The 144,179-nt window shown below is 43.8% G+C and overlaps 3 protein-coding genes across 5 annotated transcripts in view; 1 reads left to right on the top strand and 2 right to left on the bottom strand.

Annotated features, from left to right (window-relative positions):
* The window catches only part of ACSL5 (acyl-CoA synthetase long chain family member 5), a 54,903-nt gene extending 9,439 nt beyond the window's left edge, over positions 1–45,464 (bottom strand). The window contains exons 1-14 of one of the 3 annotated variants that reach the window (XM_050804363.1): positions 45,208–45,464; positions 23,225–23,409; positions 19,591–19,699; positions 13,642–13,706; positions 13,409–13,510; positions 9,696–9,795; positions 8,526–8,704; positions 7,716–7,748; positions 7,576–7,627; positions 6,683–6,756; positions 6,231–6,308; positions 4,962–5,096; positions 1,619–1,753; positions 688–783 (exon numbers count right to left, since the gene is read on the bottom strand). In XM_050804363.1, the coding sequence (XP_050660320.1) occupies positions 688–783; positions 1,619–1,753; positions 4,962–5,096; positions 6,231–6,308; positions 6,683–6,756; positions 7,576–7,627; positions 7,716–7,748; positions 8,526–8,704; positions 9,696–9,795; positions 13,409–13,510; positions 13,642–13,706; positions 19,591–19,699; positions 23,225–23,380 (1,314 nt within the window). In that variant the 5' untranslated portion in view covers positions 23,381–23,409; positions 45,208–45,464. Of the gene's footprint in view, positions 1–687; positions 784–1,618; positions 1,754–4,961; positions 5,097–6,230; positions 6,309–6,682; positions 6,757–7,575; positions 7,628–7,715; positions 7,749–8,525; positions 8,705–9,695; positions 9,796–13,408; positions 13,511–13,641; positions 13,707–19,590; positions 19,700–23,224; positions 23,410–43,029; positions 43,376–43,943; positions 44,346–45,207 lie in introns of those variants that run through there. The other 2 variants (XM_050804364.1, XM_050804362.1) reach the window with 2 other exon arrangements.
* Positions 45,465–59,506: 14,042 nt separating this feature from the next.
* On the top strand, positions 59,507–102,915 carry LOC126962281 (guanylate cyclase 2G-like). Its single transcript, XM_050803139.1, is given in 22 exon segments — positions 59,507–59,573; positions 59,576–59,889; positions 61,645–61,978; positions 63,981–64,090; positions 66,239–66,328; positions 66,331–66,426; positions 68,463–68,657; positions 71,031–71,139; positions 71,869–72,032; positions 73,616–73,753; positions 75,971–76,054; positions 76,766–76,831; positions 76,833–76,871; positions 77,413–77,484; positions 85,174–85,329; positions 87,964–88,156; positions 94,370–94,547; positions 97,393–97,533; positions 98,397–98,589; positions 100,401–100,578; positions 101,668–101,766; positions 102,836–102,915. Coding segments are annotated over 22 exon segments (3,054 nt in total). The 3' UTR covers positions 102,874–102,915.
* A 2,974-nt stretch (positions 102,916–105,889) lies between these two features.
* TECTB (tectorin beta) lies at positions 105,890–127,483 on the bottom strand. The gene is made up of 11 exons (XM_050804417.1): positions 127,387–127,483; positions 127,074–127,235; positions 126,154–126,344; positions 124,666–124,808; positions 124,488–124,560; positions 117,317–117,420; positions 117,093–117,176; positions 112,876–113,038; positions 111,559–111,631; positions 108,791–108,823; positions 105,890–107,669 (listed from the first exon to the last, which is right to left on the bottom strand). The coding sequence occupies exons 2-11, from the start codon at positions 127,147–127,149 to the stop codon at positions 107,620–107,622; spliced, it is 990 nt and encodes a 329-aa protein (XP_050660374.1). The 5' UTR covers positions 127,150–127,235; positions 127,387–127,483; the 3' UTR covers positions 105,890–107,619.
* Between the last annotated feature and the right edge of the window lie 16,696 nt (positions 127,484–144,179).

Genomic DNA, 144,179 nt, shown 5'->3' with positions numbered 1-144,179 from the left:
AAGTTTTTGGGGAGTCAATTTTTTTGTTTGGTTTTGTTTTGTTTTTTTGAGACGGAGTCTTGCTCTGTCGTCCAAGCTGGAGTGCAGTGGCGCGATCTCTGCTCACTGTACGGTCCACCTCCCGGGTTCACGCCATTCTCCCACCTCAGCCTCCTGAGTGGCTGGGACCACAGTGGCCCTCCACCACGCCTGACTAATTTTTTTGTATTTTTAGTAGAGACAGGATTTCACCGTGTTAGCCAAGATGGTCTCTATCTCCTGACCTCGTGATCTGCCTGCCTTGGCCTCCCAAAGTGCTGAGATTACAGGCACCAGCCACCGCGCCTGGCCGGGGAGTCGAGTATCATACATGAATTTTTGACTGCGTGGGGGTAGGCAATCCTAACTCTTGCATTGTTCAAGGGTCAACTACATTCAATAAACTATTGAGAAATCATTAAAATGATGCTGAGCTTTATTTGACAAGGAGCAATGTTAACAAGTGTTTTAGAGCGCTAGTTTTATTTATGTGAAGGTTTCTACACACAGATGCCTGAAGAGATGATGAGAAGAATATTTTCTCTGGATTTTGAGAATTTAGGTGACTTTCATTTTGGTACCTTTTAGTTGTTTTCATTGTTATTTAAACAGTGAGCTTGTTTGTGCAAAAGTAAACTGGCCTATTTTCAAAGAAGGTGCTTGGCTTACCTGACATCCCATTGCTGCCCGGAAGAATGTCATGACTGGAGCGGAGATGGGGGCAGCTCCGGTGACGATTATGCGAACCCTTCCGCCCAGGCTGGCCTGTTCAGTGGAAACAAAAGACATACTAAAACCTATTCTCTTGGCTTCAACATCCTCTACTGTAGAGTGGGTATAATAGCCTGTCCAGCGTTGTTATGAGAATTAAACTGATATCAATTCTCACGTTAATTTACAAAGCACTTAGAATACAGTCTGGATTGTAGAAAAGCACTTAAAATGTTAGCTATTATTGTCATCGCTATCTATAGCTGGGACCAGAAGCCATATATTTCTCAAATAATTTGTATTCTTTAGCCCCTCAAATTGCTTATAATCTCAACAGACCACCAAAGAAAATAAGAGAGAGTGCTAGAACTTAAATAAAAGATTTTTCTTTTTTTTTTTTTTTTTTTTTGAGATAGAGTCTGGCCCTACTGCCCAGGCTGGAGTGAAGTGGTGCCATCTCAGCTCACTGCAACGTCTACCTCCTGGGTTCAAGCGATTCTCTGCCTCAGCCTCCCATGTAGCTGGGATTACAGGCACCCACCACCACACCCAGCTAATTTTTCTATTGTCAGTAGAGAGCGGGTTTCACCATGGTGGTCAGGCTGGTCTTGAACGCCTGACCTCAGGTGACCTGCCCATCTAGGCCTCCCAAAGTGCTGGGATTATAGGTGTGAGCCACCACACTCAGCCTGCTTCTTTTTTTTTTTTTTAAACCTACTCCCTTTAGTAGTAAAGTAGTACAAGAAAGATCTCAAAAAGCAGTGGACAAAAAGTGTGAAAGGATCTCTAGCTAAAGTGACGCTCAAGCAACAGAAGAAAAGCAAGGTCTGTGGAGTCAGAAGGCAGCCCAGGTATTTGCCTGCTTCAGTCCGGGACCTGTCCAACCTACCTGGATCTTTGCAAAGATGAGCTTATCCCAAAAACTGTCACGCCTGATGATACCCTTTTGAAGCTCCTTGAATTTACTGGCAACAGCCAAGTTCAACAAGAACTTCTTCAAGGGTGTCTTGGCTTCATTTTGTACCTGCAGAGTGATAGCTCCTTTTAGTTGGAAACCTATTGGAGATACTCATCAAGGCCATTAGTCAGCAAGAAACAGTGTGTTCTAGCTTCATAAGGAAGTGGTCTCACAGTCTCACACTCATGAACTCGATTGCGAATAATGATGAGCCCAGAGAATTATGGCCATGCTCAGAAAGAAGTGAACTTAATGCAAAGCTCCAGTCCTCCCCTTTACTGCCCCAATTTTTAGTCCTTGGGAAACAACTTGACAACTGAGATAAAGAGGGACTGCCTACAAAGTCACCTGGGGGGTACTAGATTTAAAACAAACAAAAAAACAACAGCTCAATGGGCACCACCTCTAGGGCTTTTCATTTAGTAGGTCAAAGGGCAGCCTAGGAATCTGCTTTTTTTTTTTTTTTTGAGATGGAGTCTCACTCTGTCACCCAGGCTGGAGTGCAGTGGCGTGATCTCGGCTCACTGCAAGCTCCGCCTCCTGAGTTCATGCCATTCTCCTGCCTCAGCCTCCTGAGTAGCGGGAACTACAGGCACTGGCCACCATGCCCAGCTAACTTTTTTTTTTTTTTTTGTATTTTTAGTAGAGATGGGGTTTCACCGTGTTAGCCAGGATCGTCTCGATCTCCTGACCTCGTGATCCGCCCGTCTCGGCCTCCCAAAGTGCTGGGATTACAGGCTTGAGCCACCGCACCCGGCCGGACTTAATTCTTCCTACTAAAATTATTTCTTCCCATTGGGCTTAATTCTGACACCATTTTTCCAGCTCACATGATTTCCCTGGTCTCCCTGACTGTGGCCTCACTGTGACTGTATGTTCCATCAACCACACTCCTGCCAAAGGACAGCTTCCCCAAGTACAGCTCAAAGTGATCCCTTATTTCCAAAATTTAGTCCTGAACTCTGTAGCTGGCTTTCAAGATTCCACCCTACTGGAAGTCAGATTCAAGGCAATTGAAGTCTTTTTTCTTGTTCAAAATTTGGAGAATCCCTCTCCGTCCATCTTCCATGTTTACACCCCCATTTTTGGGCCTCCAGCAAGCAGGGGTGATAATTTTTATCTTCTAATGTAAATTGGGCTCTAGGACATAAGCATCTTCTTATGCCTATAACATTATCATTGTACCAATATGTCATAATCTCTCTCCAAGATCCATGCTCAAATGCTTCCTGCATCATGTCATTCTTGAAACCTCCCTCATCTAAAAGAGATTTATCTTTCTTCAACATTCACAAGACTTACCCTCCCTCAACAAGTCACTGATAAAGAGTTAGTATTAGAGACCTGTGCTAATAAAGTCCTTCATTTTAAAAATACATTCAGGAAGTGAACTGTGTATTAGGTATTAACTACACAATAACTATCTCTGAAAAATAAAAAAAGTACAACAACAACATATGAACAAAAACCATAATAACAACCAAATCTAATAATTGCATAGCATGGTAAGAAACTGTTGGAATTGTTATCAGTTCTGCTAGAACACCGCCTGCCCTGTCACCGGAGCCCATTTAGCATCTGCTGAGAGTCCTAATAGTGAAAGGAAGTGTTAAAATCTCGGAGGTGGTTGGGGAGGTGGGGGAGGGTTCCAAAGCACGTGAAGAATGGCCATGTATTACTTCCTCACGGATCCCAGCCTGAGGAATCATCACATACTATATTGCCTGGGTTCAAATAGCTTTGATAGCTCCTTGAAGCAATCTGACAATCTAACAATTGGGTGAGAAATATACAAGATGAGGTTGAGACAACTTGTGCCAGAAACCAAGGAAGCAATCAGAGGCTACAGGGGTATTGTCAAAAGGTCACCCGAGCAACTTGATGAGGGTTTCCAACTGCCAAGATGGGGCAATAAGAAGATCAAGAAGAAAGACTAACAGTTTGGGAGGCTGAGGTAGGTGGATCACTTGAAGTCAGGAGTTCGAGACCAGCCTGGCCAACATGGTGAAACCCCCTCTCTACTAAAAAATATTTTAAAAATGAGATGGGTGTAGTGGTGCACGTCTATAGTCCCAGCTCTCAGGAGGCTGAGGCAAGAGAATCACTTGAACCCAGGAGGCGGAGCTTGCAGTGAGCCGAGATCGTGCCATTGCACTCCAATCTGGGTGACAGAGTGGGACTCTGTCTCAAAAAAAAAAAAGAATGACTGAAATTTAAAAAACAAATCTGAAAATTATGAATTCCTAAAAATACACAGAGAAAATCTCATTGGCTACTTTTGAAGATTGCTGAGACACAAATCCATTTTTCTGAAGATTGATAAATAAAAATAATCAAATATTCGCCAGGTTTTATGGAAGAATCTCAGCTAATGAATGCAAGAGGAAGACAGAATTACAGGAATCACCATTCTGTAATTTCTAATGAAAAATAGAGCAGTGCTAGTCATCGGCATGACTCGCTAACATGACTACTGAAACAAGACTACTGAAAGCTTGATTCTGCCTTACCCCTTTTGAATGTGACTCTGGGCAGGTTATTTAACCTCCGAGGCTCATTTTCCTCGTCATAAGTTAGAAATAATAGGTGTAAGTATGATTTACTATGATTTTGTGAGGATTCAATGAGAGGATGCCTCTGAAATGTGTATCATGAGGCCTGGCACTTCAGCAAGGGAACAGCTTCCCCAGATGTCTGCTGAACCCTGAGGGGCTCCATAAGTCTCTGAGTCAAGCTCTTTCTTCAGATCAGGTCCAAGTCATCTTGCCCAAGAAAAAGGGGACTGTACTTATTTATTTTTCATTTTTAAATTTTATTTTTATTTATTTTTTGAGATGGAGTCTTGCTCTGTTGCCCAGGCTGAAGTGCAGTGGCATGATCTTGGCTCACTGCAACCTCCGCCTCACGGCTTCAAGCAATTCTCCTGCCTCAGCCTCCCGAGTAGCTGGGATCACAGGCGCTCACCACCACGTCCAGCTAATTTTTGTATTTTTAGTACAGATGGGGTTTCACCATGTTGGCCAGGTTGGTCTCGAACTCCTGACCCCAGGTAATCTGCCTGCCTTGGCCTCCCAAAGTGCTGAGATCACAGAAGTGAGCCACTGTACCTGGCAGGGATTGTATTTATAATGGTTTTTCATAGCTTGACCTGTAAACATGGCTTTACGTAGATATTTGTAGAGGGTGGAGGTAGAGGTGGAGTAAATCTCATAGTAGTACAGAGTTCCTTCATGCAGGCCGAAGTCACAGAGTCCCTTCAGCGGAAAGTTAGTACCTTATCGTAGATCCTGTTAAGGACTCGAGGCACCGTGGGAAACAATGTGGGCTTCAAAGTATTCATGTCATCAGCCAGCAACCGAATATTCCCTTGGAAGAATCCAACTCTGGCTCCACAGCAGTACGCAACAGTCTGAAAACAAAACCAAATTATAGAGCTTAGAGGCAAACAACCCCTTTAGTGGGGACCTGTCTTGGAAGGAATTTGGGAAGTGGGCTAAGGCACACAGACACTTTCCTTACACAGCACCTCCCCGCCAATTCAGGACTCTGAGAGCCTTCCCCCCAAAAAGGATGAATATTTATCTCTGCTGGGGTGGCATGACAGATGAGACAGATATTGAGACTTTGTGGACCCCCAGACTCCACCACAGGTCTGTGTGACAGTCTCTAAGACAATCATCCTTTGTAAGACGCAATTCATTATATAGCACTAAGAAAGCACTGCCAATTAAAGCAGAACCTGCCTTCAATCGTAAGACCAGCCCAATTTCATAAATTACATTAAAATATTTTTTAAGGTTTCTTAGAATCAATTTTTTATGAATCAGATACATTACTTTAGCCCAAAGAACTGAATCTTGCATTTTGGCATTTTAGGCATCAACCATGAGCTGGCTGAAGAGGCATTTGGGGGTAGCGAGGAGCAGAGAGAGAACTTTCCAACCACACTACCTGTGTTTTTGAAAGACTGACACGGCTGTCGGTTCTCAAATCAGCCTCAAAATAGCCTGAAAAGCCTGGAGTACACTCACAGAAGAGTAGACCTCCTCCAGTGCACACAATGCTGACAGCACCACCTTACACACTCAGGTGTGGTGCAAAAACTCTCACGGGGGACATCTCATACCTTATGTGGATCAAATGCTCCTTCCCTGATCCTCTGTGGGGAACTTCCTTTTCTCTAATCCTAGATCTTTTCAAAAATTCTAACCAAAATAAAATTTAAAAAGAAGACAACGTCTTGTGTCAGCTCAGAATTAAGGGCAGATAGTAAGCTCCTAGCTGTGATGTCACTAGACTCACACACCCCCATGAAGGCAGAAGCATGTACTATCCTCCCGGACACATGCAGACTTAGCAGAGGAAGGCTCTGCAGGAAATGAAGGGTCATACCACGATTAGAGCTCCCATGAGCCAACTCCTTGCCTGGACCTCTCACACCAGAGAGAGGACAGTAAATACTGTGTAGCTGCCTTTGGAATAAACATGTGATAGCAAGTCAGGACCCCCTTGCCACATACTGCTAGGAACATAGAACACTCACCTGTACAACCCTCTCAAACATATGAGCCAGAGGGAGGTAGGATATGGTCACATCGTCGGGAGTGGGCTCAAAAGTATGCTATGTAGGCCAGGGAAGCAAGAGAAGGCAACATGAGATTCATGGCAACTTTCATCTCCAATGGAGTTTTTAAAACTACCTCCTCCCAGGACTACCACAGACAGCTGTATAGGTGGTACACTGTGTAGACCTGAGATGCCTTGAACTGCATATAGTGTAGAAATTTACAGTGATCCTAAAAGACCAAGGCTTGAAAATGTACAGTCCTGTAGACAAAGAACACACTGGTGTTTGTCCACACTCAGGCCTTTAACGTGTGTGTGTGTGTGTGTGTGTGTGTGTGTGTGTGTGTCTGCCTGCTCTAACTTCAAAAATAAAAATCTTATGACAGATTCACGTTTTAATGAGAGCCTCTTTTTCAATTGACCACTGACCTCCACACATTTGAGAAAGGCAGAAGCATTTGAAACAATATTTTGATGGGTTATCATGGCTCCTTTGGGGTCACCTGTAGGAAATAAGAGGTGGAGAGAAAGATACTTTATGTAACTAATAGGTAGCCTTTGGCCTTGAAAGAAACTAGATTCAATTGGTTTTATTCCAGAAGGCCAAGAGCATTTCCTGTCACTGTGTCTTTTTGTGGATGGTATATGCCTCTGTTTAGAATAATGAATTCCCCCGGAGATTCTACTGCTGAATGCATCATTGGCCTTCTACTACTACACGGAGCACAGCCGTGATTTCAGATAGATGCACAGCTGCAAAGAAAAATTCAAGTTAACCCTCCTTCTCCCTCCACCCCACATCTTGTGCTATTTATATGTTTGGAATTCCAGATCTACCAATATTATCTAGTAATATGGTTATAAACACTATAAACTGGGCATACTAGAATGAATATAACTGTAGACCATGATGGACCACATTAAAAACTATTAAGCATTCTAACAGATGGGTGGATGTAGGGTGGGGTTGAAGCCCTCTATGGAAAACTATCACTGAGTTATCTTGATTGAATGAAACCATCCCAGTGGTGTCAAATCAAGAGAGTGGTGGGTTGGTGGGGGCAGAGGAAAGGACTTTCTGATGTCATCTTTAAGACCCCTGAAATCTATTGAATGTAAACAGCTCCCAGTATACCAAATGAAGTTTATTTACTTATGTTTATATTTTTCCATTTGGGAATTCACACTTAGAAGCCTTAGGCTGTGAGCCCCTAAGGATAGGGCTCATTAGACGGAATATTTACCAGCCTACCAGAGGCCAAGAATTGAAATCATGTTCTTGGCTGACCAGGGGTCTAAGGTTCAGCTTCATGGGCACTGACCTGTGGTCCCACTGGTGAAGCAGATGATGCTAAGGTCTTCTGGGCTAGGAGGCTGGAGGAGGAAGCACAAGGGCTTATTCTACCATGAACTTTGAGAGTTGACAATGGCAAGGCTCAAATTCAGGCAGAAGAAAACTTACCACAGGTTTTCTGAAGTGCTCTTTGCCTAGGTTCTATATGAACAGAAAACCAAGAAAGAAAGACATCAGTTGAGATGGACAGACTGTGATAAATGTGGCCCTCTCCCTCCCTTTCCCATGAGAACATCTCTATGGGAATATAAGCAAAATTCCAACCTGGATTAGGACCAGAAGCCAACATTCAGGAACAATGGAAGTCCCAGGGAAGAGCATAAGATTTCTCTAGAAAATCATCTACCTACAGAGGGTAGATTGCATGTTCAAACTTCCCATTGTACTCTTAAGTTTCAATCATCTAGCGCCATAACTAAATCTTTTTTGAAAGAAAGGAATAGCTAACATTTTCAGAGCTTATTACATACACATCACTTTCCTGATAAATTTATATATATGAATTAATCTAACTCTTTACAAGACCTCTGTGAGGTAGGGATTATTTTTATAACCATTTCATGGACCGAGGAAAGAGAGATGAGATTGCCCAAGGTTGCCTAACAGATGTGGAGCTGGCATGTGAACCCAAGCAGCCCGGTTCCAGGAGCCACCTCCTTTAACTATTACTGAACTCCTATTTATATATTATCCACTTAGAAGTCCATGCAGCCGGCCACAGAACTTTGTCCTCTCCTGGCATGAGTTTCAAAGTTGTCTTGTGGAAATTATTCTCAGAGCTTCACATCATGAGTCTAATTTACTCCTCACATGCCACCCCTGGAGAACAAGAACCCTGTCCTCTTGTGAAGGTATCTTGCAAGTTGCCTAAGGTGTTGGACCAGCATTGGAGCCGCAAGATAAATTTCAGATCCATACCTCAGCATCATATAGGGATAAGATCTCAATTCCACTCTTCTCCCCTCTTTGCTTCAGGTCATCATCAAAGGGGTCCATAAGGATGACCACCTTCAGGCTCGGTGTGAAGCCTTTCTCTACATTCTCTATCAGCACCGATGCCTTTTGGGGTGTGTCACAGATCACCATGGCAATATCAGCTGAAAGCCAAAATAGAACCAGAGATCACTCCCCCTCTCTGCTAAGTACCTAATTGCCTTGCAAGAAGGAAGAGGTTTGAAAAGTTTTCAAAGCTGACAGGTGTCGAAAGGAGATTACACCTGCAAATCAGATTTATAATGTACAACCTGAAATACTCCATTGATGATAAATGAACTTAACTGAAACAGAAACACGTCATGTTCTTGAACTATGACAGCAGATTTTACAGTTTCTAGAGGAACCACAAAATTCCTTCTGTTTAAGAATTCATTCAGATAACCTGAACAGGTTACTGAGGTGTGGTTCTATCAATGTGTTTTATTTTGAGGAGGATAGTAGGGAATACAGGAAACAGGAGGGGAGAAATAGGATTTTTAGCTGACAAGTATTTTACAATTCTAAATTTTAGCATTTGTTTTGATATATGTTTACATAAAGCTTCAAATGATGTTTACTGTGCAAATGGACCTACTCACTTAATCTACTAGTCCCACGACAGAAGGTAACATGTTGGATATGTGAAAGTGCTGTTACTTGTCCATCAAATTTGGACTTGTTTCTCTAGCAATGACAATTATTTTCTGCAGACTCACCATGGACATTGGTACATGCTGGTTAACTGTACTGACTTGGATTTACAAAGGTAGGAAATTAAATCTGTAGCTTTACTGTGATTTAGTCAATTAAGTTCATTGTCTGGGCTTTTATCTAGTGTGTTCAGAGTAAGTAGTCTTGTCTCTATATCATCATACCATGTCACCTTGAAGCATGTCATTGAAACTTCTATCTTTGTGTATCTCTGCTTCATGGGCTTTTTGTAGCTTTCCTGAAAATTATATCCTAAGTACTACAAAACTAGAAAGACTTGAACATTTTCTGACCACAGCATGTCAAGTTTGCTTAAACAAACAAATAAACAAAACAGCAGAAATTGAAGAAATACTCAGCATTGAGGAAGAATCAAGTTGTAATGTAACAGCAAAATTTTACCCTTGTTGACAATATATACGATGGCTTCTGGTCCCAAGGTGTCATACAGAGGTACAGCTACCATGGAGTATGTGTAACAAGCCAATTCAGAGATGATCCACTGTACAGAGAGAAGTTCAAGTAAGGACTAGAGGGCACATTGAAGAGTACTAGTTCAGTCATTCAGCCAACAAATGCTATCTGGTTTTCTGTCTTGTTTTGTTTTGCTTTTGTTTTTGTTTTTGTTTTTGTTTTTTTTGAGACAGTGCCTCGCTCTGCTGCCCAGGCTGGAGTGCAGTGGTGTGATCATAGCTCACTGCAGCCTCAACTTTCGAGGATCAAGCGGTTCTCCCACCTCAGCCTCCTGAATAGCTGGAACTATAGGCACACATCACTATGTCCAGATAATTTTCGTATTTTTTGTAGAGACAGGATTTCACCATGTTTCCCAGTCTGGCATAAAACTCCTAGCTCAACCTATCTGCCTGCCTGGGCCTCCCAAAGTGCTGGGACTACTTATTTGTTGACTTTAACGTAAAAAAAAAAAAAAAAAAAAAAAATATCTCTTTGGGGCCATAGGGACAGTTGCAAACACTGCTATAAAGTACAATTAAATAAGGGAGATAAGGAAGGCACAGAGACAACTGCAATACAAAGGTAGACCAGAATACAAAGGCAGAGTGTGATAAGTTCCATCCATAAGAGGTATGGAAGGCATTAGGAGCCTTAGGGTGTCAGAGATCACTTTCAACGGTGAGGCAAAGCAATTTGGGACTGCTTGTGGGAAAGAGATGAAAACTGGGCAGGGCTTTAGAGGACTAGTAGGATTTGGTTATGGATGGAGAGGTAGATTAAAAGAAGGAAGTGAATGAACAAAGAATAGTGGTATGGTTTGGCTGCGTCCCCATCCAAATCTCATCTTGAATTGTAGTTCCCATAATCCCCAGGTGTTTTGGGAGGGACCTGGTGGGAGGTAATTGAATCATGGGGGTGGTTACCCTCATATAGTTCGATATGGTTTAGCTGCATACCCATTCAAATCTCAACTTGAGGCCGGGTGCAGTGGCTCATGCCTGTAATCCCAGCACTTTGGGAGGCTGAGGTGGGCAGATCACGAGGTCAAGAGATTGAGACCATCCTGGCCAACATGGTGAAACCCCGTCTCTACTAAAAATACAAAAATTAGCTGGGCGTGGTGGCATGCACCTGTAATCCCAGCTACTTGGGAGGCTGAGGCAGGAGAATTGCTTGAACCTGGGAGGTGGAGGTTGCAGTGAGCTGAGATGGCACCACTGTACTCCAGCCTGGCGACAGAGTGAGACTCCATCTCAAAAAAAAAAAAAAAAAGATCTCTACTTGAATTATATCTCCCAGAATTCCCACGTGTTGTGGGAGGAACCCAGGGGGAGGTAATTGAATCATGGGTGCCAGTCTTTCCTGTGCTATTCTCATGATAGTGAATAAGTCTCGCGAAATCTCATGGGTTTATCAGGGGTTTCCACTTTTGCTTCTTCCTCATTTTCTCTTGCTGCTGTGATGTAAGAAGTGCCTTTTGCCTCCTGCCATGATTCTGAGGCCTCCCCAGCCATGTGGAACTGTAAGTCCAATTAAACCTCCTTTTCTTCCCAGTCTTAGGTATGTCTTTATCAGCAGAATAAAAACAGACTAATATATTGTTCTCGTAACAGTGAGTTCTCATGAGATCTGATTTCATAAGGAGCGTTCCACCCCCTTTGCTCTTATTCTTTTCTTTCCTGCCACCATATGAAGAAGGACATGTTTGCTCCCCCTTCTACCATGATTGTAAGTTTCTTGAAGCCTCCCCAGCACTGCAGAACTGTGAGTCAATTAAACCCCTTTGCTTTATAAATTACCCAGTCTCAGGTATTTCTTCGTAACAGTGTGATAACGAACTAATACAGATAGCATGACATCATTGTGTGGGTACACATTAGCAAGTGTGAAGACTACAGGAAATAAAACTGGAAAGGTAGGTAGGAATCTGCTAGTGATGGGCCTTAAATGTCAATGTAGATGTTATGGACTGAATCCTGTCTCCCTGTCTCTCCTCCTCTGGCCCAACCCAAATTCATGTTGAAACCCTAATCCCCAATGTGACAGTATATGAGATAGGGCTTTTAGAGAAGTAATTAAGGTTAAACGAACTTATAAGGGTGGGGTCCCAATCCCTTCCTTCTATGAAGAAGAAGGGTCATGAGGGATACATGTGCACAGAGAAAAGGCCGTGTGAAGACAAAATGAAAAGGTGGCTGTCTACAAGTCAAGGAGAGAGGCCTCAGGAGAAGCTAAACCTGCTGACACTCTGATCTTGGATTCCTAGACTCCAGAACTGTGAGAAAATAAATTTCTGTTGTGTAAGCCACATGGTCTGTGTATTAGATTATGGCAGTCCTAACAGACTATACAGTTGTTCCTTGAACACATGGGTTTGAACTGTGAGGGTCTGCTTGTGGATTTTTTTTTTCAATAAAAGTTACATTGAGTGTGCCTATATTTCCTGCCTCCCTTTCTACTTCCTCTACCTCTTCCACCTCTGCCAGGTCTGAGACAGCAAGATCAACCTCTCTTCTCCCTCCTCCTCAACCTACTCAAGGTAAAGATGACTCAGATGAAAACCTTTATAATGATCCATTTCCACCTAATGAATAGTACATACATTTTCCCTTCCTTATCATTTTCATTTCTCTAGCTTACTGCATTGTAAGAAAGCAGCATACAATACATATAACATACAAAAATATGTGTTAGTCAACTGTCTACATTATCAGCAAGGAAGGCTATTAGTAGTTAAGTTTCAGGGGAGTTATCGGTGGATCTTTTTACTGAATAGGCGGTGGTCCTAACCCCCATGTTGTTCAAGGATTAACTGTATCAGATTAGGTGTTAAGTTCCTAAACTAGAGTCAAGGGAACCTTTTTCTACTGAGGCTGACTGTGACAAGAATAGAGTTTGTAGATTCACCTAAAATTATAGGTGAATATTTTTATATTTGTATTAGCATTAGAACTGGGACTTGCAGTTTGTAAACTTGCAATAAGATCCACACAGAACTTAACTCCCCCAAAACTTAACTACTGATGGCTTCTGTTGACTGGAAGCCTTGCTGATAACACAGACAGTTAATTAACACAGATTTTGTATGTTATATGTATCATATGCTGCACTTCTAGGGAGCCTTTGAAGCATGAAAAGACTTCCCCAGAGGGATAATGCGCCTAATGACTTAATTGAAACTTGGAGATAAGCTTGATTCTGTCATCTTACCATCAAAATCTGCTTCCAGCTCACTGTGGAAAGACGTCTACGGCCAGACTCAGTAGCAATGAATGGCTGAATTTACTGGTTCAAGTACAAATTGCAAGTTTCAGTTCTAATACTAGTACATACTTTCCACAATATCTTCAAGATCTTATTTGGCGGTCCCTCCTAGTTTCCTTATTTTCCTCATGTAACAATCAGACCAACTTCAAATGACTCATGATAGACTGGGAAACAAGAGAAGTCCGAACACCTAGGTGACAGTGCTAGACACTTAACCAGAAATTAAGTAGGTTCTGAGTTGTAACTCTTTCAAGCAGAATAAGCATTAGAAAATTTTAACAATAGCTTTGGTAAAGCATTAACGAGTGTTGGCGTGCTGGATGGGGAATCGCATTTGAAGTTTTTAAACTTAACCCTGACTCATTTCCTTTAGTTAGCTTCAACATAGTTACCTCTGGCCTATTCTGAGCAAAGATGCCGACAAATTGGTCCGGTGACGATTTATATCCTTTATGCAAGAGACAGGAACCCAGGTACTCCGCTCTATCAGACACCTACAAAAAAGAGAAATGGGGTGAGAGAGAGAGGGAGAAGAGGTCAAGACTCAAAACTGACCAATACGGTATCCTGTAGTTCAGAATACTATGTTAGAAAGAATCTGTCTAAAACCATGGACTCAACTTACCTGTTTGTAGGATAGCCATCTGTAGGGCTGGTTTGGTTTCCTATATCCCAAGCAGGGCCCATTGTCTAAAAACATAATATTAAAAGAAAATCAACTCCAGTTGCAAATTCTCTGGACCAAGGAAGTTAAAAGGAGATTAAGAAGGGGCAAGACACAAAGGATAAGTCCAACGAGGATTTGAGCTTCTCTGATATGATCAGGAAATTCAAAGTCAGAAAGCACTGAGTTCTCAAAGATGAAGAGTCCTATAAATTATACTTGAAACATTTAGGAAATGCTACATAAAACAGGAGCGGTTCAGTGTTGAATATGTAACCTGCATGATAATGTAGACATTCAGAGAAAACCATCCATATGGGGTTAGCCCACAAAACGTGACCAAGTAAAAGCCTACAAGTAAACACAAACAGCCTGTATTGAACAATCTCGGATTGAATTTCCCTACAATAAAAACTATGCTCATAAAAATAAAAAAAATAAAATATGAATCATCAATCTCATCATCCAAATACCATTATTAGCACTGATATGTTATTCTATGGCCCTTTTGCATAGTTTTACAGTTATGTTCATTCCCCATGTATAGAATGAATATAATACTTTGATATCTTGCTTCCTCTCCCAATCTGACATAAGTATTTTCATGTCATTATTTCTTCTCTGTAGTGGTTTCAATGGCCAGTCGATGAAGGGTTCTATTGTAGTTGACTTTATTTCATTGTGGGTATTTAGATTGTTTTCAAGTTTGACACCTTAAATTACGCTAAGTATTTTCAAATTGATCCTTTTAAATTTAGAACATTTCCTTAGAATAGAGCTCCTAAAATGTAATAAGGGAAGGGAATGGGGGCTCAGAACAGTTAGGTTTTTGATACCTAGACCACACTGCTTACTTGAGCAGATGTGACAATTCACTTTTCTCCTATCATATCAAGTTTTAACATACTCTCATAGACCGCTAAATAGTGTCTTTAAAAATTATCTTCAAGGCTGGGCACGGTGGCCCATGCCTGTAATCCCAGCACTTTGGGAGGCCAAGGCGGGCAGATCACCTGAGGTTGGAAGTTTGAGACCAGCCTGACCAACATGGAAAACGCTGTCTCTACTAAAAATACAAAATTAGCTGGGCGCGGTGGCACATGCCTGTAATCCCAGCTACTGGGAAGGCTGAGGCAGGAGAATCGTTTCAACCTGGGAGGCAGAGGTTGCGATGAGCTGAGATCTCACCGTCGCATTCCAGCCTGGGCAACAAAAGCGAAACTCGGTCTCAAAACAAAACAAAACAAAACAAAACTATTTTCAGGTTTGATAGGTTTGAAAGGTTATTACTGTAGTCTAAGTTTCTTTAACAGCTAGTAAAGTGGCACCTTTTTCCTTGTTAGGTTTTATTTACTCTCATGACTTATTTGTTCATATACTTTGCCCATTTGTATGAGAGTATCTTCTAAGATATCAAGGCTTGTAAAAAACATGGAGACACACACGCAGGTGTGCACATACTCATGCATTTGTCTTCAGTATTTTTTCAATTTACACCTTGCATTTGACAATAAAAGAATTAAACTTCTGAACATCTTAACTACTCAGCCTTTCTTAAAATAAGTTTGGGAACATCCATTTACAAGAATAAATGGCATCTCAGTTTTTAAAGCTAACTCAAGGAAGTAATGGTATTAGGCTGAAGAACACATTAAGTGGCTTAGAAGCCCTCATGTCTAAGCCAGAAGGAGGCCATTATAAGTAGACAAGTAGAAGGGCAGGAAAATGTATGGAGAGGATCTAGCCAAATTACTAAGAGGAATTCAGGTCTTGCCAAAAGGAAGTATTCGTAAAGAGAGTTACAAGGAATTCGGAGGCAAGTAAGTAAACTTCTAGACTAAGTGATGGAAAAAAAAAGAAGGAAAGCAGGAAAGAGAGACCCACTCTGATTAAAGAGATATAAAAATGAATAAGGAGGCTGTGTACAGAAAATGTTAGTACTTTAGCTTCCAATTGAAATAGCTGCATGAAAGCCTAAGAAGTAACGTCTCAGACTAACTTTCCCTGAAGCATGGCTTTGTCAGAGTGGAAGTCACTTGCTCCCCCAGGCTGTGTGCCTTGGGTGGTCTACCAATGATATCATTTGTACTAACATTAATCACTAATGATAGCTACCATTTATTGAATGCTTACTCCATGCCAAGCACATTAACTCGTCTTCCCAGCTATTATCATTTGCATTGTACTAAGAATTATGAAGGACTGAGACGCTTGGTCAAGCTCACTCAGCAAGTAGTAGAGCTGATGAATGTCTAAGAAAGTATACTGGGGCCTGGGCACAGTGGCTCATGCCTGTAATGCCAGCACTTTGGGAGGCAGAAGTTGGCAGATCACTTGAGCTCAAGAGTTCAAGACCAGCCTGGGCAACATGGCAAAACTCCATCTCTACAAAAAACATAAAACATTAGCCATGGGTGGTGGCATGAGCCTGCAGTCCCAGCTACTTGAGAGACTGAGGTGGAAGGATGGCTTGAGCCCAGGAGGTGGAGGTTGCAGTGAGCTTAGATCGTGCCACTGCACTCCAGCCTGGGCAACAGAGTCAGACGCTGAAAAAAGAAAGACAGAGAGAGAGAGAGAGAGAAGGAGGGAGGGAGGGAGGAAGGGAGGAAGGGAGGGAGGGAGGGAGGAAGGGAGGGAGGGAGGAAGGGAGGAGGGAGGAAGGGAGGGAGGGAGGGAGGGAGGGAGGAGGAAGGAAGGAAGAAAAGAAGAGAAAAGAAAAGAAAAGAAAAGAAAAAAGAAAGAAAGAAAGAAAGAAAGAAAGAAAGAAAGAAAGAAAGAAAGAAAGAAAGAAAGAAAGAAAGAAAGAAAGAAAGAAAGAGAAAGAAAGAAGAGAGAGGAAGGAAGGAAGGAAGTAAGGAAGGAAGGAAGGAAGGAAGGAAGGAAGGGAGGAATTATACTGTATCTTATCACTTCTTGATTGATAAAAATGCTAGCAGAGGCTGGTGTCTAAGGAACAAGTCAAACAATGGTCCCAAAGGGGCAACAACTCAGGTCTCATTAAACTCTGTGACTTGATCAGCTTCAACCTACTAGCCAAATGCCTGACCAGGCAACAGCCTAGTGTTTCATTAACTTAGTCAACTCAGACCTGTTTGTTCTAAGCTGTGGCCATCTGCAAACAGCCCATCCATTAACAAATTCTTGGCAAAGTTGTCACTCTATACTAAGTAGAATTCCAACTCTGGTATACAGAATCTCCTGGAAGCTTTGCTAAAAATACAAAGCTTCCTGAGGAATTTTAGGTTTCATTATCTGGAAATTTAATTCAGTGAACCTAAAGTGTAACCAGAAGATATACATTTTAAACAACAGCCCCAAGTGATTCTCAAGATAAACAAACTACTAGCTAAGGCTCATGTATTCAACCCCAGATAGGCCCAGAAGTGTCATTTTTCTTTTTTTATTTTTTTTGAGACACAGTGTCCCTGTGTCACCCAGGCTGAAGTGCAGTGGCACGATCTCGGCTCACTGCAACCTCCACTTCCCAGGTTCAAGCGATTCTCCTGCCTCAGCCTCCCAAGTAGCTGGGATTACAGGCACCACCACTCTGCCCGGCTATCATTTTTCTATGTAAGTAGCCACACCAGATTTCTCGTGCCTGCTTCCATGAGAAGCCATTTTAACAGTATTGCTTTAGGATTTAGTATTCAAAAAATCCTAAATTATATATCTCATGTGCCACATATCACATGCTAAATTGCTTGTTTTAGTCACAATAACAACACATCATCAATAAAGAAAACTCCTAAAAACAGAAAATCACTAGAGCTGGGCATAGTGGCCCATTCCTGTAATCCCAGTGCTTTGTGAGGCTGCAGTCAGGGAGGGGGTTATCTCTTGAAGTCAGTTTGAGACTAGCTTGGGCAACATAGTGAGACCTTGTCTCTATAAAAAATTTAAAAATTAACCAGGTGTAGGCCAGGCGCGGTGGCTCAAGCCTGTAATCCCAGCACTTTGGGAGATCAAGGCAGGTAGATCACAAGGTCAGGAATTCAGGACCAGCCTGGCCAAGATGGTGAAACCCCATCTCTACTAAAAATACAAAAATCAAGGGCCGGGCGCGGTGGCTCAAGCCTGTAATCCCAGCACTTTGGGAGGCCGAGACCGGTGGATCACTAGGTCAGGAGATCGAGACCATCCTGGCTAACACGGCGAAACCCCGTCTCTACTAAAAACACAAAAAATTAGCCGGGCGAGGTGGCGGCGCCTGTGGTCCCAGCTACTCGGGAGGCTGAGGCAGGAGAATGGCGGGAACCCGGGAGGCGGAGCTTGCAGTGAGCTGAGATCTGGCCACTGCACTCCAGCCTGGGTGACAGAGCGAGACTCCGTCTCAAAAAAAAAAAAAAAAAAATCCAAAAATCAGCCAGGCATGGTGGCAGGCGCCTGTAATCCCAGCTACTCGGGAGGCTGAGGCAGAGAATTGCTTGAACCTGGGAGGTGGAGGTTGTAGTGAGCCAAGATCGCGCCACAGCACTCCAGCCTGGGCAACAGAGCAAGACTCCGTCTCAAAAAAAAAAGAAAAAACAAAAAAAAATTTAGCCAGGTGTGGCAGCACATGCCTGTAGTCCTGGCTACTTGAGAAGTTGAGGTGGGAGGATTGCTTGAGTCCCAGAGTTTGAAGTTGTAGTGAGCTATATTCCATCATACCACTGCACTCCAGCCTGGGTGACAGAGGAAGATCCTGTCTCTGAAAAAAAAAAAAGAAAAAATCCCAAAGGAAATTATACTGTATTAGACATATACTATCTTAAATTGCCAGAGAAGTAAACGAACTGATGTTTGGTTTGTTTTTATTTGTTATTTGCATGGAGTCTATAAATAAATGCTGATTTGGAACCAGATATACTAAGCACAGGCCCCAGGGGAGTCTTCAGATAGATGTTTTCTTGATAATAAATCTTTAATTGTCTGGAGGAATAGCTACTTTTATAAAACACTTAAGAGCCAACCTAAAATAGAACAACCTAGTCAAACAGACACACTTAGATTTTCCTATCAGCTCTGATATTTTCTAGTTCTATGACCTTGGTAATGGTCTTGAAACTGTGAGTCTGGGTCCTCATCTTTAAAAATGGCAATGATGGTAACTAATCTCTATGGTTTAGGGAAAATGAAGTAATATATGTACAGTAGTTATTGTATAGTTAACACTTGACAGGAGTTGGTTATGAATATCCTCTTAGTGTTAGTTAACACACAGAAGTCAAGGAACGGATAAAAGTTACATGACCAGAATGTCACCCAAAAGACCAAAGGCACAGAAAGAGCTATAAGCCAGTAGCTTTTAAAAGTAAACATGTGTGTGCCAGGCATTATGTTCAATGATATAAGATATAAATATTAAGGCTTGATGTATTCCAAATGAATGTGCAAAGCCCATTTGGTAGTCTCTGAAAAAGTCCAAAGAAGTGGTAACTTGGGCCAGTAGGATGGTATCAGAGTCAAGGACAATGTAAGACATCAGGAGTCCTGGACTGCTAGTCCTGGCTCAGATTGTCTATCTGTAAATGCAGGCAATTGCATTAATGAAAGGCATGTTTCTAAACAAATATGAGGTACTAGTGAGTTAAAGACACTGTCCTGTATTATTATCTCCTTGACCCTTTAACAACAGTTTTGGCAGGGACGTTCTTCTTGTGTTGAGAAACAGATTCAGAGAAGCAAAGTGTTTTGCATAAGGTTATGAAGGTGGAAATGCAAGAACCGGGCTTCAAACCTAAGTCTGTCTTACACTGGTTCCAACACCCATCCTGATATTGTGTTCTAATGCTGCCTCTATTTTGCATGTTGCGATTCTATTTGGATCACTGCATCTAAATAGCTGGGGTTTTAGAAGTGAGACAGAGAAAGAGAGATATGCCACAGATCCCACCTTGTCTTCTTCAGGCAAGGACAGACCACCAGGCTTACCAGATATAGCGAGTCCTCTTTGGAAAACCTCATACATAGTCGTGGCATCTGAGAAGCAGTGACTTATTAGGTCATTGTTCTTCTGGGAAATACCCTTCCGCGCTCCTCCCTAGGACACAAGACCAAGTTTAGGCCAAGTCCAAGTCTCCCCTCACTCTTTCCAAAACCTTTATGAATTGAATTAAAGAGACCATAAATGCTGATTTTGAGGTCACGGGAATGTTCTCTTTGCTAGTCAATTGATTTTTAAAAATCTCCAAATCATAGTATATTTACATTGTAGACATTTTAGAAAATAGGAAAGAGGCTAGGCTCGGTGGTTCACGCCTGTAATCCCAGCACTTTGGGAGGCCGAGGCGGGTGGAGGTCAGGAGTTTGAGACCAGCCTGACCAACAATGTGAAACCCCGTCTCTACTAAAAATACAAAAATTAGCCAGGCGTGGTGGCAGATGCCTGTAGTCCCAGCTACTTGGGAGGCTGAGACAGGAGAATTGCTTGAACTGGGGAGGCAGAGGTTGCAGTGAGGCAAGATCGTGCCACTGCACTCCAGGCTGGGCAACGGAGCTAGACTCCATCTCAGAAAAAAAAAGAGAAAATACAAAACTGTACTAAAGGCTTAAGAAAAGTGGATCTGTAATCCCACCCAGAGATTACCACTGTTATGTTTTTGGTAACCCTCCTGGCATCCATCTGTGTATGCATATGGAGGAGAGATGATATGTATAGTTTTATGTCTTTTTTATAGTATCAAGTTTAAACTTCTACTGAATGTATACTATGTGTTCTAGGTAGTCTGTAAATACTGTAGATGTGAGTTAAGACAAAATAGCTGCCCTTAAGCACCTCATACACTAGGGTTGTTGGAGTATGAGTAGGTCATAGGGAAAAAATGGAAATATAATACCATGATGTACATGCTATAATGAGTTTGGAGGAAATGGATTCGTGGGGGAAATGAAGCAACCAGTTCTGTATTAAGCAGAAATATTACAGAGAAGAAATGGTATTTCAATACAGACTTCTAAGACAAGTAGGCATTTGGCAAAAATATATGATTTGGGTAGGGTAAAGGAGAAAACAGAAAATTCCAGAGTGGAGGAACAGCCTGAGCAAAGGCATGGAGGTAAGAAAATGCAGCGCAGAGTTGGGTGGGCAGCTAGAGGACGGTGTATTCAAGAAAAAGGGGTTAGCTGGCTGGGCGCTGTGGCTCATGCCTGTAATTTCAGCACTTTGAGATTCCAAAGTGGGCGGATCATCGGAGGTCAGGAGTTCAAGACCAGCCTGGCCAACATGGTGAAACCCCCTCTATACTAAAAATACAAAAATTAGCCAGGTGTAGTGGTGGGCACCTGTAATCCCAGCTACTCAGGAGGCTGAGGCAGGAGAATTGCTTGAACCTGGGAAGCGGAGGTTGCAGTGAGCCAAGATCCCACCATTTGCACTCTAGCCTGGGGGACAAGAGAAAGACTTTCTCTAAAAAAAAAAGAAAAAAGAAAAAAAGAAAAAAGAAAAAGAAAAAGGGAGTAGCTAGGAACCCATCTAGAAATGTCAGCTGGAGCTATAGGATCAGGGCCCTGGGATGGACCCTGGAGCTACAACAGGCACTCCGGGTGTGGTCCAGTGGTCCAACCCTCATGAAGTTTCATCTAGAGAAGAACAGGCAACAATTAAATAAGCATTCAACAATGTAAATTAGTATCCAAAGTGAGAGCTACAAAAGTACAGGAAAACACACGAGGCTGTAACAAGAGATCTGACTTAGTCTAGGACATCGGGGAAAATTTCCATAGGCTATCACATTAAGACAAAAAATAGCAAAAATAAAGCTCCTTGTCTAGTGAAGGAAGACAGGGTCTTGCTGTCTGTTTACGTGCCTAGTGTAAGGAAGGAAGAATCCAAGATGTTTCAGACTCTTAACTTTGGCAACTGGGTAAAAAGATATACACTTAACTGAAATAGAATAGGAAAGAAGGTGTGTGTGTGTGTGTGCATGTGCTTGTGTGTGTGTGTGTGTGTGTGTGTGAGAGAGAGAGAGAGAAGGGAGAAAACATGCATAAAGAGACCTGGAGAGCTTAAGTTACTTAAGTATCACTGAGGTCAGAATAGAAAATCAGATTTCAGTGTCACAGACTCAGGCACATTTTCAAGTCATAAAAGAGGAGGTATTTTCTTAGCCGTGAGAATTTAGCTGAGGGTTTGGCAGACTATAATCCACACACTGAATCTGGCCTACCACCTGCCTTTATAAGTAAACTTTTATGGGAACACAGTCACGCTCATTTGTTTACATGTTGTCTGGTACTGTACTCTTATTCTACAACAGCAGTCAGTATTGAGTCGATGCAAAAGAGCCCATGTGATCTGCAAATTCTATACCATTTACTGCCTGGCCTTTACAGAGTATGTCTGCCAACCCCTGCTGCAGAGGAATCAAGAGATGCTGAGAATAAAATCCTAGTATGAGGAGAGGAAAGAACCCAAGTGACAAAGAAAGACTGTCTTGAAATTAGGAAGAAATCTCATGGAAGGATATCATAAAAGGCAAAAGGAGGAGTTTCAAGAAAGAAGTCTCAAGTCAAACAAGAGGAAAGCTGAAAGAGACGCCATTGAATTTGGAAGTTAGGTTATGAGTGATTGAGAGCACTGTGGAGGAGATGGTAGTGGTAAACGGTCAGATCTCAGTGGGTTGAAGTTCAGAAGAGGAAATCAATATGCAAACTACTCTCAAAGAACTCTAGTGGGAAAGGAAAGGAGGGAGAGGTGGTGGTGGAATGCAGCGGGACAAGAAGATGTCAATGAAGACATTGAACATGCAGAGGTACCCACAGGTGGGAGAAGAGCTGGAGAGTAGAGGTAGCTTGGAGTAAGATTCCCTCTATCTTGGAGAAAGAAGACTGTAAAAAGAACAGAAGAAGTTAGCCTTGTGAAGGAACGGGAATGCTTTTTTTCCTCTGAAGAGGGTAGAAAATGAAAACAGATGAAGATATTCATGGGCGCAGAAGGAAGGAGAAATGAGAACATTGTTGGAACTTTCAATTTGTTCATAGAGGTAGGAAGCTGGGGAATTTGCTGAAAGCCAGGGGAGTGAGCCTAGTTCAATTTCTATAGTTTTCAGAAAAATAAATTTAACTCAAAGCTAGAATTTAACTGGAGGAAACGGCTTAATTGTTCTCAGACACTGGGTATCTCGATGAAAATGTTCTCCTGTCCCCAAAGTTCTGACACTATTATTTAGACCATGGGTTGTCAAATTACTTGTGTAAAGGGCTAGATAGCAAACACTTTAGGCTTTGTGGGACATGCCTCATCTCGCCCATTTTTGTTTTTAACTCATCCCTTAAAAAAGGTAAAAACTATTCTTTACTTGCCAGATGCACAAAAAAAGATGGATTTTGTTCATGGCTATAGTTTGCCAACTCCAATCTAGATTACTGACATCATACAACAACCTTCCTTATTACAAAAGAAAATGTGCCAGTAATAGAAGTTTAAATTTGTATATTGCCTGTTGATCAGTAACATGAAAGCTTTCCCATGCCACACCCAATCCCCTTCAAGAGTTATCCCTAGGTTTGGAGTTACAGTTTGAGTTTGATGAAGGTTAACAAACTAAAAGGATGACTGGTAAATTACCTCAATTCCCACAGACTGATTGTTCAGGTCAAGAAGAGGTAAGACGGGTTGAGGTCTGGTGATCAGCCACAGGAAGATGGCAGCTCCAAATGTCAGGATGCAGATCAATGCCGGGGTTGGAAGTGGGGAAAATAAAAAGTTGAAGATAAAAAGCATCTTTGTGAATAGCAGCAGGAAATTCAGACCTTAAAAAAAAAAAAAACAGGGGAAAGAAAATTTAGAGGAAACAGCCATATTTTTGTACTCAATAGCTCTATGTTTACAGAAGGACACACACACACACACACACACACACACACACGCCTTCAAACCCTCAAATAGAGTTGTACCTCTCTAGTAGCAGAATTTCCCCCATTGTTTACTTAGCACTGTTGAAATTAATATAACACATTCTCCACCCCTGCTACTTGACTGTCCTCATACAAAGCAGGAAGGATCAAAGGAAACAAGTTAATCATTTCCCAGACAATTTTGAGAAATGACTGCCCTTTTAATGTTGGTGTACAAAGCCTGGAAGAAAGCAGCCTGCCAGACCCAACAGAACCTGGTGGTCAGAGGACAGTACCTCCTCTGCCCAGGCAGACCACGGGTCAGGAAGGACTCTTCCAGCTGGATTTCCCCCATATAAACCAAACAGAAGAGATCGGTCGATGTGATGCCACAGGTTTTAGAAATTAACCATTTTGTATGAAGGGTATTTCCTGCTGGCTAGATATGTCTTGCTCATTGCTTTATTTTTTGGAGCATCGGAAGGGTTTCCGAGATCAACAGCATTACAACTTGCTATGCCCAACATTCTCTCCCCCAGGGAGCCCAGAGGAATCATTTTACTATGAGGCAAACGTCAGTCAGGTGCACAGAAACAATGCTGGAGAATGGATGACACGTGGCAAGCATTGAAGAGTTAGGTCAAGAAGAGATCTCAAGAAACTAAAAGCAACAAAGGCTTCCCCCAACCCAGCCTTTCTTATAGTTTTCAGCCAAGTTCAGCTTCAAACTACTCTAATAGGAGAGACTACTTTCGGGTAGGTCTTGGGAGCATACCCTCATCGAAGCCATCTTTTCCTGGAAAGTTGCTGCCTCACAGCTTTCAAACAGGATTAGGAGAATATAATAGCAGCAAACACATGAGCACTTACTGTATGCCAGGCATAGGGCTGGGCTTTTTGCATGGTTTGTTTAATTTAGGCCAAACAACACTATAAAGTAGTATTTCACAGAAGTGGAAATGAACGCTGTGGGATAAAGTGACTTGCCCAAATTCACCACCCATCATTCCCTATTGCTACTTCTCTTGAACATCTACAAAAAGCCAATTCACTTTTTCTTATAGGTTCTAGTCACAGAATTCAAGGGGATTGAATGTGTCTAGCACCTTACAGGTGACAGCACATGAAGCTCAGAATTTGCATTCTTCAAAGTTTACTGCAATGCCTGATGAAACAATAGCTCAGAGATGAGGCCGCACATGCCCACTGAAAATCAAAAGAACAAAGCAAGCTCAATTAAAAGTTGGATCAGATCAAGATCACAGTTGCCCTTAGAGCTTTGGACAGCTGCCATTAGCTGCCACCTGGAAACTTCTTTAACAAGGGAAACACACTTCACTGTAGTCTGAGAAAGGCCACAAGGTGCAGGAATTTTGTGTGGGGGCAGGAACAGTCACAAGAAATCCTGGACCACTCTTACTATCTTTCTCTCCCTTGATTAGTTATTACCTGACTTTTTCCATTTTAGAGGAGAAAACTGAACTTTCAGAAACTGGGATAATAGTCCTCAACTCCTTGGTTCTTTCCATATTGCATTCAAGGGGAGAGAAAGAAGTCAAAACAAAAATAAAAGCAAAGTCCCACAGGTGCTAGGTTACATAATAACAAGGGTGCTACTGTGACCGACCACCTGGCAGGATTCTGAAAGCTGGGATTTTTGGAATTCAGCCTTACCTGGGCTTGTATGATGAGGTGGCACTCCAGGATGCAAAAGCATTCAGAAGCTAGCCCTAAAGCCCAGGCAGAGAAGGGGGACTGCCTCAGGGAAGATTGTGAAATTGAAAAAGCAGGGGCCGGGCGTGGTGGCTCAAGCCTGTAATCCCAGCACTTTGGGAGGCCGAGACAGGTGGATCACGAGGTCAGGAGATCGAGACCATCCTGGCTAACACGGTGAAACCCCGTCTCTACTGAAAAATACAAAAAAAAACTAGCCGGGCAAGGTGGCGGGCGCCTGTAGTCCCAGCTACTCGGGAGGCTGAGGCAGAAGAATGGCGTGGACCCGGGAGGTCCAGTGAGTTGAGTGAGCTGAGATCCGGCCACTGCACTCCAGCCTGGGCTACAGAGCGAGACTCTGTCTCAAAAAAAAAAAAAAAAAAAGAAAAAGAAAAAGAAAAAGCAGGTGGCAGTGCTAAAGGGGAGGAGAAGCCTATGCCTGTTTTGTGCTCTCCCATCCAGTCTGCCACCAGCCACCCCCTGCAGGCTGGGATATTGTGACAAGACTGGAGATATATATATATATGTTTGAGACAGGGTCTTACTCTGTTGCCCAGGCTGGAGTGCAGTGGCACAATTCTGGCTCACTGCAGCCTCAACCTCGTGGGCTCAGGTGAACCTCCCACCTCAGCCTCCTGAGTAACTGGGACCACAGGTGTGTGCCACCACACCCAGTTAATTCTGTAGTTTTTTTTTTTTTTTTTTTTTTTTTTTTGAGACGGAGCCTTGCTCTGTCGCCCAGGCTGGAGTGCAGTGGTGCGATCTCGGCTTAGTGCAAGCTCTGCCTCCCAGGTTGACGCCATTCTCCTGCCTCAGCCTCCCAAGTAGCTGGGACTACAGGTGCCCACCACCACGCCCGGCTAATTTTTTGTATTTTTAGTAGAGATGGCGTTTCACTGTGTTAGCCAGGATGGTCTCGATCTCCTGAACTCGTGATCTGCCCGCCTTGGCCTCCCAAAGTGCTGGGATTACAGGTGTGAGCCACTGCGCCCAGCCAATTCTTTAATTTTTTGTAAAGACACGGCCTCACCATGCTGCCCAGGCTGGTTTCAAACTCCTGGGCTCAAGCGGTCCTCCTACCTTGGCCTCCTGAAGTGCTGGGATTACAGGTGTGAGCCACCATGACCACCCCAGACTGGTGATATTTTATCTGGGCTTTTTCCCTCTGCCTTAATCCCACCCACAAATTAAGAGATCCTTACCAACACCCTCCTGTTCAACTATGGGAAAAAATGGTTGCACTAAGGATTTCTGCCCTCTTCTTCCAGATGGCACATTTATATTTTAATAGGAGACTTTGCAAAAAATGTCTTTGAATTAGGGTCTAAAAATTGAATTTCTTTTCAGTTGTGGTGATGTGGGGGTGGGGTCAGGAAGGAGAGTGAATAACCTGACTGGAAATACATAGGGGAGAAAATGGACAGAGAATCTATGGCCAGTCTCATTGGGGCACTTGCTGTCAATCTCAGGTGATTGTTACCATATAGTAACAATACTATGGGTCACAGATTGTCAGAATTCTGCCCCCCACCCCAGAAAACCCAGAAGACTGCATTTTTGTGAAACCTCAATTTTAACTAACATCCATTTTTAAGGGTCTGGCATGGGATAAACGAGAACACATTTCGTAGTTTAATTTGGATCACGGTCTGTTAATGTTTGACTACACCTTGGAGACAGACTTCAATCATATTGCCCACAAATAGAACAAGACTGACCACTTCATTACAAACAAGGGAGATATTTACACATTTCAAAGCCACAGTTTCATGAGAATGAGAGTACCTTGCCTATATTGGCAAGGGATTTTATTTGAGGAAGACAATGAGGAAGGATTTATTTGTATTTGTCAATGGAAATAGCTTAGTTTGCTACCACTGACCAGGTATCCAGCTCAAGTAGGAGGTGCACAGAATTTCACATGGTTCCTTCCTTAAAAATTTTTTTTTTTTTTGAGGCAGAGTCTGGCTGGAGTGCAGTGGTGTGATCTTGACTGACTACAACCTCTGCCTGTCGGTTTCAGGCGATTCTCCTGCCTCAGTCTCCTGAGTAGCTGGGATTACAGTTGCCCAGCACCATGCCCATCTAATTTTTTGCATTTTTAGTAGAGACGAGGGTTTCACCATGTTGGCCAGGCTGGTCTCAAACTCCTGACCTCATGTGATCCACCCGCCTTGGACTCCCAAAGTGCTGGGATTACAGGCGTGAGCCACTGCACCCGGCCCTTCTTCAATTTTTTAAAAAATTGAGATACAATTTACATAATGTAGAACTAACCACTTTAAAATGTACAATCGGGCAGTATTTAGTACATTCACAATGTTGTGCAACCATCACATCTATTTAGTTCCAAAACATTTTCATCACCATAAAACAAGAAATCCTGAACACGTTAACAGTCATTTCCCAATCCCTTCAATGCCCAGCCTCTAGAGAAAGGACTAGGCTGCTTTCTGTTGCTTTGGATTTATCTATTCTAAATGTTTCATATAAATGAAACCATATATGTGACTTTTTGTGTCTGACTTCTTTTACATAGTATAATTTTAAGATTCATTCATGCGGTAGTATGTCTGTACTTCGTTTCTTTTTATGGCTCAATGTTATCCCATTGTATGGATAGACTACACTCTATCTATCGATCTATCGATCTATCGATCTATCTATCTACCAACCTACCAGTTGATGAATATTTGGGTTGTTTCTACTTTTGATATTGTGAACAGAGCTATTATGGGCATTTCTATACAGTTTTTGTTGGAATATCTTTTTCCAATTCTTTAGGGTGTAGAACTAGGAGAGAAATTGCTGAGTCAATGCTAATTTTATATTTAACTTTTTGAGGAACCACCAAACTGTTTTCCACAGTAGCTGCACCATTTTATATCCAACCAGCAATGTAAGAGGGTTCCAATTTCTCTCCATTCCATTCTCCCTAACACTGCTACTTTCTTTTTGTTTGTTTGTCTATTTAAATAGCCATTCTAATAGGTGTGAAGTGGCATCTCATTGTGGGTTTGATTTGCATTTCTCTAATGACTAAGGATGTTGATCATTTTTTTATGTGCTTTTTGGCCATTTGTATTTCTTTTTTGAAGAAATGTCTACTCAAGTCTTTTGCCCATGTAAAAATTGGGTCATATATGTATATATACACAACACTTATCAGAGATATGATTTGCAATATTTTCTTCCATTCTGTAGGTTGTCTTTTTACTATCTTGATAATCTCTTTTTATTTTTATTGTTTTACAATTAACAATATTTTTTTTAGATACGGGGTCTCGCTCAGCTGGTTCTGAACTGCTGGGCTCAAGTGATCTTCCCACCTTAGCTTCCCAAAATGCTGGGATTACAGGCGTGAGCCACTGCGCCTGGTGTATAGTCTCCTTTTTAATGCCCAATACACTCAAACATGTTTAACCTTACAAGGTTAGTGCTGAGAGGATTTGCAACTGTATCATGTAACTCTCTCACTGTTTAAGGGGGAGAAACTAAGGGCCTGAGAGAAGGTGAGACCCCTGGGTCAAACCATGACAGGAGTGGGAAGCTCTGGTTACCATTCTGACTATTAGAATCTGTTAACACTTCCAAGGAAGTTCAAATAAACAAGGGGAAAAAAGTCACCCCCTTTTGTCACATGTCCTGTGTGACTCAAACTACAGTTCTGGTTTAGTCACTCCACAGGATCCCCTGCAACCAGTGGGCGTGACTGTCATTTCCTCTTCCTTTTAACATTACTCCTGGCTAGGGTAGGGAGAAGCACAACAGTGGTAAAGAAAAGAGGAAAGAGAGCTCTGTCATGCTGTATCTGGGATTTCCTGTTTCACGTAATATACAAATGGCTGAACAAGCCACAACACACTCCAGGACAGCCCATGTCAAAAGGCTTACTCCACTTTTTGATGTGCTGATGGTGACATGCCTTGGCCTCAGACCCCAGGATACCCATTTGTCCACCATCGTTGTCCTTGATCCACTCCAGGGCCTTCCCCTTCCCTGTGGATGGATGACTGGAGCCACAGTCACTCATCTCCTGGCTCCTAACATGTTTTATTCCCAAGTTAGCTGAAGGACGCCTTCTGCCTTCACACCTCTGTGCACACTTCCTGGACCATTCTTGGTGTCTAGGTTATGATCACCCCATATTCAGCTTTGAATTTTTTTCCCTTTGTGGACTGGGGGCAGCATGTCTTCATTTAGTCTCCTTTTCTTTGGATAAATATCCTACATGGCTCCTTCTACTCTAATATTTAAATTTTTGGTCAACTATGTTTATTGCTCTGAATCTTTCATACGATCCCTATTGGCTAAATACCATTTTCTTTTGATAGTCTCTATCTTTGAAAAGATTGCATTTTTCCTATGTATATCCCACTCAAACCCTCTTTGAAGTCTGTTCCCACCCCAGAGCCTCTGGATTTGATCTTCTCTTTGCCTGGAACGTTTCCCCAGACCTGAAATTTTTGTGTACTGCTGAGCAGTCAGGCCTCACCTCAAACGTCACTTCCTCCGAGGCCCACTGTTTCTGATCACTCATTGAATATTGTCTTTTCCTTTCTAGTCAGTGTCATGGACTTTGTGTTCTCTTCTCCACAACCCTGTTCACTGGGAAATAGTCCTAGCTCCTTATCATTCATTGTGCCCACTGAGCTGATGTTCTCTTTGGAACAGAGATGTTAATTTTGTTTACTGCCATGCCTCTCATGCCCTCACCATGCCTGGCACATAAAAAAAGTTTCAACAAGTGGTTGTTGAGCAAATGAACATTTTCTAGGTCACAATTGCTTATTCCATATACTCTCAGTTAACTCATTTTCCCTGCAGTACAAACACCCCACCCTCAAACTCCCAAATCTTAGATCATAAGAAGTCATTCAGGCAAATCTGGAGAGGATTACTCCCTAATAAATACTTTGGTAAGGTATTGTATAGGGATGGTGGATGGTGACAGGGGTGTATTTCTGACACACATTAAGGACCATTCAAGATCCATCTACTCCTCCAGGCTTAGAAGAGTTGGAATGAAGTTATCTACATAGTTTAAGTAGGTAGAAAGTCCAGCCAAGAAATAAATCATACTGGACTAGGACGGTGACTCACGCCTGTAATCCCAGCACTTTGGGAGGCCAAAGAGGGCAGATCACTTGAGGCCAGGAGTTCGAGACCAGCCTGGCCAACATGGTGAAACCCCGTCTCTACCAAAAATACAAAAAGTTAGCTGGGCGTGGTGGCGCATGCCTGTAATCCCAGCTACTCGGGAGGCTCAGGCACAAGAATTCCTTGAACCTGGGAGGCAGAAGTTGCAGTCAGCCGAGATCACACCACTGCACTCCAGCCTGGGGGGTGACAGAGCAAGACTCTGTCTCAAAAAAAAAAAAAAAAAAAAAAAGAAGAAAGAAATCATTCTGTTACCTTGAGTTTCTGGAAGTCTAAGGACAATAAAGCAAATTATCTTTGCTTTTAGGCCTGGAGAACTATTTTTTTGTGTGTGTGCAATAATAAGATATAAATTGCAATGATAAGCTTTAAAAAATCTGCCTTCATCAGGAAATAACAGGTGTTGGAGAGGATGCGGAGAAATAGGAACACTTTTACACTGTTGGTGGGATTGTAAACTAGTTCAACTATTGTGGAAGACAGTGTGGCGATTCCTCAAGGATCTAGAACTAGAAATACCATTTGACCCAGCCATCCCATTACTGGGTATATACCCCAAGGATTATAAATCATGCTGCTATAAAGACACATGCACATGTATGTTTGTTGTGGCACTATTCACAATAGCAAAACTTGGAACCAACCCAAATGTCCATCAATGACAGACTGGATTAAGAAAATGTGGCACATATACACCATGGAATACTATGCAGCCATAAAAAAGGATGAGTTCGTGTCCTTTGTAGGGACATGGATGCAGCTGGAAACCATCATTCTCAGCAAACTATCGCAAGAACAGAAAACCAAACACCGCATGTTCTCACTCATAGGTGGGAACTGAACAATGACATCACTTGGACACAGGAAGGGGAACATCACACACCAGGGCCTGTTGTGGGGTAGGGAGAGTGGGGAGGGATAGCATTAGGAGATATACCTAATATAAATGACGAGTTAATGGGTACAGCACACCAACATGGCACATGTATACATATGTAACAAACCTGCACGTTGTGCACATGTACCCTAGAACGTAAAGTGTAATAAAAAAGAAAAGAAAAGAAAACTAAAAAAAAAAAAAAATCTACCTTCATTAATTTGTATTTAATTGATTTCTGTGTTCTCTTGCATGTATGGGCTCATCCTATGGTGATAGAAAGCTAATTAAAAGGGAGACCAGCATCCTCAAGTTCTTACACCGAATTAGTTAACACATTTTTCCATACTAGGAAAACCTACTCTCTCCTAGAGACCATGTCAAAAGTCTTTACAACTTATGACTCCAGAGGGACCTGTTTGTTATTTAGGAGGCTGTATATGAAAGTTTTGCTTTTTGAGCTGGCCTTTCCATTTCTAACCCAGCTTCCAAAATCATTTTTTCTGCATTCCTGCCACCCTCAACCTAGGAAACCTCTCTCTCAGTCCTTGACTACAGAGTCAGTATTTCTAGACAAACCCAAAAGTAATGACAAAAGGTCAACATGAAATTACAAACCATTAGCATCATGAGCACACCTGGAAAGGTCTGATAACCTTTTCCTTTATACGCTATGAACGTGAACCAGGTGTGTGTTCAGTTGCAAGATCCTTCACCCAATTTCCTCAGAGCCCCGGGATGAAAGGCTTTTAAAAAATATTTTCTTAAACTAGTTTGCTTTCCTGTATCACAAGTAGATTTCTTCTACTAGGGAAATGACAGATGAGGTGATTTGAGACAATGATCCTGTTTCACAAAACTCAGTCAGAGAAAAGCATCATATGGAAAAAGCCCAGTAGATTGTCCCCCAAGGGAAGCTATTCTCAGCTACCCAAGCTACTTAAAATGATTCAAAATCCAAAGGGTCAACATTCAGATCTGAGATAAAAATCTGTGGTCATCTCTCCCAATTGAAAAACAAAACAAAACTTAAAAAAAGAACTGAGAGGAGAAATTCTAAAAACCCTCTAAGGAAATAAGAGGTAATTAGTACATTTCATTTTTATAATTACTGAGATAATTCAGAGGTGGCCAGTTACTAACATTGGTATGTAGAAAGTTAATAGTTTTCCTTTATTTTATACAAATAACTAATTTAGAAGTCATGAAAAAGATGCTATTCACAATATTGTATATAAGAATAAATGTGTAAAACCTCTATTTTAAAAGTTTAGATCTGAAGTACCTAAGAAGGCTAGAAAAATGGAAAGACATACCTGAAATATTCAAGGTTCCTGTCACCTTAAAGGTATCTATACATTTAATGCAACCCTAATGAAGACTTTCTTGGGAACTAAAATGCCAATTATAAAGTACATCCAGAAAAAAATAAAACTTAACAAAGAGTGAAACAATTTTGAAAAATAGCAAGAATTGGGTAGGTAGCAGTGCAGTAATCATTACCAAATTTAAATACTTACTATAGAGCTATAGGAGTTTTCTGGTCCGGCGCAGTGGCTCACGCCTGTAATCCCAGCACTTTGGAAGGCCGAGGCGAGCAGGTCACTTGAGGTCAGGAGTTCAAGACCAGCCTGACCAACATGGTGAAACCCTGTGCCTACTCAAAATACAAAAATTAACTGGGCGTGGTGGCATGCGCTTATAAGCTCAGCTACTTGGGAGGCTGAGGCAGGAGAATTGCTTGAACCCAGGAAGTGGAGGTTGCAGTGAGCCAAGATTGCACCACTGCACTCCAGCATGGGCAACAGAGCCAGACTCTGCCTCAAAAAACAAAACAAAACAAAACAAAACAAAACAGCTATAGGAGTTTTCTATTGGTCATGAATAGACAAACCTATTTAATAAAATCATCCTGAAACACGCCCAGTAGATGCTATTATCATGTACTAAATTGCATTTCAAATCAAAATAGTTTTTTTTCACTTAAAATAAATATACTGAGACAACTGGTTAGCCATTCGGAGAGAATACATTAAGCTGTCTACTCTCTTATTCCTACAACAAAAATAAGTTGAAGATAGGTCAAAGACTTAAGTATAAAACAATGAAAACCGTAAGAATAGTTGGAGTGAAAAAGCATGGAGAGATTTTTCTCTTATAATTTGGCACAGAGAAGACCCAAGACAGACATAACACCTAAAATCTATAAACAGAAATGTTGACAAGTTTGATTATATAAAAATAAAAACTTCCCCCACAGAAAAGATACCAGAGACAAAGACACTTGAGGAAAAATGACATCAAACCCCTCAGACAGGCTAAGAGTTAATTTCCTTAATAAGAAACTCAAAAGTCAATGAAAAACAAAATTCAACCCAGTAAGGCAAGGGCAGAGGGGATGTCCTGAACGTTCACAGCAAAACAAGCAAGTTACTCACAATTAGGGAAAGACATTCAACTTTGCTTACAGTTCTTAAGAATGCAAATTTAAATGACATGCCTTTCCCCCGTGCATCAGATTCCAGGGATGAAACAGTGAGAAATGCAACATGAATTGTGGAAATGTACATTTGGTGCCATCTCTTAGAGAAGTCCCCATTGCCCTCTACCACATCATAAAATGTATGCCCTTTCACCTAGTAATTCTACTATCAACTTATCTCATAGAAAGACATCAGATCAATAAACTACATCACAAATGACATGTAAAGTACAGGTTAAGAATGTTGGCTCAGACTAGTTGGGCTCAAGCTCTTCTTGGTCATTTTCTTTATAATTTAATTCTCTGTGGTTTCTCATCTACAAAATGACAATAATGTTACCTCCCTTCTAAGGCTGTCACCATGATTAAAAGAGTTAATGGATATATAAAGTGCTTAGAACCATGCCTGGCACATAGGTTCATGTATTTAGCTATTATATTTATCATCATTAAAGCTATAGAATTGTTGACCCTTTGGATTTTGTATCATTTTAAATAGCTTGGGTAGCTGAGAATAGCTTTCCCTGGGGGACAGTCTACTGGACTTTTTCCATATAGGCTAATCCAAAAGCCTAGGAAAGCCTTCCTTGATAGCAGAATAATGAAACAAATTATAATACTTCCACACAATGGAATTCTGGCCAGGTATTTTAAAAAAGAAAGTCGATCTGTAGGTAATAACATGAAAAGAACTTATGATGTGCTGCCAGGGAGAAAGAAAAAAATATTTGGACAGTGTGTACATTATCTTCTCAATTGCAATGAATTATGTACGCATTTGTGTTTCTGAAAAGATAATCCTCACAGAAAAAGAGAGATGGAGGTCGGGTGCGGTGGCTTACGTCTAAAATCCCAGTACTTTGGAAGGCTGAGGTGGATGTATTGCTTGATCTCAGGAGTTTGAGACCAGTCTGGGGAACACGGTGAGGCCCTGTCTCTACAAAAATTACAAAAATTAGCCTGGCTTTGTGGTGCATGCCTATAGTCCCAGCTACTTGGGAGCCTGAGGTGGGAGGATCACTTGAGCCAGGGAGGTCAAGGCTGCAGTGAGCTGTAACTGTGCCACTGCACTCCAGCCAGGGCAACAGAGCAAGACCCTGTCTCAAAAACAAAACGACAAAACAAAACAAAAAAACAAGAAAAAGACAGATGGCAGAGGAGGACTCATGACTGGATTTCTTGAAAGTCTTGGCTACTCCATCATTCAGCCAAAAGTTACTCAAAGACTGGGCTGTATATGTGGTATTGTGCCAGGTGCTGGGGATACAGCAGGGAAAACCCTGCCCTCGTGAGGTTGAATTATATTGGGGAGTTTGACAACAAGCCTGAGCAATAACTAGATTATATAGGACTACGGAACAACAAAAGCAACAAGAGCAGGGAAAGAGAATTGGGAATATAGCAGGGAGATGAGTTTTTATTGGTTTTATTTATTTATTTATTTATTTATTTATTTATTTATTGAGACAGAGTCTCGCTCTGTTGCCCGGGCTGGAACGCAGTGGTGTGATCTCAGCTCACTGCAACCTCTGCCTCCTGGGTTCAAGCGATTCTCATGCCTCAGCCTTCCAAGTAGCTGGGATTACGGATGTATGCCTGGCTAATTCTTGTATTTTTAGTAGAGACAGTTTTTGCCATGTTGTCCAGGCTGGACTTGAGCTCCTGGTATCAAGTGATCCACCTGCCTCAGCCTCCCAAAGTGTTGGGATTACAGGCATGAACCACTGCATCCAGCAGATGAGTTTTAATTAGGGAGGTTTAGAGTAGTCTCACTGGGAAGGTAACACTTGACGTGTACTGTTTCTTCTGAAATATTCATGCTCAAAAAAAAAGAAAAGAATAAAATGAACAGCTCCATATAATCCCACCTCCAACACAGGCAGCTAATTTAGAAAATCCTACCACCTTGGTTGGTGGCATTTCACATGAATGCACCTAAGCATATACCTCAGCTTTGTTTCTACAAGCGTGGCTCTCCCACTACCGAAACTACATTCGACACACAGCCTCTTCCAAGCCCTCATGTTGTGTAAAATGCTTCTCAGCCGCTAAGTAATCCAGCTGGACGGCAGCTCTGTGGGTGGAAACCTTTTTCATCCATTTCCCTAGCCGATAAGAAACCAGAGCAAAGGTGAACGCTGAGTCACAGGGCCGAGCGGCCCTGAAAGTGTGTCTTTCAATGTTCATTCCAAGTAGCTAAGAAGGAAGGATGGTCTGAGATCCTGACCTACAGCCTGCTGATAATTTCCCAGCCACTCACCAGCGTGCATGGATGCTCAAGCCACTGTCTTATAATAGCCACGGCCCCAGGCAGATGGGAAGGGCCTTATTTTATTTATTTATGTATTTACTTTGTTGCTCAGGCTGGAATGCAGTGATGCTATCACAGCTCATGGCAACCCCATCCTCCCATGCTCAGCTCACTGCAGCATTAACTTCCCAGGCTTAAGTGATCTACCTCAGCCTTCCAAGTATCTGAGACTACAGGTGTGCACCACCACACTCGGCTAATTTTTAAGTTTTTTGTAGAGATGGGGTCTCCCTAAGTTGCCCAGCCTGGCCTTGAACCCCTGGGCTCAAGCGATCCACCTGTCTCAGCCTCCTAAAGTTCTGGGGTTACAGGCATGAGCCGTGGCACCCAGCGGGGAAGGTCCTTCTTATCATCTCCACAGAGATGTGGTGGATAGAGCAGGGAAACAGCATTACCAAAGGGAGCCCTATTAAAACACCAGGTGGTAGCTAAGTAGTCGTTTCCACACCATGGAAAGATTCAATTTGATTGCTTAGATAATTTTTTAAAAGGTAAATGATAATAACCTCTCATATCTCTCTTCCAAGCCCAATTGTTAGATGGCATCTAACAGTCCCAATGTGTAAGACAGCTGGCAGAGAAAGGGTTAAGAGTCTAGGCTTCAGACAGGTGTCCTGGACCATAGGCAAGCATACCATAAATAAATCATTAGGGCATTTGATGCAGATCCACTGGTGAGATCTTTGCTGCTGAATTGCACAGGAAAAGCTACAGGACCCAGAGCTCGGAAGAGTTAGGAGAGGTGGAACAGAATAAGCCCTTTCCTCAGGTTTGGGTCCCAGTGAGGCTTCCAGTGACTCATGGACGTCTGTGTGTCAATAGACCTCCCTGTGCTGTGAGGTCTATTCCTCTAGAATATAGACTCACGTACTATAGACTCACGCACATAGTGACCATCCTCACCTGTGGATTCCACTGCACCTAGCGTGGCACCTGAGACACCGTGGGAAGCTGCTGTTACCAAACCACTTTCACCTTTTACTCACCATTGGCACAATTTGACAGAAAGGCAACTAGCGAGGAGAGTCTGCTGAAGGAAAGTCTGCAGTGTTCAATCCCATAAGGAACAGAACATGCTCCTATGCACAGAGCAGGGCAGGGTCGGCAGAGTCTTCCTCAGGAATGCCACAGCCAGGGGCTTCATGCCACGAGAAGGGCAACACTAAGCAACCCAATCTGAGTGAGGTCAGGGTTCCCTCATAATGCATCCATTTGGGTATTCAAGCACCTACTGTGTGCCAGGCAGTGTGTTTAGCACAGCAAAACATGCTCAGAACTTCTGGTCCAGTAGAAGATTAAGCCAATTCCCCAGGCAGTCATGATGCTTTTGAGACCAGTGCTCTATGGGATGTGCCCAACTTTGGCAGCACCTGGTGGGCTGGAGAAGTGTGTGTGTGGCAAGGGATACATTTACCCTCTGCACTTTTAACTTATTTATACGATTTTTTAAAAATTATTTATTTATTTATTTTTTGAGACAGAGTCAAGCGATTCTTTTGCCTCAGCCTCTTGAGTAGCTGGGACTACAGGCACACGCCACCATGCCCAGCTAATTTTTGTATTTTTAGTAGAGACTGGGTTTCGCCATATTGACCAGTCTGGTCTTAAACTCCTGACCTCATGATCTGCCCACCTCGACCTCGCAAAGTGCTAAGATTACAGGCGTGAGCCACCACACCTGGCCTCTTTTTTTTTTTTTTTTGAGACAGTCTCACTCTGTCACCCAGGCTGGAGTGCAGTGGTACGATCTCAGTTCACTGCAACCTCTGCCTCCAGGGCTCAAGCAATTCTCCTACCTCAGCCTCCTGAGTAGCTGGAATTACAAGTGTGCATCACCACACCTGGCTAAGTTTTGTATTTTTAGTAGAGGGGGTTTCACCATGTTGGTCAGGCTGGTCTCGAACTGTGACCTCAAGTGATCTACCCGCCTTGGCCTCCCAAAGTGCTGGGATTACAGGTGTGAGCCACTGTACCCAGCCTACACATTTATTTTCAGCAAAGTAAACAAAAATTGTGGACCTGCCTATTCAGCACTGTGCCATGTGCTGAGGGACAAACACTTGGCTGATATAGTTCCTGCCATCTGGGTACTTATGGGTCTATCTAGTCCTAGAAACTCTTACAGAATGCTTCAGTGTGTGCAGTGAGCTCATGGGTTTGAAGGAGGAAGAGGCCAGTGCAGACTGGAGCACATTAAGACAGCTGATGGAACACTAGAACCTCAAAGATGTGTGATCCTTGATCCCTTGGCTTTATTGCCAATTGTCTCTTTTCCAGGGGCAAAGATGATGATCTGGCCAGACATGATGGTCCATCCCTGTGATCTCAGCACTTTGGGAGGCTGAGGCTGGAGGATCGTTTGAGGCCAGGAGTTCGAGACCAGCCTGGGCAACATAGTGTGACCCCATCTTTACAAAAATAAAAAATTTAGCTGGGCATGCCTATAGTCCCAGGTACTCAGGAGAATGAGGTAGGAGGACTGTTGAGCCTGGGAGGTCAAGGTTGCAGTGATCCATGATCCCGCCACTGTACTCCAGCCTGGGAGCCTGGATGTGCAGAGTGACAAAAGTGAGACCTGTCTAAAAAAAAAAAGGATGACAGTTCTACCAATCAAGCTGATGTCTAGTAAGATCTCAACTATGATTCCAGCCAGTGGCCCTGCCACCAAACCATCTTTCTCAACTGTTGTCTGTGTCTCTCTATCTACTTTCCTCATGGACAGACCAATCATCTCATTAGGTTGGATGGAGCCAAGTGGAAGTGGAGAAGGGGAATGGCCAGATGTGCTAGAGGCACTAAAGTGGGGCAAGTGGGACATTTAGGGGAGGTAAATGGTGAAGAGGTATTTCTGCTGGAAGTGGAGGGTCCATCTGTAGTTAAAAGGGGCGGGGGAAAGAAAAAGTCTTCAAGGATGAATGAGATGGTGCATGGGGCCCAGTGCAGACACAGCACCACTGGAGCCATTGCCTTCACATACTCCAAAGAGCCTGGGTGGGGCCAGGCCTTGGCCAGTTGAGTTGAGTAGCATTTATCAGGAAATGTCATGTTAAGTCAAATACCAAGAGCCTCTTAAGTCAGTCCGTTAAGATAGCATAGGATAGTTGAGTCACCCACAGGATGTGACCCCAGAAGTGACAAATCCCACAGGAGCTCAGGTCAATAGAGTCAACCTTGATCCACCACTGGGCTTGAAGTGAGTCACAGTCCAAATCCTGACCCTGGGACAACTTGTATGGGTGACACCCCCAAAGGGCATCCCAGGCCTGCTGACCAAGTATATTATGAGAGAACTGGGGTAAGAGGAAGTAGTGTCAGAAATCCACTGAATCTGATAAGGGGGTCTGTAAAAAGATAGGCCGGACAAAGTGCTAGGACCCCGTCACCTGTGCCAGGGTGAGGCAAGAGGTTGGGAAAGCGGACTTCTTGCGTTGGTTCTCTGCAGAATCAGCCCTTGCACTGCCTGTCACAACCAGTGGTCAAGGGTCAACAGTTTCATAGTGCAGGCAACAAGCTTTCTTGTCAATGGTGTCATTTCCAGGGACAACCTTTCAAGGTCATGCCCGTCCAGGTACCAGAGCAACAGCTCCTCACTTACTACATGTGTAGCCCTGGGGATAGTTACTTAAAGTCACTGAGCATCGGTTCCCCGCCACTGTACGCAGAAGGAGCAGGTGAAAATCACTACTTAAAGGAGATGCTGTGTATAGAACTGCTGGTATGCTGTCAGGCACATAGGAAGTCCTCAATCAAGTCTAGCTCCCTTTTCCTTCCCTTTTCCTCAGTTTTCACATCCTTGCCAATATCAGATGTTCTATTATGAGATGTCCCAAAAGAAAAGAGACGATCACGGTCTTGAACCATTACTGCCCCTCCACTTCTGTGCAAAGGTCTTAACAAGCCCCTTGTTTCTTTTTTCTTTTTTTCCTTTTTTTTTTTTGAGATGGAGTTTCACTCTTGTCACTCAGGCTGGAGTGCAGTGGCGAGATCTCAGCTCACTGCAACCTCCGCCTCCTGGGTTCAAGCGATTCTCCTGCCTCAGCCTCCCAAGTAGCTGGGATTACAGGTGACCACCACCATGCCCAGCTAGTTTTTGTATTTTTAGCAGAGATGGGGTTTCACCATGTTGGCCAGGCTGGTCTCAAACTCCTGATCCTAGGCCTCCCAAAGTGCTGGGATTACAGGTGAGCCACTGCGCCCAGCCAACAAGCCCTCTTTTCTATTTAAACAGAGCACTTCTAGTTGTAGGAACCATGGCCTGTCTCTGACCTAGCTTTCCCCTAGCCCCCACATCCTCAACTTGAGCCACTTGCAACCTCACAACTCTTAGAATAGAATAATCCATGAAGACTGGGAGATCCACCAGCTCCCCCCAAAGAAGGCTGATATTATGGCCTGACCACAGCAGTGCATGGGCTGTCTGACCTTCCAAACTCCAGATCTCATGTATTTATTCAAACAATGAGTTGAGAACCTGGGAAGTGTCAGGCCCTGTGCCAGGGGGACAAGTTGGTGAGAGAGTCCCTTTCCGAACTCAGGATGTGCGGACATACAACGGAGAAATAGACCCAGACGCATTTCCAGCAGAATGTGATAAGCAGTGATGGCTGGACTCACTGCTGCGGGGGTTGCCTCACCCTTGCTGGGTGCTGTCAGGCACAAAAGTCACCTCTGGCTGCACTCCAGCTGAGGGTCTGCCCATCTGCTGAGGAGGCATATGAGAGACAGACAGGAGCAGACACTGTATTTCTGGTTTCTAAAAAGTTGGCAAATCCTGTAGGCCAGGTGCAGTGGCTCACACCTGTAATCCCAGCACTTTGGGAGGCCTAGGCAGGCAGATCACTTGAGGTCAGGAGTTTGAGACCAGCTTGGCCAATATGGTGAAACCCCGTCTCTACTAAAAATACAAAAACTAGTTGGGCGTGGTGGCGCATGCCCATAATCCCAGCTATTCAGGAGGCTGAGGCAGGAGAATCGCTTGAACCGGGGAGGCGGAGGTTGCAGTGAACCGAGATGTTGCCACTGCCCTCAAGCCTGGGAGCCTAGGTGACAGAGCAAGGCTCATTCTAAAAAAAAAAAAGAAGAAGAAGATTGTCTTGATTAAATATAAGAGTACCTATGTACTGGTACTTCCCTGGCCTCATCTTCCCTCTCTACATTCATTTCTCTCTCCTTCCCCATCTCCAACCTCCTTGTAGTATCTGTGGTCTCACTGTAGGTGGATGGTTAGTATGCAATGACACACTGATACTGTTGTTGGTGTCTTTGCCCTCAAGAAATTATAATATAGCCTGGGAGAGACTATTTTAGGTCAGGCCAGGCTGAAACATTCTGTTTGATCTGGATTTAAAGGTGTTTTCTTTTTTTAATAATTAAATTTGAATGCATTTATCTGGGGTATGACTGCTCTGAATTTTGCTAAAGTTTCCACCATTAGCATCTTATTACACACCATCTACTCTACTTCTGTTTATTACTGCCTGTCCTATAAGCATTTGCATTTATACTTCTTGTTTTATTTAGGTTTTTGTTCCTTTTATTATGCCAAATACACAAAAGATGCCTACAAAATTTTACACCATGCCTCTTTCTTTTTTTTTTTTTTGAGACGGAGTCTGGCTCTGTTGCCCAGGCTGGAGTGCAGTGGCCGGATCTCAGCTCACTGCAAGCCCCGCCTCCCGGGTTCACGCCATTCTCCTGCCTCAGCCTCCCGAGTAGCTGGGAGTACAGGCGCCCGCCACCTCGCCCGGCTAATTTTTTTTGTATTTTAGTAGAGACGGGGTTTCACCATGTTAGCCAGGATGGTCTCGATCTCCTGAACTCGTGATTCGCCCGTCTCGGCCTCCCAAAGTGCTGGGATTACAGGCTTGAGCCACCGCGCCCGGCCTCACCATGCCTCTTTCAAGACATGTTCTGTGTTTAACCTCGAATACTGATCAGTCGGAGGGGACTACCACGGAGTGACTCCATATCAGAATATGGAGGGAGAAACAAACAAACAAACAAAAAAAAACCAAGTCAGTTTTCAATGTTTTTTTGTTTGTTTGTTGTTTTTGAGCCAGAGTCTCACTCTGTCGTCCAAACTGGAGTGCAGTGGCACCATCCCAGCTCACTGCAACCTCCGCCTCCCAGGTTCGAGCAATTGTCCTGCCTCCTGAGTTGCTGGGATTACAGGCGTATGCCACCACACCCGGCTACTTTTTGTATTTTCAGTAGAGATGGGGTTTCTCCCTGTTGGCCAGGCTGGTCTCTAACTCCTGACTTCAGGTGATCCACCTGCCTCGGCCTCCCAGAGTTCTGGGATTACAGGTGTGAGTCACTGCGCCTGGCCTTAATGTTATTTTTTAAGACTCTGCCTCTGATATAGAATACCAATCACCTACACATTGGAGCTACAGATTCCATCCTACCTTTCAGACCACCAAAAAAAGGTTGATATCTCAGAAGGTACCAAGCCCCGGCGGTAGAGTCTCTTTCTAGTGCTTACTCCCTGAGGGTCTTTGAGGTTCACCTTAGGACCCTCAGGCAGTGGGCATCAGGAAGGAAGTACTTAGGAATTAAGCAGTACCTGATACTTAACCTGTGACCCTGCTTCCTAAAATACACTCAACTCCATTCATCTGTCTCTCCCACCCCATGGGTCTCATTCATCAGTCTTATCCAACATAAAATTGAGGGCAAACCCCCAGCCCACCTCAGGGGAGCTATGCCGGCTGCTCAGACCCACAAAAAGAGGTCTCTGTTGTGGTTCACCTCCCCCAAGAGAGCTGGGAGAAAGCATGCCCCACATCCTTCCTTCCCCTTGCTCCTCCTGACACAGGATCTGAAGGCATGCCTGAGACCAGGAGGGAGAGAGCATGGTGTGCCTGTAGAACTCAGCCGGCCCTTGATTCTAAGTCGCTTCACGAAAGTTGGGGGTCAGGATGCCCCCTTGGCCTCTGTCACACCCTCACAAGACCCCCTTGCTGAATAACAGCCCCTCGATGGTCCCCTTACCCTGGGAGGGGGCCACATCTCTCAGTGCTTCTAGCCAACAGGGACTTCCCGGCTCCAAGTTCTTCCTGCCACACAAGTCCCTGTCCTTCTTTCCTCACTCCCGGTTCCTTCAGAGACAGGGTGGCTTCAGAACGTCCATGCGGGCAGAAGTCCGGCCCAGAGCGTCTCTAGTTCTGCCCTGCTCTGAGCTGTGCCGAGTCAGGCCATGTCAGGCTTTCTAACGTGCTCAGGGACTTCACTTCCTGGTTTTAATTTTTTTTTTTTTTTTTCACAACTGAAAGTGGAAGTGTTCTGACCAGGATGGGAGAAGCTGCCAAAGCTACCCTGGCTCAGTGTCAAAGCCTTTCACCTCAGCCCCTAAGGGCCGATACAAAAGCCAGCTTGCCTCAACACAATTTACCCTGTCCTCCTGTGGCCAATCACCTTTCAACTAAGATGAAAAAAAACAAACTAAAATAACTTGAGGTGCCCCTCAGATCAGAAGCCTCACAAAGGCAGAAGTGGCGCTGTTCCCTGCTGGATTTGGAGGACAGGAAAGTCTGGCTAGAGGGTACCTCAGCCCTCAGACCCACACCAAGACCTTTCACCCCATCTCTCCAGTCGCCAGAGCTGCCTGCCTTGGTCCCTGAAGCTGTTCTGGCAAAGCCAAGAAAACAAACAAGCAAGTCAAGAATGACAGGGCTGTGAGTCGTTCAGTTGGCATGATTTCTTTCCCTCTGACACATTCACACCTCAAAACTTAACTTAAAAATCGATTCCGCTGCCTTGGTCACCCCCAGTATTACCAGGACCTGTATTAGTCTCATTTTTGATCTGCCTAAGGCTGTGGCCACAGGTGGGCCCTGGAGCTGCCATTCGCAGATTAGGAAGCAGAAATAACAAATTTTCCTGCCCCTTCCCCACCTCACAGATACCTCAGAATGAAGCAGCACTTTCTCCTCAATCCCCCACGAAGGCTCACAGGAAATTCAGCCTGATCCTGGCTCTTTGCTGGAGCTAGATTAGGGTTCGTTCCTTCTACAGAGCTGGGTCTTAAGAGCTTCCAACTAAGGAAGCCAGGGTGAGCTGTGCCACAATCTCAGAGAACACAAGAGCTGAGCCCTTGGCCTCCGGGGAGCCGCCTTTGGACATGGAAGAAAGATGAAGGGCTGGGAGATGAAGGGGTGCCCGTGGCATTCCATCCTCCAGCTCATCTCACGACTGGAGGAGCACTTGGCTTTTGCTTAGTTTCAGGAACTCAGCACCCCAAGAGGCAACTTCCTCTAGAGGAGAGCAGAGGATGGCAGAGTGGGTGTTGAATCTCAGCCACGCTAATACCTCTGGGCCCTTCACCGGGTGCTGTCTTCCTTCACCAAAGGGCTCAGGGCTAGGAGAAGATACATATTTATTGATTTTTAATTGACCTCCACCAATAAAAATGCTCAAGTTCAGGAAGGTTGACTCATTCTAAAGGCCCATCAGTTGTATTCCTATCAATCCTCTGTGCACATGAGTGACACCCTCAGGATTTCAGGGGGTAACTAGAAGTTTTGGCAACCCACAAGAATTCTGCGTTGTTGGGCAGGCTGTGGAAACTGACCAAACAAGACTCAAATTCTAGCCACACCACCTTTGAGCTACGTAGCTTAGGCCATGCTGTTTAACAGCCTGGAGACACACTATGCATCTGTGAAATGGGAATGATACCACCTGCTTTACAGGAGGAGATACACCAATGAAGTAACGTACATCATCTACCCAGAACAGTCCCCAGCACCTAATTGAATATCTGCTGATTCCTTTCCTCTCTCTCTGCCAAATGGGACTCTCTGCCGTCAGCAGCTGACACATGATCCTTCTAACTACACTGAGACAGAAACTTCTCAATGGAAGATGAAGGAGACCCACGTTCTGGCTTTGTGTGCTTTAGTACACTTAGCAAAATCAGTGTTCCCTCCCAATTCCATCCCCTGCTAGCATTTGGACAGCTCATGTATCTCCACCCCCTTTCCAACGGATTTTTTTCTTTGCCTCCCACACAAGTCAGCTGAGATTACTATTCAACTAAATGTAATTTCATATTATAAAAGAGCCTTAGGCTGAGAGTAAGAAATCCCACTTTCTTTCCCCACACCACCCCCCTCCCTACTATCTCACAGATACATTCAATATAGAGCAGGTAGTACCATTGCGGCTTACCTTGGAAGAAGACTCTTCCTTCCCGGGTCGAAGAAGCGCTCCCCTCACAGCTGGCTGTACTGATTCAGCACCACATTCAGGCACTTCTACTCTTTCCACAGCTCCTGGGACTGACTGGGACACACCCGAAGTTACTGTGTACTGTCCTGAGAGTGGCCAACACACTCCCCTGGAACCTTTGAATCTGTCGCAATAGAAGTTCAAAGGTAGAAGTTACCTGTTCAAACCCCTGTAGTAACCTCTGACAGTAAGAAAAGCAGTGTTCGGCAAAAGATTACAACAAGAGATTGTTATGCAATGGGCTTAAGAGGGAAAAAATAAAAAGACGGCCCTCAGTTCAGAAAGCTAACGTTTACCAAGAGAAACCTTCGATAAAGCTCTGCCTCAGGGGAAGGAGAAGGGGTAGACAGGGCTTTGTATCTGCTTTGGGGGCACAATCCTTGAGACTGTGATAGGAAGAGGAAGGTCTAGATTACTAGAGGAAAAAGGGCTCCTTGAGATCAGAGTGAGAGAAAAATGAGAAGCCACTTTAATTGGCTCAAGCTATAACTTTAGGATTCAGACTACGCAGAGGTGTGCATTTGGAGACCAGCTATCTTCTAGAAAGGACTACTGTCCCCTTCAGCATTAGAACGTGTCCAAGACAACCAAATGAGCCAAATCAGTCTAGAGTCTAGTCTGAGAGACTAAATACAACTCTAGGAGAGTTGTATTTGGGATTCGGAATCATGAACACAGTCTGCAGCACACATAGTCTAGCAAGGTGCTCAAATAAGAAGCATTGCTACTGCATCATGGTTCAGCCATCCTACTCTCTTTCCTCTTTTTTTTTTTTTTTGAGATGGAGTCTCACTCTGTTGTCCAGGCTGGAGCGCAGTGGTGCAATCTCAGCTCACCACAACCTCCGCTTCCTGGGTTCGAACAATTCTCCTGCCTCAGCCTCCGGAGTAGCTGCGATTATAGGCATGTACCACAATGCCCGGCTAATTTTTTTTTTTTTTTTTTTAGCAGAAACAGGGTTTCACCATGTTGGCCAGGCTGGTTTCGAACTCCTGACTTCAAGTGATCTGCCCGCCTCGGCCTCCTGAAGTGCTGGGATCATAGGCATGAGCCACCATGCTCAGCCTCTCTTTCCATTTTGAAGTTCCCTAGTCGCCGTTCTTGATTCCAAGATCATTAGGACTGCAAGGCATCATTACTAAACAAAAACAGTGGGTAGAAATGAAACAAGCCCTGGAGACAATGTGCAACCTCTACTGTATGGGTGAGGCCAAGGAGGCCTTTTCAGGTGAAAGAAGGCTTCTGGAATCACACAACCGGTTGGTCAAGACAGCGCCTGACTCAGAGTCACGAAGAACCGCTGCAGCACCTTGGCCTCTAGGCTGCCCCATTGATCTGTGTATGTTCAGCTACCAGCAGACCTTAGATCCTTGAAAGCTTTCTGTGCATCAGTTTTGCAGAAATTCAGGGAAATGCTGCATTAGGTTTCTTCTTACTGTATTTGGTCAGGTGGCCAATATCAAAATCAGAAGCTAATACCACTTCCTGTTGACTCTTGTGTGGAGGAGAGACTAGAATATTAACACAGAAGCCTTCTTAGGTCAGATTCTCATGTGCATTAACTTTTTTTTTTTTTTTTTTTTTTTGAGATGGAGTCTCCCTCTGTTGCCCAGGCTAGAGTGCAGCGACTCTATCTTGGCTCACTGTAACCTCTGCCTCCTGGGTTCAAGCCATTCTCTTACCTCAATCTCCTAAGTAGCTGGGACTACAGATGTGTGTCACCACGCCTGGCTGACTTTTATATTTTAGTAGAGATGGGGTTTCACCATGTTGGCCGTGGCTGGTCTTGAACTCCTGACCTCAAGTGATCTGCCTGCCTCGGCCTTCCAAAGTGCTAGGATTACAGGTGTGAGCCACTGTGCCTGGCTTTTTTTTTTTTTTTTTTTTTAAGACAGGGTCTCACTCCTGTCACTCAGGCAGTGGCAACATCATGGCTCACTGCAGCCTTGACTTCCTGGGCTCAGGTAATCCTCCTACCTCGGGTTCGTGAGCAGCTGGGACCACAGGTCATTGCCACCACACCATTTAGGTAACAGTCCTCTCTCCAGTCACCTACCTTTGCTGAGCCACAGAGGCCTGGATTCTTCAACACACAGGATTTTTCTTTTTTTGAGACAGGGTCTTGCTCTGTCACCCAGGCTAGAGTACAGTGGTGCAATCTCAGCTCACTGCAACTTCCACTTTCTGGGCTCAGGTTATCCTCCCACCTCAGCCTCCAGAGTAGCTGGGACTATAGGCATGCACCGCCATACCTGATTAATTTTTAAATTTTTACTAGATACGGATTTTGCCATGTTCCCCAGGCTGACCTCTTACTCTTGGGCTGAAGTCATCCACCCACCACGGCCTCCCAAAATGCTAGGATTACAGGCGTGAGCCTCTGCACCCAACCTGCTTCACTAACTCTTTTCTTTATTTTTTTTAATCTTAGAGATGGAGTTTTGCTCTGTCACCCAGGCTGGGGTGCAGTGGTGTGATCTCAGCTCACTGCAACCTCCGCCCTCTGGGTTCAAGTGATTCTCCTGCCTCAGCCTCCTGAGTAGCTGGGACTACAGGCATGCACCACCATGCTTGGCTAAGTTTTGTATTTTTTTCGTATAGACGGAATTTCACTGTATGTTCACCAGGCTGGCCTCAAACTCCTGACCTCAGGTGATCTGCCCGCCTCGGCCTCCCAAGGTGCTGGGATTACAGGCATGAGCCACCGTGCCCAGCCTGTTCATTAACTCTTGAAGGTCACCTTTTTGCTACAGAATCTTAGTCCTTCCTTAGCATGTGAAAGAAAAGGGCTTCTAAGAAGTGGCTAAAGAAGACGGTTCAATGGGGATTGGGGGTGTGAGAACTACTTGACTGGACTAGGGCCCAGTTGTGTTAAGTAGCAACCCACTGAACTGCTTTGACACCACACTTACCAGAGAGCAAGATACTCCAAGCCAGGGGTTCCCAAACTTCAGCATCACAATCCTCAGGGAGGGCTTGTTAGTTACAACATAGATTTCTGGCTAGAATTTCTAACTCCCTAGGTCTGATCTAGGTTCCAAGAATCTGTATTTCTAACAATTCCAGGTGATATGGATTCTGCTGGTCTGGGGACCACCCTTGGACCACATTTAGGAGCATCTCTGCTTCAAGCAGCTATCCTGGCTTCAAAGGGCCCAGCTACTGAAATGTCACAGGAATCACATTTGCTATGGTGAGCCTGCAGGTGGGGGGAAACTTGACACAGAATGGAACTCCTCAGATGCTCCAGGAGAGAGGCGGTCTTCAAGAGCAGCCTGCAGGCCAAGTCTCAGAGCACTGCTTTGGCCACAGCAGGAGGTATTGGCAGTCACGGTTGTACTTCTTTAGGTAAATATAAAACAAAGCTGCACAGCATCACCACTAGACAGCCCAGGTGGGTAGGAGAGTGGGTGTGTGGGGGACATCAGCTGATCCAACAACAGTCATTTTACTTATGAGGGTATCTAAAATGCCAGAACGTGAGGCAGCTGGCTCAGGTGATGAAGTAACTAATGAGAGAGATAAGCCCAGAACCCAGGTCTCCAGTGCCTGAGCGGCTACACCAGCTCTTGATAAACCACTGCTTCCTACAGCCTCTCTCTTCAAAAACGTGTTAGGTAAGCTTCTTTGCAACACGCTCTGTCACTCCCTCCCCTCCTGCTGCCATATCCATTTAGAACCCAATATAAAAATAAATAACCTTTAGGCTTGGGCATCCTGCAACCCCTAAAAAGTACAAACTTTCACTTTTAAGGTCATTCATAGGTGAGATCTGGAGGAGTGAGGAGTCTGCCCCACAGCTACAACGCTGACATACTCACAACCATGCTGCTGGAAACTGTTTGTACACACTCCCACTACAACGCTGACATACTCACAACCACGCTGCTGGGAACTGTTTGTATACACTCCCATCCTGTTCCCAACCACACATGTACTACACAATGTTGTTCTAGAATACTAGAGTCTAACATTCTAGAGTTTTGTAACACAGCCTGGAAACAGCCATTTTATCTTTAATGGCAGAGGCTGGCAGCTCTTCAGAAACAGAAACCAGGCTTTCCCTTTATTTTATTTTATTTTATTTTATTTTACTTTATTTTTGAAATGAAGTCTCACTCTGTTGCCCAGGCTACAATGCAATGGCACAATCTCGGCTCACTGCAACCTCTGCCTCCCGGGTTTAAGCAATTCTCCTACCTCAGCCTTTCGAGTAGCTGGGATTACAGGCACCTGCCACCATGCCTGGCTAAATTTTTCTTTTTCTTTTTTTTTTTTTTTTTTTTTGTATTTTTAGTAGAGACAGAGTTTCACCACGTTGGCCAGACTGGTCTGGAACTCCTGACCTCAAGTGATCCGCCTGACTTGGCTTCCCAAAGTGTTGGGATTACAGGCGTGAGCCACCACACCCAGCGCCCCCATGTTTCAGAAAGCAGAGAAAGACAGATAATATAAGCAGACTAACTTTACATAGTGCCATCATGCATTCACACAGCTCCTCCCAGTTTATAAAATGCTTCTAGCTTGCCTCTTAGCAAACCTGTGAGGTCTGAGTGGGAACAATACTTTCAACATCCAAATTTCCAGTGGCTGCTGGGAACCAGGTCCCGTGACAAACACTTCATTTGACCCTCACAATATACTCAGAAGTTAGTTATGATTTGTACAGACAAGAAAAATAGAAGCTCAGAGAAATGACATCCCTTCCCGAGATCCTATAGCGTGGTAAGAGTGATGATGGTGCTGGTGGGGCCAAGTGTTATTTTTTAATACTTTCAGGCGATTTTGCAAAGCCAAGTGATTTGCAGCTTGTCTCTGAAAATCTGCCTTTCTTTCGGAAGCACAGCTGGTTGCAAAGCAGATTTCACAGCACGTTGAGAGGAGTCAGGCAGGGCAACCAAATGTTATTTAAAGGTCTTAGTGAATATGTCCAGATTCCAGAGACCACTGAACCTAATGAAGAGGGTCTTGCTCTGTTGCCCAGGCTGGAGTACAGTGACATAATCTTGGCTCACTGCAACCTCTACTTCCTGAGTTCAAGCAATTCTCCTACCTCAGCCTCTTGAGTAGCTGGGATTACAGGCACCTGCCATCACGCCCAGCTAATTTTGTTTTGTTGTTGTACTTTTAGTAGAGGCAGGGTTTCACTATGTTGGCCAGGCTGGTCTTGAACTCCTGACCTCAAGTGATCCACATGCCTCGGCCTCCCAAAGTGCTAGGATTACAGATGTGAGCCACCATGCCCAGCCCCAAATTTCTCCTTTTAATATAACTTCTGACCTCAGAATCTAGAAGATTCATCTTAAACCTCTAGATCTTTTGTTTTAGAATATTTCATTGGATTAAGATGATGGAACAGTCACAAAATAATGCTTACCATAAGCATTTTTGGTGAGGGCAAAGAAGAAATGTGAGGATCAGAGAGAAAAGGGGAAGCACATGATGTCTGCAGTAGCTGAGACATGTAAAGCATGGGAAACACTTATTTAGGAAGGATCTTAGGCTGTTTTGACCCCTAGGTCAAATCTTTTCAAGTCAAACAACATGACTCAACAGGCAAGAGAAGCAAAGACCTAGCTAGAGCTATGGGCTGGATCTATTCTTGTAAACTTCACAATGATGGATCACAAAGAAAGAGGGGAGATGTCCCTTCCTAGAGTTAGCTGAACAGCAGGCCAGAGGTTGTGATGGCATGTAGTGGGCAAAAACAGAGCTGTGTTGCACTGACCTTTAGCATCCCACATGGCAGAGTTGACTCTGAAGTTTATCCTCGTACTGAGATATGAGAAGGAAGGTGCGAAGTCCCTTAACTCATAACGAGGGTGTCATAATCAGCCATGGAATTTCATGTCCACCCTTTACCTGGTTATCTGCTATTTCAAAAGGCTAATGACACCCAAAGTACAACTTACAGGGCAGTGATCCAAGGCTTTCATGCCAGATCCTCTCTGAAGGCCTTCATGATGGTGAACATGACTGAGCTCCTACCATGTGGTGGCAACACTGCATTGAAGAGCTTTGTCTGTACTATCTCATTTAATCACACAGCAGCCCTACAGAAGTTTTTATTGCTATTTAGAAGGAGAGGAAGTCTAAGAGAGTCCAAGTAACTTGTCCAAGGTACACAGCTAACAGCTGGCTGAGTATCAGAGTCAGATTTTGAGCTCAGGTAGTCTTGAGTTCAGAGCCCAAGCACATATCTGTGACTGCATACCATCTAGTCCAAGATCCCCTAGCAAACTGGTGTGTTTATATGTGCGTTTCTTTTGGGAATTTTTACTGGTCTCTCAAAGAAAACTAAGATCCATTGCCCTACAGGAAGCCAGATCCAATACTAGACATGTGGACCTGATGCCAAGGGTGGGGCAACAGCTACCTTCCCCCTTGAGAAGGGGTCCCTAGCAACCTGGACATCCTGCTTGCTGCAGAGCCCATTACCAACTCAGAGCCTTGCTTCACTCCACTGGAGGGGCCAATGCTCCATGCGTCCCAGCTGTGCGACCCCCTAGCTCTTTCTTCTTAGCCGTCTGCTATGTGGCAAGGGCTCACAGCTCCATACTGGGCCCTGTGGTGAACCCTGCACCATGTGAAATTCACAGGGCATGAGGAAGAAGCTGACCCCACAGCTCGGCGATGGCAGCAACTCTTTCTCTTAACTGTAGCTGCTGATAGCAATTGCTTGGGCATGCATGCTCTTGAGAACATGTGCTTATTCTTTGTAGGAAGGAAGTGTTACCCAAGTGTGAGCACTTGGCTGACAAGAATGGTGTTTGCCCAGATTACAATGAAAGCTCCCCCAACCCCAGGCACCCCTCCCCTTTCCTGAACCACACACATAAAGCAAATTGCCTTTCAGCCTTAGATTTCAGCTGTCCAATGGGTGAGGCAAGATACATGACACATGGAAGGGCCAATAGACACCGATCCCCCTCAACCCTCAGAATGTGCTTATGAACGGCCCCATCTCAGCCTTTTTTTTTTTTTTCCCCCCCTGAGGTGGAGTCTTGCCCTGTTGCCCAGGCTGGAGTGCAGTGGTGTGATCTCGGCTCACTGCAACCTCTGCCTTTCAGGTCCAAGTGACTCTCCCACCTCAGCCTCCCAAGTAGCTGGGATTACAGGTGCCCGCCACCACATCAGGCTAATTTTTGTATTTTTAGTAGCAAAGGGGTTTCGCCATGTTGGCCAGGCCAGTCTCAAACTCCTGACCTCAGGTGATCCGCCCACCTCGGCCTCCCAAAGTGCTGGGATTACGGGTGTGAGACACCATGTCCGGCCCCATCTCAGGCTTTAAGTATGTTGAGTAAATATTATTCTCAGTGTCATGATACAGGCAGCTTGTTCCTTTATCAGCAAGAGCTTCCAAAGAGCACTAAAGAATCAGAGGGACAGAATTGAGGCCACTGAGAGAGGTGTCAAGTTGAAATTCCCAGGACCTTCAACACCCCAGAGGAAACATCGCTATCTTGCAGGGGACTCAAAGGGTCGCTCAGAGTGAAGATTTACTGTTCAAGACTGTAACCACTAACTACACATGGCTACTGAGCAGTTGAAATGAGGCAAATCTAAATTGAGATGTGTTTAAGTATAAAACACACACCAAATTTTCCAGATGTGGTATAAAGAAAATAACATAAAATCTCAATGTTTAAAATATTGATTATGTATTGAAATTATAATATTTAGAATACTCTTGATAAGTAATCTTAACAGCTTTTTTACTCTTTTTTTAATGTGTCTGCTAGAAAATCTTAAATAATATATGTTGCTCATGTTATTATTTTGGACAGTGCTGATTTAGAGACTAAAGGCCCTGGCCGGGCATGGTACCTCATGCCTGTAATCACAGCACCTTGGGAGGCCAAGGTGGATGGGTCGCTTGAGGTCGGGAGTTTGAGACCAACCTGGCCTGAGGCATGAGAATAGCTTGAACATGGAAGGCAGAGGTTGCAGTGAGCCGAGATCACGCCACTGCACTCCAGCCTGGTTGACAGAGTGAGACTCAGTCCAATAAAAAAGAAAAAGAAACTAAAGGCCCTTTGACTTAATACCTACAGGATATAAGCAAAAGGTAGTGTTACCCAGCAGCAGCAGTGAACATGTTGTAATTGTTCTGGGAGAACTTTTTTTTCCCCCCTAATAACCAGCCAGAGCTTCATCATCCCATGTCATGCTTGAAAACTATGTATGTGCATGTATACATTAGCAATGATAAATCCAGACATCTTCAGAAACCTGTCCCAGCAACATCTTTTACCAGTTCCTCTGGTTTCTGCAGCAGCAGCAATTTGTTCCTTTGGGTCAACACAGAATCCATCCAACAGACTTTATGATCTTTTGCCTGGAGCAATAGATCCTTATTTTAAAACTGCTGCCACGTACTGGCTGTTGTTACATGCCAGGCACTATGCTGTGTATTTTACATTTACTACTTCATTTAATCCTCGCATAAGGTTATCAGAGTAATTACAAATGAGAAAATTGGGTTCAGATAATACGTAACTTGTCCATGCCAGCTTTTCTCATTCCAAAACCTATGCTCACAGCCATTCTGTGACACTGCATTCTACAGGAAAGTGATGGGAGAAGCCGGGGCTCCTGTGCCATAAATAGGAATACCAGTACTCTAGGGGGAGGTCAGCACCTCCCTCCTCTTCAAGCCTTTAAGGATATTATCCTCTGCTTTGCAAGCTTTCCTTCCGCGGGCTCACAGCCTAGGGAGAGCCACACCACGTGTTTGGCTCAAGAGCCTTTACCAGGAGTAGAGAGGAAATGCCAGGAAGTGAGAGGTCTCCTGGTTTCTCCAGACAAGAACCTGGAGAGGGCCGAGGAGTCATGGACATCCTGTGTCACTTTAGATGGATGGCTATCCACCAGAAAGAAGCTGCCAGATGCCAAGCCCCGTGCCACACAGGTGGCCAATTTGCACAGATGGAGAAACATTCTATGGGTCAAGAGTGTGTCATCACCAGAGAAAGATGGATTAGTACATATTCTTTTTTTTTTTTTTTTTTGAGAAGGAGTCTTGCTCTGTTGCCCAGGCTGGAGTGCAGTGGTATGATCTCTGCTCACTGCAACCTCTGCCTCTAGGGTTCAAGTGATTCTTCTGCCTCAGCCTCCCGAGTAGCTGGGATTACAGGCCTCTGCCACTATGCCTGGCTAATTTTTGTGTTTTGAGATGGGGTTTCACCATGTTGACCAAGCTGGACTCGAACTCCTGACCTCAGGTGATCTGCCCACCTCAGCTTCCCAAAGTGCTGGGATTACAGGCGTGAGCCACTGCTCCTGGCCAGGACATATTCTTTATTTGCTCAGTGTTTGGGACACTATGACAGCAAAGCTGTCTTGGGAAACCTAAAATTTTATGGAAAGTGGCTTTGGAATTAATGACATCACTGTTAGTCATCCCGTATCTTTGAATACCGAGTACCTGGAGCAGGTGGTTGCTTCTCCTCCTCACAACCTCTGAAAGTTTTTGCTCTTCATACCAAGGCATAATGGGGGCAGGAGGAGGAGCAGAGACTATGAAATAGTAGGAACAGAGACTGTGAAATAAATATTCAGAAATCTGGCATTTAGGCCAGACTAGCTTCTTCCCCTGAGATTATAGTGATATCTGGGAGAACGCTTGGTTGTTTAAAGTATTTCTTAAAACCCCAAGTTTGCTCAGGTGTCAAAGACTCATTCCTTTAGGACACGGTCATGAGAAAGTCTATTTCAGCCACACAGGATAAATAGCAGACGATTGAAGCACACAGAAGACAGGTAGAGCTTCCAAGAGGGAGGAATTTTCTTCTCTTGGCACAAACGTTTTCAGAAACAAGACCAGAGCGTTCTTGTCAGTCAGCCAAGGTCGCACCTCATCCTCAGCCTTGTGGGAGTCGTGGGTGCCTGTGTGCGTGATTACTAACAGGATTTGCATCCCAGGGATTTTGTTTTGTTGCAGCCTTAAAAGCCACGATCTTTCAGTTTGATCTTAACTCTGCTTTCCTCTGGCTCCTTAAACTTTTGCTTAGTAGAAGCTGCGTCTTCAGAACTGGCACCACAGCTGTTTGTAAGAGCTGAGAACACAGGGGAAGTTTGCAGTTCACACCCTGACAGGTTACAGCCACGTTTACTTGCTCTTATTTCTGGAATAGTGAGTACACAGTGTGCTCTACCTTCAGGAATGTTCCCGTTAGGAACCTGTAAGCCCGAACTGTAGAGAAACTTGCTGTCATCACCCAGCAGGGCCCCCAGGACTACTGTCTTCCATTCATTAGGAATCCACCAGATGTCTAGTATCTTAGGGCAGGAGGCTGGTAAGGTCAGAGCTCGCTGCCCTCTGCCTTTTTCTCATTTCACAGATAAGGAAACTGAGGCTCAGGTAGTCTTACAGACTTGCTGAAGCCTTTTCCAGGAACACACCAGTAGGGGCTCACTTTGCCTCTCCCCCAACGTGATCACAGGCTCACTGCATTGCATTCCACTTAGGTCAAGCACCTCTTTCTGCCTCTCACCTTTTCCCTGGGGGAGAAGTAGAGCCCAAACATGCCAAACCTTTACTTTTCACCTAAACTTGATCAGGCCACTGATTTAGAAATTGAAGTGAGGCAGGGAGAAAGGGGGAGCTGGAGGAAGGGCAGCTAGAAAGTTGCTAGAGGTTTTACTAAAACCCACCATCCTGGATACAGCTCATCTTATCTGATCTCGGATGCTGAACAGCTGGCCTTGCATCTGGTTTATGGACTAGGCTGGTCGCTATTGAGGAAGCCACAAATCAGGCAGAAAGAACCCTCCCTCAGTAATAGTCTGTTCAGGAAACAGAGATGGGATAAAGTAGCAAGGAATTAAAGAGTTACCCCAGGCAGAGGGGGCTGCACTTTGAACCTCTGCTGGCCAAGCACAGACAACTTCTGTTCCAAAGCATCATCCGATGAAATAACGTGGCCTCTCCCAATCATACGGGTAACTTCGAGGCCTAAGAATCCCCTATAAGGAAGGAGGGCTGGGAAGCAAAGTAGAGGACAGTGTGCCCCCTCCAAAGCCATAGTCCTTACAACACCCACCGCCCCCCAACTTGGTTTTAACCTCAGCCTTTCCATTCCCGCCAATCAAAGGTATCACACAAATTGGGCTAGTAACTACAGCAATGATTTTCCAGCTCATGATGGCCATTACCTGGACCGCTGCATCTCTGTCTCTGAGGGCAATGGAGAAATGGAAGGGGCTGAGCTCAGCAGAGAATAATTAGGGCCTACAGAGGTAAGCCAGGTGTCTGTAAGTGTGGGGTGCTCCTGACCTGAGGGTTTAAGGTGGCTGAATTTCACCTTCTGTGTTGATCCTCCAGAAGTACAATTCTGTAGGGTTTATTTTTAATTAAAATATTCACTTTTCTTTCTTATTGCAAAGACATTAAGACAAAAAATGAAAATTAATATAAACAAAGGACAAACCACCCATAATTTCTGTCACACAGAGTGAGTCACGTTTAATCGTTTGTTGTATGTAATCTTTCCTTTTGAAAAAAAAAAAACCAAAATGGAATACTAATATATATTGTTGTATGATGCGCTTCATCAGTTAGCAGTACACTGCGGTTATCTTTCTAAGAGAATATGCATATAAAATATTATTTTTAGTGATTGCATGCCACTCAGTCGTGTGAATTCACTATGTGTTATTCATCCTGGTCCATCTGTTGGACATTGAAGCGTGTCTAAATTTTGACTGTTAGAAATCACACTCGTTAAATCTGATCATATGATTTTATTTATTTGTAATAAATCCCTCAAATTAGAATTTTGAGTCCAATATGCACACATTCTTAAGGTTTGGTGCATACTGAAGAACTGCTGTTAATGAACATTCCTACCGGCCAGTGTATGTCTGTTTCTCAAACTCACAACAACACTGAACACCATTGGTATTTTCTTCTGGTTTTGACCATGCTCACTTGTAAGCATTTAAGAATACAAAATCCTAGGCCGGGCACGGTGGTTCATGCCTGTAATCCCAGCACTTTGGGAGGCCGAGGCGGGCGGATCACGAGGTCAGGAGATCGAGACCAACCTGGCTAACACAGTGAAACCCCGTCTCTACTAAAAATACAAAAAAATTAGCCGGGCTTGGTGGCGGGCGCCTGTAGTCCCAGCTACTCAGGAGGCTGAGGCAGGAGAATGGCGTGAACCTGGGAGGCAGAGCTTGCAGTGAACCTAGATCACGCCACTGCACTCCAGCCTGGGGGACAGAGAGAGACTCCGTCTCAAAAAAAAAAAAAAAAAAAAAAAAAAGAATACAAAATCCTTATACTTATTATGATTGATACTAATTTGCATGCCTAGAGGCCTAACACTGTGCTGATATTAGGATCCAAAAAGGACACACACAGTCACCTGGCTCAAAGATTCTCAGGACAAAGGCAATCTGTAAACACAAAGAATCAGAAATTACCCAGTGTGGGAATACAAATCAAAGAAAGGATACATATGGAAGGGCGGAGGGAACACAAAGTGCATAGATAACATATTATTCCCCGTGCCCTAGTTTTGAGATCATGACGTGTGCAATGACACATTTATTAACAGAATTCCCTTATGGATTCCTAATAAATGTGAGGTACCATTCTAAGTAATTATGCAATCTCACAGTATCTTTATAACATCCCTCCAGGAGGGGTGTTACTCTGCTCATTTTGATATTCAGGAGACTGAGGCACAGATTTAACTGACTTGTCCAGGGTCATGTACACTGGTAAGCGTCTGAGCCAAAAAACATTCATGGGATTTTGCTTATGGTTCCAGTGAGCTTTTGGACTCAGATGATTTCGCAAATTGACCCCAAGCTGTCCTAGCAGAGGAGAGAGAGAAACTGCAGGTCAGGGAAGAAGCAGTTATGATGCATTTGGTTTGGAGAGAAGCAACCTCCCAATCCGTGGGTTTAGAAGTGACCCTCTGAGACAGGCCAAAGCTAAGCCTCCTTAATTCCATCCTGGGGGCTTGCTACTCAAGGAAGATAAGTAGAGAATAGCTATTGGCTATTCTTTCCCTCTTCTCACTTCAGACTGCCAGGGGTTCTCATACTTCAGTCTACTTAGGGATATATGAGGACCTGTTGAACATGGATTCCCAGAGCAACCTCAAAACATTCTGGTTCAGAGGGTCTGGAGAGAAGCGCTGGAATCTGCATTTCTAACCATCAGGAGAGACTGATGTAGGTGGTCCTTAGATCAAGCCTTGAGACTCATAGCAAGTTGACTGTGCTCACATAATCCTGAGATGAATGTGAGACGCCAGCTCCTTCCCTGCCAGAGTAATCAGAAAGCAAGCCCACAGTAGGTGGGAATTCAACCCTTTATACTCATGTGGATTTTCCTGGCTAATAGTTGGGCCATCTTACTTGGGAGTAGCAATGGCTTCCCAAGGGTCCTGTCATCCCTGTGATATTTCAGACAATTAAGAGCTGCCCCCAGCTCCTTGCCCTGACCTGTGTAGAGGGAGGGTTAGTATTTCATGCATCAATAACCAATCAGTAGCACCCTAAAAGCCTGGGTGAGGGATACAGACTGTGCCAACTTGTCAGGAAACCTTATAGCCATAAGCTTACTTATTTCATAAAAATGTCCTAGAAGATGGAATCAGCAAGTGATAATTATCATCACTATTACTGGGATCATCGTCGTCATCAACACCATTGTCAAATCTACCATTGATGGACTGGCTCTCTTTGCCCAGATATTTTGCCAAGGGCTAGTCTTGTATGATCTCTTTTAGTCTTTACCATATCACTTAGGGGAAGACCTCATTACAGTTTTATCCCCGTTTTACAGAGCAGGAGAAGAAGGCATAGAAAGGGGAAGTAATATGTCCTACGTCACTCAACTAATGTGTGGTGGAGTCAGAATTCCAGCCCGGGCCATCTGACTCCATTTGAGTAGTTTCCATGGTTCTTATTTTACTGGTGGAGATGGACAGAGGGATCATGTGACTTGCCCAGGAACATGAAGTTTGTCAGGCATATCACTGGATCAATCACCAGGATCCTACTGACTAGCTGCTTCGGCCTCCTTCTGCAAGGTTGCTGCTTCTAGATGGTATTAAGACAGACTCTGAAAAGGGAGAGTTTTGGTTAACTAATGGCACTGAATAGAAAGCAAGCTGTGATCCTCAGGGAACTCTACACTGTCATATAAGTTCCTGGCAGGAGTAATCAGGAGGCTGAGCCTCTCACAGCTCTGCAGTGATACAGGTGTTAGATGCCATCCATGGCTCTCAAAACAGGTCTTGAGGCCCCAGTTGAGTCTGAGCTCTGTTCAGGGATTGAATGCCAGGGTACCACCCAACACCAGTTCTGATGCTCTTTGCCAGTGTGCTGGTGACTTGCCTTGAGGCTGCTAAACTCACTGTAGGCTTCCAGGCCCCCTGGAACATCTCCCATCCATTCAGCATGCAAAGGTTGGGTGCAGGCCTCCAGATTGCCTTGGACAAGGTCAACTCAGAGCTAGTGGACCTTGGAAATTTCAGCTGGGAGTTCACTTACACCAACTCAGCCTGCAGCACCAAGGAGTCTCTTGCTATTTTCAACAACCAGGTCCAGAAAGAACAGATTTCTGCCCTGTTTGGACCAGCATGCCCAGAAGCAACTGAGGTAGAATATATATAGCCTCTGGAAACTTTGAGTTTCCATTGGAAGGGGTGGCCTTCAAGATGATGGTACAGATTTGAATAATCTCCTGGCAAGGGTCACATTATTATAATAATAACCGTGTAGATCTTGAATACCATTTTTGAGATGCAATTAGACTATATAATTAGAAGAGTTAACATTCTCTTTAGAAAGTCTTTTTCTCTCTTTCTTTCTTTCTTTCTCTTCTTTCTTTCTTTTCTGCTTTCTTTCCTTCTTTTTTTTGAGATGGAGTATTGCTCTGTTGTCCAGGCTGCAGTGCAGTGGCATGATCTCGGCTGACTGCAGCCTCTGCCTCCCAAGTTTAAGTGATTCTCCCACCTCAGCCTCCCTAGTAGCTGGGATTACAGGAGTGCCCCACCATACTCAGCTAATTTTTGTATTTTTAATAGAGATAGGGTTTCAGCATGTTGGCCAGGCTGGTCTCAAACTCCTGACTCAGGTGATCCACCAATCTCGGTCTCCTAAAGTGCTGGGATTACAGGCGTGAGCCACCATATCTGGCCAGAAAGCCTTTCAGATCAATAATTGTTCATTCACCTACCCTCTTCCTCCTCTTGTTGATTGTTTGAACTTGATGCTGTTGCATATAGACTCTTATTGTTTACTCTCATGTTCCTAAGCTATAAGGCTTAGGAAATTAAGAAGAAACAAATGCGTGGTTTTAAATAGAAAATTATCAATTGTTTGAGTAGGCTTTTCTTTGGTGCATATAATAAATTAATCAGTGAAAATGCAAGTAAATGAGAAAGAATCAAGTATGGCAAACTACCTTACCTACAGTAAGAAAATGAGGGAAATGAATGACCTGTATTTGTTTGGTTGTTGGGATGAGTTTTGTTGGTGTCCTTGGGTGTCATGTCACCTGAAAAGTGTTGATGCAAAAGGCGAACAGGAAGGAGCAGCACAGGTCTTGCTCTCAACAATATTGTAGAACTATCACTAGTTGGAGCTGCAGAACTAAGTTTACATTTAAATTTGAGCCAGTCTTTCCTGGAATTCCCCATCTGACACATTTCTATCTGTTCAAAGGCTACCTGTCTAAGAGTTAATATCAAATGTCATGGAGCCTTTCTTTATCCCTTTATCTCTGCCCTCCATATCCCTAGTTCCCCAATCAAAAGTAATTGTTTAGTTCTCTAAATGCCTATAAATCTATTATCTATACATCTTAAAGAATATATTTCACTTTAAAGCTATTTTTTATATACCTTGGTTCTTGTAATAAACCATGAGCTCCTTCAAGAGCAAGGTCTCCAAAGTTTTTGTATGTGATAGGCCCCTAATTAAAATGAATGAAAAATGAATAAGGGAGAAATTAAGAAAGAAAGAGAGGATGAGTAACTATGAGTGTGGGCCTTGGAACCATATTACATGAATTCCAACCCTGCTCCACTATTTGCTAGCTATGTAACTTACATCTCTGTGTCTTCCTGTTGTATCTTAAAAAGGGGGTAATAGTAACACCTAGAAATGTTGTGAAAGTTGAAATGATATATGTAAGCTCTTAGAGTGCTCAGCACATAGTAAGTGCTCAATTAATGCTTGCTTTTGTTATCTTTGTTCTCTGAGACTGACTTTGTCATCAACATTACAAAAGCAACAGCCCGGTATGACCCATAGACTCACAGAATCTGAGGTTTATGCAGATGTCTTACACTGGGGTTTGCGTGTACATAAACTCAATTATGCAAAGACATCCTTTGTGTTATTTTCAAGGCTATCGGTTTGCTGGCCTCTGAGTGGAACATCTCCATGTTTGACTTTGTTGGACAAACCAAAAAGCTGTGTGACACCTGTGTGAAACTTGTGCCACCCAAGCAGGACATTGGTGACGTGCTCCAGAAAAGTCTCCAGTACCTGGGCTGGAAACACATTGGGATGTTCGGAGGCTACGCTGGGGCTTCCTCCTGGGATGGAGTGGATGGATTGTGGAGAGTTGTACAGAACGAACTCAATTCCCATTTTATCATCACTGCCAGCATGAGATACACCAAAAATAGTTTAGTCCTTCTTCAAGAGCATCTTTGGAGGATATCATCAATTGCCAGGGGTAAGTAGAAAAGTCTTCTGTTGCTTTTATTTGGAGAGAAAAATGGGACAAGCAGGTTATTTGAAAAAAAAAAAAAAAAAAACTCTTCATTTTTCTCTGAGTGTAAAAACAGATGGAAACAAGGTACAAAATTAATACTATATAAAAGCAATTTCCTTTATTGCTTGACATCACTAACAAAAAATTGTGGGTTGCTTTTGGTTTTTTTTTTTTTTTTTGGTCTAAAGTAAAACCCCACATGCTACAGTGTTATGAAACACAGAGTAAGTTCTAGAAGCATCTTCCAGGTGGGCTGGGTCCTGGAGTTCACTATTTGTTTACAGTAGGGGCTCTGCAGACTGACAGACCTAGGTTTGAATCCAGTCTCTGACACTTTTAAACTGTGTCCTCCTTGGGTAAGTACCTTAATCTCTCTGTCTCAAGTATCTTATCTATAAAATGGAGACAATCATCCTACCTATGTCATAGAAAAGGGAGGATTAAATAAGGTTACACCTCTAAAGTGCTCAGCACCATGTCTGGACAAGTAGTTGGTCAACATACGACAGCAATTATTTTTGTGGTGATATCTATAAGGCTCAACTTTCTAGCATGAATTAGTAACTGACTCCTTTCTGTTCCTCAAATAAACTAAACTCTCTCCAGCCTTGAGACTTTAGGGTTTTTTACTCCCTTGGCCTAGGGTGTCACCTGCACCCACTCCACCCAGTGATGCTAATGTGGGACTCTCAGATACAAGTGGCTCTCACTTCTTTTTCTTCCACAGCCACCTCCCTGTGTCCCTGTTGAAGCTCTAATAAAGGGCTTGAAAGACCAACATACTGATCCAATGAGGCAATTCTTATGTGGTCTGAGTCACACTCCAGCCTACCCAGCACCTTCTTGAGGGTAGCTTCCTCTCATCCTTGCATCATTGCTGACTGGGTCCAGAGTCCACCTCCTCAGGGAGGCCTTCTCTAATGACACGATGTGAAGTTGCTTCCCCTCCCCACCCATTAGCATCACAGCATCCATTTCCAACCTCACTAATTAGAATCTTCAGTGATCTCTTTAATCTGTTCACTTGTATGCTGTCTGTCTGATGGCTCGTTCACTGCTATATCTGTGCCCAGCACAGTGCCTGACACAACATTGGAGCTCAGATAAATCGACTATAATTTACTTCATTTAAAAAATAAACTGGCCGGGTGTGGTGGCTCATGCCTGTAATCCCAGCACTTTGGGAGGCTGAGGCGGGCAGATCACTCGAGGCCAGGAGTTGGAGACCAGCCTGGTTGACATGGTGAAATGCTGTCTCTACTAAAAATACAAAAATTAGCCAGGTGTGGTGATGCACGCCTGTAATCCCAGCTATCCTGGAGGCTGAGACATGAGAATTGCTTGAACCCAGGAGGCAGAGGTTGCAGTGAGCCAAGATCATGCCACTGTACTCCATCTAACCTGGCCAGTAGAGCGAGACTCTGTCTCAAAAATAAATAAATAAAAAAATAAAACCCACTACTTCATTTGTATATTCTGAAAATGAACAGTGATGTGATTAAATGGCAGAAAAGTACCACGGCCTACTCCTCCCTCCGGCCAGCCCAGCTCAGAAAGTCCAAATGCCCTTGATTCTAGGTCCTTTGTGAACTCCTCTTAATTGAGGTGTGGCTGACAAGTCACAAGCCAGGTCTGCTGTTCTGATTTTTGAGCCAAAAAGAAGAAAAAACCTAGAGCACAGAAGTGATCTCAAACTTTTTTGACTTGTACATTGTGAGGAGGCTGCAGTAAAGACTTCAGTGCTATAGCCGCTAGTTTGTACACTGCAGGCTTGGTTAAAGAAGTAAAACCTCAGGGACTAGTTTAGGCATTCCTGTTTCCTAAAACATGCCCAAGGAAAGAAAAAGTTCATGTCTCTTTTACAGTGGCTTTAGGCTAGACTTAGAGAGAGTGAGAGCATGTATGAGAGCGCACACATACACGAGCACGTGCAACTGGCTGACTCTGATTTTCATTCTTATAGTTATCATCTTAATCTGCAGCTCAGAGGATGCAAATATTATTCTGCTGGCTGCAGAGAACCTGGGACTCAACACTGGAGAATTCATTTTCATCATTTTGCAGCAGTTGGAGGTGGGTCCCGTCGACCACTCAATGGCTCCGGTAGTAAGAGGTAGCAAGTATGGAGTACTCACTATGACCCGGATGCATCAGCTCACTGAGCACTCACTACAACCCTATGACGTAGGCACTCTTGCGTCCTCATCTTAAAATTAGGAGACTAAGACGGAGCTGGAAGAACTTACCCAGAGTTCTTCTGCACCGCTAGTGAAAGGCTGAACCAGGTCTTGAACTAGGTCGGCTGGCTTGAGGGCCTGGTCCTCTGTACGCCGTATCAGACAACAGCGGTTGAGGAAGAACTGTCATTTCTACCGGGTAGCTAAGACCTTCCCAAGGGACTCTTAGACACAAGTGGCTCTCACTTCTTTTTCTTCCACAGCTACCTCCCTGTGTCCCTGCTGAAGCTCTAACTAAGGGCTGGAAAGACCAACATATTGATGCAATGAGGCAATTCTTAGGTGGTTTGATTCTTTTGGTAATGATGAGAATGGCTAAAAATACAATTGCTTACTATGAGGACTGAGTTACATGGTTTACGCACATGATTGCACTTAATATTCTCAATGGGTTTGCGAGGCAGTTATTAAATGCATTATTTATGTACCTGTACCTTTTGTACTTGGTGTTTCCAACAGCCTTGGAAAGTAGATATGATGAGCATTCCAATATACAGGTAGAAAAACCAAGGCTTAAATAATTAAGGTACCTTACCTAAGATCTCAGAGCTCCCAAGTGGCATAGCTAGTATTCCAGACTGAGCCTTTCAGACTCTGAGCTCACCCTACACAACTCTGCCTTCTGGAGGGTTTATGGAGTGCTGGGCCTCACTGTGAGTGTTTAATACATTAAAGCTTATTTCAGCTTACAACCACCCTATGGGGTAGATACTTTTATCATCCTCATTTTACAGAAGAGGAAACTGAGGTTCAGAGAGGTGCCAAAACTTGCCCAAGGCCATCCAACTAGTATGAGGGAGAGCTGGCATTCAAACCCAGGTGGTCTGGGCTCCTTTTCCACCTCTCATCAAGTGCACTGATGCATGGAAATAATGCAAGTAGTATCTGCCTCACAGGGCTATTGTGTCTGTGCTTGTAAGCATCTTATACAACAGGCATCTACAAAAGCCACTTGCCTTTTCCTATGGACACACTGCATTATTTTTCTAGTAGTTTTATTTTTCTAAAACAAGCTTTTTAAAACTATGATCACAAGAAGCTGAAATAGGACAGAAGAAAATAAAGGGAGATATATAGTAACGTCCCAGATTTTTCCTTCTTTATCATGAAGTCTTTCAGATGCACAAAATCATCTCAGATTTCTTTGGGTGGTGAGCTGGAATTCTAAAGGCATGCCAGACTTTCCAGAATACTCGCTTACCTTAGATTTCCATTGTGACCACTTCCCTTTCTCTTTACTTTCCTCCTCATCTCTGCCTTCAGGCAGATGAGGAGAGGAGAGGATGGACCACATTTAGTATTGGCAGGGAAACTTTTCAACTCCCCTGTTGCCTTCTCCCACACCTTGATGATCCAGTTCCAACTGGTGTGTAGTGGCAGAAAATAGAACTAAGAATACACCAATGTCCATGCAATTGAATTCATGCCGCTTCATGAAAGAATAGCATAAATCTATTTTATAAAAGTATTCCCAGTATAGGTTTAGGTGGAAAAAAATCAAGCTGCAGAATATTATGGTATGATATCATCATATATATATATGTATGTGTGTGTGTGAGATGTCAAAATATATATGTGTATATATACACACACATATATATAACGACTGGGTATATACTATTCATAATGGTAATAATATAGATTATAATGATGATAACAAAACACCTATGCCACAAGTAAAAAAAAAAAAGCAAGAATCTATAGTCCCAAGCTTTTTAAGTTTTTGTAATCATTGTTAGTAGGTAAGCTCTCTGCATCTTAGCTGCTGTATGCACCAAGTACATTTTTACTTTTTTATTTGTGGCTTTCCTTCCACTGCTTATATGCCAGCTAGAGAACATGGACCTTGTATTGCAGGCCTTCTGGAATCACTGTGTTTCCAAGGATTAGAATGTAGTGGTTCAAATTAAACATTGCGTTACACGCAGTTCCCTTGCCAAGGCATTTCCTACCAAACACCAACATTTATTTCATTACTTTTTAGGACCATTTTTGGAAGGAAGTACTGACAAATCAGAAAATGATGTACCTCCCAAAGATGTATGGGTCAGTGCTTCTCTCACTGCCCTCAGCTCCTACGGAGAAGGCCGTGGAGACGAAGGCTTTTGGAAACAAGTCTACCAAACGCTGAGGAGGCCGCCTTTCCGCAGCACCATCTCCTCGGAGGAGCAGGTCTGATGCCGGGTCTTCCAGCTCAGGCTCCCTCCTCCCCTTCTTTGATGACATTTGTGTTTGGCTTTTGCATTTCTCCCTCTTATTTCTCCTCATCTCTCCCCACCTCCCTTACACACATGCAGGTGCACACACACATGCACTTCCCCATCTTCCACGCCCAAAATAAACAGCAGTTTGATGCTCTCCTGTGAATTTATACTTCAGAGGTTACTGGGTGAAACACCTTTGGAGCAGAGGCCTATGCCCCCATCCTACTGCTGCTATTTGCTAACTGTTGGACCTTGTAGCGAATTGCTTAACCTCCCTACACCTTGGTCTCTTCATCTGTGAAACGGGATTGATGATGGCATCTACCTCCCAGGCTGTGGTGTTGTGTATTTAGTAACATTGTCCATGGAACTAGCAAAGCAGGTATCTTCCTTTTTTGAGGGAAGGTCTTGCTGTGTCACCCAGGCTAGAGTGCAGTGGTGCAATCATGCTCACTACATCCTCGACTTCCTGGGCTCCAGCAATCCTCCCACTTCAGCCTCTCAAGTAGCTGGAAATACAGACACATGCCATCACGCCTTGATAATTAAAAAAAAATTTTTTTTTGTACAGATGTGATTTCTCTATGTTGCCGAGGCAGTTCTTGAACTCCTGGGCTCAAGCAATCCTTCCACCCTGGCCTCCCAAAGTGCTAGAATTACAGGCGTGAGCCACTACAGGCGTGGCTATTAATGGCTACTCAGACCATGACAATTTCCTTCCCCAGGAGGATGCCAGGACCTAGACCCAGGATGGAGTGGTCAGAGATGTGGAGCTAGGACAGGTCAGGGCCAGCAGATGGGCTGGAACAGGGAGAAGATGGTCAGGAGGGAGAGGGTCCGCCTGTGGTAATCCCAGTATGTGTGTGATGAGAAGGCACAGTGTCTGGCTCCCACAGAGAATTTTTTGAAGACAGACCTTTGTACAGAGCTAGAGCTACTTCCAGTATGGGCCCAAGCTGAAGCCCTAAGGTGACCACAGGCCACTGATGACAAGGAGTTTGATTCGAAATGAGGGGGCCGATCGTGGATCCCAACATATAAGACAAGATAACCAATTAAAGAATATTTGAGGAACAATCTAAGTGTCAGCGTTGTACCTGGTACCGTTGGGAGAACAGTGTCTGGCACTTAGTAGGCACTTGTATTGTATTTTCCTTGACTGATCAATAGAAGACATCATGTCCTGAAGACCTACTAAGGGTCAGGGACTGCAATGGATAGTTTACCTATTATGCCTCATTTAACTATTGTCACATTCAACCCAACAGCGGTTTTATCCTTTTTTTTTTTTTTTTTTTTTTTTTTTTTTTTTTTTTGAGATAAAGTCTCGCTCTGTCACCTAGGCTGGAGTGCAGTGGTGCAATCTTGGCTCACAGCAACCTCCACCTCCCGGGTTCAAGTGATTCTCCTGCCTCAGCCTCCTGAGTAGCTGGGATTACAGGCACCCGCCACCATGCCCGGCTAATTTTTGTATTTTTAGTAAAGATGGGGTTTCACTATGTCAGGAGTTTCGCTGGTCTCAAACTCCTGACCTCGTGATCCGCCCGCTTTGGCCTCCCAAAGTGCTGGGATTACAGGCGTGAGCCACCGCACCTGGCCTATCCCCATTTTATAAAGCAGTGAGCTGAGATTCAGAGAGGTTATGGAACTTACCCATAGCCAGTAGGGAGCTGAGCTGGTCTAGTTCCAACATGTACCCTCTTCCCCTGAAACCATGCTCCCTCCCACCTGAGGCCTGAAGAGCGTCCCTGAAGGATCAGGAGATCTGATTGGGGAACGCGGCATTCAGAAGGAAAATGAAGAAGACCGCGACGTCTGGGTTTCACAGCGCAGGCGCACGCGCAGGCGCAGACGTGTGCTGGGCCCTCTGCTGTGTGGAATGGGGGAAGACATTGCTGTGTGCCACTGTCAGGCGGACGAAGAGAGATTCCTCCTAACACCGCTGGACGGTGACTCAAGAGGCCATGAACCTCTTGAGACCCTGCTTTGCTTGTCTTATTGAAGGTGAGCCTTTACTCTGCCTACCTTCACGACGCCGTCCTGCTCTATGCTGAGGCCGTGAAGCAGATGGTAAAGGCTGGAGGCGACTTCCAGGACGGGCGGCAGCTGGTCAGCGCTCTGAAGAGTTCCAGTCTGACCACGGTGCAGGGTAGCTGGCTTACTGCTGGGGGGTGTTCTAAACTCAGACCTGCGGCTCCGGTCGGTGGGGGCTTTGAGATCTTGGGCATGTAATTAAAGGCGTCTTTCAGGGCCTGCCTCGCACTGAACTCCAGAATTCATCTTTCTTGTGGGGATTCCAGTCTTCCTTCTGTAAGGGTAGTTGAGATTAAGACCTCCCAGTTCCCCCAGTTCACTCATCCTTCCGGCCGGAGCCTGCCCAGACCAGGAGAGGAGGCCGCTGGGCACCTTATCCCCTTTTGGGAATTCTCCCCCTCAGTTGCATTGAAACTGAGTCCATCAAGAATAAAATTCAGAAATGTGAGAGCCGTCTCCCGGGGTCACTTCCCATCTGCAGCCTCTGTGATGGGGGCCTTGGCGCCACAGACTTCTAAAGATGGGTTGTAGTCTCATTCTTGCTTTCCTGGTGGGGATGAGTTCACTCCCTGCTGGGGAGTGAACTTTCAAATCACACTCAGCTGACCAACTGCTTTGATCTTTCTTGTTCTAGTTTTGTCACCTGTAAGATAGGGATAACACCTGCTACCACATACAGAAACAATAATAACTGACATTTAAGGAGGGCTTACCTTACACTAGCCCAAGTGCTAAGAGCTTCTGAGTATTACCTAATTGAATCCTCACACAGCCCATGAGGCAGGTACTGTTTCTATCTGTATTATTCAGGTGAGTAAACCGAGGTTACAGAGGTTATGTACTTTGTCTAAGGTCACAAAGTTATTAGATGGTGGAGCCAGGATTCAAAAATCAAGCCTGCCTTCTCCAGGGCTCATGTTCTTTGCTATCCTGTAACATAAGCATAATGAGAATATGACATGCACCTGGCACAGAGTAGGTGCTCATTAAATAGTAGGTTCTGTTTTTTTCTTTTTGAGACGGGGTCTTGCTCTGTCACCCAGGTTGGTCTTAAACTCCTGGGCTTACGGGATCCTCCCACCTCAGTGTCTCAAAGTGCTGGGATCATAGGCGTGAGCCGCTGTGCCCGGCCAAATGGTCCCTATTTTTATACTTTCTATTTTATATTTTTCTATTTCATAGAAGCAGGTCTCGTTTACCCTATTGATACCTTTTGCAAGTGGAAATATTCACCAACTTCTCTCTCTTCTTTCCTTTCAGACCCTAAAGCATTTGCTTAAAAAAGGGAGAGGTCACAAGGGGGGGGGTCCTTCTTTCTGCTCTCAATTTAATCCTCTCTGCCAGATCAATTAATTCCTCTTTCCTGTGGTTTTAGGAATTCTTCATGCTGGGATGAGGGGAGGGTGTGAAGAGCAGTGAGGCCCTTTGAGAGCCTGAGTCATCCTACTTTGGTTCTGGGGCCCGTGGACCCCTTTCAGGGACTCATGACCAAAGGGCCCTCCTCACCCCTCCAAACTGGCTTCTGTTCCTTTATGGGCTATAGGACTAGCCTTGGCAGAACTGGAGTATTTGTCTCTGTTTCCTCTGTTCATTTCTGCCACATGGTAGCATCCTTTCCATGGGCCAGTGCCGCAGGGCTTTTGGACCATTCCAGAAGGAAGGCCTCCTCTAGGAGACCGAATTAGGGAGCAGAACCCCCAAACCCCACTGGCTTTGGCTCCATGAACGCAATGCACACTGAAAGCAGTGGCCCAGGTTGTCGCAGGAGCTCTGGCCTTTCCCGTGCAAACCTCGGGCTCAAGACCCCCATTCAGGATGCCCACGGATATGCACACAGAAAGGCAGTGTGGCATGCTGGAAAGAACACGGCACTTGGGGCCCGATAGGCCTGGGTTTGTGTACCAGCTGTGCCTCTTCCTGGCCCTGGCAGGAAGACTCAAGGAGTTTGTGCCTCCAAGCTTTGCTTGTTGGGAACAGATAGATGATGGTGCCCCCTCTGAAGGGTTAATTAGGATTAGACATAGGAAGTCAACACCACCGGCAGTGCTGGGCGCTTATTAGGTGCTTTATCAGTGGTAATTTTGTGTCCTGTCCCCTGTGAGACAAAATCAGCAATATGTCCTTTGTCAGAGCCTATGTACTAGTTTGGGGTGTGAAGGAGCTGTGCTTCAAGTGAAGCTGTGCTTCCGAGATCTCAAGCTGCTGTATAACAAGATTTCTCTACATCAAACACAGGCGAAAGTCCCAGCAACATTGACTTGGCATGTCATCTTTTAAACCTAAAGTGACGTGGTTTAAGTCAAAAGATTGAGGAAGCTATTTCAACGGCAAAAAGATATTGCCTTCCTTGAATGAAATTACCTGAAGGCTGGATTTGAAGAGCCTAGGAGAGTTGGGCAAACTGGACAGAAGTTTGAATTGAGAGACCAGGGCCTGAGTTTTGCAAATAACATGCATTTTTCCGTTGTCCCTGCTGTACATGAGGTAGAGTCAAATAGAATAAATTGAGCTGACACTGACCTTTATTTTTTTTTAAAGACTACAAGGAATTTCTCCAATATGGCCTGGACCCCTGGCTCCCTTCCTGAAGACAGACCTGGCTGTGGATTTTATAATGAGCTCTTTGAAACTGAGCCTGCTTTGATGGGTAAGTATGGCTGCTTGGAGAAGGTAGCAGGGAAAGACTTTCTATAGTAGGGTGTCTCTATGGCAGGCAGCACTGTTGACATTTTGGGCCAGATAATTTTTGTGTATGGTGAGCCTGGCATTTCAAGTCACACATTCCTGTACATTATGTTTAGCAGCATCCCTGGCCTCTACCCACAGATACCTGTAGCAGCCCTCTAGTTGGAACAATGAGAAATGTCTCCAGACATGGCCAGATATCCCCTAGGAAGCAAAATGACCTTCCTCTCCTGCGGAGAATTACTGCTCTAAGGGAACCTGGCTCCTGAGATTTGAGTCTCAGGAACTTCACCTCTAGGGAGGTTGAGAGAGTCTGGGCAGGGGAGTGTGCCCCAGTGGTTAGGAGCCCAGCCCTGGAATTAGATGGATCATGCCTGGAGAACCACCCTAAGGAGAACACACAGTAAATGTTCAGTAAACACTGGTGGTGGAGTTAGAAGTCATCATTATTATTTCTCTGCAGTGGAACTTTCTATGCAAAGTGGGAGGTGAATGCAGTTCCAATGGGAACTAGGGTGATAGTCGGGGAAAAATTCCTGGAAGAGACAAGTCAGAGTAGACTTCATGTGTCCTAACCCAGACCTTCTGGAGGACAGCCTTTGAGAAGCCTGCTTGGCAGGGCCCAGCTGGGCAGGGATGTACATGCTACTGCTCATAGGCAAGGCCTGGGTAATATGCCTCTACCCTCCAGGCGTGACTGCTGTGGTTCTCACAATGATGATCCTGATTCCTGTCTTGGGGGCTGCCATCATAGGTCTGATTTTAAGGACGCAGAGGGGAAAACTGCAGAGGCAAAACAAAGACATCTGGTGGCAAATCAATTTTGACGATATCATCATTCTTCCCCAGAACAAGGTGAGGCCACATATGACCCAGATGTCCCCTTTCCTGGTCACTGCTGGAGATTTGTGGAAGGTGCTTCATCTAGGAGCTTATAAGAGCAAGAGGCTAATTTATAAAGTGAATACTTCATGAAGAGTCTCCAGGCCTGAGTTCTGGTTCTAGGCCTCCCACTTGCTTGCTGAATCTGAGAATGTCATTTTACCTCCCCAAGACTCAGTTTCTAAATACTTACAAATGATTGACAGTCTCTAAAGTTCCATTTGCTCTGTTACTCTGTGGTTGAGAACTGTAGATGCTGTTCAGATATTAAAGCTGTCTCCTGGGGAGGATTTAGTTATTTTATTTTTTGTTTTTTTTTGTTTTTGTTTTTTTTTTTTTGAGATGGAGTTTCACTCTTGTTGCCCAGGCTGGAGTGCAACAGCACAATCTCGGCTCTCACTCCAACCTCTGCCTCCCGAGTTCAAGTGATTCTCCTGCCTCAGCCTCCCAAGTAGCTGGTATTACAAAGTGCCTCTAACCACGCCCGGCTAAGTTTTTGTATTTTTTTTTAGTAGAAATGGGGTTTCACCACGTTGGTCAGGCTGGTCTCGAACTCCTGACCTCAGGTGATCCACCTGCCTCAGCCTCCCAAAGTGCAGGGATTACAGGCATGAACCATCATGCCCGGCTGGATTTAGTTATTTTCAAAACCACATTAACTCCTTTAATCAATTGATGACTAATACAGTAATGTTCATTTGTTTGACAAGGACTTGACCATTAACTACAAGCCAAGCATCATAGAAGGCATGGGGATATCCCACAAATGAGATGCCTCCAGAGGGAGGCAAGTGTCAGAGAGGTGTTTCCACGGTGAGACGGAAGCCCTGCAGATAGAGGGACTTAAGGTCTCAGCATCTGGAAGACTTTGGAGAGGAGGGGACATTTGAAAAGAGTGAGTTTGCAAGTGGTGAAAAAAAGTGAAGTCACACGGGATATAACGAGATGTGTGATGCTCAGGGCTGGGAAGCTTGGCTGGTACCAAGTCAGGGAGGCTTCAACATGCTAAGAGCAGGTGACTGCGATTTATTAGTAACTCATCTCCAAACATCCCCGGGGATTCAGACACTTACTCTTTCCTGTTCCACCAAAGCAGCTCTGCTTTGATCTACCTCATTTCTACATGAGGGTTCCAGATAAGATTCTCCTTGAAAACAAGATTCCTATGCTTTGAAGATGTTTTCTAGGTGTTGGGAGGCACTGAGGGTATTAAACAGAGACAACCTGGTTAGATGTTCTTTAAGAAAATGACACTAACCCCAGGCCACACATCTAATTAAGTGCCACAGCCAGAACTTAAGTCTGGGCAGTCTGACCTCAGAGCCTTCCCTCTGAACCTACACCTCCATGGTGGTACAGTCGCCATAGAGGGCATGGAGGATGGGATAGTGCTGTCTTAGAGTGATGCACGTAGCAGGTCGGAAAGATCAGGATTCAAATCCTGACTCTCTGTTAACTGTCTGACCTTGGCACTCAGCTTCCTCCTCTATAAAATGCATTCCCTTTAGTACTTGACCTTGCTACTGAGAGTGACCAAATCATTTCCTGTTTTACAGCCACCCTAGAGAGGCATACCTGTGTCAAGAGGCATCACCAGTAACTCATCTAGTGTGGTGATTTCTGTGGACCTCAGCTCTTTTGTCAAGAGCCAGCAGGGGGAAGAGCTCTTCTATGCCCCAATAGGGCTTTATCAGGTATTTCTGAGGCCAGGTGGTTGCCTATAGATCTTAGTGTATCTCTGTCCTGTTCTCTGCATCATTTCTGCCAGGCGGGGCATTCTGAATAGGAGAACGTTCTCCAAGCAAAAGCCAAGGTGGTCTTGTGACTCCAGACTAGTGCTTCCCAAACTTTAATATGCGGAAGGATCACCTGGGGCTCTTATTAAAATGCAGATTCTGGGTCCATAGGTCTGATGTGGTGCCTGAGAGTCTGCATTTTAAAGAATCTTCTAGGTGATTCCCAAGCTGGCTTCTAGATTAGACTTAGCTTTGTCCAATACAACCCCCTGTGATGATGGAAATGTCGCAGATCTGCACTGTCCAATAAGGTGGCCACTAGCCTCCTGTGATTACTGAACCTTAGTGTGTTTGGGCAACTGAATTTTAAATTTTATTTAATGTTAATTAATTTAAATTTAAATAGCCCCATGTGGCTAGTGGCTCCGTGAATGGACAGTGCAGTCCTAGAGTGTGGATTATTTCATCCTTGTTACTTTGGCATGGATGAATCAGTCGTGGGGCCTGGTGCTTCTGTGGTATAGACAGTGACTGCTGCTGCAGCCTAGAACATAATTCCCGCTTGTCCTTTCTCACCTTCCCTCCTACACCCAGACCATGATTGCTGCCTGTACCTAGCAATCCTTCCAAAATTCGAGTCCCTTTGGGGGAAGAGTTTGTACGAAATTGTATTTATTCTTTAAAATGGGGGTCCCAGAGAGTAAGGACAGAAAGCTCCGAGCAAGGGAAGAATTGTTCATTGCTCTAAATTGGGGTTAGAAAAGGCTAGAGCCAAATTATCCCCTATGCAATGAAACTTGATTTTTTAAATGTTTGCTTACTTGAGTTCTCAAACTACAAAAACCTCCTGGGATATTACCAAATACCTTAGGGACCACCATCAATGCAAACCTCTATGTGGTGGTCACCCGGCCACATAAAGAAGGAAGTAGCAACACATAGCATATCACTGTCTGATTGATCTTCCGAAAATATGTCTCGTCTTTCCTCTGTCAAACACCATCACTGGATTCCCCACCTCTGTTGCCTGCATGATAGTGCCCAAACTCTTTAAAAAAGGACTCAAGCCTCTTAACTCGCTAGTCCCTACCTATTTTTCTAATCTTTTTTCCCCTGGCTTAAATCCTGTGCTCACCCAGTTGGTCTTGCCAATTTTGCCATGTATGTTTCACCTTCTGACGATGCCACTGCCCTTCCACCCAACCCATGTGGAACCTTCTTATCCTTCAAGGTTCAGCCTAAGCATCACCCCTCCAAGAATCCTTTTCTTCATCCCCCGGGCATTCCTTCCTCCGTGGCCCTCCCATCACAGTCCTGAGTCCTTTGCCATTGCCCTCATACGAAATGTGAAAGATATTTGGTTGATATTTATCTTCTCTTATGGCTTACCTTCTCTTGGGTCCAGATTCTATGCCTTCTTCTATCTAGCTCTTACCACATTACAATATGTTTTTGTGATGCCTGATTAAGTGACTCTCTAAAAGCAGACTCCATAGGCAATACAAATAAAATATGCCATTTACTGAAAATTTAATCTGTGCCAGGCCTTGAGTTACCAGTGGTATTTTAACTGATTTAATGCTCAGAAAACTTTATGAGATGGGTGTGTGTGTGTTTTTTTTTAAACTTATTTTAGATTTGGTGTTATTTTCAATCCCATTTTATAGATGAGAAAATAAAGGCTTAGAGAAGTTAAGAACAACTCAACTTGTTCAGGTAGTAAGTGGTAGCACTGGGCTTAGAATCAGGCAACTGACTCCAAACCTACACTTATCACTGTAACTCACTGTTTCCTCTGAATGATAATGGGATATTATTATATAATAGAAAGCGCATAGTCTTGGAGTCAGACTTTCAAGTTCTGGCTGTAATACCTACAAATATGCAACTTGGGCAAGTTTCGTAACCTCAACAATCCCATCTGGAAATGGGCCAATCATACCTACCTCGCAGGGCTGTGATGCCAGTTAAAGGAGATCTTACGTATTAAGCAGCTAGCTCAGTGCCTGGCTGTGCACAGGGTCACCAAAGGGGTTTTTTTGGGCAGTGAGGAGCTTGATGATTGGCTCCTAGATGCATTTCTTTCCAGTTTTCTTGCTCCTCTCCCTGGCCCTAAGTGGAGCTTTTTCTGGTTCATCCTGAGTTAAGAACATTCCACTTTTTCTCTGATTCTAGGGAAACCACGTGGCCATCCGCTATGGTGGTCACCAAGCAGAAGCCTGGGTTAGGAAGCTGACTGTGTTACAGGAAATACAGCTGGTGAGGCCCCCTGCCCAGGGTCAGTGGAGAGACAAAGCAGTGATGCTCTCTGCCCCTCCTCTGCCAGCTCCCTGGTCCCAAAGGAGCAGAGATGGGAGGCTGCTTCCCTTAACGTGACCTACCTCTCCCTCCCCTCGACAGCCCAGGCTTTGAATCTCAGACCCCTGGCCTCTCCCAGGCATCTGAAGCCTGGGATCACTCCTACCTCTGTTTCTTCCCCATCATTCTTCCTGGCCTTGATTCTGGCCCTTCATCCTCTGTGTCTGTGATGGCTGCTTGCCTGCCTGCCAGCCTTGAACCTGGTCCTTGGAGTGAGTCAGGTTCATGGGCCTGACTTCCTGCTCCTTCTCTGTGATCTGCTGTGGGCCCCACACTGGCATTGACAGCCATAAGCGTGGAAGCAGGGCTGAGTCCAGCTACTGTGACGTGGTTGAGTTAATCCCCATGGCTGAGGTTAGACTTTGATCATTCCTCTGATTTATTTGCTGGAGACAGACTTCCTGGGTTTACCTCCCAGCTCTGCCACTTATAGCCGTTCCTTTACTTTACCTTTCAGTGCCAGTTCCCTCATCTGTAAAATGGGATCTGTAACAGTTCTTATCTAACAAGGTCTTTATAAGAATTGACTGAAAATATGCAAAGCACACAGCATGGTCCTGGACATAGAGACACACTCTATACATGAGCTATTGTAACCATGATTATTTCTAGATGGGTGAATTAAGGCACGAGAACATTGTTCCCTTCTTTGGTATTTGCACCGAACCACCTAACATTCTGCATTGTCACTCAGTATTGCAAAAAAGGAAGCCCTAAGGTAAGGACAGTACAGTGCACCTTAGGTTTGATTAGTGATAGATAATAGAGAAGTTTCTCAGTGACCTCTGCTATTCATCCAAGGCCAGTTCCTCTCTGGTCTAATTGCAAGACCTGAATTATCTTGTCAGGCTACTTTCTGGTAATCAGAATAATCTGGTAATCTGGCTAATCAAATTAGCCAAGTGTCTGCTTCTTTTGTTCTGGGGGGAAACTGAGCTTGGTTTCTTCTCTTAAGATGTTATGACTGCTCTTGAACTGTGTTCCTGGGCCCATCCTATTATGGTATGTGACGACAGCTTTCTGTCAGGAACAAGGAAGTGTTTGTAAAACTTGAGACTGCGTGCATTCTTAATATTGAGTCAGGTTATGGTATCTCCTGGGAAGATTTCCAGTTATTAGGTTTAAAGTCTTCTGCCCCACATTGCGTTAGCTCTGGCCAAAAATATAAGCTATGTTACAGTCAAATCTGTTCAATCGTTAAAGCTCACTGTGCTTCATGTTGAGTCACTAGGAATCTTTTGAATAACTGTGTTTTTCAGGATGTTTTGAGAAACTCGGATCATGAAATAGATTGGATATTCAAACTCTCATTTGCATATGACATAGTCAATGTGAGTATAACATAAACTTACCAAAGAATAAATGTGATAGTATTTTTGAGTTGCTCTGTCTTGAATTTAATTGAACTGTAATTCTTCTTGAAAATGTTGGACCTCTTCAGATCTCCTCTTCAAGGTGATTCCAGCTCTAAAATCTATCATTTCTATCCGATTTTTTCTTTTCTTCTTCCCTGATTGCAAATAAATATAGAGAGAGGAAAGTATTTTACACTAAAGTTGGAATGGATGCCAAGTTTACCCAATCAGAAAAGAGCAGAATATTTACATTGTAGGGTAGAACTTTCTATCTCAAAGAGCATCTCATCACTGGATTATAAATCGGACTGGGGGAGGTGATTCCTGATATTCTTCCCTGCTCTCTAGCCCCTGATTTCTTTCCCTAGGAAATGGGGATGCCACATTAACCGCAAAGCTGCTGACCTAAGAGGTGGGCCAGAGATGCTGATCGGAGGAGGTAGAATCTTTGCTTTGGCCCAGGGGGCTATGGTGACTGCAAAGAAGAAGGGAATAATAGTAACACTAAAATATATAGAGTGCCTACTTTGGGCCAGGCACTTTCCAGTACTTTGTATATATTAATTTATTTAATTCTCACAAAAATATAAGATAGATCTATTGTTACTTCTGTTTTACAGATTAAAGAAACACAAAGCACAGAAAGTACATATGACCTTCCTGAAGTCTCATAGCTATGAAATAGTGGAGTTAGGATTCAAACCCAGCCATTTTCAAGTCCTATACCCTTAACCACTGTACCATACTGCCTCTCAGTAGGAAGCACGAGAGCTTGCTTTTGTGTTTTACCACAGGGAGAAGTCATTCTCACATCTAGAAGCCCATTAGGGGCTGGGGAGGGGTAATTCAGAGGGAGTTGGAGAGAGACCAATTCCTGCCTGTTGCCAGGAAGGCAGTGGAAATGCTGAGAGGTGGCAGCTGGATCCAAAGCCCAAGGTGCCACTGTCTTGAAGGGCCATGCCCTAGGTATGCAGCTGGTGATGAGGGATGGAGAGGGCAGGAGTGGGAGGAGATTTGCTGTGGGACAAGCCATGTCAGTATGGACCAGCATCCTGAGGCTGCTCTCTCCTATCTGCACTAAATCCAGCTGTTCTTTCTTAAGCTTGCTGCCTGTACTTTTACCACCAGAAGGACAAAGCCAGTGACCTGGGAGTCAGTCTGGTGAGGAAACCTCTCAGTCATGGGCAGCACGGTGAAGGATGGTGGTCCACTGCTAGTCAATAGTCCAATCATCAATCCACCAACAGACTCCTGTGGGGAAGACTCACCTGTGTGTTGAGAGGGCAAAAAGAATGAAACACAGGCTGTGCCCTCCTGGATTAATGGGCCACCCACTTATTGAGTGATTTTGCCAGTACACTTCCCCTCTCTAGACCTCGACCTCCACGTAGGTAGAATGAATGAGCTTGGCCCAATTGAAGTCTAAAGGCTTTCCTTCAACAAGGATTTTATTGCTTTTTGTTTCTAGGGAGCTGAGTCCTATAGCTCTGTGAGACTTTGACCTCCTAGGCTTTAGCAGGAAGCCAGCAGATTGTTGTCAAGCAAGGTCGATAAACAGAAGCGTCTCTGTGATTGGGTCTTCACTGGCAACCCTGGACCACCACTGTTATTATTTCATTAAAATTTTATTGAGCATCTGTTAAGAGTTTATCCTACTCTGGTCACTTTTGTAGGAAGAAAGGACTTGTTTCCAGCTTTGAATGGCTTAAAATCTAGGGGAAAATAAAACAGTCTGGAGATGTACATATAAAATTCTTTAAGTGGCAGTGGTTGTAAACTGGGAGGATGTGACGTGGCATCTTTTCCTACCCTGGAATATTCTCTCCTTCCCTTCACCCACTTTTCCTTTCTTTTCCCACCAAGCATAGAGAAGGACTCCAATTATCTGCCTCCTGCCCCCATCAAAATAGCCGACATCATTTATTTTGGAAGTGAAGAGTAAGCTAGTAAGTTCTCACCAAGCCATGAATGACTAACAGATTTGATCTCTTTAGTGTAGGCATCAGATTTCAAGAAGCATTAACCCAAAGGTTTCTCTGAAAAAACGCTATGGCAGGTGGGCATGGCACTTTGAAGGGGAAGAGCTCCCTGGTGGTCATCACCTACTCTAGCTCACTGAGTCTACCCTCTACTCTGTTCCAGGAAAACAGAGGACAGCTTGGCATTTTGCTTTGGCAGGATCATTACCTCCTGAGATGGAGTGTGCACATTCTGGGATCATGTAGGGTCACTACTGATGACACAATAGGCTAGGTCAAGGCATAGGTAGGACCTTTGAGGTTAATTACTCTGCCAATGTTCTTTGAAAGGGGATTGCAAGTAACAGAAAATGTAATGTTCTCTTAGAGCCTTCCCATGAGTCTGGGCATTGGGCCAAGCTCCATGAAGGCAATTGTACTTTGGAAACAAGTCTCTCGATGTCTATTTGATCAGCACCTCCTCTATATCAGGTATCAGAGGGACTCCAAGATGCCATAGACATTTCAAGACAACAAACATATATTGATTGAGTGCCTAATTTGGATCAGACCCGATTCTGGGCGTAGGAGGCACAGATGAATGAACCTCATTGTCCTGTCCCCAAAAAGTTCAACCCAGTTGGGCAAGCCTGGGAGGAGTTTGGAGAGTATAATACTCTCCTTGAGTTACAAATAGGGCTTCGTGTCTAAGTAAGAGAAGTCTCGATGGATTAAGAGGATGAAGGATAGTTCAGTATAGAAGTTGTCTTTGGAGTTTGAACCCTGACTGCCACTTACTGGCCAGGTGACCTTAACAACCCTGGGCCTCATATATCCTCTGTGTAAAGATAACATCAGTACCTGACTCATAGGGTTGCATGAGGCCTAATGTATGCAAAATGCTTAGTGCCATGCCCTGCCTGTAAAAGGCGTCCAGTAAATGTTGATTGTTAGTAGTAGCAGTAGTATTATCACAATCATAGATAATTCTATTACTGGTATTAAAAGAAGTACATTTTCTTGTTTTAATTTCCCCAACACTCTTATGGGGTAAATCTGCACTGTCCAAATATGATAGCCACCAGCCACATGTGGATAATGAGCACTGCAATTGTAGCTAGTTCAATTTGAGATGTGCTATAAAGTTTATACTGGATTTTGTAGACTTAGCAAGAATAATAAAATATAAAATATCTTGCTAATATGTTTATGTTGGTTACTTGCTGAAATAAGATTTTTCAATGCATTGGGTTAAATAAAACATTATAAAATACACTTCACCTGTTTGGTTTATAACACGGCTGCTGAAAATGTAAAAATACACATGTGGCTTGTATTATGTTTCTATTGGACAGTGATCTCAATAATTAACAATGAACTCCATTATTAATTCATTTTTAGCTCCAATCATAGTAATATTGGAGTAACATGATCTCCATTTCCAAGAGGGAAAAAGTGAGGCTTAATGAGGTGAAGTCACCTGCCCAGCTGGTAAGACACAGATTGGGATTTGTAGCCAGTCCGTCTCCAAAGGCTGTGTTTGCTCTTCTATGTGATGCTTCCTCCCTGCTAAGTACCAGAGAGTACAGATATGGGGCCCAGAGGTAGGAGCCCTGTCTGCCACCCAGGAATTTCCAGTAGGGCAAGAAATGTACCTAACAGACAGATGATTGAACTGATACTGGCGGGCTAGGGGAGGTCCCCAAATGCTGGTGGGCCCTCGACCCCAGCCAATGTGAAAGCTCTTAACACCATTGTGAGAAGGAATTCAAGGATAAATCAGAAAATAGTGAAAGTATGGAGATTTACTGCAAAGTGAAAAGTACACACTCAGGAAAGGGGAGTGTGGGTGGACTCGAGAGAGAAAGAGTGGCGCAATGGGATTTGAGGCTTCTACCTTCTTGAGTTTCTTTAACCAAGGGGTAGAATATTCATGAGGATTCCTGGAAAAAGGTGGAGATTTCTGGGAACTGCGGTGCTACCCATTTTTACATCAAATATGGCTATTCCTGGAACTGTTGTGGCACCGGTGGGTGTGTGACCTAGTATGTTAATGAGCTTATAATAAGGTCCCAGGTGAAACTTAGGCCAAATCCAGCACCATGTTGGGTCCAATTGGTCTTAGCCTGCTTGGCCCACACCCTGTTCTTTTCAGGGTCTTATCAGGCCTGAAAATAATAGCTTATGCAGCTATTTCAATTCCTTTTTGCTAGCCATGTGTAACAGACCTGGAATTTTCTGTTCTCCTGCAGTCACCCTGTGTTATTCCTGTCTCAGAGCTGCCAAAAGTGTATAAAATCTGACATGTAAATAATGAATCCTTTCGTAGCTCTATCTGCTCTATGACAATATACATAAAAATCATACATTTCCATCAAGATAGAAAATAAAGACATGCGTCCCATCTCTTGGAGAGGAATGCACACCCAGGATTCCAAGCATCCCTCAGCATGTCATTTTCACCCTAATGGAAGGAGTTCTGCTAAAATCCTAGAATGTAAAATCGTTGACTGTAAAATATCTCATACTTGAGGTAGGCCTGGGAACTAGCAAGGGCAGGAGGAAAGCAGAAAAAACCTTGTGTGTATCAGGGACAGTTCTGTTGAATGGAGAGGTCTCCTGCTGGAATCAGAGCGAACTCTGGATTAGACACAGGTCTCACCCGACTTCAAGCTTGGACCTTAGCCTATTGGAGCCTCCCTGGGGAAGTCTCAGAGGCAATCCCAGCCAGGCCCCTCCAGGTCCAGTTGAGTGGGCGGCAATTTCAAAATGTGATTCAACGTTACCATCTAAAAATAAATAAGGCACTTTGATAAAGGAACATGGGGTAGGGGGTGGAGAGTGATTGGGGCAGGGCTGGGGGCATGTATCCATTCTTCTGGATGTTTTCTGTATTATCCCATAGTTCTTTTTTGTTATTTGTTTTTTGAGACAGAGCCTCACTTTATTGCTCAGGCTGGAGTGCAGTGGCGGGATCTAGGCTCACTGCAACATCTGCCTTCCAGGTTCAAGCGATTCTCATGACTCAGCCTCCAGAGCAGCTGGGATTACAGGCACCCACCACCATGTCCAGCTAATTTTTATATTTTTAGTAGAGACGGGGTTTCACCATGTTGGCCAGGCTGGTCCTGAACTCCTGACCTCGAGTGATCCACCTGCCTCGGCCTCCCAGAATGCTGGGATTACAGGCATGAGCCACTACGCCCAGCCAACTTGAGGCTTTTTTTTTTTTTTTTTTTTTTTTTTTTTGAGATGGAGTCTCACTCTGTAGCCCAGGCTGGAGTGCAATGGCACAATCTCAGGTCACTGCAACCTCTGCCTCCTGGGTTCAAGCAATTCTCCTCCTTCAGCCTCCTGAGTAGCTGGGATTACAGATGTGTGCCACCATGCCAGGCTAATTTTTGTATTTTTAGTAAAGACAGGGTTTCACCATGTTGGTCAGGCTGGTCTCGAACTCCTGACCTCATGATCCGCCCACCTTAGCCTCCCAGAGTGCTGGGATTACAGGCATAAGCCACCATGCCCAGCCCCTATCCCATATTTCTAATGCAATATTGGCCTCAGGGCTCTGGCTCAGGTGGGATAGTGACTTGGCCTGTCAAGCACTGCTGGAGGAAGAGGTGCCCCCCTGTTCTGGTGAAGCTGGTTGTTGTCTGGGGTAAATATCTGAGGTTCGTAGTATCACGCCAAGGAAATCGAGTACTCGGACACACCAGAAGTGGGTTTAGGAGCACAGGTTTAATAGGCAAAAGAAAGAGAAAGGAGAATAGCTCTTCTATGCGAGAGAGGGGGTCCACAGCGAAGTGCACCAGATTTTATAGACTGGCTTGAGGAGGCGGTGTCTGCTTTACATAGGGTCGAAAGATTGGTTGGACCAGGCGTGACGTTTAAGTAGCCAGCAATGAAGCTGGCTGCCCTACCTTAATCTTCTATTATGCAAATGAAGTCTTTGCCCACCTGGCGCCATGTTGCCTGCTCCTTACTGTACACGTGGTTTACAAGGAAAAGGGACAACGGAGCCCCTATCTGAACATGACTACCCCCTAGGTAGCCCCTTTCCTGTTAGCACAGCTGCAGGCATTCACCCATGCAAGCTTCTAGCCTGGCTTTCTATGTCTGCAGCTCGATTCTACAGGCTACTTTTTGTTAGAAAAGAAAATGATTTGGGGCCTGTCACGTGTGTCCATATAGAAGACCACCTAAATACGCTTTGTGTGAGCAACAATGCTGTTTATTCACTTGGGTGCAAGTGGGCTGAGTCCGAAAAGAGAGTCAGTGAAGGGAGATAGGAGAGCAGCAGCTTTATGGAAAGTTACAGTTGGAGGTGGTTATCTATTGTTAGCAGGGGAGGGGGTCACAAGGTGTATGGTGGGGAGATCATAAGACTCATTGTCCAGAAGAAGAAAGTCACAGGGTCGATTGATCAGCTGGGGCAGGGTATGAACAAGTCATAATGGTAGAATGTCGTAAGATGGGTCAATTAGTTAAGGCAGGAACTGGCTGTTTCACTTCTGTGTGGTTTTTCAACTACTCCAGACTTCTTGGCTCCTGCAGGCCATCTGGACGTATATGTGCAGGTCACAGGGGTTACAATGGCTGAGCCTTGGCTCAGAGGCCTGACAGGGGCTGCTTTTCATTTAAAGAAAAACCTTACCGAGGACTCCCATACACTCACTAAGTGTCTAAATAATTTCTTTATTAACTCTTTTTTTTTTTTTTTTTTTTTTTTTGAGACGGAGTCTCGCTTTGTTGCCCAGGCTGGAGTGCAGTGGCACAATCTTGGCTCATTGCAACCTCTGCCTCCTGAGTTCAAGTGATTCTCCTGCCTCAGCCTCCTGAGTAGCTAGGATTACAGGTGCCTGGTGTGTATAAAAATTAGCTACCACGCCTGGCTAATTTTTGTATTTTTAGTAGAGATGGGGTTTCACCATATTGGACAGGCTGGTCTTGAACTTCTGACCTTGTGATCCACCCACCTCGGTCTCCTAAACTGCTGAGATTCCAGGCATGAGACATCATGCCCAGCCTCTTTCTAACTCTTATGTCACTGGTGCCCAAGAGGCCCAAGACCCTGTCCGTGGGTTCACTTCTCTGTTCAGGATGTTCCCCCCTACTCCATTCCTCTCCAGGACCTCCTCATAGCCCCTCCCACACATGACTTCACTGCCCCTTCTCAGCTAGGTTGTGTAATTGTGTAATTACACATTGGGGTTGTGTAGTTGTGCAGGGAGAGTATGTGCTTTGACCCTCCTTCCTCCCTCTTCCCTCCTCCCCCTTTTTCTCTCCCATCACCCAGGGCACAGGGAACAGGAGAATCTAGTGGTTTAGAAGCAAGGCTTCTAACCCAGTCCTACCTGGGTTTGTATCCCAGCTCTGGTCCTGACTTCTTGGGAGCAATTTAACACTCCAAATTTACTCGTCCTAGGCTGATCACTGGGATGTATTTATTTTAAGGTGGCTTGGCCTTCTTGGCTTCACACAAAGGAGCTGGAAATAGTTTTCTCCATTTTGGGTGTCCCAGCCCCAGTTGACTCCAGGGACAAGGGGCTATGCTGGTGGCTCCTGAACAAATGAACACAGAGATGGGCACATCCCCTGCCCAGGCCTCTCTATCTGTGTTTCTGCCCATCTGTCTCTCTGCCTCGGTTCCTTCCAGCAGTGTTATCAGCACCCGGTCTCCCTCATTTTCTCATTTTCACCCTTTCAGGGTATGCTCTTCCTCCATAGGAGCTTCCTGGGTTCCCACGGCAACCTGAAACCTTCCAACTGCCTGGTGAATGGTCGGCTGCAGGTGAAGCTGTCGGGATTCGGACTGTGGGAACTCAAGTATGGCCGGACATACAGAACATATGATGAGACAGTGGTTGATTTTGCACCCACTAGCTATTGGCAGCATGGCCAGAGGTTCCTAGCTCCATCTTTGCTTCCTGGTGCTTATCTGTGCAGGTATCCACACGTGGGCCTTCCTCTGGAGCTGATGATATGTGGTTGTTCTGTTCACCTGAGGAGAACGAGAAAAAAAAATAGTCTCTGCAGGTGGCACCAGTTCGTGGGGTGATGTCTGGGTTTGGAGACTGGTTCTTGTCCTAGCTTAGCTGGGCCACCTGGAGCAACAATTGCCTGTCTCTTTAGTTCTCTTTGTTCCTTCCCACATTCATCCTATGTTCTCAGCTTAGAACATAAGATTTGTCAGACATTTTAGAGATAATCGAGTTCTATAGTTCTGTCTTCTAGGTGCCTGGTCCCTCCACCCCTGACCAACTATCAACTGAATCAGAATATCTGAAGATGGGGTCTTGGCCTCTGAATTGTTTTTTAAATGCTCCCAAGAAATTCTGCTGTGCATCTGAAGACAAAACCACTGCCTCAAGTCCACTTTTCCCTTCCATATGTGCCAAGTGGGGTTCAATGACTCTTCCTACCTGTCCGGTTAATTGAGTGCCCTGGATTGTTACCTCTGCATGTATCCTGGGCTCCCTTGAGACCAATGTTCTTAGCCCCGATCCCCTTTTTGCTGGAGCAGCATGTCACCAGGAGATTTTTTGTGTCAATTTGGGAGGTTTCTATAACATATGATAGAATGATGTCTTACAGAAAGACAAGGGGGATGGGAGTGGTGGCTTATGCCTGAAATCCCAGCACTTTGGGAGGCTAAGGTAGGAGGATTGCTTCAGTCCAGGAGTTTGATACCAGCCTGGGGAACATAGTGAGACTTCCCTCCAACACCTATACTTAAAAAAAAAATTAGCTGGTGTGGTGACATGTGAGGCTGAGGTAGGAGGATCACTTGAGCCTGGGAGGTCGAGGCTGCAGTGAGCTGTGATTGCACCACTGCACTCCAGCCTTTAGAGACCCTGTCAAAAAAAAAAAAAAAAAAAAAAAAAAAAAAAAAAAAAAAAAAAAAGGACAAGGGGAGAAATTTTGTTATTATTATTAATTAAGTAATTAATTAATTATGAGACAGAGTCTCACTCTGTTGCCCAGGCTGGAGTACAGTGGTGCAATCTTGACTCATTGCAAACTCTTGTCTCCTGGGTTCAAGCAATTCTCATGCCTCAGCCTCCCGTGTAGCTGGGGATTACAGGCATACACCATCACGCCTGACTAATTTCTGTAATTTTAATGGAGACGGGATTTCATCGTGTTGGCCAGGCCAGTCTTGAATTCCTGACCTCAGGTGATTTGCTCTCCTCGGCGTCCCAAAGTGCTGGGATTATAGGCATGAGCCACCGCGCCCAACTGAGACCTGCTAGCAGCCGTCCTAGTTCACCTTCCACATCCTCTAATATTTATCTTTTCTTTTAATGACTATGACCTATAAGGACATAAGCTTTTAGACTTCACTGCAAAAAAAGAAGGTGTGTGAAATATCTAGAATAGACAGATACATCTATAGAGACAGAATGCAAGTTGGTGGTGGTTATCAGGGGTTGAGGGTCGGGAGAACAGGGAGAAACTGCTTCATGAATAAGGAGTTTACTTTGGAGTGATGGAAATGTTTTGGAGCTAGATAGAGGTGGTGGTGGTTGCATAACATTATGAATGTGCTAAAGGCCACCGAATTCTTCATTTAAAATGGTTATTTTATTTTATTTATTTATTTTTTTGAGATGAAGTCTTGATCTGTTGCCCAGGCTGGAGGGCAGTGGTGCGATCTCGACTCACTGCAACCTTTGCCTCCTGGGTTCTAGTGATTCTCCTGCCTCAGCCCTCCGAGTAGCTGGGAGTACAGATGTGCTCCACCATGCCCGGCTAATTTTTGTATTTTTTATTTTTATTATTTATTTATTAGAGACAGAGTTTTGCTCTTGTTGCCCAGACTGGAGTGCAATGGCATGATCTTGGCTCACCACAACCTCTGCCACCTGGGTTCAAGCGATTCTCCTGCCTCAACCTCCCAAGGTGCTGGGATTACAGGCATGCGCCACCATGCCCGGCTAATTTTGTAATTTTAGGAGAGACAGGGTTTCTCCATGTTGGTCAGACTCGTCTTGAACTCCTGACCTCAGGTGATCCACCTGCCTTGGCCACCCAAAGTGCTGGGATTATAGACATGAGCCACCATGCCCAGCAATTTTTGTATTTTTAATAGATGAGGGGTTTCACCATGTTGGCCAGGCTGGTCTGGAACTCCTGACCTCAATTTATCCTCCCGCCTCAGCCTCCCACAGTGCTAGGATTACAGGTGTGAAGTGCACCCAGCCTAAAATGGTAAATTTTATGTTCTATGAATCATACCACAATTGTTTTTAAAAATAAAGGTAATACAGAGAAGGAACATAAACGTGAAAACCAGCTGTAATTTTAGTCTTGAGTAAACCACCATTAACATGTTAGTGCACATCCTTCCTGCTGATTTTCTCCATATTCACACACACGGACCCCTATTTGCTCTTCAAACCAGACACCATTGGGGCTGATGGCTCAGAGCTGGATGCCTTCCTTTCTCCTGTGCCCCCAAGGATGAAGGGGTGGCTTTTCCAGTTTTGCCCAGCAGCACCCTCACTCCATGCGGACATCCCATTGCTTTGCAGAGCTCTACTGGATTGCCCCAGAGCTGCTGCGGCTCCCGGAGGTGCCCTGGTCGGGTACCCCACAAGGAGATGTTTATAGCTTCACCATTCTGATGAGGGAGCTGATCCACCACTGGGACCATGGGCCCTCTGATGACCTCCATGAGGCACCGGATGGTAAAGCGGGAGAGCCTGCTTGGGAGGTTTTGGTTGTGTGGGCTAGCTTTGAAATGCTGGTTTTTAAAATTAATTGTTTTATTAATTTACAACTTATTCCATCATTTTTTATTGAAAAATTCATGTTCTTTCCCTAGCAAGCAGACTCAGAAAAAAAAAAAAAAGAAAAAGAAAAATCCATATTCTTTTTTAAATTAGAAAACGAATTCCATTTTGGTTACCAAAAAAATCAAGGGACCTCAAATTATATAACTTATTGTATTACAGAAGCCAGAGGGATCCTATTAGAAAATGAGGCAGATTATGTCACTTCTGTATCAGAATCCTCCCCTGGCTTCCTATCTGAGGAGTGAAAACTAAGTCCTCCTCATGGCCTACAAGACCACCGAAGTAACCTCTGTGGCCTTCTGGATTAGTTTCCTAGGGGGGTATAATAGTGACCACAAGCTTGGTGGCTTGAAACACTGATGTTTATTCTCTGGCAGTTCTAGAGGCCAGATGTCTAAAGTCAAAGCGTTGTCAAGGCTCTGCTCCCTCCGGAAGCTCTAGGGAAGGTTCCATTCTCTGCCTCTTCCAGCTGCTGGTGGCTGCCCCAGCATTCCTGGGTTTGTGGCTGCATGGCCTCAACCTCCAGCTCTGTCTTCACATTGTCTCCTCCTCTGTGTACTTATCCTGGCTGTGCCGCTTATGAGGACATTTGTCATTGGATTTGGGTCCCACCCCTGTCATCCAAGATGACCTCCTCAACCTGAGATCCTTAACTTAATTCTATTTGCATAGTTGGTTTATATCCCCTTTCCCAAATAAGGAAACATTTGTAGATTCTGGGGATTCAGATTTGGACATTTCCCTTTAGGAACCACGATTCAGCCCACCGCACCTTCCTACTGTCATCTCTTATGGCTCACTCCTTTCAGTCACGCTGGCCACCTTCGTGCGTCGCCAACATAGACAAATTTATAAAGACAGAATGCAGGTTGGTGGTGGTTACCAGGGGTTGGGGGTCGGGAGAACAGGGAGAAACTGCTTCATGAGCAAGGGGTTTACTTTGGAGTGATGGAAATGTTTCTACCACTCCAGACACATTTCTACCCCAGACCCTTTGTGTGTGCTGTTCCCTCTGCCTGGACACCTCTCACCTCATATTCCTATATACAAATTTGCCCTATTCTTTCTTAAGGTTTACAATATTTTTTATTGTGAGAATATGCCATAAATGGTACCTCGATACACATTTTGGAAATTGCTGCAATGAGCAGCTCTCTATCTTTGCACACATGGGTGAATGTTTCTTCAGGCTATATTTCTAGCCATGAAATTGAGGAGATAAATATATTTTAAATATATTTAAAATCCATGATAAATGCTGTTCAGTTGTCCACTTACAAAGGATATTTTTGGGCTTTTTTTTTTTTTTTCTTTTTGCTGGATTGTCTCTTAACGGCTGATGCCTGGATCTCAGCCCGAGATTCTGATATCATTGGTTTGGGGTGCTGCCTCAGTGTCAGGGTTTCAAAGCTCCTGGCGTGATTGTAATATGTAGCAGCTCAGGCTGCTTGGAGAGAAGATACCAGTGTGTGTGTGCACACACGTGAGTGTGAGTTTCTAAGTAAACTCAACCCACTTTCTCTCTTGATTTTTTTTTTTTCTTGCTGTGCCTATCATTTCTAGCCTATCCTCAGTGACCTATCTCAAGCCTCGGCTTTAGGTCATTATCTATTACCTGGAGACTTTTTGAGTCAGGAGCCCATTGTGAGGATATGCAATTGCTTTTAGACCAGATTCCAGTTTCTAATTTCCAGTTAAATAAAGCAGAGGTGAGATTAATCCAAAAACAGTAACTCAAAATCCAAGTGCATCTAACTTTGGCATCAAGCACACACACAAATATTCCCAGACAGCCCAGGCAGGAGCCCACCCACAGTCCCTCAGCCCCATCACTGCCTACTTTTGCCAGTTGGGTTCTGTAAGGGAAGATACTGTGGACAATCAGTGTATTTCCCCTTCATTGTTGAGCTCACAAAATTAACTGAGAGCTGGCTACGTGGGAGTATGTATTCACAGGACTGCAACCAGGAAGAGTACAGTGTATACCTAATTTATGGGCAAACACTTCTTCAATTAACTTCTGACGCTTTCCTACAAACAAAGCTTGTCCTGGGAATGGAGTAGCTATTGATTCTCTGGGCACACAAGACCCGTGGTTCTCAAACTGTGGCGGGCATCAGAATCACCGGGAGGTGGTTAAAACACAACATTGTTGGGTTCCACTCTTGGGATTTCTGACTCAGGAGGTCTGGGGTGAGGCCTAAGAATGTGCATTTCCATCACCCTCCCAGGTGATGCTGATAAAGCCACAGCTTGAGAAGCACTGGCCTTGGTCCTTCTGGTCCTTGGACCAGCAGCATCAGCATCAGCTGGAAACGTGTCAGAAATGCACATTTTCAGGCCCCACTCCTGACCTGCTTCATTGGAAAAGCTGGAGGAATTGGTCCAGAAATCTGTGTTTCAGCAAGCTCCCCAGCGATTCTGATGCACATTGCCAAAGCAAATGAGCAACAGTGCTAACATGTCTAGTAGATGGTTAAAGATTATAGGATGGAAACAGCTGGCTAGAAGTTACTAGGTAATTCACACATGTTCTCTGAAGTGCAGACCCATGGGTTCGAATTTGCTCTCGAAGTCCTGTATCGTTTTTCTGATTCTTTCATTTCTTAGAGCTAAACACAGAAAGCAGAAGATGCCATAGTGATTCAGTCACTGCTTTTGAAGCCATTGCTGTCTCATGTCTCAAAATGTACTTCATTTGGGAAGTAAAACACAATTTTCCAGAGTATTTTTTTTTTTTGAGATGGAATCTCTCTGTCACCCAGGCTGGAGTGTGATGGCATGATCTTGGCTCACTGCAACCTCCACCTCTGGGTTCAAGTGATTCTCCTGCCTCAGCCTCCTGAGTAGCTAGGACTACAGGCATCCACCACCATGCTTGGCTAATTTTTATATTTTTAGTAGAGATGGGGTTTTGCCATGTTGCTAGGCTGGTCTCGAACTCTTGACCTCAAGTGATCCCCCCTGCCTTGGGTTCCCAAAGTGCTGGGATTACAGGTGTGAACCACCGTGCCTGGCTCCTAGAGTGCTTTTTAATGCACATACTTTCAGAATAGTTTTAGGCGTTAAACATGTACACCTAAACAAGACATTTTATGCACAGTTTTGTAACCTGTATTTTTTTTTTATTATATTAAACTAACAGTCATATATTATTCAGATTTCCTAGTTCTTGCCTAATGTCCTTTTTCTGTCTCTGAACCCCATCCAGGGTACCACATTACACTTGGTCATCATGTCTCCTTAAGTTTCTCTGGGAAAACTTCTCAGACTTTATTTTCAATGACCTTGACACTTCTGAGGAGTACTGGTCAGATATTTTGTAGAAGTACTTTCATGTGGAATTTGTCTGATTTGTTTTTCTTTTCTCGTGGTTTGGCGTTTGTGTGTTTTGAAGGATGACTGCACAGGTAAATTGTCCTTTTCATTGATTATTGCTGTTGATGTTGACCTTGATCACTTGGCTGGGGAAGTGTTTGTCAATTTCTCCACCATAAAGTTACTCTGATTTCTCCCTTCCATACTTAGTCTAGGACTGAGTGAGGAGTTAGGCTGGGTGTGGTGGCTCATGCCTGTAATCCCAACATTGTGGGAGGCCAAGGAGGGAGGATTGCTTGAGTCCAGGAGTTTGAGAGCAACCCGGGCATATAGGGAGACCCAGTCTTTACAAAAATACAAAAATTACCCAAGTGTGGCAGCATCCTAGCAGCTACTCTGGAAGCTGAGGCGCGAAGATTGCTTGAGCCCGGGAGGCGGAGTAAAGGTCCTGCCACTGCACTCCAGCCTGGGTAACAGAGACCCTGTCTCAAAAAAAGAGAGAAAAAAAGAAAAAAAAGGGTGGGGAGTCAGGCTCCACCTCTTTGAGGAAGGAGTATTTGGAATTCTTCTCCGTGGGAGATTTGTCTACTCTGCCCATTCATTTATTTCTTCAAGTACTTATGTCAGTATGAACTCATGGATATTTATTTTATACTTTGGGTTATAACTGAATATCACTTTATTTATTTTGTAGCTTAAATTATTCCAATTTTCGCCATTCAGTTTCAGGTAGCTTCTGTGTCTCTTGGATGTGTAGCCATCACTGTGGTGTTTTGTCTTGTTTCTGCGTATTTCATTACTTTCTGGTAAGACAAGAAAGTCTCATTTTGCATATCCCCTGCCCCAGTGCTAGAAGCAAGCAAATCTCTCCAACAAGCCCTGGCTTCTTTTGTTGGAGAAAGGTATTAGAAAGTTAGAGCTGACACTAGATGTGCTCATTGCTACCGGGGGTTGTTACTTACGGGCCCTCTCGGTAGACAGAGTAAGGAAATACGTATGTGTACTAACTCGTGTGTATACATATCTCTATAATTACACATGCACACATACACATATATCTGCATCTATATTAAACTAAACAAGAGTTCCCATTGACGTCTCAAAATGTAACTCATCACCATCATGGTTCATTGCAGTCTTCCCATTACTTTTCTGTAAATTCCAACATTGAGATCCTGGCTCCCACCATCCACCACCCATGTATTTTGTTCAATCCCCATATGTGTGTTCGGTGATTTCAGACTTGTTAATCTGCATCCCCATGAGAAACAGTTTTACAAACTAGAGTACGATGATTATGAATAGTTCCTTTTGTCTTTAGTCTTAAAATCTCTAGTCATTTCAGAAGCAATGTAGGTCAGCATTCTTTCTCACTCATCCCATTCAGTAAGATTATGCCATATATTTGTAACACTGTTAGATTCTTTTATTGCTGTCTGCATTCTGTCTTGGGGTTGCATAATTTCCCAATTGGTGTATTTTAAAGTTTGCTTTCCTTATGGCTTACTTTTGTGCTGTAAAACTCTGTGGGTTTTGGCAAATATATAGTGTAATCTATCCACCACTGTAGTACAGAAAACTTTCCTCATCCTAAAAGTATCCCCGGCATTTCATGTAGTCAATGCTCTCTGCTCCCCCAAACTCTTGGCAACCACTGATCTGTTTTCTGTCTCTAAAATTTTGTCTTTTCCAGAATGTATATTTCCTTACTTTCTGGGAAAACAAGAAAGTCTCATTTTGCATATCTCCTGCCCCAGTGCTAGAAGCAGTCAATTCTCCAAGAAGCGATGACTTCTTTTTTTGGATAAAGGTATTAGAAGGTAAGAGAATCACAAGGTCAAGAGATCAAGACCGTCCTGGCCAACATAGTGAAACCCTGTCTCTACTAAAAGTACAAAAATTAGCTGGGCATGGTGGCACACACCTTAGTCCCAGCTACTGGGGAAGCTGAGGCAGGAGAATTGCTTGAACCTGGGAGGCGGAGGTTGCAGTGAGCCAAGATCGCGCCACTGCACTCCAGCCTGGGCACTAGGGCCAGAGTCTATCTCAAAAAAAAAAAAAAAGAAAAAGAAATGACACCAGATATGCCCATTGCTGCCGAGGTATTGTTGCTTCTGGGGTGCCATGTAAATAGAATCATACAGTACACAGCCTTTTCTGACTGGTTTCTCTAACTTAGTAATAATGCATATAAGACTTATCCATGTTGTTGCATGCACAGTATTTTTATTATTTTTATACCAAAACATGTATACATTTTTCTCAAAATATTATTCCCTTGACAACATCTGGTTAAGCCGAATGTTTAGTAAATGTCAGTAGATCCAGTGAAGAAGTGGGAAAAATTAGGTTTACAAAATTGGACAGAGAGGCAGGACATGATGGTAATATTTATTATGTGTTAAAATAACATTTATGCAACATATTGCAGAAAATTTAACAAAATTGCATGAAGCGCAGTTTGGGGTTTCCAACACGAAATGCCTATACATTCCTGAAATTATATGGAGATATGCTTCACGTCAAGCAAAGTTCTATTTTTAAAAATCGTGATTTGAAAACATTAATTAGGAGGGTGTTTATATGTTTTTCATTAGAATTGTTCATTTTCCAGGCAGATTCAGAGTATCCTATTAAAATATCCAGATTACTTTGGAATTCTAATGTGTTCTATTTATTTAAAAACTCAGTTTACAAATATAAGAGCACAATTACTATTGAAAATGAAGTGTAATAAGTGGCACAAAGCTCTGATGTTTGGCTGTCTAAACCCAACATGAATTTCAGAAATCATCAACCAAATCAAAGACCCTGCAACAGCAGTCCCACTGCGGCCTTCCCTGCCCGAGGAGAAGGGCAGTGAAAAGATCATGGCCATGGTGAGGGTATGTTGGGAGGAATCTCCGGAGAAAAGACCTAGTTTCTCTTCCATCAAGAAAACTTTATGAGAGGCCATTCCCAGAGGGTAAGTTAGATGTGCAACAGATATTTACTCTCACTCAGTTAACCATTAGGATTTTAGAGCTGCCAGGCATGGTGGCTCATGCATGTAATCCCAGTGCTTTAGGAGGCTAAGGTAGGAGGATCCCTTGAGGCCAGGAGTTCAAGACCAGCCGGGTCAACATGGTGAGATTCTATATCTATAAAAAATAAAATAAAAAATTAGCCAGGTGTGGTGGTGTGAGCCTATAGTTCTAGTTTCTTAGGGGGCTGAGAATCGCTTGAGCCCTGGAGGTCAAGGCTCCAGTGAGCTATGATTGTGCCACTGTACTGCAGCCTGGGTGACAGAACGAGACCCTGTTTCTACAAAACAAAAAAAATTTAAGACTATGTGGCTGTGCTTGGTTCTATGCGACTCATTCCCTCCCTCCCTCCCTCCCTCCCTCCCTCCCTCCCTCCCTCCTCCCTCCTCCCTCCCTCCCTCCCTCCCTCCCTCCCTCCCTTCCTCCCTCCCTCCCTCCCTCCCTCCCTCCCTCCCTCCCTCCCTCCCTTCCTCCCTTCCTTCCTCATACACTCACTCAGGGCTTACCATACACAAAGCACTGTACTACATGCTGGTTGCAGTGGAGTGAGAAATTCTCCCTTTATTTCATAGATGCCACAAAAATGGATCAGATATTAATAATTTTACTGCCTTCTTTGTCTATCTCAGATGTCACTAATCAATTAAAGTCCTTGTTTCCAGGGAGTTTTGACATGGCTTCAGAATCTGTTTCAAATCAGCATTCCAAGGGTTAGGCTAATCAGTTCGGACCGGACTATGAGATAAAAATTACTCACCACCTGTAGGGTAGGTTATGACTTAAATCATTCATGCGTCTCCAGCAACTTTCTCAATAGTAGCTTCCTTTACACCAGATAATTGTATCATCTTTCAGTACATGAATTTAGGAAGACATGCCCATGTTAGGGGTAGCTTGAGTTGGTGGAAAGAGCCCCAGGCTGGGAGTCAGGTGTCTACTCTTAATTTGGACCTTCAGCTATGCATTCTTTTTTTTTTAAAAAAAAAAAAAAAAAAAAAAAAAAAAACATTTTTTGGGGTCAGGGTCTTGCTCTGTTGCACAGGCTGGAGTGCAGTGGTATGATCTTGGCTCACCGCAATCTCTGCCTCCCGGCTTCAAGTGATTCTCATGCCTCAGCCTCCTGAGTAGCTAGGACTGCAGGTGTGTGCCACTACGCCTGGCCAATTTTCGTATTTTTAATAGAGACAGGGTTTCGCTATGTTGGCCCGGCTGATCTCAGACTCCTGGCCTCAGGTAATCTGCCTGCCTCGGGCTCCCAAAGTGCTGGGATTGCAGGCGTGAGTCACCACACCTGGCTTCAGCTATGTCTCTTTTTCTTTTTCTTTCTTTTTTTTTTTTTTTTTTGAGATGGAGTCTCTCCCTCTGTCACCCAGGCTGGAGTGCAGTGGTGCAATCTCGGCTCACTGCAAGCTACGCCTCCTGGGTTCACACCGTTCTCCTGCTTCAGCCTCCTGAGTAGCTAGGACTACAGGTGCCCGCCACCATGCCTGGCTAATTTTTTTTGTATTTTTTTTTAGTAGAGACAGGGTTTCACTGTGTTAACCAGGATGGTCTCGATCTCCTGACCTCGCGATCCACCCACCTCAGCCTCCCAAAGTGCTGGGATTACAGGCGTGAGCCACCGCGCCCGGCCAGCTATGCATTCTTAACACGATAGCCCTGTGTTCTGCATTTCCAAGCTCATAAGTTTTTAAATTTTAAAAATTATTTTTATATTGTTTTTAAAATTAACAAATGAGGCTGGATGTGGTGGCTCAAGCCTGTAATCCCAGAACTTTGGGAGGCTGAGGCAGGTGGATCACCTGAGGTCAGGAGATTGAGACGGGGCTGACCAACATGGTGAAACCCCGTCTCTACTTAAAATACAAAAATTAGCCAGACGTGATGGCACACACCTGTAATCCCAGCTACTCGGGAGGCTGAGACAGGAGAATCGTTTGAACCTGGGAGGTGGAGGTTGTTGTGAGCTGAGATCGCAGCACTGTACTCCAGCCTGGGTGACACAGCAAGACTCCATCTCAAAAAAATAAAATAAAAATAAAAAATAAAATTAACAAATGAAACATTGTTTATATTTATGGTATACCTGATGTTTTGGGACATATATACTGTGTGGAATGATTAAATCAAGGTAGTTAACCTAAAGGTACATCTTAAGTAAGCTTAAGATACATCCTGATTTTTTACTTAGAAAATATGGACCTCAATGTTATAAGTCTATTTACCTATGTGAGTCTAGGTCTCCTCATCTGAAGTTGAGGAATTTAAATGAGTTCTCTGAAGACCCTTCGAAAACAAAGGACTAATGGAATCTAGAACTGCCCCTTACATTAGACCATCTGAAAAGAAAGGAATGACCCATCCCACAATCTGCATTCTCAATGTCTGTTGGGAAGCGGGGAATGGGCCATTGAAGGCGGCTATTTGTTGAGTGCCTGTGGATGGATGTGGCCCTAGACACTTTATGCATGTTATCTCCCTACATCCTCAAAATAACAGTGTAATCGTACGTACATGAGGTACGTGTGATTATCTTCATTTTCCAAATGAGTGAAGTGAGACTCAGAGAAATGAAGGAGGCAGCTTAAGCTCAGAGGACTGGTGAAAGGCTCTGTCCTGTCACGCAGCTGCATTGTCATTGTCACCTCCCCGATGTCCGCTGCCAACCCTTAACTAGGACACCTGAAAGGTGAGAAATATTTTCCTGGAATGTGTAGTTGGAAGCTCTGTTCCACTGAGGCCCTAAGGGTCTTGGGAGAAAACATCAATGTCTGATTTCTTTTAAAGCCATGTGAGCATACTGGCCAGTATGATGAGCAAGCTGGAAGTGTATGCCAATCACCTGGAGGAATTGGTGCAAGAGAGGACCAGCCGGCTGACCGCAGAGAAGAGGAAGGTGGAGAAGCTTCTGTCCACTATGATGCCCAGGTATTCGGAAGCAGTGGGGACTTGACGAAGCTGCAGCATCACCATCTAGCAGCCCCACATAGGCGGGATAATTTCCATGATTACTTTTCTAAGAGGATGTCAGGCTCTTCTAAAAAGTGTCAGGCATTTTTTGTGCAGTTTGGTACACCTGTAAAGGGAGATAGAAGCAAACTCTCCTGAATCCATAGGAATAGAGGCTGCAGTCCGTCTTTTACGTGGCGGGTGGCGGATGCAGCAACAGGAGAGTAGCCACTAGATGGCGCCCTCGTTTCACGAGTCTGACTAATTGCTCCCTCCCCTGTATTTGATTGTAGGTCCAAAACCTCTGCACAGTTTAATATGTACCTGTGGCTTCACATTCAAATATTGCTCCATTTTTGGTTCTGTTTCTACATGTTCACTCTCTTAACACTTGGCAGAAGTATTTGCTGTTAAAATTCCTGTGCACTTCTTGCATGTCTAGACCAAAGACATGGGGGCAGGGATTTTTAGTGAGATTGGTTGACTGAAATGAAATTGATTTGTGGATTGGTGAATGGTTATATTCGCTTCCACAACTGCAGAGTCTTTACACTCTAACTCTATAACCAATATACATCAAGAAAATCCTTTTTGTAAGGGCATTATGTGACCCTCTCTCCTACCCCCCCACCCCACCATTTATACCCATCAATTAAAATATCTCTTTAGAGAGAATGCAAGTGGAGAAGTGGATGTTGAAAGAATTCCTCTAGATAATGAATTTTGTTAACCAAAAGATTAGCCACTGAAGCAAAAGGACCAATGAGGACAACTTCGTGGGAGTCTGTAGGAGATGAGATGAGTAAGATCCATTCAAAAATGATCCCTTTCTCTGGTTTCAGCTTCACTGGAGAACAACTCCTAGCTGGAAGGTCCGTGGAACCAGAACATTTTGAGTCTGTGACAATCTTTTTCTCTGACATTGTTGGATTCACAAAGCTATGTTCTCTCAGCTCCCCCTTGCAAGTCGTCAAGCTCCTCAATGACCTGTACAGTTTATTCGATCACATCATCACAAATTACCGTGAGTATAAGGTGAGACGTCTCATCCTGGCTGTGAGGTCATGCGTGCTCCTTGCGGGCTGTCTCTGTGGCCTGACGGAGGATGGAACTGATTCCAGACATCAGCCAGGAGGAAACTCCATTTCAGTCTATGTCACTTCATGGCAGAAACTCAATATTTTATTTGTTTGTTTTGTTGGAAGAGGTCTTGATTAGTCACAGATGTATGTGCTTGTCAAAAATCACCAGTTTCCTCTGTTTTTCCTGTTTCTTTCCATTATTTCATCTCACAGTAAACACTTTTTAAAAAGAGGCATTGATCTTCCACTGGCTAATTCCTTCCCGTCTTTCCTAAATACATTTCCTTCCGAGGCAGAGAGGCTCCTGTTTAGTCTCCTTCAAAGATTGTCCTTGGATCTTGTGTGGGTCTCACCTCTGTTGTCCTGATCCTTAGCAATTCAGAGTGAAGAAAGACTCCCAATTTTAGACTATCAGACTCATGGCTAAAAGGGGGGCAGCAACAATTACCTGCTGGGTGCTACTCTGGGAGACAGAAGGACACGGTCACCTAGAGTGAAAACCATTTTTGATGGGGAAAACAGAGACATTTTGGCTCTTCATGACTGCCAGGTGGTGGTGGTGATGAGGGCTGCTTTCTGTGTGTTCTGACTCTTTAGAAGGGGTCAGATCATGACTCCAGGCACAGTACCGTGTGCCTGTGCTCATATATGCCTGGTGGGCTGCCACAAGTGCACCAGCTCCGACCACAATCCCAGGGCCCTGCCTCTGCCTGTGGACCTGGGGACAGCGAGATTTGGGGGACAGTGTGGTCATATGGTCACATATCTCAGTGACAGAGTGACACGTCTTCAATGTTGATCTCCCAGTGTTCCCCACAAATGACGCCTCTGTTCAAGGGTGAAAGAAAGGATAGTATAGATAACCTTGAAGAGCAGACCACACACACCCAACAAAATCAGAGCCCTCCCTGCTCAGGAGGACGTCTTCTGGGATTTTCCTCTTAGTATTACCTGCTCAGTTGTGTTTTGCTTGAGCTCATTTTAAAACTTAGTTTGTATTTCTAAAGGGTGTTATCACGGTGGGGAGAGGAAACCCAGAAGCAGGTGAGGCTTGTTGACTGGTTGACTTCGCATCATTTTGGGGTCACCAGAACAGAGGTGTTCTTACCGTCTGGCTGATGCCTGCAATTCAGCCTTCACCACATCATCTTTGGATTCTGCTAAAATGCAAATGTGTCTGGAAAGGGCTGTAACTACTTGTCATTTATTTCTCTATTGTGAATGACAGATCTGAAAGCTGATTTTATTAGGAGGATAGAGGGGGAAGAGGACAGACAGGCAGATACATACTATATATATGAATACAGTTTGTATAATGTATAATGCTTACCCATTTATAAATGTGTCTAAGAGCCCTTGTGTGGGGCGTGGACATTTCGGGTTGGGGGAGATGGTCTCTGCTTGACCGATCCACCTCACCCTTCCTGGTTGACTCCAGGAGCACACTGCTCCCTGTCTCACTGGTTCTGAATTTGGGCTGGGGAAATAGAGTCACTGCTGCTATTGGATTTCAGAGGAGGAAACAGTAAATGTGGGGAAGGAGGCTGGGGGAAGGAGGGTGAGGTGGGCTTTGTGGAAGAGCCATTACAAGGGCAGGAACTGAAGAAATGCTGGAACTTGCATGGGGTGGAGGTCAGGGAGTGTGACACATCCAAAAACAGGGCCTCGAGGCTGGGGACGAATGTGGGGCCTTAATCTCTGACCCACCCCGACCCTTGGCCTCCCTCATGGGAAACAAAGGTCACTCTGTCGCTTTGTTTTCAGGTTGAGACCACTGGAGACGCATACATGGTGGCTAGCAGACTCCCTATCTGCAATTGAAGCCAGCATGTGGCTGAGATTGCCACCATGTCCCTGCACTTCTCAGTGCCACCATTCATTTGCTTCCAGACTGGGCACTTGCTCCAGGAGAAGCTCCAGCTTCGGATTGGCTTCCACACAGGTAGACAAAACTGATGGCCTAATGGTCCAGGGATGACGGCAGGTCGTTCTGGGTTCCATTCCTGTGCCCAAGGCTTTTAGGAACCTGGACATTGAACGGTAACCTCTTTAGGGGAAATAAAAGATTGAATTGTCTCTGCATGTGTGTTTCTATTTAGCTAGGTTGCTTGGTAACAACAAGGACACACAGTGGCTTCAATGTATTCAACCAAAAATAAAGACTGGGCGCGGTGGCTCACACCTGTAGTCCTAGCAAATTGGAAGGCCGAGATGGATGGATTGCCTGAGCTCAGGTGTTTGAGACCAACCTTAGCAACATGGTGAAACCCTGTCTGTACTAAAATACAGAAAACCAGCCAGGTGTGGTGGCAGGCACCTGTAATCTCAGCTACTCAGGAGGCTGAGACACAAGAATTGCTTGAACCTGGGAGGCGGAGGTTGCAGTGAGCTGACATTGTGCCACTGCACTCCAGCCTGGGCAACAAAGTGAAACTCTGTCAAAAAAAAGAAAAGAAAAGAAAAAAGAGAGAGAAAAAAAAGGAAGAGACCAAACCCCAGGACGGGTTATATAGGGCTACTTTTCCTCCACGCCTCAACATCAAATGCCCTTTGATGTGGTCTGTGTTTGCCAACTCATGGGCATGTGATCTGTGCAGAAGTGGTCCATGCTTCATTTCATGCTCTTCTGTTACCGTCTGGCAATTCTTAATCATCTTTGCACAAAGTATCCTGTGTTTTCACTCTGCACCTGTTCCAGCAAATTTTGTAGCCAGTTATGCTACTACCTATCTTCCAGGGCTCAACAAAAACAAAACTCCATCCTCAGAATGAATTGCTCCCATGTTTGTGCCACTGTTGGCATTGTTCACAGCTCTAGTTCATGAGTGACACGGTCATTTAATGACCGTGGTGATGTCGCTTTCCAGCAGGAGTTTGGGTTCTGTCGGTTTCCTTTCTGTAAACCCTAAAATCTATTGCCAAACTTTGCCCCAAGAGGGCGCATCACTACATTTGTTGATTTGATGCGCTTCATAGAGTCCAGCCTCGGGCAATGCAGAGCAGTTATGGTCTTTGGTTCTCCACTCTTCAGGTCCTGTGGTGGCTGGTGTGGTGGGAATTACCATGCCCAGATACTGTCTATTTGGAGACACTGTGAACATGGCGTCCAGAATGGAGAGCAGCAGTTTGCGTGGGTATCACTGATGACACTTTGTAAACACAATATTGTTATCCCTCCAGGCCCCTAGCTTTAACCAGGGGATACTTTTAGAAGAGGCATTTGCTTTTTGCCTACTGTTTTCCTTCTGGAGGATAAGATCATTATCCACTTCAGGCAACACTGATCACACACTTTATAGACAGGGTTTTGCACTGTGCTCTCGTTAGAACCATGCAAATACACATACCCTCCTTTCTTCTGTGACTTTCCATTCTAAGCAATCACACATGCATATAATAAAATCACTTAAATGAAGAGCAGGAGTTGGAAAACTTTTTCTTTCTTTCTTTCTTTTTTTTTTGAGATGGAGTCTTACTGTGTCACCCAGGCTGGAGTGCAGTCGTGTGATCTTAGTTCATTGTGACCTCTGCCTCCTGGGTTCAAGGGATTCTCCTGTCTCAGCCTCCCAAGTTGCTGGGATTACAGGCATGTGCCACCACACCCGGCTTTTTTTTTTTTTTTTTTTTTTTGGATTTTTAGTAGAGACTGAGTTTCACCATGTTGGTCAGGCTGGTCTTGAACTCCTGACCTCAAGCGATCCACCCACTTCAGCCTCCCAAAGCGCTGGGATTAGCTGGCATCAGCCACTGCATCTGGCCTGGAAAACCTTTTCTATACAGGGCCAGACAGTAAATATTTCAGGCTTCAGGGGCCATAGAGTCTTTGTTGTAACTACTTAACTGCTGTTGTAGCTCAAAAGCAGCAATAGACAATATGTCAATCAACAGGCATGGCCATGTTCCAATAAAACTTTATTTGCAAACACAAGTAGTGGGCTGAATTTGGCCCATAGGTGATAATCTGCCCTTCTCCAAGGTAGAGTATATTCTTGGTGGTACAGAAGAAATCTATAGCCAGGACCTCCAGGGAATATTACATCCTTTTGCTTTATAGTAATTTTATTTCATTGACCATTGCCAGGCACTTGTATGCTGTTTATCAGTTGGGACATGTAAAAAAGAATTACTCAGTGATGTAAGTTTCAAAAAGATTTAGGTGATTAACATTGTTTTGTTTTAAATTTGTAAATTTTCCACAGGGCAAAGGAGAGCAAACAACTTTCTGGTTGAAAGGTAAAGAAGGCTTCACTCTTCCACTCCCCGAATTTACTCAGGAAAAAGCCAAAGTCCCAGAGATATTGTGAGGTGAGTGTTTTCTTTCAAGATGTTTGTGAATTTGTGGAGTCATGTGAAAGTCTTTGGGAACCCTTCTTTGAGACCCGGTCAATATTCCATTTAAGAGGTGTGTTTCCAGGGCACTGGTCCAGTCTCCCACTAGGGGGAGCCTTCTAGCTGGCCTCTTCCAATCCCGGTGTTTGCTCCCAGCCTGTGCCTCCAGAAAATGTAGGCTTGGAGGAGCTGAAGATGGTGAACTCATTTCATGGGGTGCCAGGGCTGGCCTGTGGCTCTCAGCCCTGTGCAACTGCCCTAGCTGCCAGATATTTACAGCCCATTAACTTGAGAATTTGCAGTGAACCCAGTTTCATTCTGTAGGAGGGGAAAGTGGAGAGGATGAAGCCTGTCTTTCCTGTGCAAGGTGCCTGCTCTCTAACCTTTGGTGCTGATTTTCCTTATCAGTTAATCAGCTTGCAAGGAGATAGGAGCCCATATCTGACAGCATCTTGAGAATGTGTTCAGGAAAAAAAGCTCTAAGCCATGAGCAGCCCCTGAAATCCAACAGGGCCGAGACTATTTCAAGCAGCCAAGCCCTCTGCAGTTATTGAAAAGCCTGGTTCTGAACCCTGAGTTACTGTGAGAGGGGCAGCTCCCAAATGCATAATGCCCTCTTCCCAATGTATTGCCTAATTCCTTTCCTACTCACAGAGCAAAAACTCCTGCAGTCAAGGCTTGAATTTTAAGAAGAATTTCTCAGTCATTTATGGAGACTTTAATTAAAAAAAATTTCCAGTAGACAAAGACGAACCCATCGATTCCTGCTACGATAGTTTTCCCTTCTACATAATGAATAGGATTCCATGTTGTTTTATTGAGCGGATCTTTTAATAGATTTGCTGAACCACTAATGCATTTATAGTACTTCTTTCTTCATCTCTTGCAACTCCTCACATCCAGATATCTTTTGTGTGGTTGCTCCTGAATCTGGCAGAGCAATTTGAATGAAATATTGTGTTTGAGACCTTTTCCTGTTGAACTTCCCATGATTGAAGGAGCGAAAATCAATGAAACCAGAAATAGTTTCTTTCTTGCTGGGTCTTTGAGCTGCCTTTGCTGAGATACTTTTGAGACCTGTATGGGAAATAAACTACTTTTTGATTTATTGAAGCTTTTGACACCAAATTATATCAAAGATTTGGTGGAATTCTTGCCTTTCTTTAGGAAGAGGGACACAAAAGCACTCTCACTTCCCAATTAATCCAGTCTTCATTGAGCTCCTAAGCATTTCCATTAGCAGTATTTTGCTTCTGCCCAGAAAGGGAAGACTGAATTCTACATCCATCACAGGCTCCGTTTTCTATATGAAAATTTTGTTTTCATTGTGGTAGGCTTCACTCCTCCCCAGAGGCCTTCAGCATTGGGGACTGAAGGCTTTAGACTGATACTTAAAGGGAGAGAAGGCAGAAGGTATTTATGTGGAGAGAAGAGGAAGACTTTCTCCTGCTACTTTAGCATGGAGACAGTAGGCCAAATTTATCTTCTCATTCCCCATAACTCCTTTTCTTGAGATAATGGCTCTGGATCCCAAACACCTTGCTCAACCATGAAAGGAAACAAGGCCACCTCTACTATGAGGCCTCCTAGAGAGCTAGGATAGTCCTCATCCATCCATCCATCCATCCACTTATCCATCTATCCATCCATCCGTCCATTCACCCATCCACCCGTCCACCTATTCATGTGAACATTCTTTAATCCAAGGAGCATTTATTAAGCACTTACTCTGTGCCATTCTGGGGTACACAAGAGAATATAAACTTTCTCTTGATCTTTAGCTTGCAGTCTAGTTAGGGAGAAGAAAGCATAATTGCATGTCATAAAGCAATATTAAGGACTAACAGAGCTATACACAAAAGCGTAGCAGTAACTAAGCAATCCATCACTGTGACATTAAAAGAATATTAGAAAATAATATGCAGATGAAGGAATGGGGCCAGGTAAGGCAGTTGCCTATTATTATCATGTCTTTGTATTGTGTGTGTGTGTCTTTTTTTCTTCCAGCCCTAGCCCATATGCTTACATAAGTTATGTTCATGTAATATAGAGTTAGTTCTGCCTTTCTTATTGAACATCATAACATAAACATTTGGCATCTAGACACTCATACACACAAAAACACACATGTGTGCACACACAGACATCCATATGCACACACATGCACATATATATATGCACACCGTCATATATATACACACACATGCATACATACACATACGTACATGGAGAAGGAGAAAGCGAGAGTGTCTTTATGGATCACAACTAAGAATTTTGATAAGAACACTCTTCTAAATCTATATTCAGTATTTTTTCTATGTCAGCTAAGGATACCTAGGGGAGAATTACTTTTCTTCTTTTTCTTAATGTTTCTATTGTGTTTAGAACTAATGAGAATTTACAAGAGATTGTTTTGAGAGTACTTTATCTTATTTTCTCAAAGGAGAAGTTATGAGAGAAGAAGGGTAATCAAACATCATGAGGCTGTTAGTTAATGTGAAGTCAAAACACATCCAGTTGCTGGTGAGAGACATTCGGGCTTTATAGGCAGGGATGACCCAAAGACCTTTTCCCCAAAATGTTAATCCATGTCTTAACCATTCTGGCTAACACGGTGAAACCCTGTCTCTACTAAAAATACAAAAAATCAGCTGGGTGTGGTGGCGGGCGCCTGTAGTCCCAGCTACTCCGGAAGCTGAGGCAGGAGAATGGCGTGAACCCGGGAGATGGAGCTTGCAGTGAGCTGAGATCATGCCACTGCACTCCAGCCTGGGTGACAGAGCTAGGCTCCATCTCAAAAAAAAAAAAAAAAAAGTCTGTGGCATACATGCGAGTCTAAGAAGTTCTAGTTGTAGAAACCCCTGGGAGAATTGGGGAATTAGCTATCAACATGATATATTAACACTGTAAACTGTAGTCATAGGTTATTTATTTTAAGGCATTTTTTTTATTCCATAGCACCAGGTAGAGATACAAGATCATAAAACACAATGATGAAATGCAGCAAAACTAATAGAACATTGGTTTATTCTGACAGCAAAGGATTTGAACATGGCTATGAGTATGCTATTTAAGAGTTTTCTACTAGAACCAATAAAATATGTCTTCTGTTTTTCCTGACTACAAAAAATCTGAATTTACAGAAAGGAGAGATCCTAAACTCGTTGGAACTCCAGCTTAGGGACCAAATCTAGACTAGATTGAGTCATTTTACTCTAGCCTATTACTCAACAAACATATACTTCATGTATCTGGATATTTCATAACTAGTTTAATTTCTGAGTTCACTAACACAAGTTGTAAAAGAATCATCAAACTGCAGATTGCAAAACTTCTCAAATACATTAAATACAGAGAGACAAATGCATGTGTTGTTTTCAAATTATAAGCCTCCTAATTAAGTCTTTACATAACTAAGAACTTAGAACTCTGCCTTTTCCTATCACAGTCCAGCCAATTCTCTACCAGAATTTCAGTTTGTATTTTGTTGACAATGTAAATCATTTTTTTGGGCATATTCTGGATCACTGGGGTGGCCAGTTACCAAGATGTGCTACTGCATAATTTCATTGGCCACATTTGCATTTGTGTTTCTGATTTTGTGTTAGCTTCATTCTAATCATCGTAAGTGAATGAGACAAAACCAGATGTAAGCTTCGATGTTTAAGTGAAAGCTAAATGAGATCAGACCATTTCTTACAAATGAAAACTTTTTAGTAGAGCAAATAGAGAAAAATAGCATTGAGTGTCACAAGGCATTTATTTGTAGGATTGAGTCACCAAACTCACAACACCTGTGTCGTTGGAGTCACTTTATAGTCATGTTTCCAGCAGCGGTTTCACTGGGGCAATGCCATGTTATTAGGTTAAATTAATGTGAGTTGTATTCTTCTTGTGGTTATTCTTTTTGCAAATATTCCTATTTAATTTGTAATTTTATTTTGACTTTAGAAGTATACATCTGCTATAAAAACACAGAGTTTATACCTATATCATGTTTATATATTTAACAAATGGTATAATACATACAAATTAGGTCAGTACTAGGCGTTGTCAAGAATCCATTTCCTTTATATCATTAGGTTTGAGCGAAACTATTGTATTCCACTCTGATTCCCACATCATCTCCCACGTCATCAGTTGAAAGGTTGGAACCCCCTGCCTGGGAGCTCAGCTGTGGTCCTTAGGTAGAATGATACTGCCTCAATGACAAAGCCCCTTTTCGGCAAAGTCAGCTATTAATGTGTGTTCTGTATTTAGCGTTGACTTTGTAGTTGCACCCTATATTCTCTTCAAAATGCTCAGTGGTACTTGGTTGGGTATGCTAACCTTTTAAAGTTAAAATAGCTTTCAAAGGAATTCACTGCAGCCCTGACTTGAGTATGGAGAAAGGAGACTTCTCCCGCAGCTTTAGAAGGACTGTGAGATCTAAGGGAATAATCTAAGTTTTTAGGAAGTAATCTAACTTTTTCTTAGAAAGAAGAAAGCATCACCGAATTCACAGAAATGTTTGGAGCGCATATTTGGCAAAGTGCTATTCTCTGCTCCCCAACAATGTGGTCTTCTGTTTGTTCTTTTCGGCAGCACAATAAATGTGTTTGTCATTTGCTGAGGATGATTGTGGGTGGAGGAGCAGCAGCTGCCTGGCTAACTCCTACAACATGGCACAAATCCCCAACATCATGATGAGGTGGTGGAGAACATCTGTGGACCAGAAGGGGAGGGAGATGGCACTCAGAGACAGTTCTGAAAGGGTTAACAAAAGAATTAACAAGAGTCAACTCAGGGGTCTTCCTAAAATTCCATACATTTTAGACAAAGTCGATTTTGTTCATCTCTTGGGGATTCTGTAGCTCACATTTATCAGTTCAAAGAACCTGACAGATAAACCTAGGTTGTGGACCTCTGACAAATAGAAATCAGTGATGGTGCATTGTACTCTAGGGCTTTCACTATAGAACTTAAAAATGATGAGAATCTAGGACTGGAGTTTTAGAAGTTGATTTACATGATTTTCCTGTAATGATGAGAGCAAAATCTGGCTGTGAGATTATGAATAAATGAACTGTCTTACCCCATCTCCTCATGTAGTTGCTTCCTTCTTATTCAGGTGAGATCTTGGGTCTTAGCTGAAATGTTTCTTCCTCTAAGGGGCTTCCCTGGCCGCTCTCTAAATCACGTCCCCCATCGCACCCCAAATACTTTGCACATACTAGCAAAGGAAGAGGCTTTGTCTGTCTTGTTCACGGCAGTAGCCATAAGACCAGCTCCTGGTACAGTCATCATGATCATGGCTCACCCTCACTGGGTATTTGCTGTTTGCTGGGCATTGTTCAGTGCCCTTAGCTGTAATTAAATATCTATACCACAGCCATGTAGACAGGGGCAATTATTAGCCCAATTCCACAGAGGAAACTGGGGTATGGAGGGGTGAGGTCATTGCCCAAGGTCACTCAGTTAATGAAAGACAGAGCCGTAACAGGAATCCAAATATTTGTTGAATGAACAGATCACTGAAAATCTTGTTCTCCAAATGTTGGAACCCAAGGGAAGCCATCTGGGGATGGCTTTACTGAGACAGGGAAGTGAGGTCCAGTTCTGCTTCATCCAATTTACCTTCAGTTCCTCCCTCTCTTCAGAGTTCAGGGGCTGGTCAGAGGGAGACCTCTTGATCTCGCCCCCTCTGCCCCACTCGGGTGTGCTTTAAACTATAATTTTCAATCCTTAAAAGTTTTGCTGGGGCCAAAGTTAAGCTTCTCTTAAAATACTCACTGCCTTTTAACAGCACAGCCCCACGAAATCCCAGAAGTGTCTCTTTTCCTTACCTGAGAAGCTATAGAGACTGGAAAATCCCCTGCCTGTAGTGAGTAAAGAGAGAGAATGCAGAAAGTTTAAGAAAAGATCACAGAAAGGAGAAGTCTCAGAGTGATGTTTCTAAAACACAAAACCTGGCTGGGGGCGGCGGCTCACACCTGTAATCCCAGCACTTTGGGAAGCCGAGGTGGGCGGATCACTTGAGGCTGGGAGTTTGAGACCAGCCTGGGCAACATGATGAAACCCTGTCTCTACCAAAAATACAAAAATGAACCGGGTGGGGTGGCACGTGCCTATAATCCCATCTACTCAGGAGGCTGAGTCAGGAGAATTGCTTGAAGCTGAGATCACACCATTGCACTCCAACCTGGGCAACAGAGCGAAACTCGGTCTCAAAAAATAAATAAGTAAATAAATAAATAATAAATAAATAAGTAAAACACAAAACCTGACCGCAATCCTCCCTTGATTAAACCATCAGGTGCTCCGTTGCCTTTCAGACAGTTTATACTGGGGGTTTACAAAGTTTCATCTCACAATACTTTCTCTCCAAGGCAGGGGTTGGTAAGCTTTCTGAAAAGAACCAGATAGTAAAGATTGTCAGCTTTGCAGGCCATACCATCTCTGCTGCCACAAATTCACCCTGTAGTTGCAGCGTGCAGCTGTAGATAGTATCTACGTGAACGAGTGTTGCTGTGTTCTAATAAAACTTTCTTTAAAGGCACTGAAACTTGAATTTCATATAATTTTTTTTTTTGGAGACAGAGTTTCACTCTTGTTGCCCAGGCTGGAGTGTAGTAGCACGATCTCTGTTCACTGCAACCTCCGCCTCCCAGGTTCACGTGATTCTCTGGCCTCAGTCTCCCATGTAGCTGGGACTACAGGTGTGCACCACCACTCCCGGCTACTTTTTGTATTTTAGTAGGGACACGGTTTTGCCATGTTGGCCAGGCTGGGTCTTGAACTCCTGACCTCAGGTGATCCACCTGCCTTGGCCTCCCAAAGTGCTGGGATTACAGGCATGAGCCACCAAGCCTGGCCCTGAATTTCATATAATTTTTACATGTCACGAAATATTGTTGTTTTGATTCTGTTTTTGAACCATATAAAAATGTGAAAACTGTTCTTAATTTGCAGGCCACAAAACCAGGTGGCACCTGGGTCCTTGGCCCTTGGCCCTTGGCCTTAGCTTGGTGACTGTCCTCTAAGATAGAGCCGCTACTGCTTCCTGCCTTCCCACAGGTTTTGCCCACCCTTCATGTCACACTATCCTTCGGGTCTCACTTGGAGATTGTCAGCAGAGCTCTTCTGCAAAGCCCTGCACTAGGTTGAATCCCTTTGCTCTGTTCAGGATGAATATCCCTTATCCAGAATGTTTGGGACCAGAAGTGTTTCAGATTTCAGATTTTTTTTTTTTTTTTTTTGGAATCTTTGCAGTATACTGGTTGAACATCCCTAACTTGAAAACCTTGAATCTGAAATCTAAAATGCTACAATGAGCATTTCCTGTGACCATGACCTTCGAGCATCATGTGGGTGCTCAAAAAGTTTCAGATTTGGGAGCGTTCGGATTTTGGATTTTCACATTAGGGATGATCAACTGTGCAACCATGGCACCAGCCCACTGTCACCCCCTTAACAGTAATTTCTCTTTCCCTTAGTGTCTAACATCTCTCTCCTTGCTAGACAGTAAATCCCTTGAGGACAGGGCTTGCGTGGGTCACATTTATTTCTGAAATCCTAGCACCCTGCTCAGGCCAGATAGTGCTGGGTACTCAGTAAAGGTTTTTTGACGTGCCCATGACATTCTCATGACATATTTTCTTCCTTTCTTTCCTTCCTTCCTTCCTTCCTTCCTTCCTTCCTTCCTTCCTTTCTTTCTTTCTTTCTTTCCTTCCTTCCTTCCTTCCTTCTTTTTTTTTTCTTTCTTCTTTCTTTTTCTTTTGCTTCCTTCCTTCCTTCCCTCCCTCTTTCCGTCTTTCTTTCTTTCTTTCTTTCTTTCTTTCTTTCTTTCTTTCTTTCTTTCCTTCCTTCCTTCCTTCCTTCCTTCCTTCCTTCCTTCCTTCCTTCCTTTCCTTTCCTTTCCTTTCCTTTCCTTTCCTTTCCTTTCCTTTCCTTTCTTTCTCTCTTTCTTTCTTCTTTTTCTTTCTTTCTTTCCTCTCTCTGTCGTTCTTTCGTTCTTTTCTTTTTTTTGAGATGGAGTTTCATTCTTGCTGCCCAGGCTGGAGTGCAGTGGTGATCTCAGCTCACTGCAACCTCTGCCACCCAGATTCAAGCGATTCTCCTGCCTCAGCCTCCTGATAGTTGGGATTACAGGCATGCCCCCACCAAGCCCAGGTAATTTTGTATTTTTAGTAGAGATGGGGTTTCACCATGTTGGTCAGGCTGGTCTCGAACTCCTGACCTCAAGTGATCCACCCACCTTGGCCTCCCAAAGTCCTGGGATTACAGGCGTGAGCCACTGTGCCCGGCCCCATGACATCTCATTTTCTATTATTATTGTTCACTGCATGCTCTGTTTGGAAGCTCAACACTTCCTTATTTCTTGAGGGTATTTGAATTTAGGGTGCAGATAGAACTTCCAGAGTAGATAACAAACCTCAACTCCTTCGTTTGGCTTGAGCTGTTCCCCACCCCTGGCTAGAAGACTCCAGGAGCAGACAAAGGTTGTGCCCACAGGCACAACTGGTTTGGCAATTCAGTAAAAATGCTCAAACCGGCTGTGCCTGTGGATGCAGCCCAGAGTGAACTCAACCGTTTGGAAAACAGAGATGCTTACTCCGCAGGGAGAGCTCCACGACCAGGACTCCCCCGGTCTGGTCTCGCAGGAGGCGCTTCCTTTTATCGCAGGTCTGAAGACCCAGGCAGAGGGGAGAGAAGCGGGGAAGGTGGGATGACGAGTGAGCAAAGGGGAGAAAAGAGAAAGAAAAGACATTTTAAAAAGGTCACAAATGGGATGGAGCCACAATTCCCCGGTCAACAGATATGAGTTACTTTTTTCAAAAAGAGAGACACTGTTCATCCCTTCTCCAACTTGAATTCAAAAAGAAAGCTTTACTTTGTTAACTCTTCAAGCCAGAGGGAATCCTGCTGGAAGAAGTCATTGAGTGTGGAAGGGATTGATACCGTTTCCTTTGATAAGGCTTTTACTTACTATCACTCTCGCCACTATAATTAGAGAAATGGACACTTGCAAATGTATTCTGGTTCATTTTCGTTTCTTTCTTTTTAAAAATATGGCACCGATACTTATCCTTTGATCAACTGTACAGTGTCTCTCCCGTCCTCTCCCTGGCTCTGCACTCTCTGGTTTCTTTCCCTTTTGCTATTTGTGCTCATAAAGAACCATTTTCTGGCCAAATGAATCAATAGCAATAGAGATTATGACCTTATTTTTGTTGGTTACTATAGGCTATGTGGGTAGCAGCCTCTTTGGAAACACCGAGGTCTCCAGTTGAAAGAGACCAGAAAGGAGAACAGTTTGAGATTTGGCATGTCTGTCCCTGTCTAAGTGGTGGTTCTCAGGTTTGAGTGAGCACCAGGATGACTGCTGGCTTGTTAAAGCACAGCCTGTCAGGTCACAAGGGTCAAATCAGCCATGACCCAGTGTCGGAATTTTCTACAGCATCTCTCTGAAGTCACAGAGGTGAACCCTCGGGCTGTGCAGTCAAGACTAAAAGCACTCACCCTTTGAGTTATGCCCACAGCCTGTCCCTGCCACCTAGACCTTGAATTTCCCTTGCCCTTTTCACTTCTTCAAAGTATTTCCATGTCTGTTATCACTTTCATTTACCAACACTGCTCTCTGATGAGGGAAGGGCCATCATTACTGATCACACTCTACTTAAGGATGAGAAAGCAGGTCCCAGCAGGTTAGGTGACACATGCCAGACCATGCGGGTTGTTGGAGGCAGGGCGGATAGGGTCCAGAGCATCTGCCCCCACGAGCATCTGCCCTTACACTCAGTGCCATTTCCTCCAGATGCCCTCGGCACACAGCTGCCCTGGCCTGGTTATGATTTCCCCGCTTAAACTCCAGCTCCTCCAATTCTGGTGCCCTTTGGGTAACATTTTCCTCTGGAGAGAGACAGCTCACCACTGGGCAGGAGAGTTTCTCACTGTCGCAGATGAACGTCTCACAGTGTAACCACACCTTGGAGAGTTTGGGGATGTTCTGGAACCGGAAAGCATTGAATTGGAAGGTTGCCCTGTGATCTTTCCCATTCTCATGCACGAGGACGGTTTCATCCGTGGGGCAGCTGAGGCAGATGGGGGAAGAAGAGTGAACTGTCACCTCCTGGAACTCCAGCAAGAGCTGCTGAGCAATTTACACACAAGGCTCCCGAGGTGGTTATATGGCCTCTAACCTTCCCAGGCATTTTGATTAGCAGCACCTCACTTGATCCTCACAACTGTGAGGTCAAGTTGATGAGCTAGGAAGTGGGTATGACTGTCCGCATTCTACAGACAAGGTACAATGGGAGGGGAGTGACTTATAAGAGCTACACTTTTAGTAAGTTGTACCTGTGTCCCAAAGAAAGCAAATCCCTAGGAGATAAATATGTCCAGCCTTGAGGGATATACAAAGTATATGTCCAGCCCTTGAGGGATATACAGCCCTGAAATATGTCCAGCCCTTGAGGGATATACAAAGTAAGGACAATGGCACCAGGAGCAGCATTGTCCCTGTTGCCACAGCTGCCTAAGCTCAAGTCACACCCAACACATTTCTGTGTGTGAACTGTGAGGTTTTGCATTGAAAATTTGTATTTATGGTATATTATTTAAAGTATATATATATCTACATAGTTACCTTTGTAAAAATGTGGTCACGTTTTTAATATAAGTACAGAAATAATAACTGAAGGATACCATCTAAATGTTAACACAGGCTGATACAAAGTGATAAAATTACAGACATTTTTGGTTTTCTTCTTTGTATTTTCATGTGTTTTTCCAAATTCTCTATAATGAGAATATGATATTTGTATAATATTCCAAAGTCTCAAAGGTAATAATTCAGTTAAAAAAATGACACAGATGGACGTTTGTTTAAGCTGGTGGTTCTCACTTGGGGGTCCACTTTGTGCCCCAGGGGACATTTGGCACTGTGATTATCCAGACTAGGGGAAGTGCTGCTGGCATCGTGAGTGGGCAGAGACAAGGGCTGCTGCTGAACATCCTACAGTGCACAGCGCAGCCCCCACAATAGAGAATGGTCCCACCCCAAATGTCAAGGTGCCAACATTAAGAAATCTTGGTTTCAGCAAACATACTTTTTCATTTAACAAAGACTGATTACCTAAGTGCTATTCCTTTAACTAGGTATTGGAAACAGACACAATCATTCTTGGGATTGTACAGAGAAGCCCACACCATTATGGGGGTTTGTTATCTGCAGTTAACAAGAGGTACCAGTGTCTGTCCCTCTGCAGGAAAAGGTCTGTGTATCAAAAGCGTCAGACCACTGAACAGCACCACAGCAAGCCCCAGATTAATGCGACGCTGAGGCATCTTTCTTCCTGTATTGTAAACTTGGCACACATGCCAGAGAGTGGTCCAGTTACCCCAGGGAACCTTCACGACGTTTTCCACCCCACCCCCATTCCCTCAGAAACAGACAACAGGGGGCCAAGCTAAAGCCAGGAGCTAAGGAAGTCAAGTGTGAGAGTGAGGGAGTAAAGTGAGGGAATGCCGTACGTTTGTATCTGGACCAGGGGTCAGAGTTGGATCTGTGTGTGGTGGGCTCTGAACAGTGATGAAACTGTGGCATTTTCCAAGTTGTGAAACAATACTTCTGTAGGATCATTTTGTCAATAAACCCGAGATCCTCATATGAACTCAAGATGGGAGTTCTTAAAATAGCTCTTTGCAGCCAGAGTGCCCCAGGCATGGTGTCAGCCAGTGGAAAATAATGTAAGCAGAGCTTTGTCAGGGGGTGGGGAGGAGGCAAAAAATAGGCAGGTCTAGATGCCTTGGCACTGCTGCTTCTTGGCACCAGCTGCAGTACCCACATTTCAGTGGCAGCTGCCTCTAGATGGTGGAAGCCCATAGGAGGCTTTTATGCCCTCTCTGCACGAGCCTCCTTTCCCATGTCGGATTGCTCTTTGAGATAAGTACGCTGCTTTCAGGGCATCCATGTGTACAGGGAAATTCCTGATGATATATCTCCTACCATCTCTCCAGGAACTTTTGTAAACTGGGTTTTTTTTCCAAAGGGGCCCAGTGTGAGCAAAAATCATCTGGAGATTGTGGGAGTGGACTTTTCCATTCTCCCCTTTGACACTGAACTTTGTGCATGTATCTCCAACTTTGAGGTGCCATGTCAATTAGGAAGAATGCAGAAATGGATCGGGATGTCTTACATCTGGCTGTGCTGAAATGCAGATTCCCTGGGTTTCCCCAGAGTCCTGATCCGGTAGGTTTACAGTGCACCTGCATATGTAATAGCACCCTAGGCAGTTTGTGTGTACACTAGAGCTCGAGGACAGTTGTGCAGACCACCCAAAGCCACAGGCATCCCTTTTTCAGCCATGTTGGACATCTGCCAGATGGGAACAACAGCACTAGAACTCCCTGCAGAGAGATGATTCCAGGGGTGGCAGAAGCCTTTGCCTAGTGTGACCACTGCCTGAGGGAGGCTCCCAATGCCTGATAGCAATTTCAGGTCCCTGCAGGTCAATAAGTTATGTCAGAATTCCTGAAGTCATTTAATTGCACCATTGCTAACAGAGGCTAAATGAATTGAATCACTCAATGGCAGATGTGAGGTAAACACCCAAATTAAGCTGCCATCTCTACAGGAGGCATTGCTGGGCTGCGTAGGCGTGCCTCGGCCAGCCTGTCCTGTCCAGGCCACTCAGGAGGTAACACTGACTGAGTACGAATCCCAGGCCTTCTCCTTACTAGCTCCATATCTCGGGCACGTTTCTGGACCTGTGCCTCAGTTTTCTCCTCTATAAAATGATGATTATTATACTATCTACTTTATAGAGGATTTAATTAATGACATTTAGATAAATTAATATTTGTAATACACCTACCTAGAACAATATTTGGTATATTGTAAGAGCTGTATAAGTGTTTGCTAAATAAAAATACAGGTTCAAAATAGCTCCACTTTAGTTATCTAATTATCTTTATCCTTGACATTAATTTGTGCTTGGCCTGATGGGTTCTGAGAATAACACAGGCACATTGGTTGTTATGTGCTGTGTTTAGAGAATGTTCTCTTCTTTGTTTACTGCTAATTATGTGCATGATGTCCACATCTCTTGTCTAGCTCTGTCTCTCCTCTGATTTCCAATGGTACAATTCTAAGTAATTCTGGGCAATCATCATTTGAAGCTTAACATGTCTGTTGGTGAATTCAGTGAGAATCCATATTTCCTTATCCAAAAACCTCCTTCTCCAACTGCCAAATCCAAACACTCTTCCTCAGCTTCGTAGTCCAGAGATTTAAGAACACAAAGCCATTTTTTTCCATTACTCCCCATGTTTCTCACACTGTCCTTTCCTCCACCTCCTATCTGATTTGTTCCTACATTTTCTCATTCCTGTAGAAGCGTCTCCCTACTTTTTATTACCTTGTTTCATTCACTTGGCTACAATAGCAGTTCATGTCTTATCACTCTTGCACAATAGCTGCCAGGGCCTGTAATCTGGTCTTTCTCCCTTCCATGCATGTTTCTAAACCATCCCGTGTGTGACTTCCGGCATTGCTTTTCTAGGGCGCACTTCTAGTACTACTTTAGTGCTTTACTCCAGATTGTAAGAGCTCCTGGTTATCTACCTAATTAGTAATAAAAGCAATGATCTTATTTAAAATGGTTGGACTATCTAGCAGGTACCATCGGCTAAGCTTTCGATATGGATTATTTAATTTAGTCATCATCACCGTGGTTCTGTTGTCAGAATAATTGGATTTGAATTCAGCCTGCTCACTTCCGCTTGCACACATACACACATGCACACATACACACACACACACACACACATTTACTGTGAGACCTTACCCTCTCTTGTGCCTCAGTATCCTCATCTGTAAAATGAGGATGATAGGAAAACTACCTTCCTTGTTGTAAGGCTTAAAGAAGTTGATACAAGGTAAAGCTCTCAGAACAGTATCTAGTCCCTAGAATGCACTGTGTCCTGTTTCTTAGTATTTGTCCTTTGCCTGGAACCACAGAGGATGTCACTGATATAACTCCAGCAGGCTTCACTCTTCCTCCCAAGCTTTGCCACGCCAGAGCAAAGTAGCCCGATAAATGCCCGGTTCCACTGCTCAGCCCTGTCTCTAGACAGTGTACCTACCCCTTGTTGATCAGCTGCCACTGCAAGGGATACATGAAGTCAGCTGAGGGGGTGGCCCAACAGCTGTTCAAGACCACTTTAAACCTGGAAATAAAACAAAATGGCATCACTTTGAAACAGAGAATCTTATGCCTGCAAGTATCTGATGATTAAAAAGTATGTCAGCTAGTCTTTTTTTTATTTCTTTGCATTTAAACATATAAACTTGGAGGAAATGTACTTACCTAATGCTTAACCCTTTGGCTTCTACTCCTGCAAAGAGGTCTGAACCGATTTCGGATGTCTCCAGGACAAAGGGAGCTTCTTTCTTGATGGAGAACTTGGCATTCTTTGGAAGGAAATTGACACTGGGCATTATGACCATTCAGATTGAGCAGCTGGGTCTGCCAGGAGCAGATGAATTGGGATGGGGTGGGGATGAGAATCAACCCAAAGACAGAAGCACGTGAGACCACAGAGTGATCCTCCAGGAGCAGAGAAACTCTTTTAGGATGCTCTGCCGTCTTAGAAGGGATGAGGACGTCATATAATCATGTATTCTAGATTTTCTCATTATGGTGAGGCACACACCGTATGTCTCATTTACGCCAATGAAATTTGACTAATGGGAAACAAGTGAAATTCAGGGATATTAAGGCACTGTGTTATACTGAATCGCCCAAGGACACAGGGACCGAGCACATACAACACCCCCCTCTGCCCTCACTTGTTTCTACTTTTTGCCTGAGCAGATTTCAGTATGGGTTGGGAAGTATAGGATCTGATTCCCAGTACAATCATCAACAATAACAATCACAGCCACAATGGATTGATCAACTACTACGTATTGGGCACTGTTCTGTGTATTGGGATGGACTCTATGTCAGGATTTTGTTAGCGAACAAAGCAAAGGTATCTGCCTCCAATGATCTGGCATATTCTAGCAGGGGAGACAAACAATAAGTAAGTAAATGATATAATATGCAACTCTAGACCATAGGACATTATCTAGAAAAGCTGCAAAATATGCAGAACAGGATAAGGAAGATCAGGAGTATGAGGAAGGGCAGGTTGCAGTTTTAAATACAGTGGTTGGGGAGGCCTCACTGAGGATGTGACATTTGAGCAAGATTTGGAGGAAGTGAAGATTGGGGCCATGTGGCCATCCATGGAAGAATGCTTGAGTCAGGACAAAGGCCCTAGGGCAGGAGTGTGGCTGGCAGCACAGCAAGGAGGCCAGTGTGGCTGGAGTAAGTAAGTGAGTCAGGAGGGTGGAGAGTGGGGAACGGGGCTTGGGTGAGGTTAGAGAAGTTATGGGGACTGATCAAGAAGACTGGGGCTGGCTGGGCACTGTGGCTCACACTTGTAGTCCCAGCACTTTGGAAGGCTGAGGCAAGCAGATCACTTGAGGCCACAAGTTCGAGACTAGCCTGGCCAACATGACAAAACCCCGTCCCTATTAAAAATACAAAAATTAACTGGGTGTGGTGGCAGGCATCTGTAATCCCTGTAGTCCCAGCTACTCTGGAGGTTGAGGCAGGAAGAGCTCCTGAACCTGGGAGGTGGAGGTTGCCATGAGCCAAGGTTGCACCATTGCACTCCAGCCTGGGTGACAGAGTGAGACTCTGAAAAAAAAACACCTCAAAAAACTAAACACTGGATCTTACACTCTGAGTGCAATGGGGCAATAAGGAGTCAACACCATGATTTGAGCACAGGAACAGCAGGTGCTGATCACTGGCCTGGCATATGTGATATTTGCCTACCATTCTCATCAAGACATGCTGGGTGAGCTGTTAGGAGTAGCAGCAGTGTTTCTGTTTGACTTACTCAAAGGAGGCTGATTTCTCCATTCTCTTAGTCTTGAGTTCATTCAATTCTAGTAACAATCTTGAACTGCTCTGTGGATTAGCTTTCAGAGACAAAAGCATTACCATGGAAGGGCAGGGATGCTGGGCTAATCCGAGCTCCCACTGCTAACTTGGGACACACTATAGGCAAGTCAGCCTTTCAGGCCTCAGTTTCTTCCTATGCAAAATGGGCATAACCTTTGTGACTTTATGTAATAGAGGAATAAAGCTTAGACCAGATTACTGTTTGAAAGATTGAGTTTCTTAGACCTGGAGATTTGCAGAACTGCAATAGGTAGACAGTGGCAGGAGGAACGGATTTCAGCAAGGATGTTTAGTTTAAATGGACTTTATAGTATTCCATGGTGTATACATACCACATTTTCTTTATCTAGCCTATCATTGATGGGCATTTGGGTTGATTCCATGGCTTTGCTATTGTGAATAGTGTTGCAATGAACATATGCAGGCATGTATCTTTGTAATAGAATGATTAATATTCCTTTGGGTTGCATGTATCTTTGTAATAGAATGATTTATATTCCTTTGGGTTGCATGTATCTTTGTAATAGAATGATTTATATTCCTTTGGGTATATGCCCAGTAAAGGGATTGCTGGGTCAAATGGTCTTTCTTGTCCTTTGCAAAGACATGGATGGAGTTAGAAGCCATTATCCTCAGCAAACTAACACAGGAACAGTGCATGTTCTCACTTATAAGTGGGAGCTGAACAATGAGAACACATGGACGCAGGCAGGGGAACAACACACACTGGGGCCTGTTGGCAGGTGGGGTTGGGGGAGGGAGAGCATTTGGAAAAATAGCTAATGCATGCTGGGCTCAATACCTCGGTGATGGGTTGATAGGTGCAGCAAATCACCATGACACACGTTTCCCGATGTAACAAACCTGCACATGTACCCCTAAACTTAAAATAAAAATAACAAATAAAGATAAAAAAACAAAAACAAAATGGACTTCACCCCTCACATGTCAAACGCACAGAGACTTTGCTGAGAGGACTGAGAATCTCTTTAGTTTCCTAGTGCCTCTGACAGTATTTTACTGATGGCAAGTCCAGCAAGGGCTCCCTGACTCAGTCACCTAGAAGTCAGTTGCTTCCTCCCATTTGTCAGCCCCTGCACCATTTAAATGGCTGCAATAATCGGATAATAATGTTTTTAATCATAAGGGATCTACTGGCTTAATATGCAGGTTGAAGTGGCAGATTTACAGTGGTTTTTAATGTTCCTTGTTATGTTCTGAGATTTGTCATATTTTGAGAGGCCATTTTCAAATATGGGAACTTACCTGGGGACACTGATGTAGTCCCCAAGCCTGTCAGAGGTATTACTCCCAACTCTTTCTGCCAGGGACCAGCCAGCAGAATGTTAGAATATTGGAATAATACCTCTCCTCATGGAAGAACCTGCCTGATTCTGTTACAAAGTGAAGAACGGAGCTGGCACCATTAATGCAATTTCTGAAATAGAACACTAATGATTGAGTTCTTTATATTCTCATCCAGCAGCTCAGGCAATGCTTGGAATAATTTTTCCCCTACCTTCTTTATAATGTGAAAATTAGAAACCTATTCTAGATCCAGTAACCTCCCTTTATCCACAGGAGATATGTTTCAAGATCCCCAGTGGATGCCTGAAACTGCAGAGAGTACCAAACCATATATATATTACTTTTTTTTTATCTGATAACATAGATGGCTGCTGAGTGACTGACAGATGGGTAGTGTCTACAGTGTAGATATTCTAGACAAAGGGATGATTTACATCCCAGGAAACACAGAGCGAGTGGTGCAAGATTTCATCATGCTACTCAGAACAGGTGTGCAATTTAAAACTTAAGAATTGTTTATTTCTAGAATTTTCCATTTAATATTTTTGGACCACAGTTGACCAGTAAGTGAAACCATGAAAAGCAAAACTGTGGGTAAGAGGGGACTACTTTACCGAACGGTTGAGTCACAACTAGCCGGTGTCACAAGTTAAGGATGAGTACACCTGGCTTAACAATAGTTCATGTGGAAAAATCTCCGAGTTGCTTTTGCTTATAAGCTCCATGTGAAATAGTGGTGAAAAAAAAACTGCCCTAAAGTTATTTTCCTAGGACACATTCCTGGAATCTTCCAAAACCTAGAAGGTCGCCTCTGACCCTTGATGGCCTGCACAGGTCTGATAAAGTCTAGAATATAACACTTCAACTCTGGGCTTCATTTTTTAATAGAGGTACTGAGCAACTGGATCATATTCAAGAAGAGTGACTAGGATGGTGAATGAACCACCAACAGAGACAAGAGGTTTAGCTTGGAGAAGGTGGAGATATTTGGAGGACTGTCAGCCACATAATTATATGATATTATTTCAGAAGACAGAACCGGGACACATGCATGAGAGTTCAGGGTGTCAGATATCAGAGCTGATCTAAAATGGGAAGGCCCAAATATCATTGTCTTTGGAAGAGGCTGGGAGGCCACCCCACAGCAATCTTGCAGAAGGGTTTTGGGCTTTGGGTGGAAAGCCGAGGTTCACCACCTCGGAGGTTTGTTTTGACTCTTGGAGTCTATGATTTTGGCCTCTGTTGCTTGCATTTTTTCCATCTTAAGCTTTTTCATTTCTCTCTCTCTAAGAGGAATGATCAGTACTGTTTTGACTGAATGAAAGTCAACATAATCCCACACTGACATCGATGTTCAGCCTTATAAAGGTAACAATGCTAGAAGCCCTCAGAGTTTCCACTTTAAATAGAGTCAAAGTCTACAATGATGAGAAGGGCTACTTTCTTGGGCACTTAACGTGTGTCAGGCACTGTGCTAAGTGCTTCCGAAAGATTATTTCATTTAATCCTGTAACAAACCAGTGGGTTAAGTGCTATTATTATCCCTGTTTAACAAATGCAGAGATAGAAACCCAGAGAGGTTAACTCACTTGCCCAAAGTCACACAACTAGTAAATGATGGAACAAGGCTTCAAACTAGTGGTCTGTTGAGAAGGCCCATTTTCTTAACCACAGCACTAGGGTGTTTCCGTAAGCCAACTACCTTCCTTCATTTTGTATTGAGGGTCAAAATAACTTTTCACTAGGAATACCAACCATGGGATATTGTCAAGAGTGAGTGGGAGGGGGATGGAGAGAAAAGAAAGAGGAAGCCTGCTGAGTAGAACTGGTGCTTTTAGAGCCCAGCATTTGAAGCTCTCAGGATCCTAAGCAATTAGCAGTGCATTGATTCCATTGTGTTATCTAGGGCACAGCTCTCTTTCTGGTAATTTGATGGAAATATATGCAGGGAGCAGTTGTTGCTTCAGAAACACATAAGAATTCTCTGAAAGCGGAAGAAGGGAGGAGAAAAAAATACCAACCACATGGGTCAGGCATAGGGAACTGAGCCCATGGCGGGAATATTAATCAGCACGAAAGTGTCAGGACAGCACAATCCCTTCTTTGCTGAGGCCTATTTGTCCTAGAAGGGTCTTGGTGGGCCTCAGGGGAGGCTTGACCCTTAGTTTTATACTTGTTGAAGGGGGTGTCCCGTTATCTGTCTGTCCAGCCCAGAGGATGGCCTGGAGGATGCTGAGGACATGTCTCTTATTATTATTTTTTTTTTTAAAAGAAAATAAGCTCATTCCAGTTCTAAGACTTGATGTTTTGTGTATGCCTGAAGCTCAGCTCTACAAGGCTGATGGTGGGCGATGATTTTTGACAATCCTGGTGTCTCCGTGTTGCCTACTGCTGTAAAACCTTCATAGGATCATATCTATAATTTTGTCCGGTTAAAACAACAATTATTCACTTCCAGACAGGGACTCAGTAGCAAAGGCAGCCTGTCATCAGGGAGTCCCCTGAGACTGTTGTCAGTGCGTGGAAGCCTATTTTCCTCTCCGGATGGCTTTCATCAGTGACTGTAGCGGTTTCACCACCTTATCATCACCCTGGTGGCCCATGCTGTATTTAGCCCCCGATTATAGGTCAAGGGCTGTATGGATTCCTTTTCTCAGTACTTAACCACTAGTGGTATGTGGCTAGGGGCAGATCTAGATTTTGTGGGATCTTGAAACTTTTACAATGTGGAGAGCCCTCTTTAATGAAAAGAATCACATTTTTGAATACAGAATTAGACACAAGGGCCTTGAAATGAGTTTCATTCCCTTTGCAGTAAGCAAAGTGACCATATCTAGGAGATCTGTGTTCAAGACTGGCCACTGCTCTGAACTACCTGTGGGCTCTCAGGCTAATCCTTCCTCTCTCTGGGCTTCTGGTCCTCATCTGTGAAACAGACTAGGTTATTCTAGGATCCCTTACAGCTCTCGCCTTCTGAGCTCAGCAGGGCTAATAGCTTCCAGGCAGCAGGTTAAGCAAGTTTAAAGAGTTGAAAGTTAATGGAGTTACAGGTAGTATGATATTTCTCCTTTGAGAAGTGAATGGGTTGGACATGAAGCCCTTCCGAGGAGGTCCTCTGGCTCTAATGTTCTATGCAAAGGTTTGTATTTCTGCCCACATCTTCTTTTAGTCTGCCGGGACAGTGTCTCTGTGTGCATGTGTCCTCAATGCAAGCTGCAGGTTTGAAGAAACAAAGCACCCCTTCTAAAGAGGAGGGCAGCTGGGCAAATGGCCACTGCATATTTAGTTTCTCTGGAGCACTCTATTTTGAGAGAGACCAAAGTGTGCCTTTAACTTCTATGTCAACATAGGCAGCCTGCCTAAATTAAGCAAGTAGGAAACGCTACTTGAAAGGCTTCAGAGACAAAAGAATTAGGCAGCGGAGGCCGACCCCAATCCTTCTCTTTAGCCCTGTCCCAGTCAGGAACCTCAATACCTTGTGCCAGAAATTTTAAGAGCTAGATCTGAAATATAAATCTCTGGAGTGGGTTGTAGTGAAAACTAATCTTGACCAAGAATCAGACATTGGCTGTCTTATTGTCTATTGACCTTGCCTCAGTTTTCTCATCTGTAAAATGGAAAGGTTGGTCTTTTATCTTTGCGGAAGGTTGGTGTTTTTATTTTATTTTATTTTATTTTTTTTTTTGAGGCAGAGTTTCACTCTTGTTTCTCAGGCTGGAGTGCTGTGGTGCCATCTTGGCTCACTGCAACCTCCACCTCCCGGATTCAAGTAATTCTCCTGCCCCAGGCTCCCGAGTAGCTGGGACTACAAGCGCGTGCCACCACACCTGGCTAATTTTTGTATTTTTTTTTAGTAGAGATGAGATTTCACCAAGTTAGACAGGCTGGTCTTGATCTCCTGACCTCGAATGATCCGCCTGCCTCAGCCTCCTAAAGTGCTGGGATTACAGGCATTAGCTACTGTGCCTGGCCGGAAGGTTGGTCTTATAGCTTATATCTTATACCTTTCAGCTCTTCTATCCAGTCTATGAATCTGACTTTCTGTGACACTTAGTTTTTAAAGAAGTTTAAAGCTAAACCAAAGCTTATGTTTCAACTTGAATTTAAGAATGGGGCTCTGCACAGAGCTTGAGGAAGACTGAATACCGAGGAAGCATCCCACCATCTCCTAGAAAGGCCACAGGGAAGTAATGGAAACCTGGAGGCTACTTACAGTGTAGAAGTTGAGAGACAATTGGCTTTCAAATGTGCCCATGCTCCCATTCTTCACATGAACAGTGGCCACTCTGAAAAGGGGAGAGAATTTTGCATAAGGACTGAAACACACTGATTGATAGGACCTGCAGCACACACATGAGGCAGCCAGCCCTTCATGCCGCACAGCAACTTACCTCTGGTCAAAGGCAGCCTGGTTCACCAAGTAGGTGGAATGGTAGGTGCAGGAGAAGGAGTAGTTGACAGGCTGGTTTTTTACAATCACTGTGCTGTCATTGGAAACGATGTGATTGTAGAAGTGATAGATAGGTGGCTTGTACTGGACAAAGAAAGGAGACAGTCAGGATGAATCTGTGTCCCTGCTATGGGAATGAGGGTTCTGGGAAAAGTGCGGGAAGATGGCTCAGAAACAAGTCCAGTGGGGAGACAGGAATGTCTGCCACTGACAGTGGCATCAACTCTTCTTGTCTGTGGGTAAACTGATAATTTTGTAAAGGGTTCCTTAGTTTATTCAACTAAGAGTGTTTAAAAACAATCTAGGTTGATGTTGTATGCTTTAACATCTCCATGTACCCATTGGGCTTCTGACCAAAAAGAACTGGCTCAAGAATCTCTATTTCCCAAGGTCAACTCTTCATCCATTTCTCCTGTCCAAGTATCCTAAATGAATGCTTCACCCATCTCCAATTTCTAGAATGTTCCCTTCTGGTTCTTTGCTCTTTCCTTCTTCTGACTATAAGCACGATTTCTGAGACTCTTTCCTCTGACTTGTTGGGCTCTAAAATCACAGAATATTAGAGCTACAGGGGATCTTGAACATCCACTTGAAAAGTGACCGACCTGAGACCATACAGATGATTTCTAGTTCACCAGGATATACTCAAAGACATGGCGTCTTGTTAATCATGCTCATGACTCTTCCCATTAAATCACTGAATCCTTGTGAAGCCTTCAGAAAGAGGAGCTGGCCCGGGAAGCTCTTTGCTCTCATGCTCTGAGATGGACAGACACACAGCCTTCTGGCAGGTAGGGCAGTAGGAATGCTAGACCTTGGTGGGGAGGTTGGGAGACCTAGCCTCCTTTCGTGATTCCACCCCTACAGGCTCTGTGGCCCTGAACGAGTGACTTTATTGGGGAGTCTCAGATTTCTCATCTGTCATATGATACTTGTTAAGAGGGCATCTGTTTCCTAATAATTATCTTATGATACCCCATCCTGGGCACTTCACAAGATGGAGTTAGAAGTTGTGTTATACATTGGTCACTCCCTAAACTGCCCTTCCAAATGCTCCTTATCACCACTTTACGGTCTTAGGCAGAGAATGGCTCATCCATTCACCCATCCGATCCAGGAAGGATGGCAGCTTGTGAGCACAGGCTCAGAACTTGAAAGTGGGAAATGTACTTTGCTCTACTAGAAGATAGCTTCACTGGCTTTGGCAACAAATTAGGAGGATAAGGGTCAAGCCAAAAGAGTTATCTAAACTAGGCAGAAGATAAGATGTTAAATAACACTCACATTCCAGGATATTTGGGAATCAGGATTGACCTTTAAAAGGAAGTGGGTACATTCTGAATCCTTTCAAGGACGGATGGTGGACATCTCATTCTTGGATCCAGTTGCCTTACCTTAAACAACTCTACACTGTGTGGCCTGGTCTTACCTCAGACTGGGTTCCACAATAGGACTTGTTTTTAGGTGATAAATCTGGGATCACAAATTGGTAGTAACCTCCTTCGTGGACCCCGTTGTAACACAGCCCTCCGAGGGCCAGCTGATGAACTTCCCATCCATAGGGACACTCGGGGATTTTGGTGATGATGGTTTTGGGATAACAAAACACAAGAATGACATCTGGAAAGAGCACACGTATAGTTTAAAATCAGTTATGGTAATCATGCTAACCTACATAAAGAACAGTGGGTTCCAGCTACACCTGAGCATGCAAAAGCAGTGGGTTAAAAACACCTTCCCTGCTATTCACCAGCTGTGACGAACGTTTTCCCCAAACTTCAGTCATTGGAGAGTCACTCCTACAGTTTTTGCTGCATTTATTTAATGACCGCACCTCATTTAACGTGGAATTAAAATTAGTCCATTTGGAACTTTAAAGAATATATCTGTGAAACCACAGATAGGATGTAATAGGCATATATAAATATATATTAAAATCTCCATCACAATGAGCACATAACTTAAACATTTTAAATGTCAATTTCATGCATAATATTGTGAAATACTGATTTAGGGCACAGGATAGAAATTCCGTAGTTGAATGGAAAAACAAGTGGAGATGTTTTTTATATATATATATATATATATATATAATGGGATGTGGGGAGAGAGCGTGTAAGCAAGAGAGTGAAATACAGCAAGCATTCTCTAATTTAAAAAATGTCTGACTTTATCCAATACATTTTTGCTCCATCTGGGAAAAGTCTGATTGATATTGGTGGGGGAGACTTAAGTATTTTTCTACTTGGCTCCATCATTGCATTTTTATAACAAGTTAAGCACAGAAGTGCTGAACATTGTAAAAGGAAACTTTTCTTCCCAGGAAAATGGACTGTGGCGAGGACATACCTGCTTTATTTGGAGCGCATGATTTCGCAGAGGCTTCTGCAAAGATGGCCAACAGGACAAAGGCCTTCATCACCATTGCTTCTCAGAACCTGGCCTTTGCCAGGTGTCCAAACCAAGCTGGCCAAATTTTACGGTCCTTCCAGGGCCTGAGCCTCGATCATTCTAAGTCAGAAACATGAATGAAAAGTTAAAATCAAGGGAAGAACAAAGCCACACATATAGTCCTGGGGAAATTTTCAAGGGAGATCAACGATGTTGTGTCACTTCTAATTGTTTCTTGTTAGCACTGAGAGGCAAAAAGTGGAGCTCATACCGTTGGAAGAGTCAATGACACATGGAGTTGTTCATGTTCCCGACTGTTTCATTCTCTCCGGACTGTGGAGGCTGCCTGCTGGATGCTCCCCAAATCTGCTGCCCCAGTCCTAGTTTGACTTTATATAGCCCAAGGATGTAAAAGAAACTGGCTCCAGATAAGTCACAATGAGCACGCATTATCCACTGTGTGGGGAATAAAAGGGGGGCCTGCACAGTAATCCGATGGGAAGCTCAGTTACTTGAGTCTAATTTCTTTTGCTTTACAAAGTTGGAAAAACTTTTTTTTTTTTAACTGCCGCAACCAAGATTGGGAGGAAAAGTTGATTTTTTCCCCCTTTGTACACAAAATAACTCTGAATGGAGGCAAACTACTTCTGTACAATTCCAGGTGACAATTTTAATTCTTTTGTCTTGCTTTCTTTGCTTTATTTCCTGCTTTCTTATTTTTGTATGTAGGTGAACTAGACTTTGAACTTAAGAAAATTCAGGTTTAACATTGTTGCACCTGATAACTATATATATATATGTATGTGTGTGTGTGTTTGTGTGTGACCATAAACATTTTAAAGGATTTTTCCTTCTAATTAAAAAAAAAAAAAACTCTAGTGTCTTGAACTTCATCCTGAAGAACAACTTTTAATTGTACACCCTTGAGATTTCTAAAGCTTTATTAGTCTCCCAGAGCAATGACGTCGGAAGAAGAAACTTAGAAAGCCTCTCTTATAATTCAATCCTTTGTCACCCGAAGAGATCCCACTGAAAACAACAGGTAACATGCTACTCCCATGAAGGTTCCAGATATATTATTGATATTGCACATCATTTAATGTTTCAAAACATTGGGAGGTGTCTTATAAGCAATATGCATATGTAATACGGTACAGTTTCCTTATTTCCTCAAAATCTATTGTTAAATTGATGGGAGGTTTTATAATGATAGTGTCAAAGAATGAGGGAAAGAGCCATGTGGAAAGCCATTAAAAGTTTCTGTAACTCTGTTTCCTTCTGTGTAAAATGGTGGCTGTGGTTCTGGGCTGAACTTACAGAGTAGGAAAGCAATGATATGAAGGCTCTTGTAAACTGTAAGTAGTAGATAAATAAGTAGATTACATGAAAAGACAACTAACAGTTTCCGGTAACATGTATGTGTCCCATGAATTACTTTTCCTTTCCTTAGATGCACCACAAAGTGACTGATTGTAGATTTATGATTCATGTAACAGGAGGCATATCTGTATTGTAAAACACATATGCAAAATACTTTATGGACGATGAATAAATGAGCTGAAAGGGAGAAGAGAAAGAATGTAGTTAAAAAATTTTTAAACAGTAAGATCAAGTTTATTGTGGCCTGGAAACATTAGCATATTTCTTTTTTATTATTATTATACTTCAAGTTGTGGGATACATGTGCAGAAGGTGCAGGTTTGTTACATAGGTATACACGTGCCATGTGGTTGCTGCACCCATCAACCGGTCATCTACATTAGGTATTTCTCCTAATGCTCTCCCTCCCCTAGCCCCCCACCCGCCGACAGGCCCCAGTGTGTGATATTCCCCTCCCTGTGTCCATGTGTTCTCATTGTTCAACTCCCACTTAGGAGTGAGAACATGTGGTGTTTGGTTTTCTGTTGTGATAGTTTGCTGAGAATGATGGTTTCCAGCTTCATTCATGTCCCTACAAAGGACATGAACTCATCCTTTTTTACAGCTGCATAGTATTCCATGGTGTATATGTGTCACATTTTCTTTATCTAGCCTATCATTGATGGGCATTTGGGTTGGTTCCAAGTCTTTGCTATTGTGAACAGTAACATTGGCATATTTCCACTGTTCTCCATAGTTCATTCCTGAGCAGAAAAAAGACACCTGAATCTCGAAAATATGTGTGAATTCTCTGAGTTCCTCTTTCCTGAGGCTTAGCACGAATTCTCTGTGTTTCTTTCCCCCTCTTTTTTTAGTAAGCATTTATTGAGCCCCTGTGGTATACTGGACCAGGCCCTGGGAAGATGCATGCACTTCATGTGGCTTCTTTCCCTGAGGAACTAGGGGAGGAGAGTGCACAGAAATAGGACTATGGGATGGAGAGGAGGAAAAAGGGATAATCAGAATGCTTGGCAGGTAAGTCAAGCCACAGAAGAGTGTAACAGTCCAACTGCATAAGGAAGGGCTTCTGATGTGACATAAATGATTATTCATTACTGGCAATTCAGTATTTTTTTGGTTCGTTTTTTGTTTTTGTTTTTAATTGAGACTGAGTCTCACTCTGTCGCCCAGGCTGGAGTGCAGTGGTATGATCTCAGTTCACAGCAACATCTGCTTCTTGGGTTCAAGCAATTCTCCTGGCTCAGTCTCCCGAGTAGCTGGGATTACAGGCACACACCACCACACCTGGTTAATTTTTGTATTTTTAGTAGAGATGGGGTTTCACCATGTTGACAAGGCTGGTCTGGAACTCCTGAGCTCAAGGGATCCACCCGTCTCGGCCTCCCAAAGTCCTGGGATTATAGGCATGAGCCACCGTATCTGGCCTCAGTATTGCTATTTTACATGGGTTGGAGTACTTGTTCCCATTTCAAGAGGATTCTACAGATACATATCTCTTTTCAACCAACTTTGGCCCAGGGAAGTCAACAGTGTCATCTTACCTTTGACTTGGCAGGGCAGGGGTCACTCATGGACTGGGTTGCAGTGGATATAAACACCTTTCCTCTCTCCCAGCAGAAATGTCTGATGGGTGCTTGCAAGATGCTGTGAGATGTGATAGGAGAAGCCTGGACAGTTGGACTCTGCTGTTTGGCCTGGAATCCAAAGTCCACCTCAGTCATTACTAGTTGTGTGTTCTTGAGCGGATTACTTAGCTTCTGGGAGTTTTAATTTCCTCCTCTCCTGAAAGGATATGCTAATATCTATGACACAGTGTTACTCAGACTATTAAATGAGATATATGTCTGCTAGCATAGACATGGCTTATTTTCCCCAATCAGGGCAAGGTACCAGGAAAGTCTTTTGTTGCTATGCTCAGTTCTACTTGGGAAATCCAAAGAGGGAAGCCTAGTAGGAGTGGGTCACCCCTAGATAACACACATTATTGTCATCAGCCCTGGATTACATCATATGTAACTAAGATCACAGGTTCCGAAATTAGAAGTCATGGTGCTGTCACGTTTCCAATGGTGTTATCTTGGGTTCATAACTTGACCTTTCTAAGCCTACAGTTTTCAAATCTGTAAAATGGGGCTTTTCATTGCCTATGGCTTTTGCAAAGATAGAATAAAATAAGGCATATAAATTGCTGAGCACAGTGCCTGGACACAGGAAGTGCTCTGTGAAGACTCGCCGCCCTAGCGTGTGTTCATCTGAGGTTGGTATCCTCAGGCTGGAAGGACATGTCAGTGGCGTTCTCATGTGAACTCTGGGTGTTTTCTAATGGTAATATTTCTCTCTTTAGAAGCCCACCTCAAAAGAGAAGGTGCTTTTGATTTCTAGAGAAGTCTGATAGCGATAAGATCCTGGGACAGAGAAAGAGATGTCGCCTACAATTTCTTGGGGTGGGAATCCCGCTAACCATCAGGTACATGATACTCCTTTCAAGGACAAGCTGAATGAAATTGGGAAGTAGATTTAACTTTTGTGGCAGGCTGGTCTCTAGATGTTTAATTTGCATAAGAAACAGAATGGGACGAAATGTACTTGGGCCAAATAGTATTTGATACTTGCTCTGATAAAAGGCAGGAGGCTTCTATTTTTCCTGGTAATACCCCCGCCCCCATACCAATGCCCCAGCCCATCCCCTCTCTGCTTTCCAACACTCTCCCTGAGATGAAGATGGAGTGGCAGGGGGTGCCACTGGGAGACGGAATGCAAAAGAAAAGTCTCCCACTGAGAAGCACACTGAATTTTGCTCTTTCTTCAAAAACACACAAATGAAACTGAATGGAAGATCTTAACATTCACAGGACCTTGAATGAGCCCAAGAAAGGGAATTTTATGGCAGACTTATGTGAAAGATAAGCCTGTCTGTCCTGTGTCTTTCTTTTGTGAATTGCCTATAGCAGTAGAAGGTACCTATTCTATTCGAAGCCCTGAATGCTTTGGGAAAGCTGTGGCCAGAAACAAAAGCATTTCCATTTGCACAGTTCCAATCAATATTTTCATTCACAGCCTGGAAATCATACAGGCAATGAATCATTTGATAAACAACAGCAGTAAACCCATACTGAGGTTAACAGATAATACTTCAGACATAATGCTAGCAAGTGTGCATTAAAGATTAAAAAACTGCTTTATTGACTTATTTTTTAGAGTACTCTATTTTGAGTTCATTAAATGTTAAACAAACTCCATTGTTTCCTTAAAGCTCTGAATCAAGCCTTCTTGTACTTTGTGGGAGGCTGTTTGCCAATTTGCAAATGACTGGGTGTTTCCATACAGGCTTCAATGGCTCAAACCTCATTCTACTCCCCAGGAATTAACAATTCCCCAGAGGAAGCGGTAGAAAGGAGAACTGAGAAGTAAGAAAAGATCCACTGGTAATAGTGCGTCAGGAATTAGGGGTAAGACACCCTGCCTCCCCCATCTCTTACCTGACCCTGAAGCTATCAGCTTCAGAAACCCACATTGCTCCAAGCAGATAAACTGGCCCCTCCAGGAGATCTTGGAATCTTTTCTGGCTGATTTCTAAGCAATGCTCTGATCTTTCCCTCAGAAGAGGGGGACCCACAGTCACATCTCTTATGGCCCCATCAACCCCTCCCTTACCTGTCTCCCCCTTCTCTCCCTCCTCACCCCCACTGGCAATCATCAGACTGGAGAATTAAACATTGCTCCTCCTCAGATCAAGTTTAGGGATCTCATTACTGGTCTAAAACATCCAAGGCAAATAACTTATTCTGTTCTTGAAACCTCCCAAAGAATCATTCCTGTATTCTTTTATTTATTTACCCATTCATTCATCTACCAAATATGTAATGAGTGTGTGTTATTGCCGGGCAGTAATCAACTATCCACCTGTAATCTGTGTCTACATCTTCTACTTGGGGTAAATGTAAGGATATGGAGGAAGGGCACAAGTGGGCTTCAGAGATAAAAAAAACAATGGGGCAGAGAGGAGTCATTGACTTTAGATGGCCTGGTCAAGAAAATCTCTTTGAAGAGAGACTTAAGATGAGGCCTGAGGCCAGGCACAGTGGCTCAGGCCTGTAATCCCAGCACTCTGGGAGGCTGAGGAGGGCGGATCACGAGGTCAGGAGTTTGAGACCAGCCTGACCAACATGATGAAACTCCGTCTCTACTAAAAATACAAAAAATTAGCTGGGCGTGGTGGCATGGGCCTGTAATCCCAGCTACCCAGGAGGCTGAGGCAGGAGAATTGCTTGAGCCCGGGAGGCAGAGTGAGCCAAGATCGTGCTATTGCACTCCAGCCTGGGTAACAGAGTGAGACTCTGTCTCAAAAAAAAAAAAAAAAAAAAAAAAAAAAAAAGATGAGGGCTGAAGGCTGGAATGGGTGACAGTGGAATTTGTGCAGATGTGCATGCACGTGTGTGTGTATGCACATGTGCATGAGTGCATATATGTGTAGGGGCAGTGTATTCTATACAGGGGGTATGATGCTTACGGAGGCTCTAATGCAGGATGGAGACTCTCTTTTATCAACCTCACGTGTGTGTGTGTGTGTGTGTGTGTGTGTGTGTATACACACACACCCCCTGGCTTCTTCCTCAGGCCCAGTGAGAGGCTAACCAAGTCAGATATCATCATAATTATGCCAGGCCTGGGGTGAGTTCCATTTCCCTTCATGTCTGTGACAGTTTATTGTAGAGGTTATGCCTAGTCCTCAGACAGTAAGAAGATGTAGAGAGAAGCAGCAGCCGAAGAAAAGACCTATAGAAACATCTTGTGTGCTACCACTAGGTGACTATGCAGTTGGAACCACACTTCTCTTCACTTTGTTCCCAGATACCTACATGCTTTAGATGGATACCAGACATGTCAAATACGTGGCACCCATCTTGCTGCTTCTCCCTTCTGCATCCATGCCAGACATTATTAATCAAGATAGTCTTCCCCTCTAGCCTCTAGCATGACCTCAGAAGCATTCTCACCACCGTTCTCCAAGCAGACATTATTAATCAATTGGAATTAGCATATGAGTTGAAACCCATTTGTGATCTCTAGTGTAAGCAACTGTACTGCTTCTAAGACCGAGAGATATACCCTTATGGCACCATGCACTTCTCCTTCATAATGATTATCATAGCTATGATAGTTGTGACTATTTTGCATGAAGTTCCTTTACTAGGCTGAAAGCCCTATTAAAGCAAGCCTTCCTTCTGGGTTTTTATTCAGCATTAAATCGTTAGCTTCCAACACAATACCTAGCACATAGTTGATTTAGCAAATGATTTACTGACTGTGTGAATGACACAAAGATGTTCTTTGGAATAAGTCAAAGTACTTTTCAAGTTGCAACACAACTGCCCATGCCACCACGCCCAGCTAATTTTTGTATTTTTAGTAGAGACGGAGTTTCATCATGTTGGTCAGGCTGGTCTCAAACTCCTGACCTCGTGATCCGCCCTCCTCAGCCTCCCAGAGGGCTGGGATTACAGGCCTGAGCCACTGCGCCTGGCCTCAGGCCTCATCTTAAGTCTCTCTTCAAAGAGATTTTCTTGACCAGGACATCAAAAGTCAATTAGATTTTGACCAGTTAGCATATGTAGACCCAGACAGACTTCTTCCAAGGCCCTCTCTGAGTTTTCTTCAGCCAACTCCTTGCAGTCAATACTAGCTCTCAATACTAGTTTTAATTCCTACAGTTACTGTAGGCACTATTGTTTAAGTGTTTCTGAGGAGCAGGCCATTTCCACATTGCACTAAAGGGGTTTCTGGGCCAGGCACAGTGGCTCATGCCTGTAATCCCAGCACTCTGGGAGGCCAAGGCAGGTGGATCACCAGAGGTCAGGAGTTCAAGACCAGCTGGCCAACATGGTGAAATCCCATCTCTACTAAAAATACAAAAATTAGCTGCATGTGGTGGTGGGCGCCTGTAGTCCCAGTTACTTGGGAGGCTGAGGCAGGAGTATCACTTGAACCTGGGAGGCGGAGGTTGCAGTGAGCTGAGATTGTGCCATTGCACTCCAGTCTGGACAACAAGAGCAAAACTCCATCTCCAAAAAAAAAGGGGGGTTTCTGTATAACTGTAATGCACACACTTGCCAATGTTTTCTTTGCTCCAGGAACCAAATTTTGCATCTTGAGATCAGGGGTGAAAGTATTTTCAAAATCCTACAGCTCCATCAGTACCTTCTCTACAAAATGCAAGCTTGACACTGTGATTAAATGAGTTTTAAATGATTTCTTGTACCAAATTCTGAGTAGTTTCATTTTTCTGTTCTTCTTGACCCTAAGTATGTGAGTCTCATTTGTTTAATAAGCAGGGAGAATTATGCTAATTAAAACTATTGAGCATTTCTGACCTTGAGGAATTGCAATGCCTATGTTAAGTATTCTGGGGAAAGTTGAAAACGGGAAGTTACACAGGTAATTTGTATTACGGCACTCCAACTGCTTTTAAAGACTAAAAAGCAATAGTTTTGATTATGGAAAGCAAAAGTGAGTTATAATTCATAGCATATTTTCTATTGTGTCATCTATAATTCCTTATTTGAGAGAGGAAAATATGAACAGTAAGTTTATGTTGCAAACTTTCTTCACATTGTAATAATTAAAATACAATGGATTGATCAGCCTTCTGATTTCCGAAATGCAATTCTTTGAGTTAAAGCCTGAAGCTTTAACTAGACGGAAATGGTAATTAAAATGGATTAATTGATCCATAGCTAGAAGAATGGCAAAATGCTAGAGTAATATAAATATACAGTTATGGTTTTATTTTCCAGCCATTTGCTTAAAGCCACAGACTCAAGGTTGTGATGGACCCATGGGAGAGGATATAAAAGATTCTGAAGTGGGCCAGGTGCGGTGGCTCATGCTTGTAATCCCAGCACTTTGGGAGGCTGAGGCAGGCGGATTATGAGGTCAGGAGATCAAGACCATCCTGGCTAAAACGGTGAAACCCCGTCTCTACTAAAAATACAAAAAATTAGCCAGGCATGGTGGCGGTCGCCTGTAGTCCCAGCCACTCGGGAGGCTGAGGCGGGAGAATGGCGTGAACCCAGGAGACTGAGCTTGCAGTGAGCCAAGATCGCGCCGCTGCACTCAGCCTGGGCGACAGAGCGAGACTGCCTCTCAAAAAAAAAAAAAAGAAGAAAAAAAGATTCTGAAGCTAGAGGTCCTTGCTTCTTGCCAGAGCCTTTGGAAATGGGGAGTAGTTGCAGATGATTGAAGGCCATCGCATGGAAACTAGGAACCAGATCACTCTGGAAATCAGAAGACATGAGCAATGGAGAAATATTAAGAGCCAAAGTGTTCTACAGACTATGGGGGTGGATACTGGATGATGGGGGATTTCGTATTGATGTTTTTAAGTGTTGGTGAATGAGTTGTGTCTCCATATCCAGACAATTCATACCCATTCTTCAATGGCAAGCTCAAGGCTACCTGCTATGTGAAGCCATCTCAGATCCCCCTATTTCTGGGGACTCTGAACTTTCTAAACTTAAAACTTATGTTGTCTACATCATGTATATGGCTGCATCATGTATATGGCTGCTTTGTATGTGTCTTGTGCTTTGTATGTGTCTTGTCTTCTTGATGTCAGCTGACCAGGCAAATTATTGACAGATCAATCTTCTTAAAAGACAGCTCTGACCTTATCAATTCACAGCCTGAAAACCTTCAGTAAACACTCAGCAAATACTTGTTAACTGACTCCCTAATAAATGAAAAGTAAAGGCTTTGGCCTGGATTTCAAAGGCCCCCATAGAGAATTATCCAGAAAGAATCTGGACAATTCTGAGCATATGCACTGGGTCCCAGAATGTCCTAACACTCTATGGTAAGCCCTGGAGAAGGCTGTGCTCACAAACAACAACCCATTGATTCTGGGTTATCAGAAGAGTAACTTCTTTCCTGATTTTATTCCAGAAATGGTTAGGTATCTTACTCCCTGAAAACCTTTAGGTTTGATCACACAGACCTCAGTCTTTGGCAGGAAGAGAACAAATAGCCTTTGGACCTGCCACCCAGCTCTTGAATTCACTAATCCGTGCACACTGGCTGTGGGTGAGGAAAACGTCACAGTGGATTCCCAAGCCTGTGTAGGGGCTCTGTTTAATTAATCCAGTGATTTAGCTGGAAAAACTAGTTTATGTACAAGGGTGGCAGCAGATTTTCTTTAAGGAAGGGCTTTAAGGCAGCAATCTAGTTATAAAGTGGGATATTTGAGTGATTAAGGGCACCTTACATAAGGTTGAAAATGATCTTAATTGTTCGAATCAAAGATTGAAATGAGCAATGTGAATCATGAAAAGCCGGGTTTTCTCCAATCATCCCCATCTTTTTTGCTGTACTGCCTAGGATGTACTTTTTGCAGTACTGAGGTTCTCTGCCTGTTTTTCTTCGTCACCTATTTCTCCCACCTCAGCTTCCTTTGGAAACACTGCAAGGCTATGCCTGCCAATCCCAGTTTCATTAGAAGTGTCCACCAGCAGTTACCTCCTGGGCCCAGGCCCAACAGAAGATCTGCAGACAGTGTGGAGATTGCTTTGATGGCAGCTGACTGTGTGGGGCCTATCTTCCCTTTCCTGCCCTCCAGTGATGAACTCTAAAGAGCAGGCCCTGTAGAGATCATGTCAGCAGGGTTTAGTGTAAAGACTTTACATGTTGCAGTGTGACTGGGTCTTCTGACCCAAGGCAGCCAAGCCTCAGGCCTCAGCATGCTGAGCTTCAGACTCAGGGGAAAGGCAGAGAAGAATTTGGGATTCTAGGCTGGATGTGTCAGTGGTTGTCGAAGCTGACAGGGACTTTTGAGATTATCTATCCAGAGATTGTTAATCTTGACCTAAAGCTGTTGCATCTTCTCTTGCCCTGGGCAGACATTTTGCCCACTGAAGTGCCTGCTGAGCTCTTCTGTAGATTCGTGGTCTCACCCCAAGGGAGGATCTCCTTGGTCAGCTAGTACCCTATTGGCAGAGCTCTTTTGCCAAGACAGCTATCTCAGTGGTTGCTGACTGGCCTATAGGTGGTTCGATCCCTGGTCCAATCAGCTGAGATCAGAGAGCCATGTTCAAATTGGATAAAGTATGCTGATCAGGTATAAGAGAATTTTGTTCTTTCCTTCCTTTAGAGAGGGTCATAAGTGTGCAAGACCCTTAGAGTGGTAGGTCCAGGACATTCAGACAGGCCCTACTTCTTCTTCTTCAAAATAAAAATGCCATTGTACGATATTTTACAAATTTGAATTGCGGTGATAGCAAGCTATTTTATAATATCACAATTCCAGCTGATAGTTATGCAACCTTTATTATGTCAGTACTATCATAAACACTTTTCATGCATTGACAGATTCACTCTTTGCAACAGTCATATGAGGTTGGGTATATATGGTTATCCTCAATGTGCAGCTGAGAAGCTCAGGATCTTGCCTAAGGAAGCCTGACTATGACCCTAAGCTGTGTGGCTCCAGGTTTGCATTAATTCAACTGGTTATTAATTCAATTCAATTTGTAACATGAAAGGGAAAGCAAAAAGTTCTGCTAGTCTTATTAGCAGAAATGCTAGCTAATAATTATATTAGCACAGCCTGGAAGCTAATACATATTTGTTAAATGAGTAAAATAAGGCTGGGCGGGGTGGCTCACGCCTGTAAATCCCAGCACTTTGGGGGGCTGAGGCAGTCGGATCACGAGGTCAGGAGATCGAGACCAGCCTGGCTAACACGGTGAAACCCCATCTCTACTAAAAATACAAAAGTCAGATGTGGTGGCGGGTGCCTGTAGTCCCAGCTACTCAGGAGGCTGAGGCAGGAGAATGGCCTGAACCCGGGAGGCGGAGCTTGCAGTGGGCTGAGATTGCACCACTGCACTCCAGCCTGGGTGACAGAGTGAGACTCCGTCTCAAAAAATAAATAAATAAAAAGTGAGAAGCCTTGGAATGGCAACACCTAAGTATTCAGGCAGTTACCCGTCTTGTTAATAATCTTAGTATTGACTATAGAGATCTAAGTCAGTAGCACTTCTTAAACCTTTTGATCTCAGGATTCTTTTATGCTCTTAAAGATTGTTGAGGGCTTTGGGTTATGTGGGCTATGTACACTGATATTTAACTATATTAGAAATTAAAGCTGAGAATTTTAAAAACATTTACTTATTTGAACATAGCAATACTTAACCCATAAATGCTAACACAAATAATGTATTTTTAATAAAAAATAACTATGTATTTCCAAAACAACAAAAAATTCATGAATGCCACTGTTTTTGGATTGTTATGAGTGTCTTTAAAATTTAGCTTAATAGAAGACAGATGAATTCTAATATCTGCTTTTGCATTCAATCTTTTGAGATATGTTGTTTTGGTTGAAGTATACAAAGAGCATCTGACTTCACAGGGATTTATAGTTAGAAAACCTATAAATTTAGATTTTCTTTAGATGATTGTAGACATTCTTTTTTGATAACTACACCAAAACTCAACATAGAGTAGTTACTTTTTTTTTTTTTTTTTTTTTTTTTTTTGAGACGGAGTCTCGCTCTGTCACCGAGGCTGGAGTGCAGTGGTGCGATCTCAGCTCACTGCAAGCTCCTCCTTCCGGGTTCGTGCCATTCTCCTGCCTCAGCCTCCCCAGTAACTGGGACTACAGGCGCCCGCCACCATGCCCAGCTAATTTTTTTTTTATTTTTTAGTAGAGACGGGGTTTTACTGTGTTAGCCAGGATGGTCTCGATCTCCTGACCTCATGACCCACCCGCCTCGGCCTCCCAAAGTGCTGGGATTACAGGCATGAGCCACTGTGCCTGGCCAACATATAGTAGTTATCTTACAGATCAGTAGCAATGTGGAATCCGAAACCGTATCAATAAACTTTTTGTACTCTGTAACACTAAAATCCATTGGTTTTTGTTGCACTCTAATGGAATTTTTGCTCATGCAGAATTGATAATACCATGCATTGATCTTTCAGAAAATATTGGTTCACTAAGTTATTAGAGCTTCTAAAGGTTAACACATTTCATTATAGATATTTTTAGAAATCACATGCCTTAAAGCCAGAATTAGAAAATTCAATGAGTATTGAGATCACGATGGTAGAACTAGACTTTGGAAATTCCAGTTTTCTAGTGGAAGTTCAACTTTTGTTGTTGGCAACAGACATGGTCAGTTGTTTCTTGTGGTGAAAAGCTCACTTTGTTCATTTTAGAGAAAATGTCTGCCAAAGATGCAAGTCTGAACAGTGATAACTCCTCTGTAGATTGTTTATTCAAGAAAAAATGTTGTTTCGTAAAAAAGTGGCTAGCTCACCCCTTAATTCACATGATCTTAGTGCTTTACTTCAAGATAACTATTATACTTTGATAGGTAGCAGAAATGCTTCATGCATGCTTTCCATTTTGTCATATACAATATTAATATTAAAAAGTTATTTACTTGAGAGTCAGGATTTATTTTGATTAATAAATTTTGCTGCTTCATCAAGAAAATTCTTATGTGAAAACAGCTTTTTTTAAAAACTACAGGTATGTTGTATTGACAATTACGACTACTCTTTTGGTTTGGCGCCACTACCTTGATTCCTGCCAAGGCGCCAGCAGTTTACCCATCATTGCTTTTGTGTGATTAGTGCAAATGTCTCTCTAGTGGAAAAGGCAAATAACATCTTAGTATTGTAATGAAAACAGTTTTGACCTCACTGACTCTCTGAAACAATCTTAGAGATGCAAAGAGCCTGGGAGACAACATTATGAGAACTGCTGGTCCAAGTTAATTACAAAAAAGAGCACTTGCATTATAATTTTTTTTTTTTTTTTTTGAGACAGAGTCTTGTTCTGTCGCCCAGGCTGGAGTGCAGTGGCATGATCTCGGCTCACTGCAAGCTCTGCCTCCCAGGTTCACGCCATTCTCCTGCCTCAGGCTCCCGAGTAGCTGAGACTACAGGTGCCCGCCACCACGCCCTGGCTAATTTTTTGTTATTTTTTAGTAGAGACGGGATTTCACCGTGTTAGCCAGGATGGTCTTGATCTGCTGACCTCGTGATCCGCCCATCTCGGCCTCCCGAAGTGCTGGGATTACAGGCATGAGCCACCGCGCCCGGCCCTGCATTTTCATTTCCTAAGCACCTTTGAGGTGTTAACTTTGTGTTAATGGTCATGTTATTATTTTTTGTTGAATTCTTGTCTTCCCACTATACTGTAAGTGCTGCAGGGCAGGGAACTGTCTCTGGCTTGTCCACAGCTGAATTCCCATCACCCAGCATTGTGCCTGGCATTTAACTAAATAATTGTTAAATGATGACATAAAATGCAGTGATTGCAGTCTGAGTCTTTTTCATACCAGGAGAAAGTATCATTGCCTTAGCCCATGAATATGATGCAATTGTTTCAGTAATGATGGGAGGGGCCACGTGGATGGTTAGGAGCCAGGGCGTGAATGTGAGACAGACCCACCTCAGTGTCTGTGGATAAGTGACTCAGTCTTTAAATGACATTTAAACCATTTAGATGACATCTTTTATCTGAGTCCTTCCAGCTTCTGCAGGTGAGGGTCTTAGGGACTCTCTATGTATGGGGAGCTGATGGCCTACCTTTTCATGATGCCAGCACAGTTGCCTTCAAGATTTTGGGTGCTTCGAGTCCCAAAGTGCTTCATGCCCTGCAGTGAGTCTTTCTGATACTAAAGACTTTTCTGATACTACTTGCTTTTAAATCACATCCTATAGAACTAATCATCCATCAATTCTGTCTTACCAGCCTATGTCTTCTCAGTATTGGTAAACCAGTTCAAAGCGGAAGAACATGCTGGATCTGAGCTTGTAGGAGAAATTTAGGCCAACCCCTTACCACTTTCCACCTGCAGTATTGGGACATGGGGCTGGAGGTATCTTTCTGGTTGCATTCCCATTCGCTTTCATGTTAATTGGTTCTGTCTTTACAGGCCCAATTTATTTAGTGATTTTCTGGTTATTGACTATTTCCCTACTTCATTAACAATTTGCAACTAAAGGGCTCTGTCAGTGACTTAGTGAGCCAATAGGCTGGTCCAATAACAGTGGTGATATTTTGGGATCACTCGGCATTGTGTTCATATGGGCATAGCTGCAAGATTTTTTTTTTAATGGGAGAATATAGTGCAATGATTTTTTTCTTCTTTTGAAAGAAAAAACAAAACAGAGTAAGTAATCCAGTAACCTGATTTTGAGGAACTTGGGAGCTGCATAGTCAGGCCTGCGATTTGTTCCAAGTATTGTTGATACCGGATAGTTCCACAGTTTCACGCCCTGGCCTTTGCACTCCATCGCTTTACCCGTGACCTCAGACCATTCACGTTACTTTAGCTTCTGGTTTGAAACCAACTCTCTGTTCTCTTACAGTTGGATTTAAAAAGCTATGAAAATCTATCCTCCCCAGAGGATTTAAAAGATGGTTAAAATTGACAGGAAATCCATTTATGGCTGTGTGCACACCTCCAAGGTAACTACAGCGAAGTGTGGTCTACCCTTGGAGAGGCAGAAGGACTTGGACTTCGGAGGCACTTAGGTTCTCCCCCAGTTTTGGTTCTTCCCTTAACTCTCTATCTGATCCTGGGCAAATGGTTCCATTTCTTTGGTTATTCATTTCCACTTCACTTCTTATAAGACTGTGGTGAAGTCAGAAGAGAGGCATTCACAAGATGTTTTGAAAAATTACCAGTTGTGTATCAAAGCACTAATTACTCATAAGGAACTATGCCACATCTCCCTCTCCCTCTCCCTGTAAATTAATGACATTTCTTGCTACTAACACTAGGTAGAGAGACAGACTGGTAGGTGGAAGTTGTGAAAGCATTTTCAAAACTACAAGGTCACACGTGCATGGAAGGCACTATTAGAGATTGCAATTTCTAACAGTGAAGCTGTTAATTGGCTCTGTGGCAATTGGCTCTGTAGCCACCACCTGTGGCTAGTGGTGTTTTTATCTTGAGAAAAGGCTGCTGGTTAGACCACTGTACGGACTGCAATTTCTTGGAGGGGTCAGTGGAGAGGGGCTTTGAACAGTGACTGAGCTGGTTTGCATGGCTGAGGTTAGGCTGAGACATTTGCTTAGCCTTTTACCACCCTCAGTTTCTTCCTTTTGTGCTTCTTGCCCTCTTCCTCTTTCCCTTTTGTGTTTTTATTTATTCGTACTACAGAAGTAATACTGATCATTGCTGAAGTATTTAGAAAATGTACAAAATATTAAAGAAGCAGAGAAACACAGAATTACATCCTCTTGAGTCAAACTCTGTTAAGATTTTGACCTATTTCCTTTCTTGTGCTGTTGTTATTATTTTTTAACTATGCACCACCAGGGCCTCCTTTTCTGTACACTGGAACCATTATCCTACCGGGCAATCCCATTTTTCTATGTTTGGGATTTCAAGGGAGCTGATAGCATCCTCCATGGAGTATGACTCATTGTCCCAGGACTTTTGAAACTCATATTAAATAACTTCAAGGTGGTTCATTAGAGGCAGCTTACACATTGCAAGTGAGAGAACGACAAGACAGTGGTTTTGGGAAAAGAGAACAAAGTCAAGTCAGTGTATCAGTGGAGCTGATTTGGGCTCAAGTTTCAGCTGACCCAGTGCCGCAAAAAGTGCTGCAGCCCTCCAGAGCTCTTCCTTTGATTGCGTGTGTATTCGTTTTGTTAGAGAGAGAGAGAGATTTTCACACTTTGGTAAAACAGGCCTGATTTTGTGTCAGCCCCTCCCTTGCTCAAACATCTTCAATGGCACCCTATTATTACCAGGATAAAATAAAATCTCCAGATACCAATATTTGGGTCTCCCAATGATCTCCCTTAAGTTATGCTTCCAGTTTTATTTCCTTTCTCCTCATCCTTTTTACTGGATTAATCAGTCTCTTTGTTGTATTCTGTTGATGAACACCTCCTGACTTGCTTAAGTGTTTCCACTCTGCTAGTAATGACCCCTTCCTCTTTCCTTCCTTCCTTTCCAGGGTCGTTTCCTACTACTTTCCTGATTTGTGAGTATTTCTGGAAGAACATTCCCTAAACCAGAGGTTATAGACTGGCAGGCCATGGGTTGATTCAATCCATTTTAGGGTTTTATGAATTTGAGCCAACATTTAAAAATTGGCAGATTTCATATAATCACTTAACTTTTAAGTTGACCTGAAAAGTGACAAGGTCTGGCAATGCTGTGTCTGCCCAGTGTCCATAGCAGTGGTTGCAGAGCAGCTCCTGCCCCTGTAGGTAGATCAGCAACTAGTGCATTGTCTCCTGGGAAAAGTCCCTTTGATGGTGAGAGTGAAGCCTCATTTCTTACATGTGATGCTATCTTGAGACACCATCTACCTAAATGCCTGGCTGTGTAGGGGGCTGGTGTCCCCTCTGGGATGATGAATTCCAGGAGTTTGAACATATCCAAGGAGAAGAGTATCTTCCTCTTACTGGTTAGAAATAAAACCAGCCTTTTTTTTTTCTTTCTTTTTTTTGTAAGCAGACTATAGTTGGAAATTTCCAGAGACCTTTGAGAAAGCATAGATCATGATTGGTGCCTGCTTGTGCTCACACCCCTGGCCCAGAAGCAGATGATGCTAGAGTCTGGTTTCCTTGCCCCTCTGGGACCCTCTGCAAGGACTTCTCCCTGGATATGGCCAGGTCTCCCTGTGGGTCTGTGACTGGCCAGTCTGGGC

The sequence above is a fragment of the Macaca thibetana genome, chromosome 9, assembly GCF_024542745.1.
Source record: "Macaca thibetana thibetana isolate TM-01 chromosome 9, ASM2454274v1, whole genome shotgun sequence".
Taxonomy (NCBI): Eukaryota; Metazoa; Chordata; class Mammalia; order Primates; family Cercopithecidae; genus Macaca; species Macaca thibetana.
This window is presented reverse-complemented; position numbering and strand designations above follow the sequence as displayed.

Excerpts from the sequence above, each read along its gene's own strand:
- TECTB (XM_050804417.1), bottom strand. The coding sequence starts at position 127,149 with ATGGTGATGAAGGCCTTTGTCCTGTTGGCCATCTTTGCAGAAGCCTCT. Across the intron at positions 126,345-127,073 it reads ATGCGCTCCAAATAAAGCAG|ATGTCATTCTTGTGTTTTGT; the intron begins GTATGTCCTCGC and ends TGCTCTTTCCAG. Across the intron at positions 117,421-124,487 it reads TGTCTCTCAACTTCTACACT|AATGCCAAGTTCTCCATCAA; the intron begins GTAAGTAGCCTC and ends TTCCTTCCAAAG.